This window comes from Mixophyes fleayi, chromosome 10, assembly GCF_038048845.1.
Source record: "Mixophyes fleayi isolate aMixFle1 chromosome 10, aMixFle1.hap1, whole genome shotgun sequence".
Classification (NCBI taxonomy): domain Eukaryota; kingdom Metazoa; phylum Chordata; class Amphibia; order Anura; family Limnodynastidae; genus Mixophyes; species Mixophyes fleayi.
The window spans coordinates 45307109-45451287 of NC_134411.1; the positions used below are offsets into that span (position 1 = coordinate 45307109).

A 144179-nucleotide genomic window follows, 5' to 3' on the forward strand; every position below is an offset into this window, starting at 1 on the left:
GCATGAAAGGTGGCGCACCATTCACCATTCCAGGATAAGTAAAAAAAAACGAACTTGGGAACCTGCTCAAGATAAAATGTGAATTTGTTCCTGACAAATTATTTATCTTTAACCAAAATTTTTCAGCTTTCATGACCATCGTTAATATTGAGAAGTTAATCCTGTTAATCCACTCTCTGACGAAGGGGAAACCAGACCTTAGACTTCCCTAGGTTTTAAATGGTCATTAAATCCCTTCTTTCTACAACCAATCAAGGAGGCTTGTCAGCTCACCCTACCCTCACTGGCGATTCAGAGGTTCATGCATTTGGTGGTGAAAGATTTCCTTTAGTTTTCCCCTACCCCATCTCTCCCACTATTTCCCCATACCTTTATACCTTTTTTTTTTATACTGTTTATAGTTATACTGCTATTACTGAATACAGATTTAACAGCATATTTTGTTGTTTGAAAACTATTCAAAAAAAGATTATACACAAAAAATTGTGTTATGATTGTTTTTAAAGATTGACTTGGCTGCAGGTTAAATCTAAACCTCTATTTTTTTCTGATTGTAAGCTGTGCTCAACTTCAAAGCAATTGTAAAAGTGTCCTGTGAAACAGCATTTGTGAACAGTTTGTAATTGAACAGTGATTTTTTTTCTTGTAAAACCAGTGGTCGAAGTGGGCAGGTATACAGTTGTATGCCATTCCTCCACTTCTCCCACACCCACTGCTGTACTAATTGATACCTCTGTGTGTGCTCAATGGAGATGTATCCTCCGTCCCCTAACACCATCTCCCTCTCCTTCCTCTATAGCCTGCAATTGTTCCTCCTTCTACAGTACCTTCTCCTCAGTGGAAATGAGCACAGCAGCCAAAGACTACTGTTGTGGAGGGCGCTGAGGCAGTCAGATCACCATCTTTTTGTCCCCACTGAGCTTCTGAGTGAGCCATAGCCCTAACGCTGTTTCGCTGTCCTCTACTAGACAAATGTTTCTGACGGGGCAAATCTTTGTTTGTTGCCCCCTGCAATGCTCCTGCTCTCCATCCCTTGCTGGATCCTAGGTTGCAGCCTGCTGGCCCACTTGCTACAAGAGCAGCTGCTGTTGGAGCCCAGCGTACTCAGAATAAGGAGTCAATAAGTGAAACATTATGAGGGGGGGGGGGGGTGGGCTAATGTTATGTGGGATTTGTGTGGGGACACAGAGGTTAGTTATGTGTGGACTGGGGTTTTAATGTTATGTGGTGTCTAGGGGTTGTAATGATATGGAGACTGGACGGTAAATGCTATGAGGGACTTGTGTGGGGACTGGGAGGTTAATGTTATGTGGGGATCGGAGGGGTAAATGTTATGTGGGACTGGGGGTCTTATGTTATGGGGACTGAGGGGCTAATGTTATGGGGACTGGAGGGTAAATGTGGTGACTAGGGGGTAATTTTATGGGGACTGGGGGGTTCTAAAGTTAATTTCAAAGTATCCAATTCTATTCACTTAAATTCCAACTTCAACCTGAAACTTGGGAGAGGTTGAACTTATATTTGTGCATTCCTTATAGTATTCTTTTATCAGGAGTGCATTTTAATACACATTTCTTTAATAAAATCAACAAGAGTAGGAATACATGCAAAACTCCCTTCTTCAGGGAACAACAATATGTTATACATATTAATGTCCATGTAGATGGTACTTTTTTCTATTTTTGCCTGTGAAAAACATTCATATCCGACTTTTAATAAGATGGGTTACATTTGTAGTTATTAATGCATATATAAATTTCTCATTTGCACAACAAACCATTCTTTTATGTGCACTGTGTATTTAGAGAGTACATTAATGCTTCTCGCAGTTTGGACACTATTTCCTTTAAGGTGGCTGTTATTTGTATCAAAAAACATTATTGTGAATTTATAAGCTTGTATTTGACATCAACATACAACTTAATAATTGTAAATGGGAAATAATGCAGTGCTTAGTAGAGAAACAAACTGAAAAATACATCTGTGTACAGAGCATCAGACGAGGTAATAAAGCACAACATAGTCTAACAGTGGTGCACCTGTAAATAAGTACAGGTAAATACAAATAAAAAATAATATAAGAAAATAGGCATTACATGTGATGGCATACATACAGAAATACAACTTAAGTGCCAGGTTATGGTTGATGTAAAACTTGGAGAGGAAAGAAGAGTAGAGTAAAAGGATAATAAAAAAGTTTATTAAGAAGACATGTCAGGAGGCAGATTAAAAGAGGTGTCATAAGAGAAGATTACCTAGGAACACGACAGAGGAAGAATGATTTACGGTGTATTAAAGCAGGCGCAAAGGTTAGTAGCAAACAAATGCTTACAGCGAAGTTTCTTGAAACTGGTATGGGTGGTCACTTGACAAATTTTGTGGAGTAAGGAGTACCGATATATTGACACCATGTATGAGAGCTTTTGCACCCACAGTAGTACTGCATCTAGGCATGTGATGAGGTGTTTGGCCAGTAGATTGCAAGATATAGGAGAGAGGTTATGAGTGCAGTAGGCAGGCAAGGGTCAGAAGGAGGCCTGATCTGGTGATGCAGCCATCTAGAGTGCCAAAAGACAGGAGTCGACGGAGGGGCAAAACCATTTTACATCAGCATAAAGTTGGCTATGGAGCTGTAACGTAGGCATGCAAAGGCATAGTGGCAGATGCTATTTTAGGTGGTGTCCACCTATAATAGAGGGAGGATTGTGAGTCTGATTTGATCGTGATTGAGCCATAGGACAGGCTTGGAGCACACTTGTTCCACAGATAGTCTAGCCGAGGTGGTAAGGGCATAGCTTAGTTTTGTAGGCACTACCTAGCTTAGCACAGACTTACATGGTAGTTACGTGCACATTACAATCTAAAAACTCATCAAAAGTAACTCCTAAATATTTTAAGGATCTGGCATCCATAGAGGGAACGGCAACATACAGGATATCTAGGGTATTATAACACATGATAAGCCTGGCAGGTGAGCCAGACTATTGCTAGTGTTGAGAACAAGTTTGTTCTCAGTCAGCCAAGATTGAATATTAACTAAGTCTAAATCAAGAGGGTGGTTAATGTCGGGGGTACTACTAGCACTGTAGTATATTAAAGGATCAAAGAAAAAAATATATATTACATATAATTTGAAATATGCATGTAGTTTAAATAGGAAGACATTATGTGTCCTACATTTTATTTTAAATACATTTAAATTAGTGTATACTTTTAGGGAAGGTATTCTGCTCCATGCAACTCCCAGCCCTCTTTCCCCCACCCATGCTTTGCCCAGCTACATCTCCTCCTCGATTATTATTTATTATTTATTTGGTCACTCACTAGCTGATCTGGTCTGAAGCCACTGAAAAGCTTTTGAGAGACACCAGTTGAACAGCTCTGGCTGTAGTAACCACTGTGGGACATTATGAAGTAATAGGCATGGTTATATTGAACAAATGACAATTGCATAGCTTGACTAGTACCAATATTGAGATTATATAATGATAATGCTGCAATAAGGATGTACCTAACTGGAAATGAATGTTAGGTACCCTGGGGTATTCAAATGGTGCTCCACACCTTTAAAATGCCAGCACCAGTCTGCATAGTTGACTACCAACATTTTTCGATATCCTGTACTCCTATCAGTGTGAAACAACAGGGATCCTCCAATAACGTTTCTTAACCAGCTGCAAGCTTGCCTTGTTTATCGGTGACATGAGTGGAACTTGGGTTGTTGTCTAGTTAGATGGTATTTGGTTGGAGGCTCACTTTTTATATACAGTATCTGTGTCAATGGTACCTAAATACCTCAGCAGTATTACTTTACCTGGCAAATTATTACTGATGCATCTGGTGCCATTATCATGGTGCATTCAAGTCAAGTAAATTTTTTATTTTGCCCTCTGGTATAAAAGGCTGCAGGGTCCCCCTTTACGATCTCTCTCATGTAGCCAGACCCGGGCTACCCGGGCCAGAAACAACTAAATTATTTAGTTATAAGATGTGCCTATCGTTTGCAGCACATACAGATAACCTGTTGGAACATGCTTAACTGTAGATAGAATTGTTTGCACATATTATGCAGTCATATTTTGAATAGTTAATTAAAGGGGCAGGGCAGATATACCAAACAAATTGACTACTTTGTGTATAGAGCATGCATAAACTTTTACTTGAAAGCATATTTGGAGATGCTGTGCTTGTACTTTGTACTAGATAAACGTTAACATGGCAGTGGTTATTTTGAAATGAACTAGGTAAGGAAGCATCGTCTGCAACATGACAATCCTTTTGAAATGGCACTAGGTGTGTTCATTCAGGACAAAACTTCTTTATTCAATATGGCTGGGACAAAATGTTTCAGATAAGATGGTTACTGTGTAGTAAAGGGTTGACAGCACTTTGTAATGTAATTGATAGTTTCTTAGAGGCACGCTGGATTAGAGCACTGTTGGGGTGCTGAAGTTGGAGGTGATGAAGGTAGCTTTCCTGGCTGTCAGCTGTATATCCACAGTCTTCACACACGTAGAGTTTGGTCCTGCGCTCTTTATAGGCATAATTCTGTTGTATTCCATGTATCTTCTTCAAGTGTGACTCCAGGGAGCAGCGCTGAGTAAAGGCCTTGTCACACAAGTGGCACTTGTAAGGGCGGACACCTAGAGAGATGAAAGATAGTCATTAGTTTTATCTCTTCATGTATCACTATATAAATCATTGTTTCTTTGTAAGGTGCTCTGGACATTCAGTATACAAATCACACAAATACAAATTATACATAATAACATATCATATGTAACACCCCCCTAGTGGTGTTTTAGTTAAACCTTTACCTCAGTGAATAGAGGAGGGGTCACCTAGAGGGTAAGATAGAAGTTTCTGAAAAGTTACATAAACTGGTTACCATGGTGATAACCCAGCCCAGCCTGTGAGACTAAGTGAGAGGAAGGAGGGGCTGTCAGTAAGGGGGGATAGGAACTGAGAAGGGAGACAGGAGAGGAGAGTTGTAGCTGGGGACCTGGGGTGGAAGCTCCCAGGCTCCCCCAGCATTGCCTGGAAGTCTGAGCATGGTGACTGAGCCAGGGCAAGGAATGTGTGCACTGGATGAGGGGGAGAACTCCATGCCACTATAGAGAACCCAAGAGAGAGGGGGACACTTCGCATGGAAGAGGCCCTGGAGTGAGGGCTGCTACAAGAGGCCTGGTAGCTGTAGTGTCAGATCCTGAGGCTGAGAGTACACAGAGTGACGTGTCAGAGCACAGGAGACATCATCCCCGCAGAGGAGGGGTGAGCTGCAGTTGAGAGGTACACAGAGTGTGTCAGAGCTGCATGGAGGAGAGGCTGCCTGCCTATTAGCATCCATGCATGTGCCCCTGCAGAAAGGGTGATCTGCAGTGAGTATGGAGTGCAAGAGACATGTAAATTATGTTATTTAACATCTGGATAACATTAAGAACTGTGCAGGAGGAGTGATAAGATATTTGCAACCATATTCGTATTGCTCATTAAGAACTGTGCTGGAGAGAGTAAGGAGATGTATATATTCTGCAACCATTATGATTATCGTGCTGGAGGAAGAGTGTAAATAAAAGTTCAGTTTGTTATAGAGATGGTCTGGCGCCCAAATTATTGTGACTTTTACACTGCATTACAAAGTGACATTACCTGTGTCCCACTAACTACAGAGAAACACCTGCATGTGCAGGGACCCCCTGATCATTTACACCCATGCCCATCAGCTAGCCAGGGCTTGAGAAGGAGGTGCACTGTGTACCCTTTGCACCCCACACTACACACAGTGACAGGGGGTTACATAATGGCGCCCAACGTGGGGCTCGAGCACAACAGATGGAGAAAGTGCTTGCAGGACACAGGAACTGAGAGCAGTGTGCCCAGCCGGAGAAACACCCTTGGGACACCATGTCTGACCGTCTCTAGGTGCCCAACAGAGACCAAGGGTAATGAGGAGGTAAAGCAAGTTGTTTGCTGAGTAGTTCTGTCCAGGACAGTATATGGAGCAGCAGTGTGCTTGTTGCTGAGACTTGTAGTGCCACTTATCCCAGCTGAGTGGGAAGCAAAAGAAGAAAAGGTTCAACATGTGAGGTGCAATTACAATGCAGTCTGTATATTGCCTTTCCTGAGGATTTGGGGAAGCAAAGAGAGGCAGGCTGTGCAAGTGACGTCTGTATATTGCCCTTCCGGAGGATTAGGGGGAGCAAAGAAAGGCAGATCGTCCACGTTGGAGAGAAAGGGGGGGAAGACAACCCCGCTGGTCAAATGCCACCCCTGCATATATTGCTGAGATGTATTTGTTGGGAGGGGCCCACGAGAGCCACCTGTCTCTTTTTGACCCAGGAGGGGGGAGACATGGGCAGGCATGGGCAGGTGCTACATTGCTTTGGCATAAAGCCATATTTAAATGTACATTGAAAGAAAACAGGACACCTGTGACTCACATGTTTACATCCATTGGGGGTGTTGTGGGGTATGCAATGTGAAATGTGTTTTATATTGATACTGCCATTGTATTGCTATGTATGTATTCACTTTACACTGTGATTTTTCATGCAATAGTGATGTAGAAAAGTTTACATGTGAGTTAGGTGTGAGTGAGATTAGCTAGGCAGCCCCATTAGGTGTAGTTTAGGGTGCCCAGCTAATCGGGGGAGAATGTAACACCCCCCTAGTGGTGTTTTAGTTAAACCTTTACCTCAGTGAATAGAGGAGGGGTCACCTAGAGGGTAAGATAGAAGTTTCTGAAAAGTTACATAAACTGGTTACCATGGTGATAACCCAGCCCAGCCTGTGAGACTAAGTGAGAGGAAGGAGGGGCTGTCAGTAAGGGGGGATAGGAACTGAGAAGGGAGACAGGAGAGGAGAGTTGTAGCTGGGGACCTGGGGTGGAAGCTCCCAGGCTCCCCCAGCATTGCCTGGAAGTCTGAGCATGGTGACTGAGCCAGGGCAAGGAATGTGTGCACTGGATGAGGGGGAGAACTCCATGCCACTATAGAGAACCCAAGAGAGAGGGGGACACTTCGCATGGAAGAGGCCCTGGAGTGAGGGCTGCTACAAGAGGCCTGGTAGCTGTAGTGTCAGATCCTGAGGCTGAGAGTACACAGAGTGACGTGTCAGAGCACAGGCGACATCATCCCCGCAGAGGAGGGGTGAGCTGCAGTTGAGAGGTACACAGAGTGTGTCAGAGCTGCATGGAGGAGAGGCTGCCTGCCTATTAGCATCCATGCATGTGCCCCTGCAGAAAGGGTGATCTGCAGTGAGTATGGAGTGCAAGAGACATGTAAATTATGTTATTTAACATCTGGATAACATTAAGAACTGTGCAGGAGGAGTGATAAGATATTTGCAACCATATTCGTATTGCTCATTAAGAACTGTGCTGGAGAGAGTAAGGAGATGTATATATTCTGCAACCATTATGATTATCGTGCTGGAGGAAGAGTGTAAATAAAAGTTCAGTTTGTTATAGAGATGGTCTGGCGCCCAAATTATTGTGACTTTTACACTGCATTACAAAGTGACATTACCTGTGTCCCACTAACTACAGAGAAACACCTGCATGTGCAGGGACCCCCTGATCATTTACACCCATGCCCATCAGCTAGCCAGGGCTTGAGAAGGAGGTGCACTGTGTACCCTTTGCACCCCACACTACACACAGTGACAGGGGGTTACACATATAAACACAAATTACAAATATAAATCATACAAATATAATTATAAGTAGCAAATATACCTGTGCAAATGAAACATAAAACATAAAAAAATCACACAAATAAAAGTTAAACATAAAAACATAACAAGTACATGCGAGGTAGACAAAGGAGGTAAAGATTTTAAATATAGGGTATAGTAGGCCCTGGTTACAAGAGCTTACAGCCGTGTTTTGCATCCAGGTTAGTATGTCACGGATAGTGCCCAGTGGCAGGGCCGTCTCTTCCATTGGGCACAATGGGCAGGTGCCCATGGGCCCCTGCGGGCAAGGGGGCCTGTCCGAGGCAGCGCTGTAAAAAAAAATCCTGAAAATAAAAAATGAAAATACTTACCTTGCGGCCACATCAGTGGCGATCCAGCTCCCTCCCTGGTCCCCTCTTGCTGTGCTCAGCGGAGCGGAAAAAAGAAGAGAAGGGGATCGGACTTAAGGTAAGTAAAGGCGGCCCCTATATATATATATATGTAAAAAAAAGTGATTATATATATATAATCACTTTTTTTTTTACATACATATATTTTTTTTTTTTACACACTATATTTTTTTTTTAGGGGTCCGGGGCACTGCATTGCCCGGGGGCCCATAAAGTAGTTAAGGTAGTTAAGGTGGCCCTGCCCAGTGGTGCAGCAAGATTGCCTTAGCTTCATCATTTTAATTTGTCTTTATTGGTTGTATAATTAACTACTACAGAAGTACGATGTAAACCAAACGTAAATAGTCGTAAAGTTCCGATCATCATTTTGTTTACAGTTTGTGTTATCCAATAAGTGATTGGTTTTCATCATTGACGTTTGACTTTACAAGGAGACGTAACGAGTTGCTTTCTCATTTTACTATAATCGAAAATGTTTTAACAGTAACTTGCCCTTTAACTTAATATGGACAAGGTTGTGATCAAGAAGAGAAAATATGAAGATGATTGTAGTGAGGGCAAAAAGGAACAAAAAGGTGGGAATAAGAGTGAAAAAGAAAGAGCAGTTCCCACTGATAAAACTGAGGTGATTAGAAGAAAGATGTTATTATTATATTATTATTATTATTATTATTATTATTATTATTATTATTAATAAGACTAAGTACTCTTGCGAAGCGGTTCTAATAGAAAATTGACTAGGGGTGCTACAGAATAAGATATATGACTTAAGGGGGTCAAAATTGAAAAAAGGTCAAATTTTACATTGGAAGCTGCAACCAATAGATGGCACAAGTGTATACTGAGAAAATTATATTCATCCTCCCAGAAACTTCTCAACATGTTATCGGGCTCAATTAGTTAGAAGCAAAGCAATAAAAGGAGATTTGCTCTAGGAAAAACCATATTTCAATGCAAGGGGTGCCAATGCATATATTTTTTGCATGCAGGTAAAATACTGGCTGTTTGTATGGAGCACACATACACTGACCAGCTTTATTGTTACACTGCTATTTACAGTTGAGGTACGACATGCTCCCTGTCAACACTAAATCTATCTGCACATATTACCTTTGCCACCAACCCCTGAAGTGCAGCATGGTTTTGCTCTTTTTTTTGCTATGTTCCCAACTATAAATGTGGCCCTATATGCTGATTTTTCATGTATAAAATCAAACTATATAACACAGTGCCACATCTAAAATTCTAAAAGCCATATCTGGTATACAACGTATATCTGGTGTCCAGTGTTATATGTAGAGCCATATATTTACTGCAAAATCTGATATGCAGAGTGAGGGGTGGATTGGCCATAGGCTTCATCAGGTGATTTCCCTGAAGAGTGGTGGAATCAGGGGCACAGGGTCCTGATCTGGGTGGTCAGGCATATCAGGGCAGGCTTTCAGACTGGCCCAGGTATTGGACTGCTTGATGGTCTCTGGCTCTTCTCCAGGGCTGAGCCACCCTTTTGAATAGCCACATGGATCACTCCGGGCTGATATTTCCCTTCCCCTTGCGTGGGCTAGTGAACCCACCCCCCCATGCCGTGTCCTGCGGTGTGACCACTGATGCTATTTGGAACCGGCTCAGAGGGGAAGAGAATTCTAATTATTCTTTGTTCTCTGAGCAGGAAGTGCAGAGTGGACTTTAAGGGCAGCGCCCCCTCTGGAGCAAACTTTAAGGGCAGCGCCCCCTCTGGAGCAAACTTTAAGGGCAGCGCCCCCTCTGGAGCAAACTTTAAGGGCAGCGCCCCCTCTGGAGCAGACTTTAAGGGCAGCGCCCCCTCTGGAGCAGACTTTAAGGGCAGCGCCCCCTCTGGAGCAGACTTTAAGGGCAGCGCCCCCTCTGGGTTGAACTGGGGAACCTGGGTTCTCATGGGAGCAGATAACATGTCTGGAATTAAGACAGAAGCTTGTAATTTAGAGCTGGAGATAGAGGTTGAAGATGGTCGGAGTCTACGGAGCGGGCAATCCTGTAAAAAATGTACATCACTGGCACAGTAAAGACATAGTTTGTAGGTCATCCTGCGCCATCGCTCCTCTTCGGTCAGGTGAGGGCGTGGAGCACCTGAAAACCTGGAATTTGTTACAGGAATATTGGGAGGTACTGCTTGCAGAGAGTCAAAGGCAGACAAATTTGGTAATGAAATGTTAGCAGCATAGTTAGACTCCTTACAGCAGGATGTATTAGGGGTGGAAACTGGAAGTTGCTTAAGCACTTGGTTCAGCAAGGAAGATACTTGCGCTATTTGAGTGCGAAGTTGAAGAATGTCCACTTGGAGCAACTGGAACAGGGAATTTTCTGAGGAAATAGCAGCCATGGTCTTAATGTTGAAAACGGAGTAGGTCACTTCCCTGGAAATCCTTTCCAAAAGAGATGAAAGCCGTGCAGCAGCAGGCTTGGTTTTAGGGCCAGATCATACTGTCAGGATTTCCCAGGTATGACCACGGAGAGGAGATAAGTGGTTATAATGAGTTTATTAATAAACAGAGATGACAAGGTAACTCATGAGACAGTTCAAAGTGCAGATGAGAAACAGGTAACTGCAATAGTAGATTTCAACAGGCAGCGTAGAACTACAAGTACCAGGTATAATGGTTAAAGATGCAGGAGTCCAGGACACAGGTAACAGCAAATAGTGGATTTCAACAGGCAGCGTAGAACTACAAGTACCAGGTATAATGGTTAAAGATGCAGGAGTCCAGGACACAGGTAACAGCAAATAGTGGATTTCAACGAAGAAATGTGCAAGAGTCCAGATAGCAGATAGAAGCTGAGCACAGGGAATGCTCCTCGGAATGACCTGATGATCTGGCCCAGACTGTATGAAGCAGGCAGGTATAAATAGGCCTCATGCAGCTGAAACCACTCCCAGTAATCAAGGAGAATAATCAAGTAGCACAGTGACCCCTTTGGTAGGCAGTGGTACTACAAGTGGAAAGCATACCAAATCCAATAGAGTCACTGCAGACAGCAGCTACAGAGTGCAAATCGTGACAGTACCCCCTCCTTAAAGGGCGGATTCCAGACGCCCAAATACTAGAAATGGTCAGAAAAGTCAGAGTCATAGTCCAGAATTGGGCATGTATTTGAGAAGTCTTCATGCAAGGACGGGAAGGGTATAGAAACCACACCACAGGGGAGTTGAGATCCAGGAGAATCTTTCTTCTTCTTCCTCTTCACTTTCTTTTTATGGTTTTTAGAGGGTTGCTGGAAATGGAGTGAAGAAAACGATAATCTCAAAGTGGGAGTAGCTGGAGATAGAACATGTGGCATAGATGAAGCACTGGGAGTGAGAATAGCAGGTGCTGGTATAAATTCTTTGATCACGGCCTCAGTAAAAAGCTGTAAATCAGACAGAATGGGATCTTGGGTTTCAATTAAGGGCTCTGCCCATTCCAGAGCTTCCCCTGTAAAGTTGGCCAACATGTAAAACACCTGCTTTCGTTGGGTATCAAGGAGGTCAAATACAAAGGGAAAATAGGATATACAAAACTTAATGAGGGCATGAAATTGCTGAATATCCCCATTGAACGTAGGTGGTAGCTCCGACTTGGCAGCAGGCCCGGACTGGGTGGCAGGCTTGGCAGGGACAGCACTGAGAGAAGCCTCGGGGCAGACAACACTGTGAGAAGCCTCAGGGCAGACAGCACTTTGAGAAGCCTGAGGGCAGACAGCACTTTGAGAAGCCTGAGGGCAGACAGCACTTTGAGAAGCCTGAGGGCAGACAGCACTAAGTGGTAACTCGGGCTGGACCGCATGGACTGGCAACTCGGGCTGGACCGCATGGACTGGCAACTCGGGCTGGACCGCATGGACTGGCAACTCGGGCTGGACCGCATGGACTGGCAACTCGGGCTGGACCGCATGGACTGGCAACTCGGGCTGGACCGCATGGACTGGCAACTCGGGCTGGACCGCATGGACATGGACTGGCAACTCGGGCTGGACCACATGGAACTCTTCTGGAGCAGACTGGAGGGACAGGACCCCCTCTGGAGAAGTCTTTAAGGGCAGCGCCCCCTCTGGAGCAGACGGTAAGGGCAGCGCCCCCTCTGGAGCAGACGGGAAGGGCAGCGCCCCCTCTGGAGCAGACGGGAAGGGCAGCGCCCCCTCTGGAGCAGACGGGAAGGGCAGCGCCCCCTCTGGAGCAGACGGGAAGGGCAGCGCCCCCTCTGGAGCAGACGGGAAGGGCAGCGCCCCCTCTGGAGCAGACGGGAAGGGCAGCGCCCCCTCTGGAGCAGACGGGAAGGGCAGCGCCCCCTCTGGAGCAGACGGGAAGGGCAGCGCCCCCTCTGGAGCAGACTGGAAGGGCAGCGCCCCCTCTGGAGCAGACTGGAAGGGCAGCGCCCCCTCTGGAGAAGCCTTTAAGGGCAGCGCCCCCTCTGGAGAAGCCTTTAAGGGCAGCGCCCCCTCTGGAGAAGCCTTTAAGGGCAGCGCCCCCTCTGGAGAAGCCTTTAAGGGCAGCGCCCCCTCTGGAGAGGTCTTTAAGGGCAGCGCCCCCTCTGGAGCGGACTGTAAGGGCAGCGCCCCCTCTGGAGCGGACTGTAAGGGCAGCGCCCCCTCTGGAGCGGACTGTAAGGGCAGCGCCCCCTCTGGAGCGGACTGTAAGGGCAGCGCCCCCTCTGGAGCGGACTGTAAGGGCAGCGCCCCCTCTGGAGCGGACTGTAAGGGCAGCGCCCCCTCTGGAGCAGACTTTAAGGGCAGCGCCCCCTCTGGAGCAGACTTTAAGGGCAGCGCCCCCTCTGGAGCAGACTTTAAGGGCAGCGCCCCCTCTGGAGCAGACTTTAAGGGCAGCGCCCCCTCTGGAGCAGACTTTAAGGGCAGCGCCCCCTCTGGAGCAGACTTTAAGGGCAGCGCCCCCTCTGGAGCAGACTTTAAGGGCAGCGCCCCCTCTGGGTTGAACTGGGTTCTCATGGGAGCAGATAACATGTCTGGAATTAAGACAGAAGCTTGTAATTTAGAGCTGGAGATAGAGGTTGAAGATGGTCGGAGTCTACGGAGCGGGCAATCCTGTAAAAAATGTACATCACTGGCACAGTAAAGACATAGTTTGTAGGTCACCCTGCGCCATCGCTCCTCTTCGGTCAGGTGAGGGCGTGGAGCACCTGAAAACCTGGAATTTGTTACAGGAATATTGGGAGGTACTGCTTGCAGAGAGTCAAAGGCAGACAAATTTGGTAATGAAATGTTAGCAGCATAGTTAGACTCCTTACAGCAGGATGTATTAGGGGTGGAAACTGGAAGTTGCTTAAGCACTTGGTTCAGCAAGGAAGATACTTGCGCTATTTGAGTGCGAAGTTGAAGAATGTCCACTTGGAGCAACTGGAACAGGGAATTTTCTGAGGAAATAGCAGCCATGGTCTTAATGGTGAAAACGGAGTAGGTCACTTCCCTGGAAATCCTTTCCAAAAGAGATGAAAACCGTGCAGCAGCAGGCTTGGTTTTAGGGCCAGATCATACTGTCAGGATTTCCCAGGTATGACCACGGAGAGGAGATAAGTGGTTATAATGAGTTTATTAATAAACAGAGATGACAAGGTAACTCATGAGACAGTTCAAAGTGCAGATGAGAAACAGGTAACTGCAATAGTAGATTTCAACAGGCAGCGTAGAACTACAAGTACCAGGTATAATGGTTAAAGATGCAGGAGTCCAGGACACAGGTAACAGCAAATAGTGGATTTCAACAGGCAGCGTAGAACTACAAGTACCAGGTATAATGGTTGAAGATGCAGGAGTCCAGGACACAGGTAACAGCAAATAGTAGATTTCAACAGGCAGCGTAGAACTACAAGTACCAGGTATAATGGTTAAAGATGCAGGAGTCCAGGACACAGGTAACAGCAAATAGTGGATTTCAACGAAGAAATGTGCAAGAGTCCAGATAGCAGATAGAAGCTGAGCACAGGGAATGCTCCTCGGAATGACCTGATGATCTGGCCCAGACTGTATGAAGCAGGCAGGTATAAATAGGCCTCATGCAGCTGAAACCACTCCCAGTAATCAAGGAGAATAATCAAGTAGCACAGTGGCCCCTTTGGTAGGCAGTGGTACTACAAGTGGAAAGCATACCAAATCCAATAGAGTCACTGCAGACAGCAGCTGCAGAGTGCAAATCGTGACAGCAAGTCTGTGGGGATATATTCATGTAGTGTGTGTGTGTGTGTTGATAGGGTCTAACAATACAATGTGATGTCTCTATTAAATTTGGAGGTTAAGATAAGGTAAGGTATTTAATAAATGTGAAAGTTCTAAATAAAATGTTGGGGTTGCTTGAGGGTAAATATGTCTATCTGTTATGTGTGAATGCTATTAGTTTAATATTGGAGCTGGTTGGAGGAAAGGTGTCCTAATTATTAAATACGGGGGCTATTCATTTAATGTTGAGGCTGTCTGGGGTTGGGGATGTTCACTCATTGCTTTGCTTTCCAGAAGGAAAACCGGGGCACCAATATTCCCGCATCCAGACAAGGAGCAACTGAGTTTAAGATACCAGTAGCTGCAAGTAGTGAAAGCTGCAAGACTAGGTAGGAGAGAGACTGACTGACAACTGACCCTTGTTTTTTTCCTGTTGTGTGCAGTATTGCCAGGATGTTTGAAGGGAAAGGGCTATAGAGGGCATTATAACACTGTCTAATGCAATAGCCATGTCTCTTGCATGCTGTTTATGCCACCCTGGCGGTATAGCTGCACCTTGGTGGTATAGAGCACGTATTACTCTGCCTCCTGACAAATTGACCTCACCCACTATCCATTTGGTTCTGCTTTCAGAATATTTTCCAGGGCCACTATAAACTACCAATACACCCATGTGCATATCTTCCAATTGTCCTGATTTAGGTAGGACAGTCCTAATTCTGTATTGAACTGCTGGGACTGTGTGTCCAACGCACTCTAGTGGCATGCATATGCCACTAATGTGCCCAACAAAGCAGTAATGTGTCTACATGAAAGGATTGGGGGCAGCATAGCGTCTCAGAGGACTTGGCACAATGTGATGTGACAACTCTTGCAGCTTGATGTGACACCCCTCCTCTGTCCCTTTGTCCTGAATAAAATTAAAATGTTGGAAGACATGCCAATGTATTATGAAGAGTCATAACTGCTAATATGCCTAGTCAATGTCCTTCCCTACTGAGTTAAACTTGATACGCAGTCTAAAACATAAAACTATAACAGTCAGGATGGCCGAGCGGTCTAAGGCGCTGCGTTCAGGTCGCAGTCTCCTCTGGAGGCGTGGGTTCAAATCCCACTTCTGACAAATGTTTTTGGATAGCACTCTGGCACAGTATATGGTGATAAAAACAGCGCTACTAGTAAAATAGAGCCTGATGTTATATGTGATGGCAGCTATACTAGAGAGTTATCCTGACTCTTAAAATGATAAAGGTAATGCAGTACTATGTGCTAAAATCACAGTATATATAGATGTTGTATAGATGGTCTGTTTAAATGTGTATATAATCCTATGGTACCTGAATGATGCAGTAATTAATATGCATATATAGTGGGTGAATACTGGAATGTTAAACTGAGGAGTGTTTTTTAACTTATATGAACGATTGTACAGTCAAGTATATAGTGGAGAAATTTAAAGATCAACCCCAACTTGTTTGGGTACAGTGGTATATTCACAAGTATACACTATGGGCCTGATTCATTAAGGAACCTAAATTAAGAAATCTCTTATTTAAGTCTCCTGGACAAAACCATGTTAAAATGCAAGTCAGTTTTCTATTTTACACATAAGTTAAATACTGTCTGTATTTTTCATGTAGCACACAAATATCAACTTTAAATTTCAGTGTGCAAATAAGCTATCAAGTATTTGTGTGCTACATGACAAACTGTCAGTAACTGTCAACAGAAAACTAATTTTCACCCCTTGCATTAAATAAGAGACTTAAATAAGAAATTTTTTAATTTAAGTTACTTAATGAATCAGGCCCTACATGGACAAAAGTATGCGGACGCTTGACCATTACACCAACAGGCACTGTAATGACATTGTATTCAAATACATATACTAGAATATGGAGTTGGTCCCCCTTTTGCAGTGATAACAGCTTCCACTCTTCTTGGAAGGCTTTCCACAAGATGTTGGAGTGTTTCTGTGGGAAATTGTTCCCATTCATTCTGTAGAGCATTTATGAGGTCAGGCACTGATGTTGGACAAGAAGGCCTGGCTCGCAATAGTTCCAGTTCATCCCAAAGGTGGTCGATGGGGTTGAGGTCAGGACTCTGTGTGGGCCAGTCAAGTTCTTCCACACCAAGCTCATCAAACCATGTCTTCGCAGTCCTTGCTTTGTGTACTGGGGCACAGTCATGTTGGAATAGAAAAGGACCTTCCCCAAACTGTTGCCATAAAGTTGGAAGTATATCATTGTCCAAAATTACTTGGTATGCTGAAGCATTAAGATTGCCCTTCACTGGAGATAAGGGGCTTAGCCCAATGTCACAAGCCGCGGCGCTACGCCACATCCTGGCGTGATCTAGCAGCCGGGCACGTGCATTAGTTACAATGCACTGTTATTGTTCTTTGGGGTTATCTTTGTGGCATAGAGTAGGAGTGTGTAGGGACATCCTCCAACTCCAGGGGGAGCTCTAGTATGATTTTAATTTGTTCATTTATATATTTATACATGTTCCTGGTTTATGATATTACCTATGCTAGTTCTAAGCTAGTAATTCATTAGCAGCCTCCTGAGGCTGATTGTCAGCCATGCCCTCCTCCTTTCTGATTTGCCCATCAAAGTATTTAAGGCAGGAAGGGCATAGCCTCTCTGCTGGTTATAGTGCTCAGTATCCTGTCTGCTTGCTGATCTTTGGATTTACTGCTGTGTTTTTGACCCTCTGCCTGGAACCTGGACCTTGATTGATTGCTCGTTGCCCTGACCTTTGCTTTGTGACCGGACCTCCCTTGATTGCTGCCAGCCCTGACATCTTGCCTGTTTCTGACCACGTTACCTGCTTCGGCCCCACGACCTTCGCCTGTTTCCTGACTACGCTTATTCTACACCCCGCTACTCTGCGCTACGGTACGGTAATAAACCAGTACTACTTTGAGTATAAGACCTGGGGGCATCCGAGTACCTGTGAGCATAACGAGCTCTATGGGAAAGTCGGCTGCTATAGGTGAAGATCTCTCCATCTGGTTCAACTGGTTTATGATAAGACCGTTAGCTGTAACGCCAAACCCCTGAAAAACAGCCCCATACCATTATCCCTCCTCCACTAAACTTCACAGTTGGCATAATACAGTCAGGCAGGTCTCTAGCCCGGGCTTGCTCCTGGGCTTGGATGTAGATGACCAAGGGTCCCCACTCAAGTCTCTTTGGTGATGTAACTTGGGGTGCAGTGTCTCAATAATTTGGGCACCAGACCTCCTCTGTATTGCAAAAAAAAAATCATTATCTACACTCCTTCACTTCAGCACATTCTTAAGCGGTTGCAGTGATAAATTAAATATGCACAGTTCATGAACACATCTCCAATCTCCTCCTTGCATGGTTCTTAATGGCTACATGGACACAATATTAACGGGACAATCACATTTAAAATTTTGGCTTTTTCGCTCACATTCCTCTCTCATAGCAGTGTTCACTCACCCCTCCTCTGCAGGGGTACTGTCTTTCACCTCTCCTCTGCGAGGGTAATGGCACTCACACCAGAGGAGGAACTAGCGAGTTGTGGACCCACACACACACACGCACACGAAAACAAAATGTATATTTCAAGTATAAGATATATAACATGTGCCTCCCTCTGTATCACACTGCCGCCAATATGTATCACACTGTGCTCCCCCTTCTGTATCACACAGTGCCACACTGCCTCCATTCCTTTAATTACCTTTTACGTGACCTTCTTGCTTCTCTTCCTCTTTTGTCTTCTTTCTTCATGCTTGTGGCTCCTCTCTGCATTGCTCCTCACTGACAATGCTGGACGTAATGACTTCACACCCAATATGCAGGGAGGAGGATGCCGGTTCCTGGGTGCCGCCGGATTGCTAAGTATAAATATATATTATTTATTTATTTTAAATGGATTCCGTCAGTGGCGGCAGCACACCCCATTTTCGGCAAGGGCCCTGGTGTCATGCATCGGCCACAAGGCTGGTAGTTCCGCCTCTGTCTCACACTTTCTCTGCGGGGGTAATGTCTCTCATCCCTATTTTGTGGAGGTAATTTCCACTCACCCCTCCTCTGCAGGGATAATTTCCACTCACCCCTCCTCTGCAGCGGTAATACCACTCACTCCTCCTCTGCGGGGGTAATATCCTCTCACCTCGCCTCTGCGGAGTAATATCACTCACCCCTCCTCTGCAAGGAAATATCTATCAATTGGACGCTGACAGAAACTCCCTGTGTGCTTCTCTCAGCTGCAGTATCACCCCACCTCTGTAGGGGTTATATCTCTTACCCCTCCTCTGTGGGTTTATTATCTCTCACCCTTCCATTGTGTGGGTAATATCTCTCACCCATCCTCTGCAGGGGGTATAATCTCTCACTCTTCCTCTGTGAGGGTATGCTGCCACAGGTAATTTAGCCAGTAAATCTGCCCCATGTCACTAGTATTCTGTCTGGCATGATGTACTTTGGCTCCATGTGGCAGCAGGCCATAGACCAGTTCATCTAATTACAATGGGGAACCCAAGACCTCCTCCCCTTCGTCCTGTGTCCTTGGCTATCACTTCCTCACCACACAGGTTCTCATCCCCTCATACCAGCCTTATGTTGTTAAGCAATGTTCTTGCCTGTGTTTCCTCTGGGTCCTAGTGCCAGACCACATCTTCAGTCACTGGGAGGTGTGTAAAACAACACCAGAGGGGGTGTTACAGATGTACATTGTAAACACAGTTCCTGGTAGGATTGGCTATGGATTTATCTACAGCCACTATACATATTAAGTAGAGATGGGCGGGTCCGGTTCTCCGAGAACCGAACCCACCCGAACTTTGGGTATCCGAGTACCGAGCTGAGCAGCTCGGTACTCTCCCGCCCATTCCGAATCCAAATCGAGGCCGAACGTCATTGTGACGTTGTCGGATCTCGGGACTCGGTTCTCGCGATACTTCAACTTTATAAATACACGCCTCCACAGCAATCCATCGCCATTTGACAGAGGGAGAGAGCAGGGTGTAGTCATAGGCTAATTAGAGCAGGGACAGAGAATACAATATTGTTCTTGCAATTGCTCTAACCAAAATCGCTAGTGCAGAGAGGAGGATAGAGGTTTATTATTTTTTCTTCATATTTGGCACTCCCCAGCGCTTTTGGGGTGTCCCCCATAATTGTGCATTAATATTTCTGGCTGTCAAAAGTCATATCTGTCAGCAGTATCTACTAAATAATTTGTAGCACTCCTCAGTGTTTTTGGGGTGTCCTCCCTAATTGTGCATTAATATTTCTGGCTGTCAAAAGTCATATCTGTCAGCAGTATCTACTAAATAATTTTTAGCACTCCTCAGTGTTTTTGGGGTGTCCTCCCTAATTGTGCATTAATATTTCTGGCTGTCAAAAGTCATATCTGTCAGCAGTATCTACTAAATAATTTTTAGCACTCCTCAGTGTTTTTGGGGTGTCCTCCCTAATTGTGCATTAATATTTCTGGCTGTCAAAAGTCATATCTGTCAGCAGTATCTACTAAATAATTTTTAGCACTCCTCAGTGTTTTTGGGGTGTCCTCCCTAATTGTGCATTAATATTTCTGGCTGTCAAAAGTCATATCTGTCAGCAGTATCTACTAAATAATTTTTAGCACTCCTCAGTGTTTTTGGGGTGTCCTCCCTAATTGTGCATTAATATTTCTGGCTGTCAAAAGTCATATCTGTCAGCAGTATCTACTAAATAATTTTTAGCACTCCTCAGTGTTTTTGGGGTATCCTCCCTAATTGTGCATTAATATTTCTGGCTGTCAAAAGTCCTATCTGTCAGCAGTATCTACTAAATAATTTTTAGCACTCCTCAGTGTTTTTGGGGTGTCCTCCCTAATTGTGCATTAATATTTCTGGCTGTCAAAAGTCATATCTGTCAGCAGTATCTACTAAATAATTTTTAGCACTCCTCAGTGTTTTTGGGGTGTCCTCCCTAATTGTGCATTAATATTTCTGGTTGTCAAAAGTCATATCTGTCAGCAGTATCTACTAAATAATTTTTAGCACTCCTCAGTGTTTTTGGGGTGTCCTCCCTAATTGTGCATTAATATTTCTGGCTGTCAAAAGTCATATCTGTCAGCAGTATCTACTAAATAATTTTTAGCACTCCTCAGTGTTTTTGGGGTGTCCTCCCTAATTGTGCATTAATATTTCTGGCTGTCAAAAGTCATATCTGTCAGCAGTATCTACTAAATAATTTTTAGCACTCCTCAGTGTTTTTGGGGTGTCCTCCCTAATTGTGCATTAATATTTCTGGCTGTCAAAAGTCATATCTGTCAGCAGTATCTACTAAATAATTTTTAGCACTCCTCAGTGTTTTTGGGGTGTCCTCCCTAATTGTGCATTAATATTTCTGGCTGTCAAAAGTCATATCTGTCAGCAGTATCTACTAAATAATTTTTAGCACTCCTCAGTGCTTTTGGGGTGTCCTCCCTAATTGTGCATTAATATTTCTGGCTGTCAAAAGTCATATCTGTCAGCAGTATCTACTAAATAATTTTTAGCACTCCTCAGTGTTTTTGGGGTGTCCTCCCTAATTGTGCATTAATATTTCTGGCTGTCAAAAGTCATATCTGTCAGCAGTATCTACTAAATAATTTTTAGCACTCCTCAGTGTTTTTGGGGTGTCCTCCCTAATTGTGCATTAATATTTCTGGCTGTCAAAAGTCATATCTGTCAGCAGTATCTACTAAATAATTTTTAGCACTCCTCAGTGTTTTTGGGGTGTCCTCCCTAATTGTGCATTAATATTTCTGGCTGTCAAAAGTCATATCTGTCAGCAGTATCTACTAAATAATTTTTAGCACTCCTCAGTGTTTTTGGGGTGTCCTCCCTAATTGTGCATTAATATTTCTGGCTGTCAAAAGTCATATCTGTCAGCAGTATCTACTAAATAATTTTTAGCACTCCTCAGTGTTTTTGGGGTGTCCTCCCTAATTGTGCATTAATATTTCTGGCTGTCAAAAGTCATATCTGTCAGCAGTATCTACTAAATAATTTGTAGCACACCTCAGTGCTTTTGGGGTGTCCTCCCTAATTGTGCATTAATATTTCTGGCTGTCAAAAGTCATATCTGTCAGCAGTATCTACTAAATAATTTTTAGCACTCCTCAGTGTTTTTGGGGTGTCCTCCCTAATTGTGCATTAATATTTCTGGCTGTCAAAAGTCATATCTGTCAGCAGTATCTACTAAATAATTTGTAGCACACCTCAGTGCTTTTGGGGTGTCCTCCCTAATTGTGCATTAATATTTCTGGCTGTCAAAAGTCATATCTGTCAGCAGTATCTACTAAATAATTTTTAGCACTCCTCAGTGTTTTTGGGGTGTCCTCCCTAATTGTGCATTAATATTTCTGGCTGTCAAAAGTCATAACTGTCAGCAGAATCTACTAAATAATTTTTAGCACTCCCCAGTGGTTTGCGCTCAGAATGGATTCAAAGCAGTCCACATATGATCTAAATGAGCAACCAGGTTCTGTCACCAGTCCTGATGTTAGTGTTCCCAGTACGTCATCTGGCCAAGGCGATGTCAATCAACAGAGTGTTTTCAAATTAGTGCAAAAAACAAAAACCCCAAAAAAATTTACTGTATTGAAGCGAAAAAGAAGTGTAACTGAGCAAAAGTTAAGTGACGATAAAAAAAAAATTGCAAGCATGCCATTCTACACACGCAGTGGCAAAGAGAGAATGAGGCCTTCACCTTTGGCTATTAGTGGCAGATCCCAAAAAGTTACCCAGCCTACAATTGGTGCACAACTACTGTTACGCGTCAAAGCCGAGCTGCAAGATAACAGTGAGGCATTACAGGAGAATATTTGCTCTGATTCACAAATGACAACAATCCCTGTGGAGAGTCCATCCAACAGTGGGATGTCTAATCGTGAGCATTCTGCTGATGTGTGCCTTAATAGCCCGAGTGTAGCCGGTGATACCCAAATTGAGGATGCCACTTTGGAATTAGAAGAGGATGAGGGGGAGATTTGTGTAGGCGACGAGGGCACTAATGAGGATGTTGATGAGGATGAGGTTGTTTGTGTAAGTCCTGCACCAGTGGCAGCAGTTCTGGCACGTGACAAGAAAAAGGCCATTGTCATGCCTGGGCATAAAACAAAAAAATCCACTTCTTATGTGTGGAATTATTTCTACCCAAATCCAGACAACAATTGTATAGCCATTTGTAGTGTATGTGAAGCCACAGTCAGTCGAGGGAGGGACCTTAACCATCTTGGAACCTCGTCTATGTTACGCCATTTAACGAGAGTTCATGGCAAAGTGTTGGGAAAAGCTGAAAGTTCTTCCCAAAAGAATACAAGCACTCCCTCATCAGCTAAGACCCTCCGCTCACCGACATACCGACGGCTACAAAATACACCCACCACACCATCCTCATCAATATCCTCAGTAGCGCTCGGAGTTAGCCCGGCATCCCACTTAAGGCTGGATGACTCCGGCACTATTATTGATTCCTCTGAAGAAAGCGTTAGTCCTGCTGCTGCTGTTGCTGCTGCTGGGGGTGAATCGTCATCCCAGAGGCAGGTGAATAAAATGAGCAGTCCTACATTTCAGCAATTAACTGTGAAACAATCATTTGCGAGGGGAAGCAAATATGACAGCAGTCACCCAGTCGCCAAGCGAATCACAGACGCCATGGCTGCAATGTTAGTGTTAGATCTGCGTCCAATCTCCACAATAAACGCAGCTGGTTTTTCACAGTTAATTGAGATTTTGTGTCCGCGTTACAGAATTCCATCGCGACACCATTTCTCCCGTAAAGCTATTCCACAACTATACCAAAAAGTGTGTAAAAATGTAGAGATTGCGCTGAAAAATGCCATTCTGCCCACTGTTCACTTAACCACAGATATGTGGACAAGTGGAAGTGGCCAAACCAAAGACTATATGATTGTGACAGCCCACTGGGTTGGTCATTCACCTTCACCAGCAGGAACAGCAGCAGCATGTACACCACTACGTAACATTTGTCACAGGCAGGCCACTCTTTGTATCACCGGCTTCACTAACAGGCATACGGCTGACAATTTGTTACGCAAACTGAGAGATGTGATTGATGCATGGCTTATACCACTCGGACTCTCCCCAGGGTATGTCATTTCAGATAACGCCAACAATATAGTGCGAGCATTACAGCTGGGTGATTTCCAACATATTCCCTGTTTTGCTCACACCATCAACTTGGTGGTGCAGAGCTTCCTACGAAATAACCGTGAGGTGCAGGAGATGCTTTCGGTGGCCCGTAAAATTTCAGGCCATTTCAGGCATTCAGCCACAGCATGTAGGAGATTACAGCAGCTCCAAGAGCAGTTTAACTTGCCCTGCCACCAACTTAAGCAAGAGGTGGTAACTCGGTGGAATTCCACCCTGTACATGCTTCAGAGGATGGAGGAACAGCGCAAAGCCATCCAAGCATATTGCACAAGTCATGACATTGGGAAAGGAGGGGGGATGTATTTCACTCTTGCACAGTGGGGAATCCTTTCAGTGCTGTGCAAGGTGCTGAAACCATTTGAAGTTGTGACATGTGAGGTCAGTGCTGACTCTGCTAGTTTGAGCCAAGTCATTCTTTTAATTAGACTATTGGAAAAGCAGCTTGAGAAAATGAAGGAGGAGCTGAAAGCAAGCAATTCAGCAAAGTATGTTGGCCTTGTCGATCAAGTACTTAATTCGCTTCACAATGATCCTCGAGTTATTAAGATCTTGAACTCGAATCAGTACGTTTTGGCCACTGTGCTTGATCCAAGGTTTAAAACCTACATTGAGTCTTTACTTGTAAATGAGCGAGATGTGAACTTTTGCAAGGAGCTATTGCTCAGCAAGTTGGCCGCTGAACTGGGCCTCGGCTTGACGACGTGTCCTCCTTCACTTTCTCAAGCTGTTGCTCGTAAAAAATTAAATTTCCAAAAAAGAAGCAGGGAAGACACAGGGGGCAGACGAGAACAATTTAACATCTGGGCTGGTTTGAAGGATTTTTCAAAAAAATGTGTCACTTTGCCCATAACTCCATCCAATATGAGTATAAACATGCAAAGGATGGTGGAGGATTACTTTCAAGAGGTAGTTGATATGGAAATGTCAGACAGTCCCTTTCCTTACTGGGAAGAAAAGCAGGCCATTTGGAAACCCATGTACAAACTTGCTTTGCAATACCTAAGCTGCCCACCCTCCAGTGTGTACTCTGAACGAGTGTTCAGCACAGCAGGGAACTTAGTCAGTGATCGCCGTAGAAGGTTACTTCCCAAAAATGTGGAGAAAATGATGTTTATAAAAATGAACTACATCTTCCACGAGGAAGGCCTTCACCATCCAAGACATCCAAGCACTGACTGTTCTCTAATGGCGGATTCAAGCGGCGATGAATTGATAGTCTGTGATGATGACGTACACACTGATGAGGGTGAGGATTAAGCTGAAGATGATGCCGATAACATCTTTTTAAAACTTTCTATGTAAGTGTAGGGTGCAATCTACCCCCAAAGAGGAAAGGGACTTGTGGCATTTCCATATCACATACCATCTTGAAAGGCTGCTGTTAGGGCAATTTATCCTTAAGGGTAGGGTGTCATAGACAGAGTGACCCTAAACTGGCTTTGTCCATTTTTCATAATATTGTACAGTCTATAATGGCTGAATTTTTGGGTATTTTATACAAGTGGAGGGGGGCCTAGAGAGACAGAAACCAAACTGGCTTTTTCCATGTCAATTAATATTGTACAGTCTATAATGGCTGAATTTTTTGGTATTTTATACAAGTGGAGGGGGGCCTAGAAAGACAGAGTGACCCCAAACTGTCTTTCTCCATGTCAATTAATATTGTACAGTCTATAATGGCTGAATTTTTTAGTATTTTATACAAGTGGAGGGGGGCCTAGAGAGACAGAAACCAAACTGGCTTTCTCCATGTCAATTAATATTGTACAGTCTATAATGGCTGAATTTTTTGGTATTTTATACAAGTGGAGGGGGGCCTTGAGAGACAGAAACCAAACTGGCTTTCTCCATGTCAATTAATATTGTACAGTCTATAATGGCTGAATTTTTTGGTATTTTATACAAGTGGAGGGGGGCCTTGAGAGACAGAAACCAAACTGGCTTTCTCCATGTCAATTAATATTGTACAGTCTATAATGGCTGAATTTTTTGGTATTTTATACAAGTGGAGGGGGGCCTTGAGAGACAGAAACCAAACTGGCTTTTTCCATTTCTTTACATATTTAACTATAAGTGTAGGGTGTAATATACATTCAAAGACGATGGCTGCATTGCCAATATGCATAGATGGAGAGGAAGACAATCTGTTTTGTGTGTAGAATAGGCCTACCAACGAAGAATTAAACTGGTTTTTTGGATGATTTATTACCTCAACAATTAGATTACTTGTCTCTAAAACAGTTGGAGCACTAAATTGGGTTAATTTAGGCCCAAAAACATGGATTTTCCCAAAAAATAGCAAAACAAAACCAAAGAAAACCAAAACACGCAATGGCGGTTTCGCAAAACCAAAACCAAAACCAAAACACGACGGTAATCCAGATCCAAAACCGAATCCAAAACCAAACCACGGGGGTCAGTGACCATCTCTAATATTAAGCAGTAGTTTTAATCTCACACCCAGCTTGCACTGACAATGATGATATATCTCTCTCTTTCCACTGCCAGAGCCGGTGGTATGTGCTGTGATATGGTCAAGCTGGGACCCCTGAGGGAAGTTAATAAGTAGTAGGGATATTCCAAATGTGAACAAAATATGTGATATTGGTGAGTCATTTAAACTCTTATAGACCTTTTAACTAGAGTAGCTACAAGGACAATTGAAGGCAGTATTTCAAAGTTTGCTCATCTCATCTTTTACACAAACCAAAACAGTCTACTCTTTCTATAACATAACAGATATATTATAAAAAATTTTTATAATAAGAGCTATTCTGAAAGTGAAGCCACTAAAATATATGTAAACCCCACTGCTTACCAGATGGATGAGCTAAAGTCGCAGGGCTGGCAGACTTGGAGGAGGAAAGGGGGGACTTCCATGCAGCACTGCAATGCGCTGGGTAGGGGAAATATAGGAAGAGCCCCCCTGGGTTCAGGCAATAGTGGGAGCAGAGAGAGGATTAGCAAAATGAGAGGTGGGAGAGGAGGAGATCAGTCCAACCTGGTACAAAGGGCTAGCATCAGGACTAGGCCCCAATTTGAAGAGAATGTCTGCAAATGTCCTGGTATCAAGAATGCAGAGAAGATCTAGTGTTCAGAAGATGTCCTGTCCCGGTGACCAGGTGTCCAAGAAGTTGTATAGATATGGGAATACTGCAAATGCAATCAATACTACCACAACCTTGGCAAAAGTCCTGGGAGCTATTGCTAGGCCAAATGGTAGGCATGTAAACTGGAAATGGTGTTCCAAGCAGAAGAACCTAAGATGATGATGTTGCACCACAAGAATGTGTAAATATGCATCTTGTAGGTCTAACAATGTCAAAAAGTCCCTTTTCCTGATGGTATTTAGAATCAAAGTGACTGTAAAAATATTTTGCTTTAACAAAGTGATTGAGCCTTCTTAGGTCTACCGGTGTTCAAAAAACCCTGAGTGTTTTTTTACCAAAAATATTTCGCAATAGAAGCCGGTGCCTTCATATTCTGTAGGAACCAAAGTGATATCTTTCTTCTCCAAGAATGTTTTCAAATAGTCGCATAATGCCTTGACTTGCTGGGGTTTGTAATGTCACTAACACATTCTTCCTTGGTACTGCACAAAACTCTATCTTGTACCCCCTTGTATCCAATGTCCTGCAAACAAATATCTACATTCCTTGCAATCCTGCCTCCTGGCAAGCTTGTCAAAGGCTGCATTGTCCTCGAGTCATTATATATTTCTTGGTCATCATTTTGCCTCTCAAGGAATGAAAAGGCCATTTGTTTGTGTTTCTTCCATATTATCTTGAATATTGCTTACAAGGGCAATATGTCCTGGCTTCTTTAAATTGCTGCCTTGATGAAGGAAAAAAAAAAGAACAAGGACTTCTGCTATCCATTGGTAGGAGATGCAATTTGCATCACCTTAATCATCATATCTAATTTATTGCTAAAAAGGAGAGCACCTAAAAATGAAGCCTATTTTATGATTGATGATCTGCTGTCCAAGGGCACAGCCAAAGTGCTCTCCTGGCTACCACTGTTGAGGTTATACTTCTGGCTGAAAACGTGATTAATTCCACTGATGCCTCACAAATGAAATCACTTTCTTTTTTCATGAATTATAAATGTTTCAGCAGATTCTGTCTGCTTACCTTCTCTTGCACATCTTCACATAAGTTATCCATCCACATTCTCAGTGCCAGGGAAACCAAGGCCATTGCTACTACTGCTTTAATCACTATTATTGATGAAACATTTCTGTAATTCTCTTAGAGACCCCCCCAGTCTTCTAATGGTATAGCAGAACTTTGGCATTGAGTCCCACCTAGATGTTCCCTCTTTCTGAAAGAGATATATACTATCCAATCTCTTGACATTCATTTGTTGCTTTTCTAGTTGTTACATTTCTATATTTAAGGTTTCATTAATCTCTCTAAGGGGCATATTCAATTGTTGGGTTTCCCAGCAGCGTTAAAAGTGTTACCGTTATTACGGTAATACCAAGTCGGATTACAGCTTGCAGCTCCCTGAGCTGCGATCTGAAATCCAGCGTGAGAAGTATCGTAATAACGGTATTTACGCGCACTGTTACCGTAATGATGGTAATAGTGCGTGCGCCGCATTACTTTTCAGTGTAACGCTAACAATTGAATATGCCCCTATGTGTTTGAAATATTCTACATCTGTGATGCTTATCTTCCAAAAAGATATCCTGTAAGGTTGATGGGGTTGGTGTATTTGGGATTCCCATAGTCCTATTGATAAATTTAATCCATGTATCCAGATTCAGAATTGCATAATTTGATCCTTTTAAATCAAAAAATGAAAAGATATGACATTGACAAACATATTGACAGCCTATGCATAATATATGATAGCACAGCCTGTGCCCAAAATAACTGCAATTAACCGCTTCTAATAGCCATGGATGAGCTTTCTGCACTTCTCTTCTAGCAAATTGGTCCACTCTTTGTGCAAACCTGCACCAGTTCTCCCAGATTTGAAGGGTGCATTCTCCCAACTGCTGCTTTCTGATCTCTACTCATGCTTGTCTATTGAATTTTGATCTGGACTCATTGCTGGCCAGTTCAGAACAGTCCAGCATCTCCTCTTGAACCACTTCTTGGTGCTTTTTGAAGGTTTGGGTTCATTGTCCTACTGGAAGACCTCATGACCTTTGACAGCCCAGCCTTCTGACACTGGATTCATCATTGTGCTCCAAAATTGCCTGGTAAATGCCAGGTTTCATGATGCCACACATACATTCAAGACTCCCAATTCCAGATGCAGTTCAGCAACTCCAAAACATCACTGAACCTCCTTTATGTTTGATTGTAGGAAACATGTTTTTGTCACTGAAAGCTTCATTTTGTTTTCTGTACACTTAGATAGACATTACAAGAAAAAATCTAATTAGTTCTCTCCTGTACATAAGACATTTTGGCTTGTTCAGGTGTATTTTTGCAAACTCGAGTCAGGCTCTCTCTTTCAGTAGTGATGCCCTCCTCCGCCTCCTATTAAATAACACCCTTTCATTGAGTTGGTTTGATTTGAAATGGTTATACCTTGTGTCTGCAGATAACCTTGATGAATTGTTTGGCATTTGATCAAGGTGCTTTCTCCATAATTTGGACGTTCCTGTGCTGCAATCCTCTATCACGTTTTTTCTTGTAGCCACATCCACGGAGGTTGGCTACAGAACCATGTACCTTACACTTCCTGATAACATTATGTATGGGGGAAACGGGAACATCAAGGTCTCTGGAGATTGATTTGTAGCCTTCAGATTGTCCATGCTTGACTACTACTTTTCTCTTACATCTCAGATAATTCTCTGGCTTTCTTTTCTCCGTGTTCATTGCTGCATACACAGTGGCACAAAACAGGAGAATGAATCCATTTCTCTATTCAAACTTGTTGAATGCATGATTTTTATATTGCAGGCAGCACCTGAGTTCAGTTTCAAAGTGAAGGACAATCACTTGCTTGAAATACAATTATTTCTAAAAAGTTGCAGATTATTTTGTTCAGTCCACTTAAGGGTTTCTGTATGGAATACGCTAAGACATGGTCATTTATTCTGCTTTGTGCTTTATTCACTGCAAACCAAATAAATACATATGTAGATAACCATACTTGCCAACTCTCCCGGAATGTCCGGGAGACTCCCGCATTTTGCGAGAGTCTCCCGGACTCCCGGGCGAGTGTGGCAATCTCCCGAATTCTGCCCACTTCACTAGGAAGTGCCCACTTCCTAGTGAAGTGGGCAGAATTAGATCCCAAACGCCGCGATTCCCGATGAATCGCGGCGTTTAGCCCCGCCCCCCGCTGTCAAATGACGCAATTTGCGTCATGACGTCACAGGGGGCGGGGCCGAAATGACGCGATTTTGGCCGCCCCGCCCCCTCACGCCCCCCTCCACTGGCTGGCTCCCGGAAGAGAGCTGAAGAAAGTAGGTAAGTATGAGATAACAAAATATATTTTTAATTTCAACAACTTCCTGGAAGGAATGATACATTATTAAAAAAATGGTGCAAATATTTTTGGCCACGACTGTATGTTACACAAAATACTGAAAAAGAAAAGCATCAGAACAGTATATTATAAAATTAAAATGACACCGATAATCCATGTAACACGATACTTAGTTGGCACAAATAGACCTTGAAACACTAGCATCTGAGGTCTACGTGTGCAGTGTTGTGCGTAAAGTAAGTGTAGAAGCAACGCTGGAGAAGGAGGACAAACAAGAGGAAAGTGGATACATTACCACTACATTGAAAGCATGAAGCACAATAGCAGAAACATTCATGTCTCCAATTTGCAAGTCTAACAGCATATATGGCGGGAAAAGCCCTTTAAAAGTCTTCTCAATTCTTATATAAAGATAACAGGACAACACATTTGATAGATTAAAATATTTATTTTTCTGCTACAATTTTAGAATTGGTCAGAGATAAAGTTATTTAGGGCCCTAGCTACAAGGACAATCATTAACTCAATATTGTCCCTATTCTTAGTGTAAACAGCAAGTTGTAACTGAAAATGGTTTGAGAACATTACTATAGGGTTTTATTTTTATCTTGATACTACCACCTGCTTAAATCCATAGTCTCATAATGCCAGTATTGTCAATATCATTGATACTCTTCTCAACTCTATCTGTCCTCACCTGTATGGGTGCGCACATGCCGCTTGAGGTCAAAAGTGTCATTGAATCCTTTTCCACAATGCTCACATTGATGCCTCTTCACCTCACTATGACACTTCATGTGACGGTTCAGCATCCTTTGGTACGAAAAGCTCTTGTCACAAAGACTGCAGCGGAAAAGCATTCTCTGTTCACCCTGTTATGGTATTGAGGAAGTGACAGAAGATAAATGTCTATATGTAGCAATGCAAGTCAAACACATATCCATTACTTTATGCACCCAAAATTTACATATGTATAAAGCTGTCTGTCTATGTGTGTGAGTGTGTCTATAGTAGGGAATTTAGACTGTAAGCTCCAATGGGGCAGGGATTGATGTGAATGAGTTCTCTGTACAGCGCTGCGGAATTAGTGGCGCTATATAAATAAATGATGATGATGATGATGTCCTGCCAGGGTGATATAAACCTCCCTTGGCCTTGGCCGCTATTGGTAGCCTTAATGATACACTTAGTGTCCTGCTGGCACTAGTTTTAATCATAGTTGCCTATTTTCCTGGGATATCTAGAAGGCTCCCAAATTTCTATGAGTCTTCTAGGGAGAGCAATGCAATGTGTGATGACAAATTGCAGTATTGCGGAAAGGACTGCGACAATGCCATTCACGCAGCCAGATCCCCCGCACTCCAGAATATAATGGGGTAGAGATCTTAAATGTTGGCAAGTATGGGTTTAATTAATGAACAGTAGACAAAATGCTCCTGGTTCTGAAAAAAGAAGGTAGATCTGCTAGTGCGTTTTATTATTTTATTTAAAGCTATTTGTTACATTTCAGTGCATCTGAAAACGTACATTTCTCTCAATGAGAGTGCATTGTAAAATCAATGAGAAACTATTTAAATGTATATTTTCACAATGATAACTTCCTGTTTTGCATGTTCAAAAAACGCAGACTAGCACATGAATCTACATTTTATATCCTTTCCGCACCTGAGTAGAAAATCTCTGGTCCTGACTTTCGAGTGCTTGTTCAATGCTCCTCTCTGATCCTCGATATGCAGAGGAGCCTCCTACACAGCGGAGGTGATGAAGAGACAAATCGAGAGCCACTTCGTTGCTATACTCAGGTCCTGCCTCTTTTCGGGCAACATATTCCAAGGTCACTGCAAGGCAGCAAACAGTTTGAGATAAGCACAAATGTTGTGGACTGTCTCAACAAATATAATTCTAAGTCTATGGGGATACATTTGCTGGAGTTGAATACATTCACTGACAGAGTAATATAAACTAGTATATAATAGTGATATATAATAATAATAGTAATAATATAAAGTATAATAGTTAAACAAGCAACAATCTTCATTCAATGTCATTGACCTACAAAATGTAACTTAGTGATTTTATTTATCACTATTTTTTTGTTTATTTTGCTGTGTCCATTGCCACTTATTTTCAAACCATTTAACAACCCTAAATAGTGAACCTACTGTGTTTCTTATCATCCCTCCATGGCATTATTCTTAGAATTACAATATCCTTCATCTTCCTGCTGAATACTCCAGACCTGGAAGCAGACAAGGAGATGGGATTGGGCTCTTCCTTTACCCATTCTGCATATTCAAAGTTCTCCAACCTGTCCCTTCACTTATGTTCCCATACCACCTAGTATCTGGATGATCTATTGTCCTCCTGGATCACCAGAGCAATTCCTAGATAATTTTCAGCCTGGCTACCTAATTTTCAAACCTCTGACATCACAATCATCATATTAGGTGATAGAAAATGGAGTAGTTTGCAGTTTACAGAAAGAATGTTATGTCTCTTCCAGTGGATCCTCTATTCACCATTGTGGTCACCATCTTATTGCTATCTTGCTTTCTCCTGATTTTATTCAGTTTCTGATTCCTCTATCATTGTTTTCCCTCTCCCAGAGCATCACCTGATTACCAGTAATCTTTCCACTATCACTTTGATCTCTTTGCAGCACAATTCAAACAAGCGTCTTACCCTCTGTTAATTTGCAGCAATTTTCCAGTTTTTTGCAACAAATTCTCTCCCCAGTTCCTACATTCTCCTGTCCTGATCTTACAGTTCCATATTGTAATCACACCCTAGCAAAATCCCTTGATTAAGTGGATTCTGCTACTCTTTCTTCTTTGTGTCAACAACTTCAGCCACATCACACAAAGGAAATGCACTTCCTTTAAAAATTCACATAACATCATTCTTGATGATGTTCATATATACTGCTGTTTATCACTCCTACTGCTGTCGCTATCGCTCTTGACATTGCCAAACAAAAATACTTCTAAATTGCTATCTCTGCTCAGTCTTTTAGCTCCAACTGTCTCTTTAATACTTTTAAATCTCAACACAACCAACATCACCACCCAAGATGTTGCTTCCTACTTCAAGGACAACATTGACAATCAAGGCTCAGTCCTAGGCTTTCTGCTCTTCTCTAACTATATCACTTCCTTGGAAATATAATAAGGGCCTTTCAATTTCAGTACAACCTCTGCGTGGATGACACCCAAATTTATTTATCCTCTCCAGATCTTTCACCATCTGCACTGGCCTGCATAATTGAATATTTGCCTGCCGATTTGGATGTCCTCCCACCACCTCACAATTAGCTCTTTCAAAAACTGAGCTATTAATCTGTGCATCAGCCAACAGATGCTATTAACTTGACATCTTTATTGTTGACAACAGAAAAATAAACCCTACCCATCAAGCTCGCTACCTAGATATCATCCTTGACTTTAAATCCTGGTACATACATCTAAAAAACATCTCCAAAATATGGTCGAGCATAGGCTCATTCGTTCGATTCAAGCGCTGGGTATCTCTTATGTATGTGTTTTTTAGCAATATAATTTGCACCAGCTACAAGGCAGGTGTAAGTGCCAACTAAGCGTGATGAGTGACATGTATGCATGCCAGAACATGTGTTTGCAAGTAAAAGAAACAAAGTACAGTGCACATTAAGAACTTCGTGAGTTTTTTACATATATTTTTATTAATGATTATAGTATTAATAGTTGTAAATTAAATGTAAAAAAACATTTGCGCATGTGTTCAGATTGAACTTTATAGTGCACATATGCATGTGCGTAGCCTGCAGCCTGTTCAATCGGCAAGTAATGTATAGCCTGAGCCTACTTATACCCATTTACAAATAGAAACGTTTCTAGAGATCCGCTTGTACTTGACTACAGGTGTAAGTGCGTGGAAGTTACATCAGATTTTTTTAAACACAAGTTGCATACACATTGCGTTAGAAAATAAATCAGGCCCATAATATTACTCACTATATCTTAACATTATGTCTAGAGGAAAACGTGTTTGGAGTGTGATGTCTTTGGGGTTTTCTGCACTAAGTGGGTTTCTCTCACAAAGTGTTTGGACATGCACAGTTAAACAACACAGTTAGACAAACATTAGACAACATCTGAAGACTTCCAGGAATAAGCTACATCTGCTGCAGTCTGTCTGGACTACTTCTCTAACTACACGGGACACTGCAAATAGTTATTTCTTTAAACTCCCGTAACTTTGTGGCTTTTTACTCTTTAATCACAATGTTTAACAAATTTCTTTTCTTACGCTCCTTTCATGGCATTATCTTTAGGACTATATCACCCTTCACCCTTCCTGTAACACAAACATTTGTCCACATTGCTCCTTCATTACTCCTCTCACCCCAAGTTAACACTCATTAACGTTTGTCGGATTTATTTTCTATAACTGGAACTGCTTCCTCCTTTTGCCAGAAAACAAAAGGTTACACATTTTACAATCCTCTTACCTATCTTTCTCTCCGCTACTATTAGCTGGTGATATATCTCTTAATATATCCCCTAATCCTTGTTCCCCACATTCCTCCAATTCACATATAGCTGAACACTACTGAAATGCAGCAAACCTCAAAAACATTACCTGTCTCCCTTCTCTTCCAAAGTTATTTAAATGTGCCCTTAGTAATGACTTTTCTATTTGTAACAAACTTACCTCCATACATGACTTCCACTCAAACAACCTCAACCTTCTGGCAATAACCGAAACAAAGCTTACACAATCAGACACTGCCTCATCTGCAGCCCTTTTACATGGTGGCCCCCATTTCACACACACCTCCAGACCTGGAGGTGTGTCTCTCCCCACAGTGCAGGTTTACAGTTCTACCAAATGTCCTATCACTTAAGTTCACATCTTTTGAAGTTCATGCTATTCAGATTTTGAATCCATTCTCTCAGCGAGTTGCTGTGATCTATCACCCCCACTGGAGTGCACAGGCAGATTTTTCTGCATGGCTCCCTCACTTCTTATCTTGTGACATTCCCACCATCATCCTGTGTGATTTCAATATTCCAATTGCTAATCCACATTCCAATGCTGCTTCCAAACTACTCTCTCTAACCTCCTCCCTCAACCTCTCCCAGTGGGTTGAATCTTCTACTCAGCGGGATGGGCATTGCTTTGATCTTGTTTCTAGACTATACTCTGATTTTTGTAACACGCGTATTCCCCCTCTCGGATCATCACCTTATCAGCTACACACTCCCTCCTCACGCCTCCTCATACCCGCTGAAATCTTAACTGTATTAATCTTCAACAGTTCTCCACCTCTCTCCAACACTTTCTCTCCCCAATCTCTAGCACTCCTATCAAAATGCTCTGGACACTGCAAAACAAACATACTACCAATCTCACATCTATGCTTGGACTTCAAACCCCAAACGCCTGTTTAACACATTTAAATATCATCTTAACCTTTTCCACCCCAAACCCTTCGACTACTATCAGTTCCCTGGATCTTGCTTCCTACTTCAAGGACAAGATTGATAAGATCAGACTAGAAATGGTATTATTTCCTTGACAAGCAATCGGCTTGATTCCTTCCCAGCACCCTCTGACACTCTCTCTTCATTTTAATCTCACACATGGAGATGAAGTATCTACTCTCTTCTTATCTTCCTACTCTACCTCCTGTCCTCTTGATCCTATACCCTCAGAAACTGGTAGATCCCTGTCCCCTCTGCTCATTCCACCTCTAACTAAAATCTGTAATCCCTCTCTCAACTGGTATCTTCCCGTCATTATACAAGCATGCAGTGATTATTCCTATTCTAAAAAATTATTTTTGACCTAAATTCTCTTTCAAATTAATATCCCATTTCTCAGCTCCCATGTCCCTCCTAGCTTCTAGAGAGACTTGCATACACTCTCTTCACTCGTTTCCTTTCCGCAAACAACCTACTGGATCCTCTTCAGTCAGGCTTTCGCTCCTAACACTCCACAGAGACTGCGTTGACTAAGGTTGTCAATGATTTGATCACTGGTAAAACCAAAGGCTATTACTCTCTTCTAATAATTCTCTTGGAACTATCTGTTGCATTTTACACTGTGGACTACTCTCTTCTCATACAAACGCTACATTCCCTAGGTCTTCAAGACACTGTCCTATCCTGGTTCTCATGCTACCTTTCTAATCGCTCTTTCAGTGTTAGTTTCTCTGGATCCTCCTCTGCTCCGCTTCCCTTATCAGTTGGAGTACCACAAGGCTCAATACTAGGTCATCTGCTGTTCTCTATATATATAGCACTTCTCTTGGAAAACTAATAAGCTCCTCTGGATTTGAGTATCATCTCTATGCAAATGATACCCAAATTTATGTATCCTCTCCTGATCTCTCGCCATCTGTGTTGTCCTGCGTTACTGACGGTCTTTCTGCTATTTCATCTTGGATATCCTCTTGCCAACTCAAACTCAATCTCTCAAAAATAGAGGTAATAATATTCCCATCCACCAACATAAGTTACCTACCTGACAATTCTATTTCTGTTGACAAAGTGACCATAAATTCCACCCCACAAACTCGTTGCCTAGGTTGATCCTTGACTCACAACAATCCATTGTTCCCCACATCGACTCTATATCTAAATCATATTACATATATCTAAAAAACATTTCTAGTATACACAAAAATCTCACACAAGACACTACAAAAACTTTAATTCATGCACTCATCTCCCGCATTGACTATTGCAATTCCCTCCTTACTGGTCTTCCCCTAAACAGACCCTCACCCCTATGATCTATTTTGCATGCAGCGGCCAGACTGATTCCCCGTGCAAGTCATTCTTCCACTGCTGAGCTACTCTGTCAGTCTCAACATTGGTTGCCTGTTTTTTACAGAATCCAATATAAATTTTTTCTAACAGCATACAAGACCATCAACAAAATTGCACCGACATACATTTCCTCACTTGTCTCAAAATATCTCCCAACTCGACAAATACATTCTGCACAAGATCTGCGTTTCTCATCCACTCTCATTACATCCTCCCATTCCCAGTTACAGGACCTTTTTCAGTCTGCACACACTGTGGATTTCCCTCCTTCACACAATAAGACTTTCCTCTGGTCTACAAACCTTCAAGCATTTTCTGAAAAGCCACCTATTCAGGCAAGCTTATAATATTCCTCAACTACCCTCTTAACCTCACTTGGTTACCCTATTACCACCCTTTACACATCTCTCACAAAACAACAACCTTCTGACCCCAGACCAACATTGCTGTTTGACTCGATCGCATTACCTTTGCAATCTGGCTGGACCAATATGCAATATGTAGATTTAACCTCATGTATCCAACTCACATTGACCTATAGATTGTAAGCCTGTGAGCAGGGCCCTCTTTGTATGTTTTACCCAGCATTGTTTATTACTATGTTTGTCCCCAATTGTAAAACGCTACGGAATTTGCTGGCGCTATATAAATAAATGTTGATGATGATAATCTCTTGCATTGACTGTTGCAAGTTCCTTCTAAATGGCGTTCCATTAACATTTAGCGCAGCTACTACATTCATTTTCCTCACCACACATTCTTCTTCTGTTGATCCACTCTGTAAGATCCTAAATTGGTTGCCTGTATGTTATAGAATCAACATACAAAACCATTAACAAAACTGCACCAATATACATCTCCTAACTTCTCTGCTCTACCAAAGATCTCCTTCCTCATGCCCTCTCATTACTTGCTCCCTTTCCTGGTTACTGGACTTTTTCCTGGCACCATTCCATTCCTTATACAACCAGACTTTCCTCAAGCTTCCAAATGTTCAAGCGTTCCTTGAAACCTCACCTCTCCAGTCTTGCTTGTCAAATTCCCGAACCACCTGTTTAATCTCCCTAAGCTAGTAGACTCAATTACAAAACCTCTACTCAGCTCACACAACATTTACATGTATTCTCTTTCTATCCTGAACCTTGTGACCCCAAAACAAGATTGTTGTTTGAATGAATATTATAGCTAATCTAAGCACTGTTTCCCATTGCAATTTGGCTGGGCCAATGTACAATCTGTGGCACTTAATAATGTGTATAAAGGAGATATTTTCTCATTTGTATGTTGGTTAATACCCAGTCTTGTTTTATTACAGAGTTTATTTCCAATTGTAAAGTGCAAATGAATATGCTGGCACTATATAAATAAATGTTAACAATACTAATAATATTAATAATAATTATGGCAACAGCTGCATTGACTATTGTGAATGAATAAAGATTATCTGTAACACATTAAACAACATGTTGGTGCCCTATAAATTACTTTTAATAATAATAATTTGTGCAAAATGAAATGTACTGCAGGGGTACAATTTTTCCAATTAGTAAATTACTTCAGCTTAGAGGGAAACTTGTAAACAATGAGTAGATAACCACTACACAGATTATTATAATATAAAAACCAGTTGCCATGAAAATAAGCTAACAGCATAGAACACCACCAACACACTGTCTCAAGAATCAGGTTCCATTATCCATCGCAACAAGATGACAACTGGTTCAAATTCATCAATCAACAACATGTCTCAAACTCCGCTGCCACTGATGTGGATGACTCCAATGTAATAGTGGACTAAACAGTTGATTATAAACAGGTCTCTGCGTTGTGGCTCAAGGTGTGCGTAAAACAAGACAGAGGAAATGGTAGAGCAATCTTTGCTACATGCACTGTACTTACTACTCCCTGTTGGTCCGATAACATAGCAGTACATTAACAACAATGGGGTTATTTACTGACAAAGTACATACACACAACCCACAGCAACTAATCAACAATTATGTTTGTTTAATGGAATACAAGTTAGACAGTGAACGCAAACATCTGATTGGTTGCTATAAGTTACTGCACATTTAACCTTTAAAAGTAAATTATAACAATGTAAGTATTGCTGTAAAGTAACTCAGCAGTGTTTTGGCATCATATGTTTGCTTCAGTCAAGTATTGATGTCTAAGCTATAATTACAGACAGATACTAATATTCCAGCCCACCATCTTTCCTTCCTCCACCTAGACTGTACAGTATCAGAACCCACTTAAAACACACGGATAAAAAAAAACTTTAATTCACCATCTCTTTATCCGCAACAGCTCTTATGTTACCTATATAATTAAATGCCCATATGGGGAAGAATGAACCCCACTTAAAGAATGGAATTGCAAATCATAAATCCAGCATCAGAGCAGTCATGAGGAATAAACCTTCAGAACTACCAGTTACAAGACATTATTTAAAATGTGTGCATTCATTTCCAGAACTATGTACATGCCCATAGATTGCATTACTAGACCAGCCAGAGAGAAAAATGTTACCTCAATGTGAATGTCATAGGATCATGTGTTTACAACCCCTCCATCCAAAAGGCCTGAATATTCAGTCCCTGTAATGTTATTCATAGCATTATAGGAACAATGAATCATGACACTTTTTAGTAGTGGACATGCACCTATTATACTTAACATATATCCTTAAGATATTACACTTTCATTATACATATTTAGGTATTGTGTGGTATCTATTATATGGTGTTTAATCAGCATAATGTGGAATCTGATGCTTTCAATGTTCTGAGGTTATACATTGCGATTCACAAATGACTTGTTAAATAGTCATTCGTATTTTAACGGACACTACATTAATTTCATTGCCCTTTTTTTAAATTGGAAGTAGTGCAAATGACTATGTGAACACCTTACAGAAGGTTTGTGATACACTATGTTTGTGTTTGTTGACCATGATATTTTTCTCTATGGTATTTTCAAACAGTTTGTAGTTTAGCTTGAATGTGATTTTTTAGTTCGCAAAGCTCAGATAAAGTTACCTAGCGGATGAAATTATTTACTAAATAACAGCTGTATGGATAATTACACATTGAATGGTTTTTATTTTGTTATGTTCTGAATTTGAGTTTCATAATTGTGGCTATCAATCTTTTCAGTACAAATTTACATATTTTGTCTTTGAATACTAATTACTCTGAGTGTTGGATATGATGGATTATGGGCTATGAAGGGTTAAATCAGCTCTTGCACTGTGATGTTGTTTGTTCTATGTCCTTAAAAAGGGTCCTGTTCCAGGACCCTTAAAATGCTTGTGTGTAATAAAGGAACTTATACTCTTTTACCTTTCAATGGAGATTACTGCACTTTGTTCTTTGAATTCATATATATTTATCTTGTGATGGGGTAAAAAGTGTTAACAGTGTGTTTGTATATGATGCAAATGTCAAACAAGTACAATAATTACATCCACTTGACTGTATCCTGTTTATGTCACTATGATGCTGGATATCCTATCATTTAATGTATATCTAAGCATCTTGACATGTATACTTTTGTTTTAGTCTCTAAAATCTATTGCTTATGGTGTCCTACAGGGTTGTGGGCATCACTTGTCCTTTTATATAGCAGAATGTGTAAGGATGGAAGTAAGAGCTTGGGCTGCTGTTGTCAGGGCTGGAACTAGGGATGTACAATAGGGGCAACCGCCCAGGGCGTAATGCTGAATGGGGGTGCAGTTTATGAATATTTTAGGTTCATTTGTTTAAAATTGAGGGCTAGGGGGGTGGCATTTTCATTTTTCGCCCCAGATGCTAAAATTTTAAGTTACAGCTCTGGCAGTTGTCATAGTCTATAGGAATGTTTGAGGCAAACACTGCTTTTAGTCCTTACACAAGGTACCAACAGAGCTAAGGTCAACACACAATTAATGCAATACAATATACACTCAGCTGAGCGATGCGTAAAAAGGTCTTAATGACGACATATCTGTGGAATGGGTGTACTACAACCGAAGGGGATTCTGCCATTTTTAATATAGTAAAACCACCCATTCTCCAAAGAATGTTTTGTTGTATATTTTGTTGCTATATATTTATATTACATGGAATGAAACAATAGACAGATGATTCACCTGGAATATACAACTCTCCTCTGTCCTCATCAGGCACCTCGCTCCACTTTTTCTTCCCTGATCCCAAGCTGGACTTCTTCACCAGGAATGCCCTGGGCATCTTGTACTCTCTGGGTATTTCCTAGTTATATTAGGTAATAAATCGCCACAATCAGTCCACTAGGTCTGCACCAGAATCCTTTCTTGTCATACAATGAATCTGTTATATGATGTTAGTCCATTAAGCTCTCCTGGTTGGATTCTGCCACGGCTGATACTGTTCTTACTAAATTTGGAAATATATTAATGTTTATAGATGTACATTCATCCAGAAATGACTATTTTCCAGCTTGTTGACTTTCCTTCATAGGTAATATGATATGAACCTGGTCTGCTTGATAATTCAGTGTCATTACAATTTATCCTTGTACAGGTAGTAATCAAATATTCTAGTTTGATTTGCTTGGGATGCCAAATATTTATTTATAAAATCATTGCCAATGCCAAGTATAAGTAGAACATTTTTCACTTACAAAATAAAAAATTAAAATGCTAAAAAATGTTCCTGAAAAGCAAATAAAATGAGAGAGAACAAACTTCAATCAGTGCAGAAAATATTTACATTAACATATTTCCTGTCCATTTCTAAAATGCTGCATTTGCCAAGTTTAAAAACAAAATTCTACTTTGTCCTGTTATCTTGAGTAGTCTACAATTTTCTTGTTGATTGATGATGATGATGATGATGATGATGATTTACTCTCTCTAGGTCAAGTTGAAAATTAAAGTGAGGAAAATGCTGTAAGCATGCGGTTATAAATCAAGTGTATGTTACAACAAGTCCAAGGATGCCAGATCCAGGCTCTCTGTATTCAACGGATAGAAATATAACTTTCTTCTCCTGATGTTGTAGAAGTCCACGTAGAATTGAATCAATCTTCAAATTAATTACTGGTGATGTCTGTAGTCCAGATTATCAAATGAGATTAACATCTGAAATCTTTGCGAGATGAACATCAAGGTGTCCACTTTCAAAGTTTGAATATTCGTAAATGAAGCATGAATGTCTGCTGAACAGCACCAGTTGTGAAATAACGGTGGGGGGAGGATCCAGCTTTGTATTATTATTTTTTTCATCATCTTCTTTTAACCTGTTAAACCGGTTTCAAAACCGCTTGGAGTGAGGTGGAAACGCTTCAGGGAGGAGAGGAAGATTGGTAAGGTGGGGACATGGCTTCTGGGTGGGAGAAAGAAAGGACCCACACCCTGACCTGCATACATACTGCCACATGAAAATCAGGTAGCTCTTGTAGGGAGTATGTGCATGAGCCTGTTAGAAGGGTGTGTGTATTTTTGTGGTGTGAAAACAGTGACACACAGTTGCATAGTGTTTGCATGTGGGACACGTAACTGTTATTTCTTAATACATTTCAACAAGCCCCCTGACATACAGGTGGATGATACATGCCTGTCAACTGTCTCTAATGATCATGTCTCCCCTAACACTATTCCAAAAGTAATCTGTCCCAGGTTTACCACTTCTTTACCCAGACATTAGGACACTGTCCTCTTACTCATAATTGACAGACACCAGCACAGACTTTTGCGGCTTGCCTACTCCTAAAAACATACAGACATCAGGAAACATACTTATGACTTGCTCATAATAAAAAGTTAGAAATTGAATACATTATATTATTTTATTATAATAATAATAATATGATTATATTGGGCTCTGTCCTTTTCAGATGCTGCATTAGTGATCTTTCAGATGGCTTAGAAAGTCCATATTTTCAAATTACAATAAACTAGATAGGATAACAATAGAGAGCAGAACAATATATTCCTACTAAAAGTTTGGTCCAATACCTAGCTGGCTAGAGAAATGTCAGATAGTTAATGTAGAAATATAATAAGTAATGCACCTAGACACAGTAACAACTATGCTACTTATAGAATACATTTTGGGAACACAATTATAGAAAGGCTTCTAGGGATGAAAATAAAGGAAACAAAAGAGCCTAAAGTAGCTAAATCAAAAAGCATTAGAAGTATTTCAGGGAAAAAGAGGCATTTACATTGCTAAAGGAAGAAGGAATCGAGAAGTGATTACACAGAACAATATAAGGAATGCAACATGATATGTAAAAACGAAATCCCATCAGCTATGATAGAAACTGAAACACTGCTGACAAAAGTAAGTCTAGTCTCAAAATGTTTTCCAGTACATAAATAGCAAAAATCAAAAAGTTGATAGTATTGAGCTAACAGTAGGTCAACTGAGATTAATTGGCGGTGATAGAAAGGTAATCTTTTAAATGTTGCTTTATGTTTCTAAAGGAGAAACTACTGTGAGAAAATGTTAATAGTACAAACATAATAACACAATTACACTATTAAATGGCCACTAAACCCAATTACAGTTTGTTTCATAAACAAGAGTTGCTAATAAATATATAACAAATATATAGGTCAATGAGCGTATAGGAACAGAAGGCATTTGAGATAAGGTTGTGATTGAGGGAGATATATTTTCCTGCACACATTTTTCCTGCCAGTAGTCTTATTAAAGGACACTGCAGACAGCTTTTATAAACACATTTTGTTCTTCGGAAAAAAAAAAAGGTTGACAGTGACTTGTTCAAGTTCTACAAAAGCATCGGAACTAGTATATCTATACATTTTTATCAGCTCTTTTATATAGGGTAAATTGCATTAGGTTTAGTGGTTCTTTAAATATTACTAGTTTAACACAAGAGAAAATACAGTTATGTATGGCTGTTATGATGGAGTTTAACTCCGTAATACATAAACCAGTACATCTAATATTGATGGCATTCTTATAAATCAGGTCAGGATATCAGATCATAGCATTGATGGAAGGCTGATGTGGTACCAATATTTCAAAAGTGAGCTAAAACAGATTGAATACTACAGTAATTGGTGAAATGTTTTTAGTTGGACTAACAATCTATTATCAAGGGCCAGCTTTGCGAGATCTACTCTTTAGGTCATTTCTGAATCACAGATGTTCAAAGTGCTATACAATGTTACAAACCAATATAACAGTCACAGGAATAAAATAAAAACAGGTCATAAAAATGATCAGGACAGAGTGAATGGGAAAGATGCAGAGATCAGCCTATAATGAGTCTTGGAATGGGATGTTCGCAGAAATAAGTATATTCATAACAAGTTGGCACTACAGTATAAATGATGTTTCACATTTGACGACAAAATGTGCTTCCATCAGTGTGATAGTGTCTTACATCACAACTATGTATTGCTAGGGAACCCTGCTTCTCCAACTATATAACCCACAGCCGGTGGCTTCCTGTTTGCTTCCATTCCACTCCTTATTAGTATTATTCTTTATTTACAAAGTGCCAACATATAATACAATGATGTACATTAAGTAGATTATGAGAAAAAATAATTGACATACAATGACATTAAGCAGAAGGTAATTATGGTCCTGCCCAAATAATCTTACAATCTAGGAGTTGTGGAGAACATCACAAGGTAGTGGAACAACAATTGTAGCTGTTGGAGGGGAAACTGTGTGTGGCTACTATAAGACACATGGTCGGATCACCCATTAGGTGACCTAAGACAATATCTGAGGTCCTGGGCGGCAGTGGTCTAGGTTGCCTGGCGTTGAGGTGACTATTGGGGTTATCCCTAGCCTAAAAGGAGGCAACCACCCTGGTGCTCCACCACCAAGGCAGCCGATCAAAACTCTGTTCCTTGCCCATCACATACCCAAATCCCTGCCCCCTTTTTCTCATCATTTAATATCCTCACTTCTGCTCTGCATACCACATGGTGCAGACACCAGGTTACTTCCCTCAAGGATAGGTAAGCATCTGGGGTAGATAGAGAGGGGTGTATTAATTAGAGATGTTCACTGATCCCCGTGTTCTGGTTTTGGTTTTGGATCTGGACTAACTTTGTGTTTTGGTTTTGGCAAAACCGCCCTTGTGTGTTTTGGTTTTTGATCCCTATTTTTTCTAAAATCCCTATTTTTTTTTTGCTAAAATCACATAATTTTGCTCTTTTTTTCCCTACATTATTATTAACCTCAATAACACTAATTTCAAGTCATTTGCAGTCAATTATGACCACCTCACAGGTCATAATATTATTTTCATACACTTTCAAACAAAGACTGAAGCGACCTGGCTGGATGCTAAACGACACAATCACACGGCTATTCATAGTACATCTAAGAAACATTGCCACACAGCAGTGGCAGAAAAGAAAAGTGATGCAAGACGGAATTGTCCTTGGGCCCTCCCAGCCACCCTTATGTAACATATTGAAAAGGACATGTACAGTTCAACAAAGCAAGCACTTCAGTGACAAGGAGTGCCACTTTTGTGGCTGAAGTGCTTGGTTTGTTTGGACCCTAATAAAACAAGCTACCAATAGCTTAGCTGCCTTAAGCCTAACAGTGCTGTCAACGAACTCTTCATTATTAAACCATGTCTGCTCGTGCTGCATCTTTAATCTCCTTCTCCTCTCTGGATACCTCCCTCTCATCCCTGAAGAACTGCCAAACTTATGTAGACACAGGAATGGATATTACAACTGGAGTGGCATTACATCTGCTTCAGACAGACTGACACGGAACATGTGGGCAGCATGGAATCCTTCATGTTGGAATACACTGCATTGAACAGAGATTTGAACCAATGTATTGGCGCAGTTGAGGAGGCCGTACTTAAGTTAAAACGTGACTCAATGAATGAGATCCCGGATTTAAGAGATCTTGCATACGAGAGATACACTGCGCTTCAGAAGAATAATACAGAGGGGGCCCTGAGGCAGGACGATAAATATGTCCAGTTTAAAGAACAGCTAAGAGACCTGAGAAAACAAATGGGTGTGTTACTGGCCCCTGCAGACTAAGCTTGGAAGATGAAGACGAGGAGATCGCCGTCACCCTGAGCACATGACCGGTACAGTGAAACTGAGAATGAATCATGAAATCAGTTATGGTTCATTTGATCGCTCCACCTGTTCCTTGGATAACTGTGGTAATTCTACAGCTAATACATGGAGACCAATCCAGGGTGCCAAACAATGCACTGAAAAGAACCATTGAAATTCACAGCAAAAAGCAAGTTCATCACTGAGCTTCGAATCAGCCCCAATTCCCCAAAAATTATAATAGTTAGGTACCTTTGACGTAAAGTGCAGATTACAAACACTTTGTGCAATACTGATTAAAGAGCAGCAAAGTGGAAGGTTTGAGTAATATATATACGTCTATTTAGACATCCATGCTTACATTACTTCTGCAAGCAACGTTGTTCTTTGTTAATAAAACTGTTGTCTTTATACTGGTAAAAAAATTAAAAATAATCCTCCACCATTCTTTGGATGTTGATAGTTGATAGTAGGATCAGGGGGTAAATGTATGAACATGCTGGTTCTTCAACACCCGCGTGTTCGGCGATTAAATTTCAAGCGGCGCTGCATTGTAAAGGGAAGTTTACAATGCGCCGCTTGAAATTCAATCGCTGAACACGCTGAACAGGTGCGATTTTGCAAATCCAGCGATTTTCTCGGGAGAGTTGAAACTCGCTGATGTATGAAGCTGAGATTTCATGTAAAATCACCAGAGATGTGTTTCTGTCAAAATCGCTATTTCCAAAATTGATAGAGATCAAAGTCCCAACTGTTTGCCACTCTATCTATACAAGTCTCAAATGTATGACACTGCGATTAAGAAAGCTCTCCTGAGTCTGCTTTAAAAATCACTAGATACAACACGCTGCTTGCTAGCAGCGTGATTAGTATTCAAAATTGCGTGGGGTCCCCCCCCCGATTCTCACATACCCAGCACTAGGCAAACCAGCCGGGTTGGGTGGCACTATAGCAGGGGGACACGCGGCAGTGGCTCCCTGCCATAATGACAAACCAGGCTGTTAGTGCTGGGCTGAATTCCCTAGGGAGTGGGGTCCCCCTCTAGGAATAACCAGCCCAGAGCTGAATGCACTATGGCTCTTCCTACACCCATGGGCTGTAGGTAGTAGAGTAATAACGCCAAAAATAATGTAAAATAACAAACAACCACCATTTTGTTTTGTGCAACTACAAGTCCCAGCCAGACCAGGCTGCCCTAAACAGTCTGGGCATGCTGATGCTTGTATAACTACAAGCACCAGCAATGCCCATGGCAGCCAGGCACTTGGAGAACCATAAGTGCCAACATGCCCTGACAGCCATGTCTGGCTGCAATCTGTAGTTCCACAAAATAAAATGTTAAATAAACCACAACTCCGTTTACAACCACATACTATTAATAAAAAAAATAAAACCCCAATAAAAACAATACACACCCATTCATACCACAAATATTTATTAAAAATAAGAAAACCCCAAAATACTCACCTATCATCTTCTTTCGTCAGCAGTTTTTAATCCAAAATGTTGGAAAACCAAGTCCAAATAAATTTGTATCCAAAGTCCCTGCTTGAAAACCAAGTCCAAATAAATTTGTATCCAAAGTCACTGCTTGAAAACCAAGTCCAAAATAAATTGGTATCCATTGTCCCTGCTTGAAAATATCTTCACTTCTTCTGGCCAGGAGGGCCCTCTTGTTGATTGCAGTCTCCTTATCTTCAGCCCAGGAGAGGCTCCATATTTGTATTCCACTCTCCACTCTGGAACATGCTTTGTTAAAAATAAATAGATGAGAGACGCCGCAAAAACAGCTTGCACAGTGTACAAGCTCCGATATGCAATGAATTTAGCTCAGCTGCGAGGTCTATTTATAGTATAAGGGATTTTCCCACACTGTCATGGGAAAACACCTTTTACTATAAATAGACCTCGCGTCTGAGCTAAGTTCATTGCGTATCGGAGCTTGTACACTGTACAAGCTGTTTTGCGCCATGGTGTCTGCGATCCGTTTTGCGACTGGGTGACAGCTTTCATACTTGCTTCCTCTTGCAAAGGATTGTTTAACAGTCAATTGTTGTAAACTACTAGTAGTCTTCTTCTTGGTCTGCTTCTGGGATGAAGATCCACCCCCAGCAGCAGCAGCAGCAGCGGGACTAACGCTCAAGAATTCTTCTGAGGAATTCAGGATAGTGGAGGAGTCATCTAGCCTTAGCAACTTGGATGCAGGACTAACTTTGATCGCTCCTGAAGATATTGATGAGGACAGTGTTGTGGGTGTAGATTGCAGGTGTCGGGATCTAGGTGAGAGAAGGGACCTAACTGATGCTGGACTGCTTGTTGTTATTTTTTAGCATAAGTTTCCAATTTTCCCAACAGCTTGCCAGTGCTTCAAATGGAGTAACATGGATGAAGTTCCTAGATGGTTAAGGTCCCTACCTTTACTGACTGGGGCTTTACAAACGCTACAAATGGCTAGACAACTGTTGTCAGGATTTGGGTAAAAATAATTCCACACATAAGAAGTGGATTTTTTGGTCTTATGTCCAGGCATGTCAATGGCCTTCTTCTTATCACGTGCAAGAACTGCTTCCACTAGTGCACACAAACACAAACAACATCATCCTCATCAACATCCTTATTAGCGCCCTCGTCAGCTACACAAATATCCCCCTCATCTTGTTGCAATTCCAAAGTGGCATCCTCAATTTGTGTATCACCGGCTACACTTGGGCTGTTCATGGACACATCTGCAGAAATGCTGAAAGGGGCGTTCTTTATGGCTACACTAACAGAAAGGTCAGGATTACACATACCACTTGTGGATCGACTCTCCTCAGGGATTTGTGTCATTTACTGTTTTCTTACAGCTCAGCTTTTACACGTAAAGGTATTTGGGCACCACTTTTGGAGTCCGAATGACAAGGTCTTGCTTGGTCATGACTAACTTTACAAGAAGATGCCTCAGTGACAGTTGCAGAACTAGTACTCATAGAGAAAGGTGAAGGTGCCTCATTCTTTCCTTGCCACTGCATGTTGGCAATTTTTTTTTTCTGCAGATAACTTTGCCTGTATTACAGGTCTTTTTTTCTTTATCAAGGTAAAAGGTGTTTTTTTACATTTTTGTTTCCCTGACTTAAAAACACTATACACTTTAACATAGGCTGGAGCAGATGACGTAGAGGGATTACTATGACTGGTGCCAGCAGCTGCTTGGTACTCCTGGGGGTAAATGTATGAACGTGCGGGTTCTTCAACACCCGCGTGTTCAGCGTGTTAGGCAATTAAATTTCAAGCGGCGCTGCATTGTAAAGGGAAACTTCCTTTTACAATGCAGCGCCGCTTGAAATTTATTCGCCAAACACGCGGGTGTTGAAGAACCCGCACGTTCATACATTTACCCCCTGTCTTCTGTGTACTGCTGTGAATCCATTTTGATAACACAGTACAATGTGACTGCAGATTAAGAACAACACTGCCAGCCCTATTATTTCTACTGCAGCAATGACAATTAGCAATGGAGCTGTTCTGTTGGTATGTGAGTTATATAACACAGTACAATGTGACTGCAGATTTAGAAGACCAAGACTGCCCGCCCTATTATTTCTATTTCAGCAATGACAATTAGCAGTGGAGCAATGGAGCTCTCCTGAATGTCACTGGAGACTTTGAAGAACACTGCTACTCTTCTTCTTTCTTTTCTACCTATGATTTGCCCAACTGCACTAGAGACTGCCAAGATCATGCTACCCCTTCTGTGTCCCTCTGTGAAATGGCGCTGGATCGCCGTGGAGTACATAGGGGTTCCTCATTTCCTGCAGTAACTATGAATTTGACATTTTTAGGCAAAGTTTAATGGCCCCCTTGAAATGAGTATGATTTCCCAATGCTTCCATTGGACCTAAAAAGGTTGTACATCCATGCCTTAAATGCATATTTTCATCCACCCCTCATTTCCTGGGCAGTGGCCATGGAATTTAGTGCTGTAAGTTGAGATTGCATCTATCCAAACAACTGTATGCCCTTGCTCACAGCAATAGAGGGAGAGGGAGAGTCACACAATCACTGTGATTGTCTCCTTGTCTCAGCCTAATATTAACTTAGCAACTAGCTGAATTATCATTTACTGGCAGACCAGAAAGCCAATTAGAGGAGGAAAGAGGCATTTTATATGATTAGAATAAAGGCAATACTTGCATCATACACAAAAATACTTTTTATGCACCCTTGGTACCTCTCATCTGAGCTGCATTCACGGTGCGTTGGTGAAAGCAGCACAACTGGCACTTCATCTCCAGTCAGCTGTCATTTTACACAGACGCCGACAGACTCACCCCGGACGGCTGCGCGGCTGCATCAACCCGGAGGATAAACAGCAAGTATCAACAACATTATTACCACATGGTTACTTCATAACTTACCGGATTTTGCATATACTATTGACTGATACTTATTGACGGGTTCCGTCTTCCATTAGACATTGTGGCACATGTTCTTCTGCAATCATATGCCACCCTGGTACACATGATTTCCCCGACACGGACAAATTACTGGTCCTATGTACCACTCGGCTGGAAATTAAATCCTCTTTTTAGGAGATATTTACCATCTTTATAATAGCATTCTCTGTTGTTAAATATATGATTGTTATTAGAATCAGATATACTGATACATATTCGTATGTCAATTTTAATGTCAATATGATATTGCCCTTTTTTTAAAAACTAGACTTAGGTCTGATATGTTTCATCTTGTGGTGTATATTTCATTGTAATAAATTATATTTAATTTTTATATTGTTCACTGCCGATCAATATATCTCCATATTGGAGATTGATTGCATTACTAACTCTAGCACATCAGGATAGGAGTCAATGAGCGCCCAGTATTTTTTCTGTTTGCACTTCAAATAGGGACCACTAAACTCTATAAACAACATACTGCCAGTACATCTTAGTGTTCAAAGTGAACTCTGGGCAGACCATTCATTGAACATATCCAAATGCTTTGCATCTCTGATACGTCCAATGTTCACTCTGATCACTTACGTGCAGGGCCGAATTAAAATTTTTGAAGGGCAAGTGAGTTATGTTTTCCCAGCATGCAGCACTGGCCACATAGAACAAGAGAAAGCTGCAAGCTCCCTGCTTGCAGCTTCCCCTTGATCATCATCCTCATAATCATAATGTTCATGAAGGTCTGGGTAAGCTACAGTTTGGGAAGCACCACAGTGTAGTGGACTTCTGAACACAATATGATAGGGAGGAGCATCATGCCATGTGTACATGGATGTATTTAAATTCATATGCCCTTTGTTCACCATCATCCTCATCATTGTGTATTTGTAAGGTGCTACAAATCTCTGCAGCACTGGACAGTCAAAATGAAAATTCATACAGAAAGACAGATCAAGTACATACAAGATTTACGAAGGAGATGCGGATGTAAGACAGAGATTGTCAGAGATTATCGTCTATAGCGAGAGGGCATTGTTGAGACAATAGGAGCTAGTGGGATGGAAACTGAGTGTAAGATGAGACTGAGGCTGGTAGAGTGAGTAATATCAGTGGGGGGGGGGGGGGTTAGGCAATACTACAGATTTTAGAGGAAGCTTGAAAGTTGAAGATTGTGTGAGATTCTGGCCAGGCAGGAAAGGGAGTGGGAGCAGCACAGGAGAATTATTGGAGGTGGATGTGAGAGAAGGTTATCATAAACAAGGTGAGGCACACGTCAAAAGTAGATCTAATAGAGCAAGAAGCAGAGTATGTCATGGTGAAGTCATAGATGTTTGAAGGGAATGAGTTGGTGAAGGTTTTTCATGGTGAGGGTGAGTAGCTTGAATTGAATTTGGAAGGTGGAGGGGAGCCAGTCCAAGTATTTACGGAGTGGTGCAGCAGATGTGGAGATGGAAGAGAGGAAGATCAGTCTTGACTCAGCATTTAGGATGGATTGGCATTTTGGCCAGATAGCAAAATATTACATTAATTAAGGTGGGAAATAATGAGAAACTGTATACGGACTTTAGTAACTTCTGGAGGGAAAAAGATGGTCATTGTGGAAGTGTGAACTAAGCATTTGCACTTTCTTTCCTTTTTGAATTATATAACAATGTTATGGGATCACTGCTGGAATGGCAACCTCCTATTATTTGCTTCACCAGCCCTCACCTGCCCCATGATTTCAAATTGAGAATTGGGATGCATGGATGCCCTCACTCTAGCAGGATGTGTTTTTTAGAACTGTTAGTTTGATTGCTCAAGCTCTAACTGACTGTCTCCAATGAGTAGCCTGTAATTTTAAAGGGAGATCCCTACAGTACCAGTGTGTGAGTGTGAGTAGTTTGTTAACATGGGATTGTATAAGATGGTTATGAGGCTTAATATGTGGGTATAAAGTTGGTATACTAGCATAGTACTATATGCAATGAACATAGGCTATTACTTTGGCAAAAGGCTTTACATAGTGGGCATGAGCCAGAGTCATTAAAGCAAGTATCTGCCTGTTTTGAGCGTATCCTCCACATGCACAGAACCAGCTGATTTTTTGTTATAAAAAGGCTTACTACAGCCTACATTTAGAGGAGTGAACAGGGTGCGGAATGGGCAGATTAATGTAGGCAATGCACAGTAAGTGCGGCCCTGTGCAGGGAACGTCTAAGTCAGCTTCCAGCACATTTCAACCGTATCTCCTGCAACAGCCGCCAGACCCGGCAGCACTAGACAGTTTTAAAAGACAGATTTTTTTATTTTTTTTTGGTAAATCTTTTTTTATTGTACAAAGAAATAGGCAAGTTTACATCACGTCAAATAATTGCAACATAATTTCTCAATGTACAAATAACATTTTTCTTTTTCTATCACAAACATAAATGAGAGAGGAAAATAAAAAAAATAAAAGAAGGGGAGAGAAATAGAATGGAAAAGAGAAAAGGGCAAGAAAGGAGACAGAGGAGGGGAAGAGAAAGGAGACTGCGACTAACCGAGTCACTGAATAGTATGTTTTCCTGGTGTTTCTCATGAAACATACTACGACTTCCTATTAATACCAGTTTAGCTGAGCATTTGCCAATCATTCACATTTTGGATAAAACTTAACCTCATCCACCATCCTCAAAGATTTCTCAGTAAAGACCACCTAGTATCCTCAAAGACCCGCATGATATGGAGCCGAGTCGATTCCTCCAATGTGTCTATGTATACACCCCATTTAGCATGGAAGCGCTCCACCCCTTTCTCTAAATCATTGAAGGTGGCTCGTCTGTCGAAATATAATGTTTCCATCAACTCCGATGTGACCTCCAATATCGATGGGGTCCTTTTGGATGTCCAGTTGCCTAGAATGGCTTTCTTTGCCAAGGTGACCACAATTGTGAGTAGCGGTATAATCCGCGAACCTTCTATCTGATCTCTCCAAGAATCAAAAACTGCGAACAATAGTACTTCATAGTGAGCCGATACTTGTATTTTAAAGGTAAAGTTTATATATGTTACCAGTTTATTCCAAAACTTAGCAATCTTTGGACATGACCACATGTTGTGTAACAGAGAGGCCTGAGCTTTCTGACATTTCGGGCATATACCTGTTTCTGTTGTTACCATAAACCGCCTCTGCGATTGTGATATATATGCCCTGTTAATTGTTTTGATGTGAACTTCCTGGAGTCTGGCAGAACTAAGAGCTTTCACAGTATGCTTCATATAACCTAACATCTCTCCTGGGGGTCGTAGATTCGGTAGGTCTTGCTTCCAAGACTTCCATGTTTTGGCCCACACCTTATCAAGTTCACCATCAATTAGGTCTGCGTACAGATATTTGATCTTAAACCTGTTTATTTTTAGCAAAGCCTAAGGTCGCTTCTAAATCACCTGTGCCTTCCACATCGTCACTTAATAACCATTCTCGTTGTTTGCTCAGAACATAGTGCCGGATCTGTAGATACATATAAAACTGATTATGTGATAAGGCATGCTTTTCTCGTAGCTGCTGAAAGGAGTATATCGTGCCTCCTGGGTCAAAGATATCTCTCACCGCCATAATTCCTTTCTCTCTCCAAGCTCTGAACATCTCATTTTCGTGCGAGGGTGAGAACTCTGGGTTACCCCAAAGTGGTAGGTATTTTGAAAATCTCGGGCTACTTTTAAACTTTTTATTTGTGGCTATCCACGCTGTGTATGTGTCTCTGAATAGAATGTTGTGCAATTTTACAGATGGTATTTTTGCCCTGGGTAAATGAAGTAAGGCGGCCGGGGTATATGGATAGAAACATTCTTCCTCCAGAGATTTGTTGGTAAAATGTTCGATCCTCAATAACCAATCTGAGATGTACCGAAATATGGCAGATCTGTTAAACGCTTGTTTGTCTGGGAAGCCCAGCCCTCCCTTGGTTTTTGGTAATATCAGCCTTTTCCTGGCTATTTTCGGTTTCTTATTTTGCCATATAAACTGGCTAAACAGAGTATTGCACTTCTCTATATCCCTTTAACGGACTGCTATTGGGAGCATCAACATAGGATATGAGAGCTTGGGAAAAACTATGTTTTTGATGATTATTACCCTTCCCATTAATGATATTTGTAGATGTTTCCTGTTATTAAGCGGAGTCTGAATTTTGCTGATAACAGGGTTATAGTTGCATTGGTATAATTTGAAGGGGGAGGGGGTCACCAGTATTCCCAAGTATTTTAATGCATTTTCCACTACTCTAAATATTCCAAAATTATGTTGTTCTCTATCAATTGTTTGGGGGTTACCTAAATACAATATCTCCGATTTGTTAAAGTTTATTTTGTAGCCTGTGAAAGAGCTAAACCTTTTTATCATGTCTAGGATTATTGGAATCGTAGCTTCAGGCTTGGAGATAAATAGAAGCATGTCATCTGCGAATAGAGACAGCTTTACTTCCTTTTTCCTTACTGTGATTCCTGTAAATGCCTGATTTTGTCTAAGAGCTATGGCTAATGGCTCTAACGCCAGTGCAAATAGGAGTGGTGACAGCGGGCAACCCTGGCGTGTCCCTCTACATATATGAACCGGAGGAGAAGCATGGCCATTCACCACTATCTGTGACAAAGAACCTGTATATAGTGTCTTAAGGGTTTCTATGAATTGTGTCGGGAAGTCAAATCTGGAAAGGGTTTCGTAAAGGTGGTCCCAACCCACCATGTTGAAAGCTTTTTCGGCATCTAGGGACAGCAGAAGTGCCGGATTTTCTCCCCTGCCTCCCCATTCCGATTGAAGTACTGCAATGACTTTTCTGATATTGGAGACCGAGTTCCGGCCCCAAATAAAGCCAGTCTGATTCGGGTGGATGATAGAGGGGAGTATTCTTTTGACCCGTTCTGCAAAGATCTTAGTCAGTATTTTATAATCTGTATTCAGGAGCGATATAGGCCTGTATGAACTGGGTAACGTTTGGTCCCTACCTGGCTTGGGTAATACTTTTATTATAGCCATGTTAAAATAAGCAGGGGATTGTTTTTCTGCTAATATTGTATTATAGAAATTCTGCAAAGATTTTCGATATCCCAGGGAGGAGCAATTTATAGAACTCTCCAGATAGTCCATCGGGCCCTGTCGCTATTTATTTTTTTAAAAACAGTGTGGGTTTTCCCGCCTCCAAACGATATTAACCCTTGTGTTGCCTAGTGCTGGTAGTCACAAAATCAGGGGGGAAGGGTGTCCCCACAATTTTATAACCAGCACTAGGCAAGCTAGATGGGGCTGATGGCACTATAGCAGGGGATCCTGTAGCGTGGGGTCCCCCTGCCATAATGACAAACCAGCCTCAAGTTGTTTAGCATGGTGCTGGATTCCCTTGAGTTGGGATCTGCAAAAAAAACAAAACTAGGGCCCCCCCCCTTGAAATATCCAGGCTTGTGCTCAAAGCTCTGGGGCTCTTACCACACCCCTGGGTGGTGGGTGTGTGGTAGTAAATGGTTAATGGTCAGAGGAAAATTGGGAGGAGTGGGGTCCCCCTGATTCTACTCCAACCAGGCCTAGGCTTTGCCAGCTGGGGCTGGTGGCACTATACAAGGTGAACCAAAAAGAAATTGAAATAAACCACACACCTCATTCATACCACATGTGTCACGGTCCGGGGACAGGATAGAAGCCCAGTGGCAGGGGGAGATGGCTGGCCAACAGGAGATTAGATGGTAAGAATGGTCAAACATAGCCAGGTTCTGTACACAGTGAGGCGAGGAGGTCCAAAGGTTCAGTAAGAGGCAAAGTGGAGGGCAAGCCGAGGTTGGTACACGAGTAGTTAATGCTTGGAACCAGGAAGAGCAACAGGAGCAGGAGCTTGTTCACAGGCAAGGAGCACAATAATCAGGCACTGGAGACAGGAACTGGTCAGGCTTTTATAGGAAGTCAAGGGGTGGAGCTAAGGCATGCTGGAACATCAGGAGATCACAGGAACTGATCTGGAACACAGAATAAAGGCAAGGAATTGTCCAGCAGCCAGAATAGCTCAGTCAGTAAAGCAGCAGTCCACAGAGGCAGAAGCCATGAGTTGGAATCCTGACAGTACTCCCCTCCTTCCAGTACATTCTCTGGACATTTCAGGAGCTGGTTTGCTAGGATGTCTCTGGTGAAATAGTCTTGTTAATCTGAAGGCATGAACATTTTCTGCAGGCTCCCACCAATTTTCTTCCGGACCATATCCCCTCCATTTCACCAAGTATTGTAACCTATGTCTGTGGATTCTGGAGTCCAGGATTTCTTCAACAATAAATTGTTCTTCTCCTTCCACCATGACTGGTGGTGGTGGGACCGAAATCCTGCAGGAAAGGGGTTGTCTTGCAATGGTTTGAGCAGAGAAACATGGAATACCGGGTATATTTTCATAGAGGCGGGAAGTGCTAAGCGGAAGGCAATTGACCAATTTGGGATAGGATTTTAAATGGCCCAATAAACTTTGACCCAATTTTGTTGAGGGTATCCACTGTTAAAGGCTTTTAGTGGATAGCCAGACTTTGTCTCCAACAAGAAAATTGGGTACATCTCTAAGGCTTCTCTCAATTTTTCAATAAGCCTCTTTTGAACTTCTTGTAAAGTTGTGATTCTATCAGTCACCGCTGGAATTGATGTGGAAACCGGGAGATTTGGAATAAACGGAGTCCAAAGTTGGCAAAGAAAGGCGTCTGGGAAGTTGAACTGTGTTTAGAGTTATTATAAGAGAATTCAGCAGTGGGTAGAAAATTCATCCAATCACCTTGAAGGTAACTGATAAAACATCTTAAATATTGTTCAAGTGTCTGATTAGTCCTTTCAGTCTGTCCATTAGACTGTGGGTGAAAAGCCGAGGACAGATTAATTTTTATTCCCAGGGCAGTGCAAAAACTCTTCCAGAGCTTAGAAGTGAACTGAACACCTCGATCCGAGACTATGAGATCAGGGATCCCGTGAAGCCTGAATATTTCCTGAATTAAAAGCTCTGCAGTCTGTTCAGCAGTTTGTACGGTTTAAGCCATTTTAGCCATTTTAGTTAGACGGTCCACTACCACAAGAATTGTTGTCATCCCTTTCGAAGGAGGTAGATCAACTATGAAATCCATAGAGATAGAGCTCCAGGGATGAGATGGAATAGGAAGAGGTTGTAGCAAACCTAGTGGTGAGATGCGAGGAGTCTTGTTTCGGGCACATGTCAGACATGATGAAACATTTTTTTTAACATTGTTTTTACAATTTGGCCACCAGAAGGAACGTGCCAACAATTCTTGAGTCCTGTATGCTCCTAAATGTCCAGCAGGTTTGGAATCATGGACTAATTTCAATACTTCAACTTATACTGACTCGGGTACATAAAGGCGAAAAAGCTGAGTCCAGTAGCCATTATGAAAACTTAGATTAACATCTGAAGAAGGACTTCTGAGGAAAGGATCAGCATCATAACCATTCTTCAAAAGAGAGAGTAAATCTGTAGAAACAGTTGCCCCTAAGAAGTTGTGCTCAGGTAGAATAGTCTTTCCAGAATTTTCTTCTAGATGAGGCTCGGAGAACATTTTTGAGAGTGCATCTGCTTTGCCATTTCTGGACCCCGGTCAGTAAGAAATTATAAAGTTAAAGCGAGAGAAGAATAAAGTCCATCTGGCCTGTCTAGGAGACAATTGTTTAGCAGTGCGTAAAAATTCAAGATTTCTGTGATCAGTAAGAACTGTCACGGGGTGGATAGAACCCTCAAGAAGGTGTCTCCATTCTGAACAAGCACACTTAATGACCACTAATTCCTTGTTTCCAATATCATAGGTTTTCTCAGCTGATGTCATCTGGCGAGAAAAATAAGAACAAGGATGCAACAACATCTTCTCACCGACACGTTGAGAAAGAATATATAGATAGTGTCCCTCCTGCGCTCCTTAGGGATTGGGGAAGGGATTTTGGGATGCAGCCTATAAATTCCCTTGGGAATGCCTACTTAATCCCCACAAGTATATTACAAAGCAAAAAAGGACAGTAAATACAATAACAGGTACCAAGTGCCAATATGCATATATGGCAAACAATGTGAATCGTTGAAAGCAGCTAATAGCTGAAATCTGACCATTTGCGTAATAGGAGAAACAATTCCAGAAAAGTTCCTTATGAATTTCCGGTAGAGATTGACAAAACCAATAAACCGCTGTACTTGCTTTTTGTTCTTAGGTGTAGGCCAGTTAATGACTGCATCAATCTTACTGGGATCCATGATCAGACCATCAGGGAAAATGATGTATCCTAATCTCGGCTTGTTCAAATTCAGACTTTTCCAATTTAATATATAATTGGTTCCTCCAAAGTCTTTTGAGTAAAGTACAGACATGTTTGCGATGTTCCTCCAGATTATCGGAGAATATAAGAATATCATCCAGAGAGGCAACAACAAATTGATCTAATAAGTCTCTCAACACATCATTGATGAAATGCTGAAAAGTTGCAGGAGCATTACATAGGCCTAAAGGCCAAAGACTCAAAATGTCCATATCTTGTCCTGAAGGCGATTTTCCACTCACCCACGGGTCGAATACGAACAAGTTTGTATGCCCCACGTAAATCAAGCTTTGTAAAGATCTTTGCCTTCTGTAGCCTCTCCAACAATTCAGGAATTAAGGGGAGTGGATAACGATTCTTGACTGTAATCTTATTGAGTTCCCTATAATCAATACAGGGGCGTAAGGTATAATCTTTCCTTTCAACAAAGAATAAGGCGACACCAACAGGAAAAGTAGAATGGCGAATGAAGCCTTTGTTTAAGATTTCATCCAGAAATTCCCAGAGGACTTTTAACTGTGGTTCGGATAGAGAATAAAGTCACCCAAAAGGTATGGATGATCCTGGTAACAGCTCAATGGGACAGTCATAAGGGCGATGAGGAGGTAATATATCTGCATTCTTTTTATCACAGACATCTGAAAATTCACTGTATTGCAGAGGCAATTTCAAATCTTTAGAAGGACGTTCGGTGACCTGCTGGTCTACAGATACCACAGTTCTAGATAGGCAGTTTAGTTTGCAGTGCTCAGAAGGAAAGGATAAAGTGTGAGTATTCCAGTTGACAGAAGGATTATGGGTAGACAGCCAGGGGATTCTCAGTATTATGGGAAATTTAGGTGAAGCAATCAAAAGAAAGCTTATAGCCTCCTGATGCCCTGGTTCAATAGTCATTTGTAGCTGGATTGTTTCGTGAGTTACTGGCCTCGAAGACAAAGGGGATCCATCTACAGTCTCCAAATTTACAGAAGCTTGTTTACTCTTTGATTAAATAGTTTTCCTGTGCAAAGGTGATATCCTTGAAATTGCCACCAGCCCTCGAGTCAAGCATAGCCAGACTGCAAATTACAAGAGACCCGGAAGAAAGCGTTATTGGGAAAACAAAATGTGATTGTTGCGACAGAGGATCTCCTTTATCATGAGCCAAGGGATTTAGTGATTGCGAGATGGAAAAGGATTGACTAGACTCCTTGGAGTCCATTTGCTTAAAGTCAGTCATAGCGAAGGTCTGGTGAATCTTATTTGGCCAAGTCACGGAAAAATGTCCTTGATCACCACAATACAAACAAAGATTCTCATCCCGACGCCTCTGTTTCTCATTAAATCTGAGTGTTTTCCTAATTACATCAATTTGCATTGGTTCGGGTGAGGTGTTAGGATTGTCTGGTGGTGCAGCTTTGAACACTGTAGGTCTATTGAACTGATGCAAATAACTGCCCACACCAAATGCTCTTAATCTTTCATTTTTCCTCTCACTTAGTCTTTGATCAATTCGAATGCACAGTTGGATAAAATCATCCAGATCATCAGGGGTGTCTACTCAGGCCAGTTCATCCTTTACTTGCTCAGAAAGGCCACGACAGAACTGACTTTTTTTTGCAAAATCATTCCATGTGGTGTCTCCAACCAAGCATCGGAATTCGGCGGTATACTCAGCCAAAGAGCGTCTTCCTTGTCGCAGTCTATGGAGTTTAGCTTCAGCGGTGGCACATCGATTAGGATCATCAAAGATCTGCCCCATAACAGATGTAAAAGATTCCAGATCTTCCAGAATAGCACTTTTTTGCTCAATATAAGGAGAGACCCAGACTAGAGCTTCAGGAGATTAATTATGAAGAAGATCTTCATCTCATTACTATTGAACTGTGTAGGTTGCATCCGAAAATAAATGCTGCACTGGTTTAAGAAGCCTCTCTATAAGCTATGATCGCCACTGAATTTTGTAGGCAATGGTGGACGCGAAATTTGTGCAGCAGTGGCGTCATCATTTTTTCATTCTTTCAGCAATTGAGCTATGTGTTCCTGCTGAGCCTTAACAAAGGTTTCTATTTCTCTGAACTTGTTCTGAGAAACGCAGGCAAACTCTTGCAATTCCTTTATTTGGTTTTTCAGCATATTTAGCGCAGCTACTCCCGCGGAATCCATTTTTCGTCCTGATTATTCTGTCACGGTCCGGAGACAGGATAGGAGCCCAGTGGCAGGGAGGATGGCTGGCAAACAGGAGATTAGATGGTAAGAATGGTCAAACGTAGCCGGGTTCGGTACACAGTGAGGCGAGGAGGTCCAAAGGTTTAGGAAGAGGCGAAGTAGAGGGCAAGCCAAGGTCGGTACACAAGTAGTTAATGCTTGGAACAAGGAAGAGCAACAGGAGCAGGAGCTTGATCACAGGCAAGGAGGACAATAATCAGGCACTGGAGACAGGAACTGGCCAGACTTTTATAGGAAGTCAAGGGGTGGAGCTAAGGCAAGCTGGAACATCAGGAGATCACAGGAACTGATCTAGAACACAGAATAAAGGCAAGAAACTGTCCAGCAGCAAGAATAGCTCAGTCAGTAGAGCAGCAGTCCACAGAGGTAGAAGCATGGATTTGAATCCTGGCAACATGATTTTTATTTTATTAAAGAAAACAGATATACTTACCAACATCTATTTTATTCATGTGTAAAGGATCCAATTTTGTAAGCTTTTAATCCAATAGGCGTGTGTCCATAATAAAACCCATAAGATTCCAGGTCCTGTAGCTGTCCAAAAAATGCATCTAAGGTCCTCTAGTTGTCCACAAAAAATAAACCCCCAAAAATATTCCACAGGTTGAAAGTAAAAAATATTCTTTTCTTGATGCTTGTTGAAAGCCAATAAATCCTCAGGAACTGGCTTAGCAAAAACAAACAAAAGATGAAGACTACAAGAACTTTGTTCCTCTATGGAGGAACAACCTCCGCATAATGAAATATGAAAGATGTGAGGTCTTTTTATAACTTAGGGGTTTCCCACGCTGCAGTGTGTAGTTTAACTACTTCATGCATATACATGCCTTAATGACTCAGGCCCCATATGTTTTTAACCCCACCCGTATCTCCATATTGCTCTTGTGCACCAAAATGCATATCTTAGACTTATGGCCCCTTACACCTGGAGAGGTGGAAAGGGGGCAGGTAAAGGTAAGCGGAGTATAGAAAGGGCATATTCACATACGTGTAGCACAGCCCTCTGGAGATGTGACCTAATGGGAGTTGAACACATCCCTTTAAACACTTCATAGAAGGCATATGTTTTGCGGACATTGGAGGCCTAGTGTAAAGATACATGATGATTACATACAGCCCTACCTAGCTGCTTCTAATTGGTTGCTTGTGCATTGACCCCTCCAGTTGAATTGCAGATATATTATATCAAGTTGTAACCGTCTACTTGGATTACTTATTTGTCATTTTCATTTAGATTACTGCAGGAAAGCAATTTTCATACTTATTAATAAAACCACACTTCATTACATTGTTTACAAGTTGGGTATTACAACTTTATCATTTTCTTCTAGCACTGTCAGGCTACATCTCTATGCTATAATGGGGTAGAAGTGTACGCATCTACATGCCTAGCATACACTTGATGCACTCCTGATGCAAAAATACGGCTGTTTTTCACTTGTCTGTATTGTATACGTACATTCGAAGCTCAAAGTGTGTCCAGCTCTAATTGTATATTTCACTTGCAATGAATTTTGGCCAGTTATCTTACAGATTAACTAAATGTAATCCCCAGGACATTTTTTTTTAGAATGATCCAACTACAGAGACATCAAGGGCACGTACAAACACAAACATACCTGGAAACATGATGAGTCACCCTCTGTTGTAACCTGAATACCAAATACCCATTCATTAAGAAACCTATATCTCACCTCCCAATTATACATCACATCAAGCCACTTATCTTTTACCTGCTGCCAGAAAAAACATAAGGACACCTACACTATATTATAGTGGACACAATTCAGCTGCAGAAGTAGATAACACTTAGCAGCATACACTCTGCAGAACATTGTTATTTAATCTACTCCCTTCATTACCTAAAGATAAAAAGATCTCTTCACATGGGTCACAGATGTGTTGAATCAATTGGTTATCTTGTTGGTCCAGGAAGTGTGTTGGGCCAGATGTAATTTTGGTCCCTTATTTAGAATAGTGGAGACCTTAGTTCAAAGTAATGGGGAGTATTTGAGTTAGGCAAGATAATGGTAGGAAGAATAATAATCAGATTATGTTACCATAGTGTTTCTGCATCCAAGTATTCCCATGAAAAAGGCTGTATTTCTGATATAGCTGTATGTTCACAGGCCAAATACTATCCAAAATTTTTGTTCCCCAAATAATCTATGGAACTAGCTATGGAAGCCTGCATCCAGCCCACAAGCTATCAGTTAGACAGCATTGTCTTAGTGGATGGAAACAGTTTGAGTCCAGTAGAAATATACAAAGCTAGAGAGTAGCTAATGTGACATTTTGAAGGCATGAGTGAGAAGATGCAGTAAAGTTAGTGGAGACCATGATAAAGGAGAGCTGTTGAAAAGTAGAACTCTGAAATGAGAGCACATGTTAATGACTTAAAAGGATAATGTTGTTGGGGTGCTGATAAAATTTGGCCTAGAAGTTGGCACAAGCAAACGAGCTTAGCTATACCAGTACCCCTTCTTATGATTACATGAATAAATTATTACAGAAAGGAATGGAAGATTCAGCAGCTGTGTGCTCCAACTGGAGTAATAATGGCTGTACCTACCTATATTAATGAACCCTAGTGAGAAAGTCTGTAGTGTAGGACAATGAGACTAATTATATAGTGAATTCGCTTATCATTTAAGGAGCTATGGGTATAGTCATGAAAGGATGAATACTTTATAGGACTAGATGGACAGTCTTGTATGAAAGTTCACAGAGGATGCCAGAAGCTTTTAAAGTAATGTAAAGTAATGTTGCTTAAAAAAAACAGGATTGGGAACTTCGATTCCAGTGGAGTTTGGTGAATTCAAAGACATATTCTATCACAATGGGAGCTTGCTCACTGTACCTAACAAATCCTTTTATTGACCGGCAAACATGAAGAGCTTAAGCTGGGTACACACTACAGAAATTTCGACCAACTTTTTATGCCGAGCGATTTTACATGCGACCGATGGTCCGATCGCTCGGTCAATGGATTGCATACACACTAGCCTTGTTTAGGACGATAAAGGGAAGAGCGGACGTCCCTTTAGCGACTTTTTACAGCCATATTGTCGTGAACAATGATTTCAATTTCGTACACACTGCAGCGACATTTGCGGGAAATGTACGAGATACCAAAGACATTAGCATAAAGGGGCAGAGCTTTAGCTATAGTTAACTCCCTTCATTTCTATAAAATAGAAGTTTAGTAATATACATTAAATTTAGAAAAACATTTAACTGCTAAAGTGGAATGCAATGAATATTCCCTAATAATAAAACCCCTTCGTATGTAATGGAATGCTCCATTCTCGGCGTGCATCATCGCTGATTGGTCCACAGCAGAAACAAACGCCCATGTCTGAGTGTATAAAATGACAGAGGAACCTGTTTGGCGCCGAGGAGCGTCAGAAGATGGTGAGTGAGAAAGTGACAGTGGGGGTTGCGGGTGAGGAGAAGGTGTCAGTGGGGGTTGTGGGTGAGGAGAAGGTGTCAGTGGGGGTTGTGGGTGAGGAGAAGGTGTCAGTGGGGGTTGCAGCTATGGAGACAGAGACGGAGATGGAGATAGAGTCAGAGATGGTGCTGGAAGGGCCAAAAAATGTTGGAAAAGTTAAGGTGGGGAATGGAGATACTCAAGAAGAGCAAAGAGCAAATCCAATGAGCCCAAGAGAGGTGGAGATGATGGTCAAAGTACTGGACCAGGACGACAACGACATTAAAAAAGGTCAGTAGCAGATGTAGTGTACCTGTAGTGTAGCTGTAGTGTCAAATAAAGCAATGTAAAAGGCTAATTTATAACCTAATTTTTTATGTCAGAACGAAGAATTAACGGTGAGAAGGCCTGTTTAGATACCACTGAAACCACTAATGTTACACCTGTTAGCAAACAAGGAAAAATTGAACAAGAAAAATATACTAAAGAAGTTCAACACAAAGGTATTTCAGTGAACATGTGTAGACATGTAAATGCTTTGTGCACATACCTGTACCATTATAATAACCAAAATGGTGCCTGTTTTCCAGAATGCTCGGAGGTTAAGCCCGGTATTATTGCGATTATGCCACAGGGACCAAAATATAAATATAAACTGATCTCGAGCAGTGTGAAAGGTGAGAAAATGAGAGTATTTATGTCGTTGAATATAAATTACAGATATATAAGTTAAATGGTAAAACATTTTTTATTTCCTTGTTTAGTAGATAAAGAAATCAAAGGGAATAGAAACCCAAGCTACATCAAGACCTGTTCTGCCACAAACCAGTAGCACCTTTAAAAATACTAAAAATAATACTCTGCAGTATTCAGCTCTCTGATTGGTATGGGCGTGCTCATTTCTTATGCGGATCTTTCTGACAGCTGTGTGTGTTACAATTTTTGTACCTTTTTCTTGCAATAAAAATGTTGCTTGAACACTGTGTGGTTTATTCTGGGTACTTCACAATTATAAGTTAATAAAGGTTAATATAACTTTAATAGGTTATAAAGGTATAAGTGTATAAAGAGTAAATATGAATACTTTGTGATCATAGATGCAAAGGGTAATAACACAAGTGCTTTGCACTAGTGTAATGGTCTGCAGCCAGACAGGTGCAATATACATCGATACAAAACACAGTGATTTGCGGATTCCGCACCACGTGGGACTGTGATTGACATAAAAATTTACATACACACGCCCCCCAGGTCGAGGGAGTATCGGAGGATTGTCGTGGATCTGTCGGAAGTTTATACACACTACACAGCGGAAACGAGATTGGAACGAAAATATTAAACGGTACGACCAACCAAATGAGGCGAGAATCGTCCATTTGGGCAGACTTTCGACCATCGTGTAACTGTACACACTGACCCGACTTTTGAACGAGCTGTCGTATGTCGGCTGTTTGAGCGGATTATTGGACGAAAACAGTGTAGTGTGTACCCAGCTTTAGAATGGCTTCCCAGTCCTGAATGCCATTTTATACATATTTTCCATAATTCTACACATGTGTTCTCCATGACAATCTCAATAAAGGAGTATACAACCACAAAAGCATCAAAATTGGGTCTGTAAGTAAAAATTATTTCATTAAAACTCAATAGACACAGTGAGGCATCCAGTTCTGTATAGTGTATATCTTCCAGCCTGGTACATGTTGGATGTCCAATATAACATGATCCTGGTAAACCGTTGTCACCAAACTCAGCTATGCAGTGCACATCACTCGCTCCTTTTAAAATTGGCCTTGAAGTCCGTGAGGTCACTGAATTTGGGGGGGGGGGGGGGGGGGGTTAGACAAGAAAATTAAAAAAGGGCCAAGGTGGACACAGTCTCTTATGAAAGGATGTCAACAGACAAATAACTAGTCAGTATAAATAGGGTCTTAGAGCTGGAATTGATGTAACCAAATAGTTCCTCTTCAGAAGACCACCATAGATACATATTACTACCTGAGAAAGAAGGCTTAAAATCCTATCTGGCAAAAACAGTCTGTTAGTGAGACAAATCTCACCAGAGCCCAACAGGCACACAACAGTCAGAATGAAGTGACCAATGGCCACACAGTACCTTACGTATTGCTCCATCTGCATCTCTCTGCACACAGGACCAACTTAAACCACATTACAAACAGATGGAAAATGGGAGCTATACTGTGCCATGGGCACTTTGGCCTACATAGAGATTCTATTTTACGTTTAATGGAATAGAAAGTAAAATCAAATCTGTGAGGAAGCCCTACCAATGGAACAAGTATGGCTATTGTAATTTTTCAAACGCAGACAAGTACATGTGATTGAACATGGTTACTACTTTACCAGGGCAGGAGATAGTTGGAATATTATTGTCGAGTGCGGCAAATTTTGTGCATATTTATCAGGGTCAGTTGTGGGACATATAAGTGTAAAATCTTAAAGTAGAACTGTCAAGCAGGTTTTGAAAAACCTAACATTAACTGTGGTCTGTGTAAAATTCTAGTAACAATGTAATTAGTGTGTTATGAACACACATACCAGTATTTAGACAAAACTGTGCCCCCTCCCCCTCCTCTCTACCCATGTCTATATGCTTTATGCTGATTGTAAATTAGAAGTTAATGGAGGTTGTCCAGTAGGCTGATATAATCTCGTTGTAATATTATGTGGTCATCATCAAAGCCATTTGGGTATATTTTCTGTAAACCAATCTTATATATTATGTTATATATTAAAACCAAAGTAGAATTATATAGTTATTTCTGTACATTGGTAATTCCCTTTGAGATCTAGGTGAGCAGAGACAGGACCAGTGTATTGGCAAAGCAGAAGTCCGAGGATAGAGCTCCTCCGGCTTACAACCTGAGAAGTTATTGATGCATGAACTCCAAATACAGCTGGTCCCCTATTCAGGAGGACAGTAATCGATCATGGAATGTTCACACTCATGATTATTCTATACAAGACATTTAACTTTATGCAGTCAAGTAAATGGTAAATAAATAAGAAACTGTAATAAATGAAAAAACATTAACATATTTTGACTTGTGTCTTTTTTGTTTGGTATCAGATCCACTTTAATGGTGGAATTTAAAAATATAAACTGTGACACCAGTTAAGAGGCTGAATGTATATTGAGTTTAGGTAGGGAATGGACAATGAAATGACATAGAAAAATAAGTGTTGAAACATGGTACTTACCTAGGTTGAACTGTGTCAACACATAGATGATAAAAAATTCACCATTTCTGCATTCAGCTATGGTCTTTCACCCAATTCTGTGTTCGCCAGAAGATGAAAGCAACTAGAATGCTTTTTAAAATAATAATTAGATCACTATAGCAAAAGCAGTCATAATACTCATGGCAATTTTAATAAATCCTGGATGGATTCTGGTTGATCACTATTTTCAGAAGAGCTAAACTTTGACAAACGTTCAAATTTGTGGATGTCAAATCACCCTTAAGAGTCACTGGAAACAAATACTTTTACCACTGCTCAATTTTGCCTCCACTCAAAGGACAGTCTGGTCACACATAAAACATTGTTGTCAAATTACGCACAATATAAAATGTACCTGTCATACAGATTTAAAATATCTAAGATAATACAGTATGAATAAAAACCTAATTGTAATTTACACTTATTAACACAGGTACCATTCCTGAAAAAAATCAGTTATAAAGCTCTTAATGCAACAATCCCATATACACGATTTTTTTCCTTTAAATTGAAAGTTAAGTGCCTTTTAAGCATGCATTCTCTTAACTATCCTACAAATCATTATCTCCTCTTCAAAGCTCTTTGGTTGGTAAACAATAATGGCTGCCACACACACACACACACACAGTCAGTCTGCTCCACAGACAAAGGCTCCCAGTTCTCAGCATGTCATGTGATTGCAAAGGAGGAGAAGGAGGATGTCACTGTGCAGACAGAGCTCAGACGGGTGTTCCAAAGCTTCACTGCTCACAACATCATGTGACATGTGACTGTTGTTGCCATTGTAGTGCAGAACCATAAATCATTAATAGCAGCCCGTTGAAAAAAATAAGGGGAAATTGTAAATACCAACATTCATCCTATAGCCTACCACAAAGCTTAATGTTGGAATGCTGCTTTAAATATACAATTGGTTGTATAGGAAATACATGAAAAGTAACATAGCTCATTTAGGGTTAGGAGTAAATCCAGTTGGAAAGTACTAGTTTGCAAAATTATTTTGTACTAGAAGGCAAATTTTAAATGTGTAGACATATTTAGAATAGGGAGGGGGGATACATCATAACCCAAAACCGACAGTAATTTCAAGCATGCAAACAAATTGCATTTGCAGTTGCATTACAACATGGTTTATCCAGGTGAAAAATTGCACCCTTCAGCTGGATTTGCTAGTAACCCTAAATGAAGCCCAATGTGCACAAATAATTAAAATGTTAAACTCCACTAAAAATATTTAAATGTGTCTTGTACCCGAGGTCATAGGGTTTAAACTAACTAGTAGTTTCACTAATTAATTTAGTAGCTACATGTTCACCAGATATCATATTTCTTTTGCCACAATGTTCTTACTGTGTGTGTATGTTTGGCGGTGATGTAGTTCTATGGATATCAATCATTTCGTCATGTGTAATGGTCATGACCTCGGAAACCAATTTACCCAGAAAACATAAACCCTTGGAACGCAGAGTTAACCAGGAATAAGCCTTTCTCCCACAAACATAGTACACATCATCTGGGAGGACATAAGGTACAGTACGATCATTGATAATATTACATAAAGTTTTGATGAAACTACCCATACCTAGTGTCTCCATTTGTTTAAAGCAAGTGTCGACATGGATAACATTTTGACAATAAACTAGAGGAAATTTCCCAATGGATACTCTCCTATCTCTGTTAATACGTCTAAGTCTATGATGTCCATCACTATTCCTGGTTATTGAAGATCTTGAGAGTCTCCCATCAATACTGGTGTGGCGAGCCATTGTCTGATCAGGTGGGTCAGCTTCCCAATTCTCCAGTCTCTTTACATGTGAGATATTTAGATACAACAAAGACCGATCTAAGGAGTATTGGCGAAGCTTTAGACTAGGGGACCTAGTGATATTATACCTCCTGTCTATGGACCTCCCTCCCTTTAATTCGAAGACCTCAGAGAAGTTTAATGGGAATGGTACTAGTCCTATATTATGCTGTCCCTGAGGCACATAAGAGCACACCCAGCACTCGGTTTGGTTTAAGACCTTACCCACTAGGGAGTGATAATCCTCCAGAGGATGCCCGTCCAAATCCAGATTACTATTGGACTGGCATCGCTGGATGCACTTCTCTTCAACTAGGGAGTCACAGTACTTACAGATAAAATATTCCTCAGACAATAGCCCCTCACACTGTCTCCGAGTTCCAGAGCTAGCAGATCTTTTCATGACCCCTGAACCGAGTTTGACAACAGGCTGTACTGATTGTTCTATCAACCTTTCCTCCAACTCCACTTCATCAATATCAGTACCAGATCCTTTCTCCATCATCTGTCCTCCATCACAAAAATGGGATGTTCTAAAAAGAATAAAAATGAGAACAAGAAAAATATAAAAACCGCCACTCCATTGCTGGGAACATAGTCTGTGCAACGTCCTTGGCTCAGGTGTCTTAGCTGCAGTCTTTAGGTCTCCCGGAACAGGTTCACAAGTGACAGATCTGTGTTGTCAGTCTCGACTTTGTCTTGTACCTTCTCCGGGATGTTGACTTTCCTGCAGTGAGTAGAATGGACCCAAGTGTCTCTTTCTGCTATCTTCAGAGATGTGGTACTGGTCATCAACACTTGGTACGGGCCTTCCCAATGGTCTGTTAAACAACCTGAGCATAAGAAATTGTGGATCATAACATATTCCACAGGTTGAAAATCATGACAGTTTGTTTCTGGCATACCAGGTGACAGCATTTTCTGTTTCTGTTGCTGTTGTTTGAGCTGTTTGCTCATTTTTATGAGATATTGCACAGTCACTTCATTATTGCACTTCAAATTGTCCTGTGGACCTATGATCAAATGAGGTTTTCTGCCAAAAAGGGGGACAGATTAAGAGGAGGTTTGAGAGTGGTTCTGATGCTATGGAGGACAAGGTGGTAATTTGATGTAGTCAATTTGTATTACCTTAAAAGGTCCATCTGTAGGAGAGATATGGGATGGCTCAGTTGGTCTTGTCTTCTCGACATTTTTCCTCAAACAAGTAAGACAAGACATTGCTTTCTTTCCAGCTTGAGAAGAAAAGCTCTAACCAGCTTACACATACCTTCTTTACCCAGATGAGTCAGACCATGTGCTGCCTCAGCCAGGCCTGGGTATTATGCCCTGGGAGCCACGGGCCTTCTTTGTCCATCTCTCCAGAGTCCAGAGGACTCTTGACCACATCCCTTCCAGACCGGCTTTTCCTGTAGGGAACACAAATCTTGCATTTCAATTAATGTCTGTGTGCCTATTGTCTGAAAAACCATCATTTTGTCAGTTGATACATTTACAGGTAACACTGCTGCCCATTTGGCAGCTTTATCCGCCATGCTATTGCCCACTGACACTAGGTCTTCCTCGTATGTGTGGGCTTTGCATTTTATGACGGCTACTGTATCGCTGTCAAGAGTCCTTTTATGCTGTATCGCTGTCAAGAGTCCTTTTATGTGATGTAAATGTGCCTGCTGCTGTCATAAAGTTCCTAAGACGCCAAAGGGCCCCGAAATCATGTACTACCCCGAAGTCGTACCTAGAGTCAGTGTATATATTAGCCGATTTACCCTCTGCCAACTCACACGCTCTCCTTAGTGCCACTTGTTCGGCCACTTCGGCTGAGTGAGGTGGGCCAAGAGGTTCAGCCTCTATAACATCTTCGTCATCTACAACAGCGTAACCGGTGCATAGCTTTCCTATGTCTATTTGTCTATGACAACTCCCATCCATGTAAAACATAAAATCTACATTTTCTAAGGGTTTGTCACATATGTCAGGTCTCGCAGTGAAGGTCTGGTTCAGATATTCCATACAATCATGTGTATCAGTATACCTGTCTTTTTCATCTCCAACCAGAATCTATTCTCCTTCCACCCTTTGTGCATCTCGAGGCACATATAGTAGGTATGTAGCTGGGTTTAAAGTATTGCACCATTTGATGGTGATGTTTGCAGGTGCCATCAGATCTAGTTACCACTTTGTGAACCTTGCTGAAAAGACATTTTCCTTGACAAAGCGAGTAGCGAAAAGCGCGTTTGCCTCGCTACTTCATATCCTCACTCCTATTAATCTGTTCAAACTTAATGAGAATCACATTAGTGCCTTATGGATCTATGATGTTAGCGGGCATGTGTGAGAGCGTGCAATGTATGATTGAAACCTTACAACAGTTATCAGCAGCGAGTCTGACCAATAGACTCACAATAATAGACAGAGTTCAATCTCATTAAGTTTAGGTAAACAGAGTGTGTGAGTGTGATATTATACTAACGGCAGGACTGAGAACCTTTAGTAGCCATAGGCATATTATTAATGTATAAGGTTGGAATAATAGTGAAACCTCTATACAACTGGTACAATTGCTGGAGAGAAACTTTATTAAATCTATGGTATAATCATACAGCAATGTCATGACAACAATGAATTGGATAAGACAGTCTGAGTAATTACAATTCACATTATTATCACACCACTAATTAAATTAGACTATCATATCGGATTATAACAGCATCAGAATGGAGTGATAGACAATATAATATTGACGGATTGATATCAAACTTTATTAACAAAGTAGCGAGGCATAGCAAATTATTTTGCTATTTTAATTCACTTTAGGATCACTTTATTGGTTTTATATTTCGCTATCACAATTGGAGGGATTTATTCTCAATTTTAGTATAACTAATAAAGATTCAGATATTTTATTTATTAGAAAATCGCTGAGTGCCTCAAACAAGCACATTTCTCTCCTTTCTCTTCTTCTTTGAAAAGACATGTCTGGTTTGAGCTGAATTCAACAGAGCAGATACCGCATGTGATGTATAGACAGTTGAATAATGTCCTAATGCTATGTTCTAGCTCTTACTTACCAGAAGAGCAGTTGCTGATACACTTCTTAAACACGTTGGGAGTGATCTTGCCACAGTGTCCAATTGTGCACTGTAGCATGCTACCGGTCTGCTAGCGTCACCATGTTTATGTGTCAGGACACCTGCTGCACAACCATCAGCTTCCGTACAATATAACTCAAACGGCTTTTCGTAATCAGGTATCCCCAAGGCAGGTGCTCTAGTCAGACTATCATTAAGGTTAAAGAATGCCTGCTCTGACTCCTATATGTGTGTAACATGCTCAGGTTTTGAGGATGAGACTAATTCCTGCAATGGTAATACCAGAATAGAAAAATCTGGGATCCATGATCTACAATATTCACACATCCCCAAGAAGGTACGGATTTGGTGTTGGTTCTGCGGCAGGATCATGTTCTGTATTGCCTGGACTCTGTCCGTTGTCAAGTGTCTTAGCCCCTGGGTGAGACAGTGTCCCAAGTATTTAACCTTAGTCTGAAATGGCTGCAATATGTCCTTTGCAACCTTGTGTCCTGTTTGCAAAAGATGGAGCAACAACAATTTAGTATAATGTAAACATGACATAAACGAATCAGAGCACAATAACAAATTATCCACATATTGAATTAGAGCAGACCCATTGCTTGGTTGGAAGGATTGCAAGCAGTTATGTAAGGTTTGAGCAAAAATACCAGGGCTGTCAATGAACCCCTGGGGAAACCTCGTCCATGTATATTTTTCCCCCCCGGTAGGAGAATGCAAAGAGATATTGACAGTCAGGGTGAAGAGGGACTGATAAAAAGGCAGAACAAAGATCAATGACAGTGAAATGACTGGCAGAAGGTGGAATCTGTATAAGGATGACAGCTGGATTGGGCACTACGGGGAAATGGCTCTCAACTACCTTGTTAATTCCCCTTACGTCCTGGACTAATCTATAGCACCTCCCCCTACTTTTCTTCACTAGGAAAATGGGACTATTGGCTGTGCTGGATGAACGAACCCCTTGTTGCACCAGCCTCTCAATTATAGGATACACCCCTAATTCCACCTCCGGTTTTAATGGGTACTGTGGGATTTTTGGAGCTTGTCTTCCTCTTTTCAGATTAACCATTACAGGAGCTACATTCACCATCAATCCAGTGTCCTGTCCATCTTTGGTCCATAGGGAACCCGGTATTTGCAATAATATTTCCTTTATCTGAGATGGATTTTGTTCTAGAACAGCAGAGTGTAACATTAACCTTTGTGGGGTGTTCAATATGTCCTGTACCTCATGTGCAACTTTCCCTGGTATGTCTAGGAAAACACCATCAGGGGTACAGTAAATGACACATCCCATTTTGCACAACAAATCCCTGCCCAGTAAGTTAGTAGGAGCTGCTGCAACAAAGAGAAATTAATGATTGGTGTGCAGAGGCCCAATAGTAACCTCTGCGGGTTTGGTCAAAGGGTAATGTAGCACTCTCCCCGTTACTCCCATAGCTGGAACAGATTTGTTAGTGACCTGTAGATTTAAAGGAGAAGTTATCACTGACCTGGCTGCTCCTGTATCTACAAGAAAGGTTTGTTTTGTACCAACTATATCAACTGTCATTGTAGGTTCTTCCATAAGATTCTCAGTTAACCTAACTGGCTGTAGAATAGATGTATGACCTGATCCCTAGCGCTGGCTATCACTCTCCTGCAAAGCATTTTCTGCTATGACGTGTGCTGGTAACTGTTGGGAGTTTTCTGAAACTTGTGTGTGTCTCCTTTGTGGGTATCTATGTGATTCTCCTCTAGGTGTCCCCGATCTACTCTCTCTACAGTACTTCATTATGTGTCCCCCGCGATTCCTCTCCAGTTAGGTAAAGAGGTTTGTACCCTGGTCTTCAGATTTTCCTTGAGCCCTTCCATTAGTACCGTAACTGCTACTTCCCTGTGATGCACATCATCCTTTATGGCTGATATCCCTGTATACTGGGTCATTGCTGACAGAGCTCTGGCAAAATTATCTGCTGCAGTCTCACTATCTTTTTATTTAATAGTGAAAATCTTGCTCCAGTCCACTACCACTGGAAAGTATATGGCCAACTGTGAGATTATATGTTTAATATTTTCTTGGTTATTATCCATTAAGGATCTATCTTCTTCCAATATACAATCCTTAATAAACTTTTATATATCAATATTGGGAGGAAGACAGGCCCTCATCATCACTCGCCAATCTTTATTAGTTGGCTCATGCGCATTACCTAAGTCTTTGACAAATTTCTGACATCTGGCCAACTCTTTTCTAGGATCTGGGAAATCAGACATAATTGAATGTAGCTCAGATCTAGTCTAAGGACAATGCATTGCTACATGTTTTATAAGAACAAAACCATCTTTGTCCGCTTTCCCATTGGGAACTGCTATTGTGCGGACAGGATGCAAACCTACCAAATCGCTACATTCAGGATTAATTGCTGGAATTACTGTTTCGGTACAATGAATGTTCCCCCGCCTATTACTTTCTCCACTACTCTCACCAATTTCAGCTGCTGCGACCTGGTCTGCGTGGTGTCTCTTACACGTTAATAACATGGGCAGTGGCTGAAATGATGGTGGGTTCATCATCTTCTTCAGAAACATTGTCGTTAAAATGGCTTAGCACAGGATATAAGTTACTTGTTTTATTTTTAACATTTTTGGTATCAGCTGTACTTATCCCCCCCAACAGCATAGGGCGGCGGGGGCGCGCTTGCGCTTCCTTCTCCTCGCTTTGCAACGCTTCCTTCCGGTGCACACGCTACCTTGCCACGTGTTCCCTTCCTGTTGCCACAGTTTTAAGCTGTCATGGTTATTAATTGTCTTTTTCATTGATTTGATCAAGCATATTTTATCTCTAACATTACTTAACACCTCTGAATCGAAACTACCAACTTTGGGAAAAGGTCTCAAACATTCCCTAGTCATCTTGACCCATTTGTCACAGTACACCATTGCGTACACACCATATTTCCTACACATAATATACCTTGCCGAACCAATCAGCCCTCCTTAAGCAGCACCTCATCGACCATCTCTTGCGTTTGCTTAGCACCCATGTGGAAACGGACTTTTCCAACACATCGCACCACTAGAGATTTTTATTGGCCGTGGACGAATTACACAAGATGCGTCCACTCACTTCTTCTCAACTGTGTACAACTGAACAACACTCGCGATTGTCAGCGTACCCAGCGAGGACCCCTAACACAGAAACTGGGAGAACAAAAGTATCAACTTCGCAATACCCTGCCTTTCCAGCACACCTGCTGAGTATTTTACAACTGGTAGCACTAAGTATTTACGAATACCAGCCTTGCCAGCGTATTTACTCCAGCAACTTCCCAAGTCACAATCACGGTCTCACTCTGTACCATGCGGTCCGATTGCACCATTTAGAGATACTAACTATCAATAAACTTTGCGATTACTATAAGGACCTTTTGTTTTTGTTACTAGTATACCTGCCGTGTATACCAATCCTTGGCTATCCTACCTGTCTCGTCAAATAGCAACCGATATTCCCTGTCTCTTTCAACAGTAAATCAGCTTTCTTTTCATAATCACACAATTCACATACATATACACCATTGTTTTCTGCTCAGAAAAATACTTTCCCAAGTGATTGTAATAACTTTTCAGAGGCTTGATCACACTATAAATACAACAGGACTATCTATCAAAACGACTGATTAAACACATGTCAACAATACCGGAAATACGCATCACACTAAATCGCACAGTGACAATAAAAGAAACAGTTTTTCTTTCTTGTCCCTAGGTTCTAATCAGTGCTCCTTGGATTGCACAAAAAAACCAGACATTCGGTTTCACAACACAGAAAGATAAACAGGCCTCGAACACATTGCATTCTTACCAGTATATGACGTGTCTCCACCCTTTGTTGTGGAACCGAAATCCGTAGGCTTTGCGAATATTCCGGTAGCGTGATCTCCGCTGAAGAGCCCCCAAATTGTTATGTACGTCTAGTCGCTATTCAATGAAGATTGTCCACTTCAAATAGTGTGGTTCCAACTCACAATACGGTTTAATAGCAAAAAGTAGCAGAGTAACAATTCAATAAAATAAGTACAGCCGATTACATATGCAGGCACCCTGGATCCAGCATAGTCATTCAATCCTGAAGTCTGTGGTCAAGAAGACTGACTGTTGGTTCCAGAGCTCCTGCTTATATACAGTTGGTGTTACATTGAAAACAATAGAGATGATTTCGCATAATTCCATAGGTTCAGGCTTCAAGACATCCCAGTGAAATTCAGGTCATTGGCCAGTTCAAATGATGTCCTCCAAGGGTGGGGGTCAGCTCTCCAACAGGAGCATACTAATCTTCCCGCCGAAAAGCTGGTTCAAACTGGTCTATTTGCATTACACACACAATACCATTCTCATCATTTTTTTCCTATAATCCATAACTCGCATACGCAAGGTGCAATCTTTTAGTCGATAGATAGAAACGGAGGTCTGAGGATAAATAGGGGATTAGAATGATACTAGACATGATATGTTTCCTGTATCCTGAACCTTAGATCTCACTAAAGTGTATTTAACATTATTATATTTAACTATAAACTCTATTACATTTGATTATAAATGACTGTGCTGGAACTATTTTAAGGTGAACTAATTACAAGTGAATGCGTAAGTGTAAATGTGTGGAGAAGTGTTCGTAGGTGTGGTGGTTAAATACGCCCTTCCACGCGTAGTGTGCTATTCGCATATTTTCAGACAAAGACAATCAGATTGATAGATATTAATTTGAAAAGACTATATCCAATTATTTGACTTCGACAGTGATGTGTTTCTATAGATTTTTGGGTAGTTGGATGCCTAAGTAGGCAATGACCTTGTGTGCCCATCTGAGTGATAAATCAGTTGTCTATTGTGGGTGTGTGCATCTCTTTCTCTGATACACTGCAACTGATTTGTAAAACTTAACTCCGAAGCTAGAAACTTGACTGAATTCTCCGATTCTCATTATCAAGAAGTGCAATGAATTTTTCATATTAGATATATATAGAAGATTATTATTGGAAAATGCCAAAATGTTTACAGACTGAGCCTCAATCCGGATACCCTGCAATATTGGTCAGTTTTGTTGAACTTGTAGCATCTGGTTGAAAGATAGATTGAAAAGCAGAGGGGACATACTATAAGGCACCCTTGGCGTCTACCACTCGTCATCTCCACCATCTCTCCTCTTTTGTCATTTATTAGTAGTGACGTGGTTGGTGTGTCATAAAAGTATTTAATAAGGTAGTAAAGCTTTATCAAAACGCTCTTGCATTGGGCATTTCTATCATAATTGACCAGGATACAGTATCAAATACCTTGTGTGCATCTAGGCTTACAGGCATATGGAGAACTTTACATTTTAATATCTATATATAAAAGTGTAATTGGACGATAATGTGGGATCCTTAACAGGCTTATGAAATAAGGTTGTGCAGCAAGGTTAAAACTTGGGTATGATGGCCAATGTTGAATAACCTGATATGCTTCCAGTAAAGTTCTTGTTCTAATAATTGCTAATAATCAGTATAAAGGCTGCCTGGAACTGAAGATATATGCATTTGTATATTGGATATAGTATTGTTTATTTATTGCATGGTTATGTCTACCTCCAATGTTTCTTCCTGAGATCCCATGAGCTTGGGAAGCTTAGCTTGTCTTAAGAGATTGGCCAAGAGTGTAAGGTTCGACGGATGTATTCATTATATTTATTAGCAATATCCTCTGCTATTGTTAGAGGGACTTCAAGGTTTTCCTTCTTGATTGCAATTAAATGGTTTTTATCCTTCAGAGTTTTTGTCATGTTGGCAAACAGTTTTCCTGTTTTATTTCTCCATTGATTGGACCTATTCTTTGCATTGTCCAGGACTGTCCCGCCTTAGGATAATAGAAAACTTTGCAAGACTTTGGCGTGCCTGTGTATATTTTTCTACTAGGGTCAGAGACATACACATTATAAGATCTAGTGGAATAAGTGTTGGTATTCAGTCTTATTTTCCCTATATCTATACACTACATAGGTGATATGTCCTCTCACAACTGCTTTTGAAGTCTTGAAAAACAATATTGCTTTTCCCAGTGTTCTATGTTATCATCCAGATACTTCATCCAGTAGTATTTAATATAATGTTAAAAATTTTCAGAGTGTGCGTAGTCTGAAAGTATGATGTTACCTATATTCACTTCACTTATCTCTGAAGTGCACAAAGTACAGATCTGCAAATCTTCATTATGCATGATAAATTCACTGTCTTTTTGCTAGGAGATAAAGGCTATGCGTCTTTATGAAAAGGGACTAATGCCCTTGTAAATGTGGCTCCTACATCTCTTTATCTCCATCCCTTTATCTCATTTAAATACTCTTGTCCCATTTTTGTATGTAAGTGCAACAATAAGCACACTCTAACCCACCTCGAAACCATCCAGCTCCTTGCATTAGCAGCTGTGAATTTTGCATCTCCGCATATGCTAGATGCTTATCCTGCTTCCTCGTAAAACTGCGTGCAATTGCATAAAAGTAGTAAATGCCCCCTTTCAATTAGAATGTAAACTCTCTAAGGAGCAGGATCCTTCATACCCTTTGTTTGTATATATGCGTTTATTTTGTCTACATTATATGTCCTGTTTTATGTATATCCTTGTCTTCCCTACTGTACTGCGGAGCACTGTGGCGCATTACAAATCTACGTTAATAATAAAGTAGACATGTGACATTTACAAAACAACATTTGCTCTGTAGTTTTTCACCTTTGCAGTTCATGAATGACCCTTACAGATATCTCACCTCTGTGACAGATGTACAGACATGAAGACAAAGACATTTCATCTCCAACTACATAGATGTCAAGGCAGAGACCACTCACATACATCTAATATACAGATGTCAGGAGACAGACTTCTCACCTCCTTATACACAGGCACATATCTGTCCCTTTAAGCTAAATAGCAGACACACACACTATGTGAAATTCCTTTAAGTATGCAGGGTGTATTTCAAAATATAATGGGTAGAGCTGTTATAATTATAGGGTGGTTTTAATTAATAGAATAACTGGTTTCATTTGACTGTTCCTGTATGAACATGAAACTGGGAACAGTTATTAGCTCCTGTTATTGTTTGCGGATGGATAATCAGTTACCTGCACTCCACCCTATGCGAGTACTAGTTACATTGAAACTGTTCTTGGCTACATACCGTAGCTTTACAGACATATTCTGAAATTCATTTCTGAGCAATTTAACTCTTCAGGCATTCTTCACACAATTATATTTCTTATTTTTACTGTACACAAAGTAACTCTTGACTATTTATGCCATGAAGGATATTCTTTGCCATTTTGCTTCTGCAGAACATGTACAAAATGTACATATGTCTGCTCACCTGTAAGCTGCTGCTATAGAATTGTACTGAGTGTTCTTTTTGCGTGTCGACAATAGACAGTGCGAAAATACAAAATACTCTGTTTGACTTAACACGTGTAAGTAAAGGTGGTCACATACTTTAAGATTTGTCCATTCAGTCTAATTACCAAATGACCTTCTATGTATCCAATTTGGCTACACATGAGTTGCGGTACTTCGGTATCTTGAAATCCCATGGTGATTGCATGATCCATATGTCAGAGTAAGCTATTTGGTCTAAGAACAACTAGATTAGTTCTCATACAAAAAAAAGTTAATTATTTCAGTTGGTAAAATAAATAGTTTCTATAAGATAAAATGTGTATAGCCCCCCAAGGTCTATTCTGATTTCTGACCTACCAGGAGATAGTCTTATAAAATATAATACAAGTAAAATAAATGTTTTCACCCAAAAAATATACATATATCTAATACCCTAAAAAATAAAAAAATGTATTATCATTTATCCAGCATATAGCTAAAATATGTCTGTTCACAAAGCTACAAAATACTATAGTCATTAGAGGGTTAAGCAAAGGGTGTGAACATGGTAGTAATATACCTGTATGGGGTGAGAACATAACAGAATGAGAAAGAAGGGGTGGCAACTGCTTTCTCCTTAGATTAAACATCTCACAGACATAGGAATGAAGATGGGATGAGTCAGTTACTTCTAAAACTATCCACACCTCATAAAGTTGGATTCACTGAGGCACAACTGACAGATAGTTCTAGAGCTATAACATTAAAATCTGAAAATAGAGAGATAATCTACACAACGGAGATAAAATGCATAGACGTTTCCAGTTATTTACCTTCAGCTATATTCTTGTAATGCCAACATGCTCAACTAACCTATCCCAATACTGCTTTTTTTCAGTTTAACATTTATTTCACAAAGTAAGTTGAGACTCTAGACCCTGAGACAGGGAAGTAATAATAATCAGGGCTGCCAAGAGGAATTCAGGACCCCAGTACAACAAGTTCATAGCCCCCCCCCTTATTTTTCATACCATTGGGGGCGTGGTTATGCATCAGTGGGGCGAGGCTAGCAGGTGAAAAGCGCTAGGCCCTGAATTCGCCGGAGCGTGACATTTGTCCAAGCATTCCTGACTTTCAAGACATCTAACACCACAGTGTAGTATATAAAGAATGCAGTGTGTACATAAAGAGTTTACAGTCTTGGCCTGCACCTTACATTAGGCAGAACAGTCACCAAAAATTGGGATTGTCCCACTAGAATCACACCATTTCACAGACTCTCCTGCTCTCTCCTACCTGTTCTTGTCACTTTCACCACCTGTGGCTGCTGGTTTCTTTAGTTTCGGCTTGTCTTGGTTCTGGAATGTTGGGGGCCCTATTTGGAAAAAAAAATGGGTACATTTAGAAAATTACAACCAGCCCCGATGTTAAATCAATAGCACCCACGATTAATAATTAGGCCTTCCTCCAGCCCCAACATTAAAATAATAGTATTTCCATTTAATAAATAAACTTATTTTCCTCCCTCCAAACAGCCCCAGCAATAAATTAATAGTATTTACATCTCATAAATATACCTATTTCCCGCAACCATCACTGCCATTGAATAATTCATAGTCACATTTAATAGAGACCTCATTCTCCCCAAACTCACCCCCACATTCAATAGCCCCCAAACCACCTCATCTTAAATTAATAGTCCCCACTATTAAATTGCCCCACCATCACCCCACAAACAAAATAGCACCCATTAATTAGCCACCACTTACCTTACATAAACTACATTGCCAAAAGCCCCATGTGCCATCACACACACATTACTGTGCCCTTTCATCACCACCACGCTGTGCTCCCTTATGATCACACTGCACCCTCCATGCTGCTTTTCCCCCCCTTCATCTGGCCCCCCTTTATCACACTGTGCCATGCTGCTTTTGCTTCCCCCTTCTCCTGGCACCCCTTCATCACCCTATGCCATGCTGCTTTTGCTCCTCTTCACACTGTGCAATGCTACTTTTGCCCCTCTTCACATTCTAAAATACTGCTCCCCCTTCATTGCTCTGCACCATGCTGCTTTTGCCCCTCTTCACACTCTGCCATGTTGCTCTTGCCCCCTTCACACTCTGCCGTGCTGCTTTTGACCCTCTTCACACTCTGCCATGCTGCCCCCCTTCATCACTCTGTGCCATGCTGCTCCCCCCCTTCATCACTCTGTGCCATGCTGCTCCCCCCTCTTCTTCATCACCCTGTACATTTCTCTCTCCCCCCTCTTCTTCATCACCCTGTGACTTTCTCCCCCCCTCTTCTTCATCACCATGTGCCTCTCTCCCCCCCTCTTCTTCATCACCCTGTGACTTTCTCCCCCCCTCTTCTTCATCACCATGTGCCTCTCTCCCCTCCCACTCTTCTTCATCACCCAGTGCCTCTCTCCCCTCCCACTCTTCTTCATCACCCTGTGCCTTTCTGCTTTTCTCGTTTCTTTTACTTACCTTTGTATTGGCTGCTTTCATCTCTTTTCTTTTTTTCTCTTCTGTCTTCTCTATTCTCTTGGTCCTCTCTGCACCGCTCCCCACAGAATGTCGGGCGGGATGTGATGACGTCACGCCCGACATTCAGTGCAAACGGAGGAATTAGGAGAGACGCCGACCCCGCAATCATTATGAGTATTTGTATACTCACATGATCGGGATGCTGGTGCCTCCCCTCTGTGCAAAAAAAGAAAAAGACAAACAGATAAAAACAAATAAAAGTTAAAAAAAACAACCCGTCGGCAGTGAGGGCCTGGCCGGGCCCCCTGGCATGCCCAGGCCCGGGTAATTAGTACACGCTCCTCCTTCCTCTTGGCTGCCCTGATAATAACATTCTGAGTATGAGTGCATATTATGAAAGTAGGCTTTTCTTTTCATTGTATTCTTCACCTGTGTGGCACCCAAGAGCAGCTTATTGTTCTCACAGGGTATGCTATGTTATCTTAAGCATTACATAACTGCACAAGGTATAAGAGCAACAAACATTTTATTTTTTTAATGTGCATAAGACCTCAGCCTACTTTGGTGGCTAGTCCAAAAACAATCACACCTTGTGTGCTCCTGGCAAATATTCTGTAGACTAGATAGTGCTAAGGAATAAAGCTGCAGTCACAATCATTATGTGTAATTGCAAATCACAGTCATACATAAAGAAGTACTGCTGATATTTACCATGCCAGGGTGGCTCTGGGAGCCCTGGCAAAGACAACCCTCCTCCACAAAGCATATTTACTCTGTTGCCGCATGGAGGAAGTGCAATGCAAAAGATCCGTGCAGTGATCTGACCCGGGGGGGGGAGATCAATCTAAGGTTTTTTGACTTTACTGGACCCCATAGACAAGGTAAGCTAACGCCATCCTGAGCAAAGCTTTTTATTGTTTGACGAATTAGCTAGTACACCAGCCCCATAGAGGTCTAAGGGGACTGGGTTAACCAATGAAAAGTAGGTTAATGTAGGAAAAATCTCCGATTTCATAAATTAAGAGAATGCCTGCGATGCACATTCTCTGGAGAAACCAGCCATTCTCTCCTGATTTTTGGGCTATCACAGTTTGATAAATAGACTCCAAAAATGTGATATCTAAACATCAGAAGTCTTATCTCTATGCTTATAAACTGGAAATAAAATATGCCAAGAATGACAACAAGGCCAGCAACTGCTTCATCTACATATTGCATAGAAACATGACAGAACTAAAAATGCACTTGGCACCCCTACAGGCTATTAGCTGCAGCAAAAATCCCAGTCTATCACTATTATCATTCAACGGTGAGATGTGGATTATACCTAACATCTATCTCTGAAAGAGAATGGGTGACATAAAGCATATTTCTAAGCCACTAACCAAAATAATAGATGGTGGGTGGATGAGAACAGTTTACTTCTATACATACACACCCCAAACTAGACACGAAGGATCACTGCTAGTTTCACCTTGACAGGTGGGAAACAAGGATGGGGCAGTGAGCCAGATACTTCCATATAATAATATACAATGGGAATGAGGGTGGAGGCAGTTACATGTAGTTCTAAAAAGCTGACAGATTTCAGGAAAACAAGAAGGCGAGGTTGGTAGGGGGGCGTGGTAGCCCAAGGAGTAAAAGGTGTGGTGATTTGCGGAGGATGAAGCCGGTAATACCAGGATATTGAAAGGGGGAGATAGACATGAGTTAAAGAGAGCAATGCAGAGCAATAGACAAGGAAGGAATAGGGAAAACCATGTGTCACACTGAATTGAAGAAAAAAAGACAGGGTCTGGGTAAAAGGTTTTTTACCTGAAGTGGGGAAAGTGTCAGTTTAATAAAGTGATATGTCATTTACTTAATGTACAGTTGATACATATTAGAAGAACAAACATGACCACTCTCTATGCTGTAAGAGTAATCTTCCCTTAAATTTTAAATAAAACTGGGACACTCTTGTAAACTTAAGGCATGTTGCATATGTGCAATATAAAGTCCCATCACAATGCACAGAAAAAAAATATTAAATACATTAACACCTGTTAATAACATAATCATTTTATAAGTAAAAATGCATTAAAAAAATGATGTTTTTTATATGAGATACATATATCAGGATTGTATTAATGCCTACTGTACAGTCATGGCCAAATGTTTTGATTTTCATTTTTTTTTTTCGGCGATCAAAAGCATTGGTGGTCAGTGGTTAGCAACACACAGCCAATCGCCAGGCTGCCTGTTGCTGTGCAGCAGACAGGAAGCAGGACGTCTTCACTTCCTATCTGCTGATGTGAGGAGAGGAGCGACGCTGGCACAACTACAGGTAAGTGAAGGGGGGAACTGCCCTGCATATCTATAGGGAGGGGGGGAACTGCCCTGCATATCTATAGGGAGGGGGGGAACTGCCCTGCATATCTATAGGGAGGGGGGGAACTGCCCTGCATATCTATAGGGAGGGGGGGAACTGCCCTGCATATCTATAGGGAGGGGGGGAACTGCCCTGCATATCTATAGGGAGGGGGGGGAACTGCCCTGCATATCTATAGGGAGGGGGGGGAACTGCCCTGCATATCTATAGGGAGGGGGGGGGGAACTGCCCTGCATATCTATAGGGAGGGGGGGGAACTGCCCTGCATATCTATAGGGAGGGGGGGGAACTGCCCTGCATATCTATAGGGAGGGGGGGGAACTGCCCTGCATATCTATAGGGAGGGGGGGAACTGCCCTGCATATCTATAGGGAGGGGGGGGAACTGCCCTGCATATCTATAGGGAGGGGGGGAACTGCCCTGCATATCTATAGGGAGGGGGGGGAAATGCCCTGCATATCTATAGGGAGGGGGGGGAACTGCCCTGCATATCTATAGGGAGGGGGGGAACTGCCCTGCATATTTATAGGGGGGGAACTACCCTGCATATCTATAGGGAGGGGGGGAACTACCCTGCATTTCGATAGGGAGGGGGGGAACTACACTGCATATCTATAGGGAGGGGGGGGAACTACCCTGCATATCTATAGGGAGGGGGGGGAACTACCCTGCATATCTATAGGGAGGGGGGAGACTACCCTGCATATCTATAGGGAGGGAGAGGGGGGACTGTCATGCATATGTATAGGGAGGGAGAGGGGGACTGTCATACAAATCTATAGGGTGGGAGGGGGGGGGCTGCCATGAAAATCTATAGGGAGGGAGAGAGGTTGATATGTATGAAGGAGGGCAGAGGAGGGGGCCTGATATATGTGACTGGGGGAGTTTTGATGTGACGGGGGGGGGATAGCTACAGAGTGGAGGTAAGGAAAATAGCTGCAAGGGGGATGGATGCAGGGTGAGAGGTAAAGAAAATGGCTGCAGCAGGGGTTAAGGAAAATGGCTGTGGGGGGGGGGGGTTGTGGTTAAGGAAAATGGCTGCAGAGGGTATTTAAAAAATAGAGCAGCTTTGGGGGGCAGAATCTCATGATTGTGTGGTGGTCACATGGGTGGTCTCAGCGATCACTAGAATACTAAATATTAGTGAGATGGGGCTGGTAGAGGTTTGTATTTGATTGACAACAAATATTCAGATATTGCTTATATATGCCTGTCTAATGGGGTACTTTTAGCTGGCCATAATGGAGTGTTTTGTTTTAACTAAAGGGCCTAATCATTCAGGGTTTGCATTATAATACATTTTTACATTTTCAAAACAGGACGCCAACTTTCCAGAAGCCAGCGAGAGGATAACAAAGTTGCAAGAGAGAAGAGCAAGAACAGGTAAGAGACAATGGCACAATCTGTCTAAATTTGAATGCTGGAGAATACACCTGAACATTCATATTCAGAAGTGTTCCTATACACCTAAATATATTCGGAGGAGGATGGGGGGGGGGGGGTGGGCGCTGCGGCCGTATTAGCCTAGGGTGGCCAGAACCCTTAATCAGGCCCTGGGGGGGGGAACTACCCTGCATATCTATAGGGAGGGGGGGGACTACCCTGCATATCTATAGGGAGGGAGAGGGGGGACTGTCATGCATATGTATAGGGAGGGAGAGGGGGACTGTCATACAAATCTATAGGGTGGGGGGGGGGCTGCCATGAAAATTTATAGGGAGGGAGAGAGGTTGATATGTATGAAGGAGGGCAGAGGAGGGGGGCTGATATATGTGACTGGGGGAGTTTTGATGTGACGGGGGGGGGGATAGCTACAGAGTGGAGGTAAGGAAAATAGCTGCAAGGGGGATGGATGCAGGGTGGGAGGTAAAGAAAATGGCTGCAGCAGGGGTTAAGGAAAATGGCTGTTGGGGGTTGTGGTTAAGAAAAGTTGGGTGTTGTGGTTAAGAAAATGGCTGCAGGGGGTATTTAAAAAATAGAGCAGCTTTGGGGGGCAGAATCTCATGATTGTGTGGTGGTCACATGGGTGGTCTCAGCAATCACTAGAATACTAAATATTAGTGAGATGGGGCTGGTAGAGGTTTGTATTTGATTGACAACAAATATTCAGATATTGCTTATATATGCCTGTCCAATGGGGTACTTTTAGCTGGCCATAATGGAGTGTTTTGTTTTAACTAAAGGGCCTAATCATTCAGGGTTTGCATTATAATACATTTTTGCATTTTCAAAACAGGACGCCAACTTTCCAGAAGCCAGCGAGAGGATAACAAAGTTGCAAGAGAGAAGAGCAAGAACAGGTAAGAGACAATGGCACAATCTGTCTAAATTTGAATGCTGGAGAATACACCTGAACATTCATATTCAGGAGTGTTCCTATACACCTAAATATATTTGGAGGAGGGGGAGGGGGGGCGCTGCGGCCGTATTAGCCTAGGGCGGCCAGAACCCTTAATCAGGCCCTGGCTGTCAATCAACTTCTGGGCCACAAACTGACTGATGGATACCCATTCTTGCCTAATTAATGCTTGGAGTTTGAATTTGTGGGTTTTTGTTTGTCCACCCGCTTCTTGACCACAAGTTCTCAATGGGATTAAGGTCTGAGGAGTTTCCTAGCCATGGAGCCAAAATTTCTATGTTTTGATCCCCGAGCCACTTAGTTATCACTTTTGCCTTATGGCAAGGTGCTTCATCATGCTGGAAAAGGCATTGTTTGTCACCAAACTGTTCTTGGATATTTGGGAGAAGTTGCTCTTGGAGGAGGTTTTGGTACCATTCTTTATTCATGGCTGTGTTCTTAGGCAGAATTGTGAGTGAGCCCACTCCCTTGGCTGAGAAGCAACACTACACATGAATGGTCTCAGGATGCTTTACTGTCATGACACAGGACTGATGGTAGCACTCACCTTTCCTTCTCTGGACAAGCGTTTTTCCAGATGCCCCAAACAATTTGAAAGGGGATTCATCAGAGAAAATGACTTTACCCCAGACCTCAGCAGTCTAATCCCTGTACCTTTTGCAGAATATCAGTCTGTACCTGATGTTTTTCCTGGAGAGAAGTGGCTTCTTTGCTGGCCTTCTTGACACCAGGCCATCCTCCAAAGGTCTTCGCCTCACTGTGCTCACAGATGCACTCACAACTGCCTGCTGCCATTCCTGAGCAAGCTCTGCACTGGTGGTGCCCCCATCCCGCAGCTGAATCAAGTTTAGGAGATTGTCCTGGCACTTGCTTGACGTTCTTGGGTGCCCTGAAGCCTTCTTCACAACTATTGAACTTCTTCCTTGAAGTTCTTGATTATCCGATAAATGGTTTATTTAGGTGCAATCTTACTAGCAGCAATATCCTTGCCTATGAAGCCAATTGTTGTGCAAAGCAATGATGACTGCACATGTTTCCTTGCAGATAACCATGTCCAACAGAGGAAGAAAAATGATTTCAAGCACCACCCTCCTTTTAAAGCTTCCAGTCTGTTATTCTAACTCAATCAGCATGACAGAGTGATCTCCAGCCTTGTCCTCATCAACACTCTCACCTGTGTTAACGAGAGAATCACTGACCTGATGTCAGCTGGTCCTTTTGTGGCAGAGCTGACATGCAGTGGAAATGTTGTTTTTGAGCTAAAGTTCATTGTCATGGCAAAGAGGGAAATTAATTGCAATTCATCTGATCACTCTTCATGAGATTCTTGAGTATATGCAAATTATGCAAATTGTCATCAGAAAAACTGGCAGCAGACTTTGTGAAAAATAATATTTGTGTCATTCTCAAAACTTTTGACCATTAGTGTACATAAAATGCATTTATACATTTGCAAACACAAGCTCTACATGCATACGCGTCCATCATCACTATCACTTGGCACTTAAACCTGCCCGGTAGCTGGTGCAAGTGAAATGGCTAAAAGTAACAAACCACACAGATGCCCAGAGCTTCAATCAGACAAAAGTGAGTGTACCCAACCTTGGCTCACCCTTACTGAACATTACCTACGTGCATACGCCCCCCCCCCCACCTTACAGCCCTAAAATGGAAGGATGTCGGAAGAGTCATTTGAACTCGAAGATGAATTGTATGCTCTTGCGTTCACTGGCGGATGGTCCGTTTCTGAGCATGCGCAGAGCAATTTTACGCACCTCCAACCAATTTCCCAATTGTTTATCTGTTAATTTAAAGCATGATTTACAGTTTGACGCATTTTGTGCTCCAAACGTACTCATAAACATTCTACCACAAAGGTGCAGTCTTACATGTGCATGACCCATGTATGTTCAGGTACATCCACCTCAAAATATGTTTGTACGTAAGGGCTTACAAATGTGTATGCTTACTTCTATTTATACACAATATAATTTTAAACTGTATAACCTGTATGTGTTTCACTCTCTTAACCATAATCTCATAAGGCATATACCACTTATTTAACTTATCTGAAGAATAACCACACTGAGACTTCTGAAAGTGGCTAAAGAAGGTCACAGTTCATTAATTAATTAAATGAATAAGTCGCTGTGAAAGTGAACTTTGAGGTAGCTAAATCAAACTGATATTTGGTACCAAGCGTGGATGGCTAACGGCCTACTGCACTTAACGGGACAAATCCTTTACTGCCTGGCCAGCGCTAAATCTGACGTCAGAGTGACTACACCCCCTCCTGACTGCACAATGGCCGCCCTTAGAAGCGGGCCAAGGGATCCTCACCAAAAAGGACCATGAGTCACTTTCCTCGAAGGGGGTAGCACCTGCGGTCAACCAGAGATAACACTGTAATGATCAGCCACTGCCTAAGGTGAATTCCTACCATGCTAGACGTCCTAAGAGGACTGACAGCCCACCACTGCCTAACCAACACAAAAAACCTGTAAGTGACTATAGATCTGCTGAATGAATATAACTAAACCCTCATCTGTGAAGTGAACTCCATCCCTGCTAAACAGTTGTGTTTGTCCTGTAGCTAACAAGAAGTGTTCGATTACGGAGCCACCCAATAGTTTAATGTGAACCCTTATGTCAGGATGCCTGCACCTTCTCGTCAGATGCGTCCCGTTGCCTAGCAGCGGGACGCTCTTTGTTCCTTGTACGCAATGTGTGCGCATGCTCTGTTCAGTCGCGTCCCATTGCTAGGCAGCGGGAAGCTATCTCCGCTCACCTATCAGCGGTCAGCGTGTCTGACCGCCAAATCTCCATCACCCAATCAGGATGCACCTTATGGTTTATAGAGCACCCTCTGACACATGTTTGGTGCCACAGTGTTAGTTCACTCCTGCTCCAGTGCTTCCTGAACTTCTGATCCAGTGTTCTTCGGTTCTGACTCGGCTTCCTATTACTATTCTCCTGTGTTTCGTTTTGGTACCTCGCTGCCCGGCTGATTTGACTATTTGGCTTGACCTGACTTCTCACTGGAACCTCCCTGTGTACTATACCGCTCGTTTGACTTTGACCTGGACTGCCAGACTATGCCTGTCGCTACAACGGTGACTGTCTTGGAGAACCGCGACCTGCGTACCCTGCAGCTAAGCCCAAACTCCCTGGCGGGGGTCCGTGCCTCCCTGTTCAGTTGCGTTATACCGGTTAGCAGCCATCTCTGAAATTCCATGACAGTATACTCTGGCCATATGAGTGGACAGGACGAACCCTCAGCTCGAAACCTTCTGCTCCACTTAGCCCAGAGGGTGGTTCAGCAAGACTCCAATCAGGGACAACTCTTGCAATGTCTACAATGGCTTGTTTCTCGTTTAGACTCCCTTCAGGTATCTCTTCCAGCAAGTCAAGTGGCCTTAGCAGTAACAGTTTCCTCCGCAGGAACAACATCTACTGCTAGCACCTCTAGTTCCAGAGGCCTACGTATTCCACTGTCGGAGAAATATGATGGTGATCCTAAGAAATGCTGTGGGTTCCTTAACCAGTGCACTATTCAGTTTGAGCTTGCCTCGGAAATTTCTCCTCCAAGAGGACCAAAGTGGCTTATATAATTTCCCTCCTCTCTGGTCAAGCCTTGGCCTGTGCTTTTCCTTGCTTCTCCAGTCTGGGAACAGGATGATCCTACGCTCCGAGATTCTTCTACATTCATTAAGAATTTTCGTAGGGTCTTTGATGAGCCTAGTCGTGTTTCCTCTGCCGCTTCTGGCCTATTAGCTCTCCGTCAAGGTTGACTCACTGCTGCGGAGCATGCCATGCAGTTTCGCACTTTGGCTTCAGAACTCCGTTGGAACAACGAGGCCATGGTAGCCACCTTTTGGCAAGGGTTAAACGACCGCATTGAGGACAATCTGGCCTCCCGTGACCTCCCGTTTAATTTTGATGACTTGGTCTCTCTGTGAGTTAAGGTGGACATCCGCCACAGGGAACGTACTCAAGAACGAGAAAAGACCCAGTGCTCCTTCCCTTGCCTGGCGCCTCAGTTCCAAGCTCCAGCAATTCTTCCGGAAGAACCTATGCAAATTGGCAGCTCTCGCCTTTCCCAGGAGGAGCGTGACAGATGCATCATGAATCGTCTTTGCCTTTATTGTGGGGACTCGGGTCACTTTCTCTCCTCATGCTCCAAGAGGCCGGGAAACGCCCCATCCAAGGAAATGACAGGGGGGTCGTCCTAGGATCCAAGTCCCTCACTTCCTACTCCTTGAGAGATTCTGAATTTCTGATGCCTATTACGCTATTTTCTCCGGATGGCCCCAGCAATTGACAGTTTTTGTGAACTCTGGATCTGTTGGGAACTTCATTTCCGCTGAGTTGGCTTCCAAGCTTCATCTCTCCATCCTTCCATTGCCACAGCCTCTGGTACTGACCGCGATTGATGGTAATCGTATCAGCAACGGTTCCATCGACAGCAATACCAGTCCCTTACGGCTGGCAATAGGAGCGCTTCACTCTGAGTGGATAAGTTTCCTGATTCTTCCCGATTCCGTCAATCCTGTTATTCTGGGCCTTCCCTACACTCACAATCCGCTGTTCGATTGGTCTCCGGCCCAAGTCATTTGTTGGGGGTCCACCTGCAAACAAGACTGTTTGACTGCTGTACAGGCTTCGATCTCCTGTCTAGCCTCTACTCGGTAGCCTCCTCTACCTGAGGCCAATGCTTAGTTTGTAGATATATTCAGAAAGTTGCAGCCGAGTCCCTGCCTTATTGATCCTGGGGTTGCCCCATTGACCTCGTACCCAACAATTGTATCCCCAGGGGCAGAGTTTTTCCCCTATCTCTCCCTGAGACACAAGCCATGTCTGTATACGTCTCTGAGAATCTTGAACGTGGTTTTATCCGCAAGTCTTCTTCACCGGCATGTGCAGGGTTCTTTTGTGTCCAAAAAAAAGACGGTACCCTTAGACCCTGTATTGACTACCAGAAGCTGAATGCTATTATGGTGAGAGACCGTTACCCGTTACAATTCTTATCAGAACTCTTTGATCAGATCCGTGGAGCACAGATTTTCACCAAACTGGATCTAAGAGGAGCCTATTATCTTATCTGCATTCGCCAAGGTGACGAGTGAAAAACCGCCTTTAACACGAGAGACGGGCATTATGAGTACCTAGTGATGCCCTTTGGGCTTTTTAATGCCCCTGCGGTTTTACAAGAATTCATCAACAAAATCTTCAGAGATCTTTGTATGAATCTGTAGTCGTCTACCTTGACCATATCTTGGTCTTCTTCCTGGAACATCACCTCTTATCGTGATCATGTCAAAGAAGTTATGAATCGCCTCTGTACCAATCACCTATATTGCAAATTGGAGAAGTGAATTTTTGATCAACGTCAGGTCCCTTTCATCGGGTATATAATCTCCAGCATGGGTCTTCAAATGGATCTTAAAAAGGTAGAATCTATCCTCTGTCGGAGTCAGCAAATTGGATAAAGTAATTTCAATTTATATCTAGCAAACTTGGTTGCCTTTGTCTGAAAAAATGCGTAGAGCACGCTACGGCGTGGAAGGGCGTATCCAGTCACAACACGTGGCAATAACAGTTTTTACACTTTTTATATACATTCGCACAAACACACACATTTGTAATTAGTACACATTATTTGTAGTTACAACACATAGTTATTTATGTTGAAATATAGTAGTATTTATGTGTAATATTATAAATTATATGCATGTTAGTAAAACATATGGTTCATGTCTGGTATCATTTTAATCCCCTATTCATCAGCAGCGGCGAAGAGATCGCACATTGCATACTCTAGTTATTGATGCATGGGAATAAACCTTTAAAGTGATGCTGACTAAAAAATGCTAATAGACTAGTTGAGACTGGATTCTCGGCAGGAAAGTCGGAACACATCCCCTGGAGAGATGACCCCCACCTTTGGATATTTTGGTTTAAACTAGCCTATGATCTGCAACACCCTGGACCCTCCTGAAGCCTGGACCAATAGAGGCAAGCCACGTCATCTGCATTGTTTCACTGTATTTCTATCTGCATATAAGCAGGAGCTTTTCATCTAGTGGACAGTCATCTTTGACGACAAACTTCAGACCTGAATGACTGTTTACTGGATCCAGAGCACCTGCGATAAGTAACAGCTGTACTTATTATTATTTTGCTTGAATTATTCTGTTACTTTTTGAGAACAAATATTTGTGCGTTGGAAACACAAATCGAGATTCGACAATTGTTATTGGATAGCGACAAAACGTGCATAACACCTCAGTTGGCCTCAACCCTCTGGCCTAAAGGAAACTCAGCGTTTTATTGGATTCTGCAACTATTACCAGCAATTCATTAAAAACTTCTCTTCGGTGATCTCGCCCATTACGTCACTTACCCATAAAGGTGGATTAGTCAAAAACTGGCCTCAGGAGGCAGTTTTGGCTTTCAAAAGTTCTTAAGGAAGCTTTCGCCACCACTCTTGTCTTGAGACAGCCTGACCAACTACAACCGTTCTTTCTAGATGTTGATGCTTCCTCGGTGGGTGTGGGAGCAGTTCTCTCTCAGAAGAATTCTGTTTGAACCTTCTCTCCATGTGGCTTTCCCTCCAGGAAATTTTTACCTGGTGAGGCCAACTATAGCATCGGGGACAAGGAGCTCCTGGCCATCAAGATAGCCTTAGAAGAATGGTGGTACCTGCTGAAAGGCGCTCTCCGTCCTATCACGGCATTCACAGATCATAAGAACCTCACCTAACTGAAATCTGCTCAGTGCCTTAACCCTCAACTGAGCCACTGGTCACTTTTTTTTTTATTCCAGTTGATCCTGACTTATCATGCTGGGTCAAAAAATTCCAGGGCTGATGCACTTTTCAGGTCTTATGATCCTTTGGATTCTTTCCAGCCAGACGTTAGACCTATCATCAGTCATCTGAAGATTTTGGCCTTGATTAAATCCTCAGTTGGACACCACCTGTTGGACACTCTTTTGTGGAGACCCATTTCCGTCCCAGACTGTTGGCTTGGGCTCACAATTCCAGATTTGCTGGTCACACTGGGTTTAAGAAGACCATTGCTTTTTTGTTCCGCAGCTATTGGTGGCCGTCCTTGAGTGCTGACGTTCAAGAGTATGTTGCAGCTTGCGGAGTATGTGCTCATCACAAGAACACCCAGGCATCCGCCAGCAGGGCTTCTTCTTCCGTTCCCGGTTCCAGACTCACCTTGGGCAAGCATCAGCATGGATTTTATTACTGACCTCCCCAATAGTCATGGCTTCAATACTATTTGGGTGGTGGTCAATCGTTTCTCCAAATGGGCATATTTTGTCCCTCTCAAGAAATTACCATTTGCTGCTGATTTAGCCACTCTTGTCATTAAGAATATTTTTTAGATCCACGGTTGCCCCATTGAGATCATCTCCGACAGAGGTGTACAATTAATTTCAAGATTCTGGAAATCCTTTTGCAACAATCTAGGAATTAAGCTAAAATTCTCCTCGGGATACCATCCCCAGACCAATGGTCAGACTGAGCGGGTCAACCAGGATTTGGAGACGTTCCTCTGTTGTTATTGCTCTGATCACCTATCCTCCTGGAGTGATTATCTACCTTGGGTAGAGTTTTCACATAATATCCATCAACATGAATCATCTGGAACATCTCCCTTCTTTACCATATTTGGCAGACATCCCATACTTCCCACCTTTTCAGAAGTTCCCAGTGCATCAGTACCTGCAGCTCAAGAGATGGTCAGTGACTTTTCGAAGATTTGAACTCAGGTACGATATAAACTCTTACAGTCCTCGGAACAGCATAAACACTTTGCTGATCGTCACCGTAGGAGGATTCCAGTTCTTCACGTTGAGGACAAGGTGTGGGTGTCCACGCGTAATTTGAGACTCAAGAAACCTTCAATTAAATTCGCCCCCCCTCCCCCAATACATTGGGCCCTTCTGCATTTCTTATATTTTTAATGCGGTTACCTATAAGCTCCATCTACCTCCTTCACTCCGTCAGTATAATTCATTTTATATTTCTTTATTAAAACCATTGGTGCTTAATAAATTCTCCAACCGTCAGCCTCCGCCTCCTGCCATCAAGACAGCCTTGAGCGACGAATATGAGATTGAACACATCTTGAAATCCCGATCCATTCATGGTAAGATCCTCATCCACTGGAAGGGTTATGGCCCTGAAGAAAGATCCTGGATGAATAAGAAAGACCTACATGACCCCCCCCCATCTGCTGTCAAAGTTTTTGAAGAATCAGATTTACAATGCTTCTTCTTCAGGGGAGGGGGTTACTGTCAGGCGCCGTCTCCGCACTGACACTTGGTGCAGGAGACAGACGGCTGCACCTTCTCGTCAGCCGTGTCCCGTTGCGGGACGCTCCTTGTTCCTTACAAGCAATGCGTGCACATGCCTTGTTCAGTCACGTCCCGTTGCTAGGCAGCTCACCTGTCAGCGTGTCTGACCGCCAAATCTCCATTACCCAATCAGGATGCACCTTATGATTTATAAAGCACCATCTGACACATGTTTGGTGCCACAGTATTGGTTCACTCCTGCTCCAGCGCTTCCTGAACTTCTGATCCAGTGTTCTTCGGTTCTGACTCGGCTTCCTGTTACTATTCTCCTGTGTTTCATTTTGGTACCTTGCTGCCCGGCTGGTCTATTTGGCTTGACCTGATTTCTCTTTGGAACCTCCCTGTGTACCGCACCACTCGTTTGGCTTTGACCTGGACTGCCTGACTACGCCTGTCTACTACTGTCACTACACCGGTGACTGTCTTGGAAAACCGCGACCTGCGTACCCTCTGCAGCTAAGCCCAAACTTCCCTGCGGGGGTCTCTGGTGAATACCGGGGGTACCTTAGACTCTGCGCCTCCCTGTTCAGTTGCGCTAATACCGGTTAGCGGCCATCTCTGAAATTCTGTGACACCTTACTCTTACTCCTCGGTTAAATCTTTTGACTACCTTTTCCATTACCTTCAAGGGGATATCGGACCTCCACTAGAGACAGGGCACTACTGCAGATCATATCAAACTGATGGTCGTCCAATTGGTTTTGATGTATGTCAGGTGCTGGCGTAATCTGTGAATCAGGTCTATTCACTTCCCTTTACTGAGGTCATTGCCTCCTAAATTAAGTACTTGGATATCAGGTGGGCCACGTTGTTATGTCAATGCTAATGTCAATCGGGATTATAAATTGTATGAATCTGCCAGCTTCTTTGTGCCTGGACTCCCAGAACACGTATGAGTGGCCAACAATCCAGATACGTTTAGTCTGAGTCGGGAAACCTGTAAATATAAAAATGCTATGGTCACTTTAACCTTCAACATAAGCAATTGTAGCGTAATGGAGGGATCCGTTCCCGATTAAAAATCTCCTGTGCATCTTGTGCCCCGATCAGCGGAAAATTGGAAAAAGCTAGTTGGAAAGAAAGAAAGAAAGAAGAAAGGTGGGAGAGGGAAGAGGGTGGGTTGAGCTAAGAGAAGGCAGGGTAGAGAGGGGGGTTGAGAGCAGTTGGCAGCCCCTGTGAAGGTAAAAACCCGGAAAAAACCTCAGAGGCACACCACTAATCAGGCCTCGGCCCAGGGAAAAAAATGGGAAAAATCCCTACACGCACTCACATAAAAGCAACAAGCAGCAGAACCAAGGGCTACCGGAATTGAGGAGAGGTGAGCAAGCTAAGTAATCAGGAAAAAACAAAGCACACATGGTTAGACATTTTGCCTAATGTATTTCTTATAGGCCATCAATTTGCATCTCCCCAATGTTTTAATGGCTGCTACCGATGCACCACTTAAGGCTGCTGTGGCAGCCCCAATCCGGAAGGAATGGGTGCTATACTGTGCTGGGTCCAAACCCCTAAAACTTAGGGCTCTTTTAAAGACTGACTGAAATTGAATACTCGTAGGAGGGGTGTTATCTAAACGCACTAGCAAAACGGGGGAGTGGGCAGGCCTATTATTAGAAAATTTGTGTAGTCAACTTCACTGGACAAATCTCAGTGTAAGCGTGTGGCATGTGTAAGCATGTGTGTCCATGAATCTTTACCAGCCTGGTCTGTTTTGGACCTTATGATCTTACATAATACTTAAGAGTCTTGAATAACTACGCGTTGGTTCAATAGGTCTGAGAGGGGGTGAAGCTTCGACTGGGCTACTAGATCGGAAATTCTAAATGCGCCAAAAAATGCTAGTGCAAAGGCTGTCTGGAATAACAAGCATTCATAAGTGTTCTCGGTTACCGATTGAAGGGACAGCATTAGTTGTCATAATAGCTGAATATCAACTGGTCGCCTCAGGTCTTCCGGGACTGGTCTCTCTCGCGCCCAACCTTTTAGGTTTTTTACCACTATAAAACTTTTTGTTACGTCCGGGACATTATGAAGGAGAGACATGAATGATATACCCGATAAAGTAGCCTCCATGGCTTCCTTGGACGTGCCTGTACTATATCGTTCCCACATAAATGCCATAATGGAATCCGTCTGACCTGACTCTTGGGTCTCCTTTGAGTTCAGGAAAGTGGACCACTGACTCCACACCGCCTGGTATGCACGTCTTGTGGAAGGGGCCAGGGCTCGCTCCGCTAGTCCTGTCATGCGGGCCTGATAATCTGACAAACATAAGGGGGACACGTTCCCGTAAGATTAGCGTATGTCGCTAATGCCCTAAAACGATACCACTGGAAACGTGATAGGGAGTCGGCAATACTGTTCTTCACCCCTGGAACATGTTGTGATTTAAACAAGATGTCATATTCCAAACAACAGAGAATGAGATGGTGGAGGAGACTAATGGCATGTGGGGATGAAGCGCTCTGCTTGTTTGTCGCCTGTACAACTCTCAGATTATCACACCAAAAGATTATGTGTTTATCACGCAGGATAGAGGCCCAGAGTTCTACTGTTACAATAATCAGGAAAAGTTCCAAAACTAAATTGTTGGAGATGATGCCAAGCTTCCGGCCAGCAGGCTGCACACCAATCTCCATTCAGGTAAATGCCAAAACCCAGGGAACCCGATGCATCTGTATACAGTTCAAGATGCAAGTTGGAAACGGGGGAGTAGGGGTGGTAGGCCAGATACAGTTGCCAATAAAATTCTGCAGAAATCTAGCCCACACTTTCAGATCTTCTCTAATCTCTGCTGACAAACAGATCAGGGAATGCGGTCTGGTCTTCCCCGCTGACCCTGCATGCAAAATTAAAAAGGCCTAAAAAGGATTGTACTTTTTTTAGCTGGCTGGATTGTGAACTTTAAATGTCTCCAATGGCTTGGATCATTCTCTGAATTTTGTCCTGTGGGAGATGACAGCAACCTGCTGCTGTATCAATTTCTATTCCTAAGAAGGACAGGCGAGAGACGAGGCCCTCTCATGAGCTATGGGTACTCCCAGCACAGTGAACAAGGTTTTGGCTGCATGCAATATGTTACCACACTGAGGGAAACTCGAGGGACCGATTATGAGGAAATGGAATCGTCCAGATAATGCGCTATTCCATGGTGACCTGTTCCTGCTTGCAAGCCCCAGTGCAGAAAAGAGCTTAAGCTCTCGAAGTAAGTGCCTTAAATGGAGCACTGCATGGGTGGGCAGCGATCAATATAAAATCCATCTATGTGTCTAAAACCCATGAATCTAAATGATTCAGGATGCAGGGATAATAATCTAAATGCTGATTCCATATCTAGTTTGGCTACTAATGAACCATGGCTAAATTCCTGCACTAATGTTAAAGCCGATTCAAATTATTGATAATTAACTGTACTGTGGGCAGGGTCTATGGCATCGTTTACTGAGTTGCCAAAAAAGTAATACAGGTGTTGGATGAGCCTAAATTTTACAGGGGTTTTCTTTGGAACTACTCCGACCGGAGACACTATCACATGAGGTATGGTGGGGGGTTTAGAAATGGGCCCAGCATATGGCCCAAGCTAACTTCTTTTGCTATTTTTCCAGATAGTACTACGGGAAAACTTCATGCAGATTTTAAATTGTGGGGAATGGGTGGACATAGGGTACCTTGGATTGGGAGTCTAAAACGGGGAGGCGGGGAGGCTTTAATGCATACCTTGCCTGTGGTGGATATGGGCCTAGTACATTCCGTGGCAGGATGTGATCCTCAGAAATTTGAGCACACGTGGCGATATTTGCATGCAGTGACACAGGAATAGGATCCCGCGTTGAATGAAAAGCATTTATTTTTGGGAGGGAGGGTTGCTATCCCCCTTCTCGCTGAATGAAATGGCTTATGACTCGAAATGTTTAAAGCCTGTTTGCTAAGACGCATCAGGTCCAACCAGATGTCAATGTCCTTGCTACCTAAAGGAATGCTAGCCCTTTCACTCATTTTCCTTCTAAAGATGTCATCATACAAGTGCCAAACTAAGGGGTCATCCATCTGATACATATCCATAATCATGTGCAAATACCGCCAGACGTCCATTTTTTAATTAGGTCTATATTCAATGTATATGGGGCAAAAATGCAGTAACAACTTAGCCAGTTTGCGAAGGACTTGTACGCGTCTTCTCCTATACCATTCTTATCCTTAGCTTCGGCCAAACCCTTTTTGCTCATGATCTGTGATCGTAAACATATTGGCGAATATCCTTTTTTTAATCCTGTCCCTGACACTAGCTCTGACTCCAAACATAAAGGACCTATGATCACACTGCCCAGAGTCGTTTGCGTACCTGTCTACTTGGGGACCTAAGACCGTCCCTGATTTTAAATGTTGTTTGCCAAATGAAGACTGGAATAGCTTCAAAAATTTGGGCGGGCCCTGGTCAGTGTCAGAGAAGTCATCACTAGTGCTAGTCAAGGGGGGGCTACTGTTACCAGTATTATGTATAGTAGCCAAAAGATTCTCACCAGAGGTAGAGGCGACTTCTGCCTCATTTGTAGCCCGTCGGCGGAAGTACTGGTGCCGGAATGATTGTGTTGCCGGATGCCTGGTTTCTTCTGTTGATCTGGAGGCGTTCCTGTCTGCCATTATGGTATTCTGGCTCTGGGAATCTGCAACCAAAAGAATGTTAGTGTCTACCACACTAAATTCATATACCCAATGGGGGGGTGGCTGAAGGTTGAGTAGGTAGGGTGGTGGCTGGGATCACTGGGTCAGACATTCTGTACTCATTTCACTTGGGAGTATGATGTTTGAAATTTCGTGGCCTATGTGGCTCGTCCTGCTGCCTATATGTATCACGGTTAAGTGTCAGGCCAATATTCCTTGTAAGGGGGCTGAGTTGGCCTCATGCGTAACTACATGGGGAATGAGGTATGGGCCTCTGTGGTCCCTAACTTGAAATCTCTGGCTTGGTAGGTAATTCGAAACTGCCTAACGGCACTTTGCACTCTACTCGTTGTTCATCATTCCAGAATATGGCCAGTGAAAACAGTAAATCTGACATGCTAGCGGTGCTAGCATGATGACACTCTATGACCGTGCTATTGGGGTGGCCTGTTGTTGGATCAAACCTTGTGGTGTTATAGGTGGGGGCTGAGAGAAGGGGTGTAGTAGTGAACGGGCATGGGGTCGTGTTATATCCTATCTAATTGGCAAGTTTGGAAATAGCAGCAGAGAGAAATCCTGAACACCGCCGTTCCTACAACTGCCCAAACCCGCAAAAGCTGGTGCATATTGGGAATATATATGTTGTGACCCATAAGTGTTGAGTGGCAGGCTCATTAAAGGGACTGGCCTAGCTGACGGTGGCGGAACAGTGGAGAGATGCCCTTATATAATTTCTACTTTGCCCATTGGTATCAACATCCCCTCCAGTAATATCTCTGTCCAGTAAACCCTGCTGATAAAGGGAACGCCAGGCCGCAGGGGGTTGTCTATAGAACTGATCTCCCCAGTCTGACCCTCTGGGGTTGTGAAGTAAGTGATTACTTCAGAGGACCGTTCAAGATCGGTCCTCTGAAGAAATCACTTACTGTGATGAAACGCGTCAGCAACGGAGTACTCCGGGCTGTTCTTATTCCTCATTTACGTGTTTGCTACCCTAGTAGCTGATCCACATCAACATACTACACGCTCTTGATATTATTAGTCTCCAGCGACATTGAGTTTAACGAGTAGGAGGAGCACATAGTCAGTGGGTGAACAGAGAAAGTCATCCAATCATAACAACCTTGATATCTTTTTACATTGGAATTTACACCTTATGTCTAGGACACTGCACTGATCAGGTATTCTAGATGTTATTGTGACATTTTATTTTATTTTGTTTTTATGGGTTTTTATTTTAATAAATGAAAGACATATTTTTGGCTCTTTATACTTAATTGCAAGGGTGATGGCTCAGTTTCCAGCACTGTGAAAATATATATATATCTGTAATGTGTACAGGTCTAAGACACATACTGTACTCAGGTTTTCGGCATTTGCTCTCTGTTTATACAAATTCTTCATTTAGCATAAGAATATATGACAACATTTGCCTTATCTCTATTTTTCCAGACAGTATTTTCATGACATGCTATACTGATATGTTATATACCACTGAAATCTAATAATAATAATTTAATGGACCAATCAGAAAAATAATGATACTCCAAAGGAGAATACTTATGGGTAATGCCATTTAAGTTGTGGTTTGTTGAGTATATTCACTTTTTCGAGTAGCTTATTTTAAGACTTTGTCCCTTTGTCTGTAGCTTAAATATGTCTTAAATTCTTCTTGCATTTAGCTTCCCTGTTAAAAAAAAAAGGTGGGTTTAATTTTGATACAAAGCAAAATGGATGGTAGCACAGCTTCAAGTGTACATCATATACCACTATATATCTAAATTGATTAATGTATAAGACTCCTTTATCTAAACCTATAACCTATTTCCTACAGCACTCCCCAACCACTCCATCCCTGGATAACTAGCTCCTAAAGTAATATATGATCACACTACATTGGGTACATAAGTTTAATAAATAGTATGTAATGTTTTGTTAGGTTTTCTATAATGACTCATAATAAACTTGCAGAAACCTTAATACCATCAGTTTCAAAAATAAATAAATGTTAAATAAATGATAGTAAACAAGAATATTGTGGCTTTGTTAAAACGCTTAGACAGAGTGGTGCAGCTGGGGTACAGAGAGACTTGTACTAAACACCCTCTGCTTTATACGCTACTTACACCTAGATCAAGTCAGAACAGGCCGGGTTCCGTAAACATGGCAGCTGCGTTGACCTCATCAACACACTCCGAATAATCTTATAGCAAAGCAGCAAGTGGCAAAACACCCTCTATTTAATATTCAATGATATTGAGAAAGCATTTCACTCATGTGGCACACCCTGAAATAAAATGGTATACTCAGCAAAATTATTAATATCATTAAGGAAATGTATGATGGCTATGAATGCCAAGTTCTCCACAAGGGAAAGCTAACTGAGGGCTTTGCCATTAAGTCAGGAGGATGCCAAGGATGCATTCTTTCTCCAACCCTGTTTTTACTAGTATTGGATAGAGTTATGAAGACAGTTGTGGAGAGTAGACAGAGAGGTGTACAATGTAGATTACATGTCTGGCTGGTAGACCTAGAATTTGCAGATGATGTTTGCCTTCTCTCACACCGATATCAAGATATGGAGGAGAAGCTAGCTCGGTTTCAGCGATAAGCAGAGCAGACTGGGTTGAAAGTCAACATCTGCAAAACAAAGTAGATGAGGGTCAAGGCAAACTTTGCAAGTAAGCTCAGCATCAGTAGAAATTAAATTGAGCAAGTGGACGCATTTGTTTATATAGGAAGCACTGTCACAAAAGGTGGCGGGACTGATGATGTAAACCGCATTAGGCAAGGCAAATGGTGCTTTTGTACAATTATAAGTTTATTTATTAAATGTGAATGCTATTAATTTAAAGTTAGGGCTGATTGAGAGTAAATAGGTCTATTTATTAAATAAGAATACTACTATTTGAATGTTGGGGCTGCTTAGAGATAAACATTGTGGGCTTTATTCATCAAGGAACGTAAACAGCAATTTTGTGCATATCATCCACAAAATCCATCTGCGCATGCCCAGAACCAGACCATACGCCACAGAAAGCAGCCGCGTTCACTTATTCTTCGAACGCAAAGGACATTTACTACAGAGTACGATTTTATGGAGGGAACGGGGCATGGAAGGGGCGTTTGACCGTAGTCAATCTCCAGGCATTTCAAAAGTACTTGTCTTTCTGTCATATCACTTGCACCAGCTGCAAGTCTAGTCTAAGTGCCGATTACTAGTGATGATGGCTATGTATGCATGCTAAAACAATCAGGAGCAACTGTAAACATGTATTTTATGTACTGTAGACATTAACAACATCCTAAAAAAAATATTTTATGGAATAAAAACATTTTTTAATGTTTTATCATTAATGCCTATATTATTAACAGGTGACATTAATTGAATATTTTTATATTTATTCTGTGTGTCCTTTTGAAAATGTATGCTCCACCTATGTATTTGACGCACCCTGCAGTATTTTGTCTACTAGAGCAGAGAAGACCTGCACCCGAATTCATCACCACACATATCTTCAGAACTGTTCCTTGTTGAATTTATAAATTAAAACATGTTATTATATTTCCTGTATATTTTAGGTTAATGATTGTGTGTTAGAAGGGTCTATTCTTAAATGTCGCCAGGTGTAAGATTTATGAAAGATAAGACAGGACAAGGTGTCTGGGCTAAACAAGGAGAGTAAACAAACTCCATATCATCCACTTTTGTTCTCTAGTCAACAAGAACATGGCATCATACTAATCTGGCCCATACTCCAAGGCACTCCTAGGGTCACTAGTCAGCAGGGGGTAGGATACTCCATGGGGTAGCCGGTCATATTACCATCAATCACCAGTGAGCCCTAACAGACTTCGCTATTAGCTTCCTGACCCTGGGAATAATCAGTTATATAAACTGTGGTTTTTGGGATCCGTGACTGTATCTTGTGTGGTGACTAGGAATGGCGCTTCCATTACGTGACTACACTGTGCTTCTAGAGAATTACTCTGCCTGTTTTGCCATCTGTTGAGTAAACCACAGTTTGGTTGCAACAATTCGCCTAGGTGATTTTTGAATGAACCCACCTTTAATACTGTTAATATAATGTCAGGGTTGGTTGCAGTGTGGGTGGCCTAATTATTAAACACAGGTGCTATTGATTTAACATCCAGACTATTTGGGGGGGTGCTAAAGTATTCACTTACTGCTGGGTAGCCGGACGCGGCTTGTAAAGGTAAGGTTAACCCTAACCTTAACTCCTAACCCTAACACCACTAACTCTAACCCCTAAAATAATACTTACATTAGATGAATGGCAGCCGGGTCCATCAATCGCCGCTTTAAGAGAAGTCACGTTTTCACGTGACGTCATTTTCCACAGTCAGGAAAACATCAGGTCGTCACATGAAGTCATCTGGATCATGGTAAGACATTTTTTTTTCAGTTCGGGATAGTAGTTCTTCAGAATCCTCATGTCATAGTCTATGTCGGGGTAGTCAGTATCGTGAAACTGACTACCACCGGTTTGGATGGAGGGAAATGGGTTTACTTTTAAAATCGTTATACTATTAATTTAATGTCAGGGCTGGTTGGAGGAAAATAGATCTATTTATCAAATGTGAGTACTATTATTTTAATTGTAGATCTGGAGGGAGGCCTAATTATTAAACATGGGTGCTATTGAATTAACATCCAGACTAGTTGGGCGTGCTATTCACTTACTGCCAGGGACTGGCTATAGCCCGAGGGCCAAGTATTGTACTACAACTTGTAGTACAATATTTTATTAGTGATGCGGCCGCATCATGTAACATGTGATGTGGCTGCTTGTGCACTGGATAGCATTCTGTATATGCAGACGGCACCTAATATACAGACAGGCCCGGGGGACAAAGGAGTTATATGCTCCCCTGCCCAGCCCGCCCCTGCTTACTGCTGGGTTTTCCATATATCATGTAACTAACTTTTTTTCCAAGCAGGGCCCCAATATTCCAAGATCTAGGCAAACAGCGACAAAATTTAAGACACCAGCAGCTGCAGGTAGTGAAAGTTGCAAGAACAGGTAGGAGAGAACAGGACTGCTAACAACTAATGTTCTGATTCTGGTAGCACAGTCCTGATTTTGGGTTCCTCTTCTGGACTACACTCCATTCTATTATACCACACAATGCACTAGCCGTGGCCTCTGTGAACTGACCACGCCCCATCCAGTTATGCTCTCTGCTGGACCCTTACCTCCTCTGGTGGGCAAGGAAGGACTGGAAAATGTTATTCCAGGGGGTGAGACTCGGCTCAGGAGTCCATTAGAAACATTTGAACAGACAAAAATGAAGGTGGACAGTGACACAACCCAAGGTAGCCCACTATGGGACCTGCCCGGGGGGTAAATGCCCCCCTGCCCAGCCTTCCGCTGGCTGGTAAAATGTGTGAGGAAAAGGGGGTGTATGCAGCTACAATATGTGAGGAAAGGGTTGTGCATATGCTGCTATAATGTGTGAGGAAAAGGGGGAGTGTATGCTGCTGTAATGTGTGAGGAAAGAGGGAGTATGTTGCTATGTTGTGTGAGGGAATGGGGTTAGGTCTTAATATATTGTGTAATATGATGGAAGGGAGAGGTGCTGTCTTAAAAGTACACAGGTGGAATGTAGGCTATTAATTTAATGGTGGAGTGAAGGTGGGGGCTAATTATTTAATGGGTGCTATTTTATTTGTAGGGTGATGGTGGGGCTATTTCATTTATTGGTGGGACTATTTCATTTAATACTCGAGCCTATTAAATTAAGATTGGTTGACGGGACCTTTAATTTAATGCTGGGGTAGTTTGGGGCAATTAATTGAATGTGGGGCTTTTAATTGTGATTATTAAATTATTTAATGCCGGGGATGGTTGCGGGAAATGGTTATATTAAACGTAAATGCTATTAATTTATTGCTGGAGCTGTTTGGATGGAGGGAAATGGTTTTACTTTTAAAATGGGAATACTATTAATTTAATGCCAGGGCTGGTTGGAGGGAAATAGATTTGTTTATCAAATGCGAGTACTATAATTTTAATTTTAGGGCTGGAGGGAAGCCTAATTATTAAATGTGGGTGCTATTGATTTAATGCCAGGGATGGTTGGAGTTTTCTAAACTTCATGTACCCATTTTTTTTTTCTAAATAGGGATACTCCAACATTCCAGGAACCAGACAACCAGCAACTGAGCTAAAGACACCAGCAGCCTCAGGTGGTGAAAGTGACAAGACAGGTAGGAGAGAGAAGGGCAGTCTGTCAACTGTCCTGAATCTGGTCGGGCAGTTTTGAATTTGGGTGACCATCTTGCTTAGTCAGGATTTCGTCCAACTGCAAGGACAGTTGGGAAGTATGTCCCGCTTCACACTGTAGTGCTCGTGAAGGCAGAGCTGCATGCACCTAGCAGTAGTGCACAGGGTTGCCTGTGTATTTGTCTAATATGTATCGAAAATGATAACCCCCCGTCTTAAGTGCCCCATTCCTCCCAGAGCCTTATTTCAGCTCTGGTGATACTTTAGTGGTTCTTGTATTGATTCCATTGCCTCCTTCTACCTTGCACTGGTACCATTCTCAGATCACTTTGTTGAACATATGGCCAGCCTCCATTGCACTGGCAATATAATTAATCCTTCCTCCTTTGCACTTATTATATCACCAGCAAACCCCTTGGAATAGCTCTGCCCTTCACTTATACCACTGTCTGCCAACCATCCCTGCACTGTTATTCATTCAAACCACCACCGATCACTGGGCACATTTAGGGCTCATACACAGTTGTTACAAAAGAAGTGTTTTCGGGCAGATGTTTGAAGCATTTCACCTTTGTGGTGAACATACTGGATAGCCATTTATTATAAGGATTATTTTAAATGCATTTTTTTGAAAAACACACAGTACACATTTTTATATATTAAAGAGAGATATTTGGCTGGTAGTTTGCATCTCATGACCTCAGTGCGTGAGGTGCTCACATGCTGCTCTGGCAGACTGATCAAATAAGATTGTGCCAACATGTTTCATAATAATTATTATTATCTTTGACTTATAAGGCGCCACAAAGGGTCCACAGCGCCGTACATTACATATACAGAAAAAAGAACCAAGACACAACATGATACACAAATATATACAAACACAGGTGACAGGGTAAAGCAAATCAGATTATATCTGACAGATAGTGAAAGGGATGGTAGAAATCAGCAAGAAAGCCGAAGCTTAAGAAAACAGGGAAAGCGAACTTATTAAACAAAGCTAGATATGTTTATATGAAGGGAATATTGGAAGGATGTGTTAGTAGGCAACTAAACAAGTTTCAGCACAGAGGCATAAACCAGTTGCAGATCATGCAAAAGGATTCATGTATTTTTATAACACAGGACTGTCAGCCTTTTCCCTGCATTGCTTTAGTACTGGCCCACTCTGTATTAAGTCATCACAGCCAGGTTTTCCTAAATGTTACTACCACAAAATTCCAGTAGTACTAAATCCCGCCTACTTTTGTGTTGGGTCCACCGACAGTTGATTTGGTCCCGTCCACGAGGCCACGTCCAAAAAAAATTCCAGGGCCACTTTAAGTTCCCAATCTGCCCCTGACTGAAAACTGGTGTTGCTACGAAACATAAAGCGCAAGGACGCATGACTGAGTATGCAGTCTGTGGATTTGTGACCTAAAGTAAGTGGTAACTCACAGGATTTAGATGCACAACTGTAACTGTAGGAGAACCCACAGAGAACACATACTAACCCAGTTCAGTCAATAACAGTCATTCAGGCTGTTCCTCTACTAAAGAGATCCAACAAGGCACATACCCATTTGATTTGGTGCAAGAAATGTATAAAGGTATTTCCAGCTCATTAAATATACCATTGCTCTATTTAAACTTTTATTTAAGTATAATTTCCTACATTTAAAAAATTAGTTCCAACACTATGGGGGGGATTCAATTGTCCGCAATGTTCATAAAAACATCACAGATGCGCTTTTTTTACCATTATTATGGTAAAAAGTAACACAGATTTTTGCTCATACTTATATGGGGTGCGAGCAGAAATCAGCGTTACTTCTGTAAAAAAATATCGGCTCAAGGTGTCTCACGGCTGTTCCTTATGAGCCTATGAATCTAATCACTTGCGATACTGTTTGGACAGACCTTGAAGCACTACTATCCCCATGAGGACATGCTTATTAGACTTGTAAACTTGTATTCCTTTACAGTTTAAATATAAAAAAATAAAGGCTACAGAATAAGAATAAATTGTAAGAACCCATTATATTAACACCCTACCCCCCACACTTTTCCATCACAACCTTAGAGGAAAAGCGTGCAACCTTTTGGCTATAACATATAACTCTCTTAAGCTGGGTACACACACACACCTATGCAATCACACTATGCAATCTAAAGATTTCACCAGTCACCAGATTTCAATGTCCAGATGAGCATGCCGATTCATGCGTACACATCTACACAACTTACCTTCAGATCTTCATCTCATAACCATCTACTGAAAAGATTGTGAATCTATAAATACTCTACAGATATCTGTCTACATTGCTGCAACATGTAAACAGGATTTAAATAATGGGCTGAACCGCATCGCACACAAACATACTGGAAGAGGAAAGAGCATCATCGCCATTCATTTACAGTAGAGCTTTGTGCATAGTTTACATTAGGTTCACTCCCAGCAAAACTGTACACTAGGTGTTATAGTTTAAAATAAAATAAAATCCCATGCTTGTCACCATGGTGACCACACTACAAACAATAAACAGGAGAAGGAAGAATCGTAGTTGTTGGACCAAGGACTGGTTACTGAGGATAGAGTCCATTTCACATTTGCTCTGGTACAGGAAATACGGAAGAATAACCCTGATAACTTCCGGAATATCCTGCGTATGGATGACCCCACTTTCCAGGAGCTACTGCAAATGGTCAACCCACTCACAGAAAAAGAGGACACACATTTCAGGATACCTTTATCTGCAGAGCAGAGACAATGGCTGATCTCCAGTACATCACAGCTATTTCACCTAAAGCTCTGGATATGATCACACCTGAGACATGTGAGGCCATCATACAAGTTCTCCAGGGGAAATATTTGAAGGTTAGTTCAAGAAAATACACGGATTTAAAACAAATTTGTTTTTATTAACTTACCAACAAATACACTGGAGAAAATGGTGTAGAGGGGGCTGGGAAAAACACACTGGAGAGGCAGCTGTAGAAAACATGCAGGAGAGGGGGCTAGAAAGATAGGGGGCTCTAGAAAACAGAGAAGAGGGGGCTGCAGAGAAGTGGGGGATATAGAAAACATTTGGGAGATGTGGCTGGAGAAAATAGGGGGTTAGAGAGAATAAGGGGGAGATTCAGGGGGCTTTGGATTGGAGAGGAGGTGGGATTTTCTGTTTGCCATATACATGAGGGGGAATATGTTGGTTTATTAAATGGGAATGCTATTAATTTAATGTTAGGGGTGGTGAGGGGAATTAGATCTACACAATAAATGGGAATGCTATTTAATGTTTGAGTTGGTTGAGGGGAAGGAGGCTTATTTTATTTTTTTGTAAACAATAGTTTATTGAGTTTTTGTAAAATTGAAAAAAGCATGGGGGCACAGAATGGAAAAATGATGGAAGTAAGACAAAAATGAAGGGTGCAGATACAGAAATAATATGTCATGAAAGAGCTTTCTAACAGGTACAGATAGCATCAGAAATGCATAGGTGAAAATCAGTATTTATTCGAAACCGACAATACAGATGGACACTGTGGTGGCACCAGGGTGAGTGAAGAATAATGACATGGGTCTGTTAGCAAGGGTGGGTGAAGAATTGGGGGTGGGGGCAGAGCGGAGGATAAAGGAGGGAAGGGGTAAAGAGAGAAAGGGGGGCGAGTTCTCAGGAGTAGCCAAAAGAGGGCCAAACCAAGATTCCGAAATACTCAGTCCAGGACAACCATGTAGACAGAAATTGTTTAGGACGATCATGGAGTAAGCTAGTGATGTGTTCTAGTTTACAGATTTGCCAGACATTGTTGATTAGAGTCGTAACAGTGGGAGGATGCAGATGTATCCACTTCCAAACTATTAGGCAAGGAGGCATAATTTTTTAAACGTAAAAACACTATTAATTTAATGTTGTGCTAGTTAAGGTGAAAATAGGAATATTTATTAAATGGGAATGCTATCAATTCAATTCTTGGGTATGTCTATTAAATAAAAAAAAGCTACCGATTTAATGCCCGGCTGGTTGAGGGGGAGGCAGGCCTAGATTGTTCACTCACTGCTCAACTTTGCAGGAGGTGAATAATAACTATCCCTTTTTCAAACAGGAGTTCAACATTCCAGGATCCGGCCAAGCAGCAATAGAGCTTTAGGCACTAGCAGAAGCACCAGGTAGTCAAAACTACAAGAGCAGGTAGGAGAGAGCAGTCTTGTGCTTGTAGAGGGCTTAGACATGTCCATACCGTAGGATGGATAAGCCTGCTGAACAGTAGCATCTACTTCCACCAAGATGGAGGGGGAAGGGGGGGGCAGTGTTCTCTCTTATCCAGGGCATAAAAAGATCTAGTTACGGCTCTGAAGGAGGGTGCTAGTTCGTCTCACATATAGTTAATGTTGCCTGTGGGGTTGTAATGGTAACTGAGGGGATGGGCCAAGCCTATAGAGGTCTTGTATATGGATAGGTGAGATCTCAGTTAATCCTGTGTATTGGGTGAGTTAATCCCTGTTCGCCCTATATAAGACCTCCATAATTAACTCCTCAGCCCTGTTGTCTGCATCAAACTTTAGTTTTTTGGCTATGGCCACACACCTAAGATTCATACACATCATCCTCGGATTCCAGTATGCAACGAGTCATGACCTCTATGTTATATGCCTCACGTGCCCGTTTCTTTCCCCATCTGCCAAGTTGCTGAGTGGGCTGATGAGTGGTTTGAGTAGTCAGCTGGATGGGAGTTGGCATCTCCATAGGATTCTCCTCAGTATCGAATACCCCTCCTCAGTAAACACAGAAGGCTGTTTAATAAAAATATAAAGTAAAATATTTAGTGTGATCATAATTGATGCAAGTATTAATGTAAAATTACAATAATTTTCCTTTTCAGTTCCCATCAACAGTTCAAGAACGGCAAATTATTGCTGAAGACTTTGAAGAACAGTGCAATTTCCTACATTGTGGTAGAGCTATAGGTGGCAAACATGTCAGAATTACGCCACCCTCTAATACCGGTTCCTAGCACTAGAGGGATTCTTCAGTATTATCCCCATGGCCATGCTGAATGCTACATATGATTTATTATTCATGGACATTGGAAGAAATAGGAAAGGGTCTGATGATGGATCACTGAAACAGACGCCCTTCCATGACAAGCATAAAAATAATAGACTTAATTTACCCACACATGACCAAAGTAAATTAGGACTTCATTTTGTATTTGTGGGTGATGAAACATTTGCACGCCATGCTAAGATTTTAAAACCTTGCCCTCAAAAAACACTCACACTGCAAAGGAGGATATTCTAATGCAGATTATCAAGAGCAAGGGTAGTGGTAACAGGTTTAGGATTTTTATACATATATGATTATGCTCATCTATGTGCTATGATGATCCTCTGTGTCTTTTCCTTCTAAATTCCCCATATCAAAGAATGATGGCATAAAAATAGAAAAGAACAGTCCATTATGGAACTCTTTTTAACACACACCCATAAATTCTTCTGTGTTTATCACAATGCCACCAAACTTTTGTTATAAATCACTTCCCTTTGCACCAGTCAATAGCACATAAAATTCCTAGGTGCCAATATAACACTTCAAATGTACATATCACCATAAAACAAAGTCTCTCAAACTGCATAATCCACCAGTGATTAATGGAAAGATTTCCAACATACTGCTATTTTTATGTCATTATTCTTTGGTATGTGGAATTGAGAAATGAAAGACACAGATCATCATCATAACACAATGAGCACAATCTAAATATGTCTTTATATATAAGATAAGACCATAAAAGTTGGCAATACTGCACTAGGAGGTGTCTTCTTTTTTTTCATTTAGATTTCACATTCCTGATGGGACAAACAGCGATATCTGAAAAACAGCTGCCACATGGACCATTACAAGTATACACAAAAGAACCCAAGAGACATCAGCATAAAGTGATTTCAAGCAGTGTCCAAGGTGAGCAAATACTACTAGTCCATTGAGTGATAAAAAGAAATGTTGTGTCCCGTAATATGTGAAACCTAACGACATTTTGGTTCCATTCTTCACATAGATACCACCACCATTTCAGATGAAAGTTTGGAAGGAGAAAAGGAGTGGTCAGACATCAAACTATCAATACGTTAGAAATTAATTTTATTTTATATATATATTTTTCATATATTATCACTTTGCCTTAATAACAGTATTTAGTGTGTACTTTATGTATAGCAATAGCTGTTAAGCTCCATCCTTATTTAATAACAATAGACTCTATTAATTTTTTTTATATTTAGTGATATGTGCTTTTTATGTAAAATTAATTTACATTTTTTATTATTAGTATGTACTGCAGGTTTAGAACAATATATTGTTTCTGCTTTGTATTATTTTTTATGTATGTCGATTTAGATGCTGACCTTGTTCTAATGAGGATTTTTAGATTTATTCTTAGTTATTATGTTTAATATGCTACTACTTGTCTTTTTATATTATTTAAATCTAGTTTAGAGTGAGTAGGGATGTCAGTTTACAACCACAGAGATATGTTTTGTTCATATTTACTTCCCGACTATGGAGTTGTGCTGCTATAGAGATACCAAAGGATCTAATTACAGATTTGGACTTTACACAGTCGGAACCAATTGAGAACGATTCAATCTATAAAAGACCCATTACCGGAATCATACACATTCTGTCTTTGAAAAAGTTCAGCTGACCTGGACGAAACGCGTCGAGGGTTTGAGAAGGAGAAGAAACCCTTCACATGCATTTTGAGGATTTCCAAGATCTTTAAGGATCACCCCATAGAAGCTCATCTAGGCTATCTGCAGTAGCCAAACGAGCATTTGCTCAGCTTGTATAGCGGAGAACCACTCCAACCAAGTTGCCTGAACTCTTGGAATACCCGCTCGGCAGCTCATTTACATCGACGCTGTATATCCAGCGACTCCAACTGGGCGGTTTCATCAGAGTTAAGTTCTTTCCTCAAAAATATGTCTTTATATATCAGGGATTGAAATGTCTTTTCCCACAGCAAACCAAGGGTGTAGTCAGAGCAAAAAACAGACAAACCATATATATTATATATTATATATATATATATATATATATATATATATATATATACATATATACATATATCTCTCTCTTGTGAAAAGCATGCAAACAGATGACTCCTCCCACAGGTTTCTGCTGAAGCACTTTGACGTTTATTTACTTGTCAGGATGGATAAACAGTCTTGGCAGTCTCTTCCGCCATCAAATCAAACATATTCACAGAAATAAACACAGTCCCATAGCCATAAACGCTGGCTATCACAGTTAGCTCCCCTAACTGGTCACTGGCCACTTGTTGGCACCGGTTCCCCAACCACAACACAAGTTAGCTATTTATGTTTCATCCCCAGCACTGCTCTGGCTGATTCGTTGATTGATTAGACCAGGTGCTCCACCTGGTCTTGTGTGTATGTGTGTAGCAGACTCCGCAGGGAGTGCAAAACTGCCCTCCTTGTCATACACCCGTCTCTTTGGCTTCATCAACCCCAGTGAAGCAAATACTGCGGGGAGCACATGTTATGGATGAGAGCATCCACATTTTTATGCATAGCTCCTGGCCTATGCTCAATGCTGAAATTAAAGGGCTGCAATGCCAAGATCCACCGGGTCACTCTGGCATGGACCTCCTTATTTATCTACATCCATTTTAATGGAGCATGGTCCGTCACTATCGTGAACTCCTTATCCAAAAGGTAGTATCGGAGGGCTTCCACAGCCCGTTTGATGGGGAGACATTCCTGTTCAACAGTTACATATTTCTTTTTACTTGGGAAGAGTTTACTTTTTGTGACAACACCGCGCCCATCGGTTTTCAGATAAAATTTCTTAGTGAAATCGGTTGCTTGTAACACTAGTGCTGTACACAAAGCCAAGCAGCTTCTGCAGCCTCAGACCAGCTTAGATTGTCGGGACAGGCTTGAGAAGCACTGTCAGTGGTGTAGCCCGAGTAGCAAAGCTCTCTATAAATCGACGGTAGTATCCTACTAATCCCAGGAATGTCCTCAACTGGCTTGGTCCAATTCCTTATGGACTCTACCTTGTCGATCTGGGGTTTGACCTTCCCACGACCAACTATATATCCCAGGTATTTTTCCTCTGGCATGGCTAATGTACATTTCTCCAGATTGGCCATAAAGCCATGTGCCCTCAAAGACTCAAACACCTCTTCCACTTTGGGAAGATGTGATTCCCAATCGCAAGTATAGATAACTGTCATTAAAATACGCAATGGCATATGCTCTATGGGGTTTCAAGAGTTTATTCATAGCCATCTGGAAGGTGGCAGGTGCCCCAAGCGGCCCAAAAGGCAAGACTTTGTACTGAAATAAGCCTTCAGGTGTAGAAAACTCAGTTTTTGGCTTGGCAGAGTCTGTTAGGGGTATTTGCCAATAACGTTTAGTGAGATCTAATGTGGACCAATACCTACTGGCTAAATTTTCTAGCAATTCATCTATTCGTGGCATGGGATATGTGTCAAATTAGGAGACCTTATATTACTGCCTAAAGTCGTTGCAAAAACGTATCGTCCCACTGGGCTTTGGGACCAACGCTATCGGACTATTCCACTGGCTGGTGGATTGTTCCACAACGCCCAGTTGAAGCATGTTTTCCACTTCCTTCTTCACCGCAGCTCATCTGGCCTTAGTTATATGGTAGGGCTGCTGTTTAACTACCACCCCTGAGGGTGTGACTATATCATGCTCTATCAGAGCGGTACGCCCAGGGACAGAAGAAAATACATCCCTGTTTCGAGCAACCATTTTTACCACCTGCTGCTTCCGAGGTGGCGTCAGAGAGGTCTCAATGGATATCTCACAGGCCTGTTTTAACAGCTAGCAATGAAGGTCCAGGATTATCTTCATACCAAGGTTTTAGTAAATTAACATGGTAAATCTGTTCCTCTCGTCTTCAACCCAACTGGCGGACCCTATAGTTTACCGGGCCAACGGTAAACAGTAATCCTCTATGACATCATAAGGTCCCTGCCATTGTGCAAAGATATTGCTTTCCTAGCTGGGAACAAGAACCAAAACCTTGTCACCTGGCTGAAGGAACGGACTACTGCTCGCGTGTCATAATGCCTTCTTTGACGCTCTTGGGCATCCTCTAAGTGTTCTTTCATTTTCCTATTTGTCTCAACCTTTTATACAGTTGGGCAACAAACTGAACCACATTTGAATCTTTGGGTTTTTGTTGTTCCCAACCTTCCAAAAGGAAGTCTAAAATGCCTCTAGGTTGTCCATACAATAGTTCAAACGGACTAAATCCTGTTGAGGCTTGTGGTAATTCCCGTACCGCGAACATTAGAAAAGGGAGTAGTGTATCGTAATCCTTCTTCTCTTGTGCCACCGCCCTCCTAGTCATTTGTTTTAGAGTATGGTTAAAGCGCTCCACCAGCCCATCCGTTTGTGGGTGATAGACTGAGGTGCGGAGAGCTTTTACGCCAAGTAACTGACTCAACTCCTTCATCAATTTCGACATAAAAGGGGTACCCTGGTCTATTAGAATTTATTTCGGAATCCCCAACCTCATATAAAGTAGAAGGAGCTACTTTGCTTTAGTACTTGACTTGATGGTGCATAGGGTAATGGCTTCTGGAAAGCATGTGGCATAGTCCAGAATCACCAAAACCTACTGGTATTCACAAGCCGATTTCTCTAGTGGACCTAACAGGTCCATTCCTGTTCGTTCAAAGGATACTTAAACGACTGGAATAGGAATTAATGGGGCCCTATAATCAGGTTTTAGGGAGGTTTTTTGACATACTGGGCGGGTTAAGCAATGCCTTTTTACTACCATACGTATTCCTGGCCAGTAAAAATGTAGTGTTCTTAATGATATTGGTTCTATGTTTGGGGTCGTTGTCCTGCTGCAGAATAAATTTGGAGCCAATCAGATGCCTCCCTGATGGTATTGCATGAGTACCTGGCTGTATTTCTCAGCAGTAAGGACACCATTAATTCTGACCAAATCCCCATCTCCAATTGCTGAAATGAAATAAAATAATAAGCAGTCAGGACATACCTGCCAGCTCACAGCAAAGAGGCACTGCAGCAGCAATAGCAACTACCCAAAAGTAAGCAGTTCCAGGTGCCAGTGAAGGAGTCTGGTGGTGGCAGCACTATCCTCCTACAACTACTGTCAAGTCGCAGTCGGTGAGTGTCTGGAGGCAGGTGACACCAGTAGAAGTAGTCTGTAAAAGTTGGTTACTGACGGTGAGAAAGGAAACCAGATAAGCTGAGTAAGGTCTCTGTCCCAAAGACAGGATGGCAAAGTGAACCCATCCGGTCACAGTAATATTGAACTGAATTGTAGATTTAACCATATTTAAGAATCAAATAACATTATAGGTACCATGTATTTCACATCGCATATTATCACGAAAAATGAATGCATGTCAAAAATGTATAATTTTGAAGTGGTACAAAGGCCATGATTCTGCAAAGGAGAAATCTGCAGCAGTCAGAAATCACAGATGTGTACATGAAAACCTTCCCTGATATCACAGGTGATAAATCTCACCTGATGCCATGCAGAAAATGCGTTTTAGCTTAATGCCTGTACATCAAGTGCAGTACAATTTTTGTATTCATTTTAACACATTTATTACCTTTTTTAAGCCAAGTGAAAAGATGATAATTTCTACAGAGATTACACTCCATTACTTACCTAGGCATGTGGATCTTGCAGACGCAATTAGTTGTGAGTTAATTTTTTCTTTTGCAAATTTTTTGTGTTTTTGTTTCATTTAAAATAAGGAAACATAGAAATGTGATTCTCATCAATGCATTTGAATAAATGGTTTCTCATCTTGGTTTGTTCAAAATGTATGCTATTACAATTGAAACCATTTGCCAGTGAGTTCGCATTGGCTAAGGCAAATGCCCCACAATCATTGACATTATCCTGTTTATTGCTACACGTCTAATCTCAAGAACAGAGTATTCACCACTACACATATACATGTAAGACCTGTTTTGTTTTGTTTTTGCATTTTAAGAATCTCTGGAATTATCAATTATTTTACAGTCATAAAGAGTGATTTCTGACACACCAGCTTTTCCCTCACATGTCCCCCCTACACACCAGCTTTTCCCTCACATGTCCCCCCCTTACACACCAGCTTTTCCCTCACATGTACCTTCCTGAACACCAGATTTACCCTCACATGTGCCCCCCTGCACACCAGCTTTACCCTCACATGTGCCCCCCTGCACACCAGCTTTTCCCTCATATGTCCTTGAATCAACAGATCATTACCCACATGCCTCCTTTTCACCAGTGTGCTCCACATTACATCTTCTCACCTGATTCTCCACTACTTTCAGGAGCTACAAAGGAACAAGTACATTTGCAGCAGCCCGTCTCCACTGTGTACCATGTGACTACAGCAGTCAGTCTGTCCAAGGTCACTTTCATCCTGTGTATTATAAAATGGGGATTATATATGTGGTAGGTTCTTATAAGATTGGGATTATATATGTGGTATGTTCTTATTTCCCTATTGCCATCCTGAGCCTCCGTGCAAAGTATAGGTGTTACCATATTGCTCGGTTCTTCATACATTTAATGTGATGACTTATTGCTATTTCAACATACGTTCTTCTGCAACTGGGTAAGCCGAACATTACACAGATCATATCCCATGTCTGTGAAAAACAGAAGTACAGGTTTATGTATACGTCAGGGTCAGCAGTTCATAGTCTTATCATGTACTTTATCAGTCCAGGCAGTTCATCAACAAGTGCTGGGTGCCAACAGCTTAACTATCATTATAACTGAGACCTGGAAGCAGCTGATTGGCTGTTTCAGTTGCTGCTGTCTCTAAAATCACAGAGTTGTAAGAGCTGACCAGGATGTACATACTTCTTGATCTCATTTGTGACACTTTTGTTACTCAGAAAATACAAAAAATAATAAATTATAATGCTATTTAAACCCAAAAATATATGACCAGGCTGGATCTATGTTGGAGGGATAAAGTAATTTCCCTTCCAGAATTGTGTACTCTTTGGTGTTCTCCTAGGTTAATGATGTTGGAAGTAATGGTGCTGTAAACCAGAGTACATTCACCCTCCTTCAAATACCACCATGAAACCATATTTTAAACACTTTCTCTTTTCTTTTTTATTTATGCAAAGATGAACTAACGCAATTGATTGAACCATTCATCAGTCATCTGACTGTTCCCTAATTTGTGCACCTTCAAATGAGCACTTGAAACTCATCTGTTCCTCAAAGTATACCACCCTCATGATCTGCTCCCCTCTCATCCCCTGTTCCGCTACTCCATCCTCTTTCCTCTGACTCCCCATTGTGCCTCCTATCTGTTTACCCTTCCTTTAAGATGTAAGCTCTTACGAGCAGGGCCATCTTTCCTCCTGTCTCTCTACCTTTTCTTCTCCTCCAACTCCACTATGCTAGCTATGTTTGGAGCTATTGAAGTACTGGTAGTTTTGTTCACTGTTCTGTACTGTATTACCTTGTATGGTCCACTGTCTGTTTTCTGATGGCGCTGTGGAAATTTTGTTGATCCCTATAAAGATTAATAATAATAATAATAATAATAATAATAATAACAACCAGTAATTATCCCACATGTTCCTGAGCTGTAATAACCTTGGCACATGGGTGTTTGTATGGCGCCACAAAAGGTCTGCAGCGCCGTATTGAGAGCATAGGATGAAACAGAACACAGCTTACAGGTAAATACTAAAAACAAAGTGTGGTTAAATTATCAATCCAGCTGAGAGCAGGTACACTGGCCAGAGAAGTCTTAGTGGTATATTTACTAACCTGCGGGTTTGAAAAAGCGGAGATGTTGCCTATGGCAACCAATCAGATTCTAGTTCTCATTTATTTAGTACATTCTACAAAATGACAGCTAGTATCTGATTGGTTGCTATAGGCAACATCTCCACTTTTTCAAACCCACACTTTAGTAAATATACCCCGAAGTGTTCTGTAATTCACTTATAAACTAGAAAGGAGAAGGAGAGGTGAGGAGTGAACTAAAGCAAGCTAAGCCTGTGGCCAGGAATGTGGGCGCAACTAACAGGATCAGAGTAACGAGATGCGAAGGCAAGGGAGAAGATGAGACCAAGGGCAGAGGCCTAGTGTTGAGGTCCAAAAATAAGGTTGTGGTTCTGAAGGCAAAGGTAGCAGAACGAGGAGGACACAAGGATAAGAGGGCTCTGCTCACGGGAAGAAAGTGGGGAGCCCAGGTGAAGGGATTAGAAATTAGAAAGGAGAGATGATCAAGAATGTGTAGTATGAGGAGCTGAGGAAGAATGAGGGGGAAGTTTACTATAATTAGTGAAGAAGGATCATGAAAAGGCGGTGTCAGGCTGCACCTCCGCACTGTCTCTATGTGCGAGAGGCGGCTGCCTGTCTCGGCCGATCCATGCGTCCCAGTGCTAGCCATGGGACGTCCGCGCAGCGTCGCTGACCGCCGATACATCGTCCACCAATGAGGAATATAATGAACACTCTGGCACTATTAGGGTGCCAGAGTATTGCTTTCACCTCCAGTCTTTGCCTGCTATTGTTTCCTATGTTTGTTCCTGACCCGGCTTATCTCTGACCTTGCATTTGGATCTCCCTTGGTACCTTATCTCCTGCACCGGTTTCCTGACATTTGGCCTGCTTTTGACAATTCTTTGGATTCTCCTTTGTACCTCACTGTCCGTTTGGTTCCGACCCGGTTTAATTGACTACGCTTTCTACTCTATTTCTACGCTGGTGGCCGTCTTGGAGAACCGCGACCTGCGCACCCTCTGGTGAATACCGGGGGTGCGTTAGACTCCGCGTCTCCTTGTTCGGCTGTACAAATACCAGCTAGTAACCAAAACGTGACAGGCGGGTTGTGTAGGGCAGGGGATAGTTTAGACAGAGGAAGGATAGGATTCCTGAACAGGTGGGTTTTAAGGGAACATTTGAAGTTTGGCAGGCTATGAGAGAGCATGATAGAATGTGGGAGATCTTTCAGAAAAGGGAGTTGGCACAGGAGAAATCTTGAATGCGGTAGTGAGACGTGATAACCAGATGGTAGGTGAGGTGGTGGTCATTGGCTGACCATAAATGGTGAGAGGGAGTATGAATGGAGATGAGGTTGGAGACGTAAGGCTCAGTGGTGGTGGAGAGGGCTTTGTAAGTGATGGTGAGGAGTTTGAAAAGGATTCTGTAAAAGAGGGTAGAGCCGTAACTTCAAATTTTAGTGCCTGGGGCGAGAAGGAAAACTGCTGCCCCCCTAGCCCTCAATTTTAACCAATTGAACCTAAAACATTTATAAACAGTGCCCCCCTTCAGTATTGCGCCCTAGGCGGTCGCCCCTCTCGCACAGCCCTAGTTATGGCCTTGACGGAGGGGGAGCCAGTGCAGTGCTTAACAGAGAGGAGAGGCAGATGTAGAACAGCGAGAGAGGAAGATTAGTCTCACTGCAGCATTGAGCATGGACTGAAAAGGAGCACATTACTTTGGAGAATGCTGATCCAATCACACACAAGCACTTTCAGTGTGCTGTATTAAGTGGTTTGGTATTATAATGTTTTTATGTGCTAGGGAAAGAAGCACTTGTGGAAAACAACTGTTTACTAGCTGAAAACCTGTGGTATTTAAATTCCGCTTGTATCCTAGCCATGAATTATCAAAATAAGGCCTGTTGGATTTATTGATGTAAACAACTTTTCTGCAGTGGGAGCAAAATACGAAGAAGTACACCTCCATGTTTTACTAAGATACCTTACTGATCCACCTAACAATTCTTTATCACCTCCCCCTAGTTGTTATCCTACCTCCAGAAAAAAAAGTTGGCATCTCTATCTCTCATTGTAATTTGTAGTTTCTATTTTCATTTCAACAGTTATTTTTACTAATGTTGTTCTCATCACCTTAAGCATTGCTGTTAACTTTTCTTGTCCATAGCTGAAACGGTAAGAAACATGTAGACATCTGTTTTGCTCTCAATAAACAGAAATATATATATATATATATATATATATATATATATATATATATATATATATATACACATATATATACATATATATATATATATACATACACACACGCATGAATAAAATGAAAGATGAAATTGTTTTGCTATGTTTATTTTTTCACTCAAGGTTAGATGTGCCAAATACACCCTCTAACAAAGTGTATATAGCACTTTCCTCTCCTGCCATTTTCAGATGTAGTAAATACTTTGTCTGTCCCCTTGCCACTACCTTGATATCATCAGGTTTGAACTAAGTGGCACAAATTATTTTCTCGACTATATTATGTTGACAAGATGACGTGATGGAGGGACCAGCCATACAAGGACTCAGAGCGGCAGTCCTCTTAAAGATGGCAGGAGTTGCAGGGACATTAGTGCTATACATACTATTCTAGAGATAGAGGTTACATTTGCAAAATATACCATAGGATCTATCCACAAACACTAAGAAAGTAATGTGTTTTCCTTGTAATGAAAAAAGGAGCCCCATTACTTTTGAGCGGGATGGACAAGAGTTTTCATGGAAAGGTCACACCTATGTTTGCAGACTCATAGATGTCACCACTAAAAGCTCATTACGGCTGTGGATGGCAAACCTTTGTTATGCAAAGTCTGTCTGCATCCCCTTGAACGCAATGCAATGGAGGATATTGCATTATCCATTAAGTACTAAGAATACAATATTTATTTTTTTACTTCTTTTCTCTAATACCGCTTTCATACTGCCGCCCCGGCAATATCCCGGGATTTTCAAGCCGGGTTTTTGCCGGGGCTCGGAGCGTCCCAGCTCAGAAACGCCATTCATACTGCACCTCGGACCGAGGAATTTCCCGGGTTGACCCCATTCATACTGCACAAGTCTGTGCCCTGGCAATTTGTGGGAGTCATCACCAGAGCAGTTTTCATTGGCTGAAAAATGGTGATGTCATTGAAAGGTGACTGGTTTTTTGACGCATAAAGATGATGTAAAAGTGGGTGGTGATTGTTTACCACATTACTTTTCATCATGGCCGTCATTCTCCAACAAACTCCGATTCTGCTTCAGCTTGATCTGCACTCCACCATCCACCATTTCTCCTAAACTCCTTCTTGAATCTTCCACGGGCTCCCATCGATGACATCATCCTCCAGAGACAGGCAGACAGCCAATTAGCTTGTTTTCTGTGCAACCCGGGTTGAAAAACCCGGGTTGCACCATTCATAGTGCAGGCAACCCGGGTCCGACCCAGGAATTACCCCTCGATAAATCCCGGGTTGAAGAGAGATATTCTTTCTGTGGATATCTAATGGTACCCATCATTAACTGCAATGCATGTATTGACTTTAACACCCTTTACATTTGAACCCTCCATTTATACATTTTTAGGGGGAGATTCAATTAAAACAAAATCTGTGCGATGTGTCTCCAGAACAGCCACGAGACACCTTGCACTGATTTTTTTTTTATTGAAATAATGCTGATTTTCACTTGCCCCCCATAGAGGTGCGAGCAAAAAGCTGCGTTATTTCCTTCTGTAATAACGGTAATAAAGCGTGTCTGCGATGCTCTCAGGAACATTGCGGCCAATTGACTCTCCCCATTAGAATGTAAATTTACCCCATAGCAATTATTTTTCCACAATACATATTTTTTTGCTTTTGGTCTTTACCTATCATGTTACTTACTAAGTAACAAAATATAAATTGTCTGCTACCATAGAGCATTATACAAGGCCTATCTATACTATTTGGCCCACATGCAAAATAAGTAATACTCACATATGATCGTTTTGTAAAAACCTCTCAAAGCTCTCAGCAGGCACTTGTTAATTTTTTCATTCCCCCCCCCAGCCTTAATTGTATTGCTTTGAAAGTACTGCAATCTGAAAGTGTAAGTAAATTTGACACCATTCATTGTTAGAACAGGACCCACTTTGGAATTCACTGTGGAAGTCATAAAATGACTACAGCAAAGTCAAAGCACAATGAGGATCGACCACTGTCCATTAGTAAGTATATCTCATTAGTGTTAGCAATAGAAAAACATAGGACATGCAATGCAAATTTGGGAATACTTATTCACAATGCTGAAATATTCAAATTGCTGACATATAAACTAGCTAATGCACTTCAATGTGTCCTGTTTTTAAAAGACTCTTTTCTGGGATTAATTGATGTCTGAAAAGCACCTTACACGAGAATAAGCCTGACAGGGAAAATAATTTTAAAATATTGCAATTTACCTGATTGCCCATTACTTTCAGTAGCTACATAGGAATATTGGCAGCAGCAGCCGCCGCCACCTCCTCCCCCTGTGCACCATGTGACCACAGCTGTCACATGACCTGGTGACGTCAGAAGGTCCTTGCTATGAAGGGGATCTAGCCATTACCATAGAGAAACATGGCGGAGGTAAGGGCTGTTATTATGTTCGGTTTTGTTTGCAGTTTACTGAGCATATGATCCTTAGAGAGCGTCATGTACCTCACGCGTTGTGAGCTTATATGTATTCATATTGGCATAATATTTGTATGCTCATAAATAAGCATGAGGCGTATTACGGTGTATATCCCCTTATCTATCCAGCTCATAGCCATCTTCAGTGAGACCTTAGCCCATGTCACTCATTATAGCACATTCACCTCTGCACATTATAAGACCAGGGATAGTGGAACATAATTGGAGAAACAAAACAGGGTGAATGAGGTTAGCAGATTATTGGTTTAGAACATACAATACATAAAATACAATAATCTCCATGTAGGAAAGTGTGTATTGTTCCAATGGACAACAGTTAAAACTATGTTATAGCCAAAATATAATATATATATATATATATATATATATATATATATATATATAATGTTAATATTATGCACAAGCTATTTTATCCCATTTGTTATTGTCTTGCATTTAGCTGTTGGTATTTTAAGCCACACATGTGTATCTAAATATGAATTAATGATCCCTTTCAGGAATACATTTTTTTTTCCCAGTGTTCTGTGTATGTCAAGTGTTCATTCAGAATATGAAATAAAAAACTGTTTAACACCACTTGTATGCTTTACTGAAATTCAGGCATATTCTAAAACTGCTATATTCCAGCCTATAGGATGGGTTTGCTGTTGTAGTGGCATTCTGAAAGCCCCATAGTGACATCTATTCATGAAAGGGAAGCTTATTTCCTCTGTCGCAAGGGAGCATTTTTATTATCCAGTATTGTTGTCCAGTATTCCTAAAGTGCCTTCATTTGTTTATGTAGTATTATACATATGAGATACACATACATTACATGCAAATACTCTAGAAACCAAAATCATAGGATGAAGGGGCTGATATCGGCAGCTGAAATGCCCTGTATGACAAGGAAACGCATGTTCTCCATTCACTGCTATCTATCAGTACATGAGCTTCAGAGCATTAAACTTATCTTAACATGTGTTTATCTGAGATTTGCAGAACTCTACATGGTATTATTTATTCAGTCTTAACATTTGTCCCTTAGCAAGTAAAGCCTCCATTTAAAATATTGTGTTGGGCATTAGTGAGCTGAATAATCTACTGTAAATCACTGCAGTGTCTAGACTGAACTTGAAGCCTCCAACATTTACCTCCCCCCCCCCCCCCCCCCCAGTCTTTATCAGTAGGCTGCCATGTCATTAGAGGAAGTACTTTAGGTGGCAGTGTTTAAATGACAGCTTTGCAGACTTGCTGTGCAGACATGCACTGGGTGCAAAAATACTTTGGTACATAAAGTAATGTCAAATTACCTCACATAACTTTATTCTCAGCATTTTTATATGTATGGGATCCCATTAGTACGTTGTCTAACATATGTGGATGGGACTTGCTCTGTTTGCAGTGGAGTGAAGAGGTAATACTGGACAGTAAAATAAGCTGAACAATATATTTTACCTCCTCTGTTTATATTTGAATATTTAGTTTATTGGGTTTAATGGCTGTTTAATTTTTGTTTTTCAGGCAGAGATTGTGGAAGGTTGCAGACTGCCTGTCCTCCGCAAGAACCAAGACAATGAAGTGGAGTGGCGTAAGTGTTCCAGATGTTCTTTTATATTAGGAAATTAATGCAATGTATGTTCTATCCTTTGTTGAAATCATAGATAACAGTGTTTGGAAGCTGATGCAAATGAAATTTTGTTAGCTTTCAAATAAGTGGTTGTATGAATATATATGGTGTAATAATTCTAAATTAGATGAATATCCATATTGAAAGAATGTGTAATACTTCTATTTCCTGGCAAATTATTTCAAACACTTTAATAAAATAAATTAGAAATAAGACAAATATTTATTTATTTCAGCACTGGCAGAAATCCTGAGTGTCAAAGACCTGACTGGGAAGAAACTCTTCTATGTTCATTATATAGACTGTAAGTAGAAAGAATGACACTATGGCAATGTTTATTGATGTGACGTTATTTTTTCAATTTAGAAAAGCCTAAAACTTTTTAAGGAAAACATGAGTGATATTCAGTGAATGCATATACTATTATTGAACACTATATTGTACAACATAAAAACAAACAAACAGTAAAACAGTGTCTGATCTATAAAAAAAAATTTTGTGTATGTCATTCTTTTCTTCAGTTAATAAACGATTGGATGAATGGGTCACTCATGATCGTTTAGATTTAAAAAAGATTCAGTTTCCAAAAAAAGAGGCAAAGACTCCAACCAAAAATGGACTTTCTGGATCCAGACCCAGCTCACCAGAGAGAGAGGTGGCGAGTAGTCTGAGAATACCCAGCTCACCAGAGAGAGAAGTGGTGAGTAATCTGAGAATATATATACATTTATATAGAAAGGAGGTTTGTACTTGCCTCCCTTTGCAAAGGGTGCAATGTAACTAGGATTGACATGTCAGCTATTTATAACTGGACACACTTTTTAAATAAACTTGTTGTATGGTAATATTACAATTGCTTCATATGCTTTTTTTTTTATTGTACAATGCAGAATGATGTAAGAAGCAAAAAAATGAGACCTAGCTACATTCTCATTAAGTAAAGTGTATGTTAGGGAATGATGTGCACTAAAGTTTCACTTTCAATTGAATATTAAAATCATGATTAACCATAAGTGTAAATATCATGCACTTTTTCACCCCTTGGCAGTAGGTTGCAGGGATGGGACCGATGATGTGACAGCAGCTCAACTGACTGAAATTTTATCTTTTTGACCTGTATCAGACCTGTTAGGACACTGTTCTAAAATATGTAGTGGCTTCAGGTGTCTGTAATGGATTGGGAATTTTATAATGTTAAACTTCACTTTCTTAACCTGACATTCTACTGCAGCTCTGTTAACACTGTAAAATACATCTTACCTTTCTGCTTTTATATATGAAAATTGTAAGTTTAGAGTTTAATGGGCATTTAAGATGAATGTTTATTTTAGCTTGTCTCCAGTTAGAACCAATTTTCGTAATCAATCCTGTGAATCATGTATAGGGTCAAATGAGGCCAATCAGGTGGTAATATAGATTTTATAGAAACATTTTGTATCTTAATGTAATCACAAAAAAAACTGTACAATTATGAGATTATAAATATGCACCAGATGCCTATAATTAGATTATGTATTGTAGATAGGACTCTCTTATCAGTAAAGTATTATGGCTGCTATAAAAATTGCAATACTGCCTGTGTATAACGGTGCCACTCAACAGCAGCAACACACCCTTATAGATCTATGGTCTCAGATTTGTCCTGAACTCATTGGTGATTTATTTGATAAAAAAAATAGTTGGATTAAAAATTGTAAAGAATTGGTGTACAGATTTTTTTTTTGTGTGTAGGCATTGTACCGTATGATGTGAAAGAGTAATCTTTCTTTCTTTTAGGTTTTCTTCATTGTTAGCTTTATATAAAATCCATTAATGTCAATATATAAACAAATATATTCTCTTTTAAAATGTTGAAAATGTTTTTGTGCAGAATTATTTGTGTAAAGTAACATTTTTATTTATTTCAAATACAGCTGTTTTAAAATGTTTTTGGTTTTTTTCATGCTAAAATATTTAGCAGAAAAACAAGTTTAGTACAATACATAAGTTTTGTTTCATTTTTTTTTTCTAAATTACCTGTGAAAGTCAGTCTAATTATTGGCTATCATTTTTTACATAGTGTGTTATTTATACATTCATTTTAAACTTTCTAAATTGTGTTTTATATATTGGCTGCACAACATAAGGACATGGGCATGCCCTGTGAACTGTTTTTGCACAGTGAAGTATGTTAATAAGAGTTATATAATATATAAATAAATATATTTGTAAAATTGCACAGCAGTAGTAAAATAAACCCTGAATTTAACCTTCACATTGTAATGGGTCAAGGCAATAAGCCCGTGTCATTCCTCTTTCACAGAGGAAGATTCCTGAACTCATTCTGCCTCCAGTTGCAGCCCCTGCGGGAGGTGGAAAATCTCTGCCTGTTCCGGTAAGATTGTCTGCCATATTTATGTTCATGTCTGTCCTCCTGCTTTCTATATTCTCCAGACTGTATATTTTCTATGCTACTTTTTCAACAAAGACTATGCGTGCCATTTTGCCTCTTTCAGCAGAAGCGGAAAGTTGAAGTAGTATCGCCAGCAACTCCGGTTCCGCCAGCACCTGAGACCACCCAGGCTTCTGTCTTCCCACAGGTAAAATATATAGGGTGAAACAATATGTACTGCCTGTACAACGGTGCGTGATAATGCAGCTTTAAGCTTCTGGGTTTTGTCCAGTGTATTTAAGGCTATGGAATATATGTGAGATTTTCGTGTTTATAACACAAAGCATGTTATGGTTCTCGCCACCAGGACTGAAGGTAGTAAGTGGTTGCTGATTTAGTTTTTGTGTCACTCTGTAGAATGGAGCGGCCCGCAGGCCAAGTGCACCAGCTGTACCTCCTGGACGGAAGCGGAAATCTAACTGCCTGAGTGCAGATGAGGTGAGGACTAAGGAGACTCGTTGGATATTTTCACTACTTGTTCAGAATCCTTCCTGTCTCCAAATGACTGCTTCTCAGTAGTGGGCACATGCACAAAAACCATGAACCTTTCAGCACGGACCTCGGATTATAATATAATATCAACGTCATCGGGTCCCTTAGTCCCTACATAGGACTAATCCTGAAAAACCTAAAACCTCACTATCATTAGATGGGGTTATTTTATCAATGGGAGTCTGACTCTTTCAGCCATTGGATGCATGACTTGATTTTGCTTTTTGTTCTTGCTCCTTTTTCTTTAACTTTTCATGGCAGCTGAACCTAAAATACAGCTTGATCAGTATACAAGAATCTTTTCACTTTAAAATTTTATATATACAATTTTTTAATACCCTAGAAGGATCTATTTGTCTAATTTTATATACTCAAGGCTTAGTGTACAAATGTTTTTGTTATAGCACCTTACCGACTTTCTATGATGACGCTAGTAAGTCATACTGCAGAGCATGTGGTGTATGATTGCCATTTATTGTCTCTTCTTCCCCATAACCCTTTTATCTCCTCTCTGAGCTCGCCTGTCAATAATAATGTGTGATAATCCTCTTAATACAATAATTTGGGGGTGTGGCTTAGTGGCAAGGGTTAAGCGACTTGATTGAGAGGTGAGGCTGTGTGATGTCATTAAGGGCATGACCAAGTAAAAAAAAAAAGACAAAGTATGACATAAAGCGGCCAATAGGCATCAGACCGCAACCCTCTCTCTTTGCTCGCAGTTTTATCTAAAGGATAACATAAAATTATGTCTAGCATAAATATATTCTCCTGCGCTATGTACAATTAAGCAAAAGAAAATGTTTGTGGTTACAGGCCTGTTATCTAACATTATCATTTAGTGCAACTTTTGTCCTCTATCAGCCATTTGTGCCTGGATAAGCTGACTGCAAATGCCTTTCCCATACCAGCTCATGTTGTGATAATTAAATTAATGCCCTGCTAGAACTCATAGGCCTCAACTAAGGGTAAGAGGGCACTTTTTATTTAAGCTGGTCATCTGTCTCCTGTTACCCATCAATATGTGCAATCCCATTTTGTTTAGGAGAAGTTTTGGCCAGATGATATCTGTGTATGCACTTTCTTAAATGGTATATTTGGATGCTGAATACAAATTGCCTTTTTATGTATGGGTTAAATATTTGGCTTTGTATAGCTTGCACGAGACAGATGACAGTTGTTTGCTGTGATTTTGCACTAAAGCAATGTTAGCGGATAACACTTAATTCCTACCATGCCCTATACTTCAGGATTCTCAGGACAGCTCAGATGGAATCCCTTCTGCTCCTCGAATGACTGGTAGCTTGGTGTCTGATCGCAGCCATGATGATATCATTACACGCATGAAGAATATAGAATGTATTGAGTTGGGCCGACATCGCCTCAAGCCTTGGTACTTCTCACCATACCCACAAGAATTGACTGTGTTACCTGTCCTCTACTTATGTGAATTCTGCCTCAAATATCTTAAGAGTCTTAAATGTCTACAGAGACACCTGGTACGTATCTGGGGTACACTGCAGAAAAGTGAAAACACATTGTGTGCCATGAATTAAGTTACAACAGAATGGTGATATTCTTTCCCTTTCTTCTCAGACTAAATGTAATTTGCGGCATCCCCCAGGAAATGAAATATACAGAAAAGGAACCATCTCGTTCTTTGAAATAGATGGACGCAAGAACAAGGTAGCAAGATCCCATTAAGTTTCTCTGTAAATTTTAATTTGTAATCCTAAAACTATGTAGTATTATGGAACTGTACCCTGAATGGTGTTTTTAATTGTGCAGAGTAGCTTAATGCAGATTTTAAGGATCTGTGTCTTGTAGTTAGAGGTAAGTGAACCTCCCAAGTTTTGATTTATCCAAACTATCCAGTCTCCTCTCTATAGTTGGGTCTATGATGGCTTTCTCTGGGTGTTTTTGTTTTTTTTCTTTTGAACCCATTTACAGAAGGGGATACTAGTAGTTGAACTGGCAGTTCTGGTCCAATTATGGAAGGTGTATGTTGTGGGTCCTGAAACTTGGAGGAAGAATCACCTGCAGTGTGACTTTGAGCAGTGTGAATCAGTGTGTGGTGTAGAATGAGAACTCCAACCTGTTCTTCTGTAGGTTTATTACATTTTTGTTTCTTTAGTTTGTAGTGTGTGGACACTTGGCAAAAAATGTGGCAGGACAGATTTTTTTTTTACAACAGTGCCCCCTGGTGCAAGAGGTTCACTATGTGATAAGTATATTCTCAAAAACAGCATAGAACTACAATTTGTCTTATTGTGGATTAAGAAGCAGCAGCTTTGCATTCTCTCATCTAAGGTAGGCTGTAAGAGTCTCTAGATAATAAGGAATATTCAGCAATGTTCCTTGTTCTGTATCTCCGTGCACTGATAAGTTTCTTATCCCAACGGCAAATCCTCATCCACATATTCATGGTGTGGGTGAACGAAAACATATTGTGTGCAAGATGAACCTGGATCAAATTGTTTTTGAAACTTACAGGTTGTTTCTGGTAAATGAAACTGGTCAAATTACAAAACTCTGCACATATTAATTGTAGTGTCAGTGATGTTCAATATATTTCCTTCTTTCTTCTCAGAGTTACTCTCAGAATTTATGCCTTCTGGCCAAATGCTTTTTGGACCACAAGACGTTGTACTACGACACGGATCCCTTCCTATTTTATATCATGACTGAATATGACTCCAAAGGCTTCCACATTGTAGGCTATTTTTCCAAGGTAGGCTACAGATTTGTTCTGCCAATTTAGGAAATGTGACCAAGTTGACCTGGGTTTTTGGGACAACATGATTGTAACAGACATGCACATAAAGCCAATTTGGCCAATGATTGCATTGGGTGTGCAGAATGAAATATATTCATTCCACTATTCTACCAAAAGTAAGGTCTATTACCCTCTGAGAAACAGGCACATGTCAAAATCAAATTGGCCAATTCATTAAGGGGGGGGGGGGGGATCATTCACTGATGAATTGGCTAACAAAATACATGTTCAAGTGTCTTTTTATTAATATTGTCTGTCTTGGTCTATGAGACTTCAATTGTACATTTGCTGCTTGCTGTCAGAATGTGAGGTGCTAGCTGTAATCTGTTCACAGCAAATCTGTGTTCAGACTATGTATTTTTCCACATGTGTCTGTAAATGTGACCTAGAGAATGGTGAAAAATAAATTCTTCAATATGTATGCTGTAAAAATACTTTCCTGATCCCAGAATATTATTAAATATTCTTAATCTGTTCTGCCTATCTTTCTGCATGCACAGGAGAAGGAGTCAACAGAGGATTATAATGTTGCTTGTATCCTGACCTTGCCACCTTATCAAAGAAGAGGATATGGGAAACTTCTAATTGAATTCAGTAAGTCAGCTGCTAGACTCTTGCAGCTTATCTGCCTTCAACTTTATTTTCTTTTGGCGTTCCTGACTGTTATATTACCTACTGTTTCTGATCAGGTTATGAGCTGTCTAAGGTGGAGGGGAAGACTGGTACACCTGAGAAGCCTCTTTCAGATTTGGGTCTTCTCTCCTACCGAAGTTACTGGTCTCAGACCATCTTGGAGATCCTAATGGAACTGAAGACAGAGACTGGGGAGAGACCACAGATCACCATTAAGTAAGATTCAAAGGGTTTAGAAGTGGGGAAGGTATAAAGGAAACAAGAAGCCATGGGAAGCAATGAGATGTAGCAAGCATTACCTGTACCTAGTGTCTGTACATGTTTTGATGCAGACTTTTATATCCCCAGTGAAATTAGCGAGATAACTAGCATTAAAAAGGAAGATGTCATCTCCACATTGCAGTACCTGAACCTCATCAACTACTATAAGGTATTTATCTAATAAAACAGCCTGTCGCTTCTGTGTTTTATAATTCTGAAATCTCCTCTGCTTCAGGTTTCTGATGTGTTTTGTTCATGGTAAGCTTTATGATAAGGATATCCTATTCTCGGACCATTAGAACGTCTAGTGCCATAATGGTTTAATGACATTGGGTTCTTCTCTTTTAGGGGCAGTACATCCTGACACTCTCAGAAGACATTGTTGAAGGTCATGAAAGGGCAATGTTGAAAAGGATTCTTAGGATAGACTCCAAATGTCTGCACTTTACACCTAAGGACTGGAGTAAAAGAGGAAAGTGGTAGGGCAGATAAGTTAAACAAGTTATCAAGGACTGTGAAATATAAAACTGATGTATTAAGTGCAGACTGTACTGCTCTTGGATAATTGTGAATAGATCATACTGTCTTATGAATGTCCATCAGAGCAATCATGGCAGTTTCCTATCATTGTAGATGAGAAACAAATCTTATTCTTCTTGAGGGGACATATTGGCAAGGATCTTTTATCTTTTGTGTTGCATTGGTAATGTACTAAACAAAATAGCCAGTGATTCCAAATTAGGAGGATAGTTGAGCTGCACTGATGATATGTAGTTCAACTATTATAAAGGCACAGAAATTTAAGATTTTCAGCCACCTATGTTATAGGTGGATGTCCAGTTGAAGTCTATCTTCTAGATAACTTATCAATTTCAGGTGTGTTTTCATCATCAGATATCTTAGTTTGGATGGCATTCATATTAAAAATGCGTTCAATGCATAAAGGAATTGGAAAAACATCCTGGGCAATATGGTGCATTGAAGTGGAAGACAATGCGTTTGTGATGATGAAAAGACTGCCATGACAGTCCAGAATCACAGACAAGAAAAACTACATGGAAGAGACTGCTATTCAGTGTAATGGTGGCACTGCTATCTGAATACAACAAATCAGTGTAATATTTTGTAAATAATGTTTCATATCAATGTACAAAGAATTTTGGTAATATAGACTACTTATTTCCACTTCACATAAGTTTTTGTAATGTATTTATAACTGATGACTTGCAGCTAGGCTGTATCTGCTGTTAAAGTATAATGAACTGGTCCTATTTTGGCTTAATTTAAAGTTTTCAATCATCTGAGCCTGTCTACTAACAGTTTTCATCCTGCCTGAGATGTCAAATCATTAATATTCATGTAAAGCTACTTTGGCGTATCACACTGAAGTAGTCTGTTTGCAGTATTTTAGGGTAGCGATTAGACCAGCGGTTCCTAAAGTGTGTGCCGCGACTCCCAGGGGTGCCGCGGGAAAGCCAGGGAAAAAAAATAAACTCACCAATCCGTGCGGCGCCAGGACCCAGCATCATCTTCTCATGCAGCTTGTCACTATATTGACAAGCTGCGTGAGAGAGAGGGAGAATGCTGGGTCCCGGCGCTGCGCGGATTGGTGAGTTTGTTTTGTTTTCTGGCTTTCCCGCGGCAGAAGGAACAGCGTGACTGGATGCTGAGGGGGCATTTTAGCATACAACTAAATAAGTATTTCTGTCCTGACCTAAATAATTACATTTTTTTTTTGACCCAACTACTTCTAAAACAGGACTGCTCAGTAATTATTTTGGAGGGGTGCCTTGAAAAAATTATGGAGACTCTAAGGGTGCCATGAACTGCAAAAGTTTGGGAACCACTGGTTTAGACCAAAGATCTGCAAAACAAGCTCCATTTTTGGGTGGTGTCAGCTGCTGAAAGTAGGGTCTTGCTCCAACTGTGTGACACACTGAGTAGAAACTATCTTTTCCATTACCCGAGAGTGCTTAAGTTTTTCTGGCTGTGTAATACCCTATTTGTAAATGAAGTGTTGGGCTTACGATTCCTAGCTTACACCTTTTAGTCTTAGCGACATGACTAAACTTCAGCCGCAAATCTGATTTACAATCTTCACCACACATAATTGGTTAGAGATTGTATAATAAGATTGTTTATTGCGTAACGTTATTGGTGTAGATCACTCATTATCGCTCAGAACGAAAATGTGTAAGGTTGTCTTTCAGACAGTGATCATTGCTTTAAAGTAATCGGTACTCTTAAGTGGATAGTCACCCACATAAACATTTCTTTTTTTTAATACTGTAGTATGTACAAACCAGCATGCATGCGGAATACTCATTGAATTAGTGAGGAGCACAAAATGTCATTCCAGGAAGCAATGGGGGAGAAGGCTGGATTCGACAATAAGGTTTCACTGTACTTTAAAAATTCCATGAATAAAATGTGATAGGAACAGTTACATATAATGCAACAGTGTGATCATTCCATGCTTCCACAATTCTTGTAGATATGCTGCTGCTTATGATAGTAAAATGCTTTTTGCAATTGGCCATAGTGCTTATATCTAAACAACTGAACTTGCTAGACATGGATAGTTACATCACAACCCACTTTACACTGCTAATTTTTGCAGTGTAGTTATTTTCTGTGAACATGATACAATGAATAATATCAGAACGAAGTTTCTTTCATCTTATATCCATTTATTAAAATTATGTTGTAAAGAGAAACAGAACTACTGTATACATACAATCTAGAAAGGAGGATAAACAATTGGGAAATAGAAGAATTAATTGAGAAATTGTTTTGCCAATTCATGTAACAATAATCTCTTAAGCCTCACTTGTCCATGTAACAATCATGATTAGCAACTCAATCAACTGGTGCATGAACCTGTAAAACAAACCAGAATCAGATTATCAAAAACTAACATATATAAAACTAGTCATGTAGCCATGAATGACTGAATTGTCTTCAAGGTGCCTCATCCAGAACACCCTTCATTTATACAGATGTATAACAAGCAAAGCAATCACCTGTTGCTGTAGGGCATCACTCTCTAATATCTATAATGCTGTTGCTCTCGCCTCAGATTAATACCTGCAGTTAAATGACATATTGCTCGTGAAATGTTACAAAATGGACCAACAAAATTATCTACATGTAATCAGGGAGATACTTTTCTTTATGCTAAACAGCAAGTAGTTGTATAAGACCATGTACTGAGCAACACACAACCAAGAAGTTGAGCATTTTGTCAGAATGATCATGGCCCCATTCCACATGAACAAATAGCTCTACAAAATCACTTAAGTTTCGGCTGCCCACCTCAGTTTTCATGAGGCACTCTGGTACGTGCGGCTTATAGTGCAGCTTTAGTGAGAGATCATAATATTTGTATGACAGTGGACTGCTAATGTGGTTAGAATGCAGTATGAGCAATTGTGACAAAACACTCCCAAGAACATGCCCTAAAAGAATAGGGATTCCATTCTCAAATAGTTTGCTTTGTGTGGTATTAACAGAGACATCTTCCAGCCATTAATTATGCCCAAGTCAATTTGGTCAGACAATGTTAAATTCAGGAGTAGAAATATCTTCCTAGATATAATCATTAACATTTATAAAAAAAAAAATAAAAAAAAAAATATTCTCCACAGCTTTTACAATGTTCAGGTTGTTAAACTTAATACAGGGACATCAATTACATATTTAGGCCAACACACAATTTGTATGATAAATATCTCCTTCACTGTACCAATCAAACTTCAGACCTGCCCAGGTCATTTGAATAAATATTTTCTGTACTAACCAAAGTTTCAGGACTGCCTAGATTGGAACTAAATAAGCCATTGTTATTTGTTTTTTGTCACAAACGGTGGGTTATTTTTCAGCCCATGAGTGGGTTGGCCTGTTTCTCTGCAGGTTCAGACAAAGTGATCTGAAAATGTAAAGTACAGAAATACCCTTTTCTCCTTCAGTAGTAGGACAGACTAGATTTGAATGTCACAAAGCCAACCTCAGTGGGAAAGGGGGAGAATGCCTAAGATTGGATAGCCACCCAGAGGACCTTCCTATTGAAACCCCTGTAGAGGAGCCAATCTCAACTTTGTTTTTTTTTTTATTTTATACAACCAAACTAGTTAGCCATGCTGCAAACCCAGTCCTCTTAACACCCCATAATGTGGTCAGGTGGTGCCTGTGCCACTAGACCAGGGGGAATCCATTCTCCCATAAAAGAATAGGCCTACCAATATTGTAATTAATAAAAAGCACAACACCGGATGGCAATCTAATGCACTGGTAGTACACATTAAACACATAAAAAAATATATGTTAAAATTTTAGAAAAAGGTACAACCTAAGTGCTGCAATTTTAGAACAAATCCATCCTATTTTATAAACAGTTTTCAGGCATTCTTTAGTGGCTGAAAATACACATGAACAGCCGATAGGTGTGAGAGACCCCACTAAAGCTGGGTACACACAACAGAAAATTACGATATCGTTTGAAATTTAATCAACGACTGAAGTCCCTATAAGTCTGCCAATTCCTGCGTACACACTATAGACTATGGATTCTGAGAATTTGTCGCTTCAGTTGTTTTAATGGCCTAGCCAGTCATAAATATCTGATAGGAGGGAGAGTGACCGGAGCACAGATGGAGATGTTACTGATCCCTCAGGTCTGTACAGGGGACTGATATGTTTAGAAACATATATTCATATTATAAACAGAGTTTTATCCTGCGGGCGGCTGCCTTTCTGGCATGTAGCGAGAGGGGATCTGAAGTAGAGCGCAGTAATCCCGAAGCCGGACTGTCTTTTGGGGTTGAGTCGGTGACAGGTTATGTCAAATTGTTGTTCTAATTCTGCAGAGTGCATACACACTGCAGAATTGGACAGACATTGTTCATAGCTGGACATATTTTAAACAGAACAACCAATCGGCTCAAACGATAATCTGTGCTTTGGAACGATGATCATTCATCGTTCCAGGGTACACACTACCATGATATCGGGCCAATCAGTCATTTATCGTCGGATTGGCCCGATAATTGGCTGAAAACAGTGTAGTGTGTACCTAGCCTAAGTCTTTCCCAGCAGTACCTCATCTTTACTGGCTAATCATTTCCCCTTACCAGTTTGTACAGTCTATCTGCCTCAAACAACACTTTTATGGCCAGAAAAGTGTCTCATGGGGAAGCAACACATTATTCTCAGAGAAGACAGTCAACAGCTTTTGAATTGATTTCTATAATAATTTTTAATTTGAAACCCATTAATGAGTAGAGGTACTTTGTTACTCAGTGACCAGACACCTGCTGGCTTAAAAACAGCAACTTTGTAGGGTATCAGTGAATTCTATTTAATTTCCATGAATAAAAATATTATTTTGATGATCTTTTCTTTTTAAATAGTCTTCTTTCTGGGGTATTTAGTACTATTTTGACCTAACAACTTCTATAACCATAACAAAAAAAAATATGTCCTAAAATTTGTTCACATCTCTTTCTCCAGTTATGATAAATATATGTGTTTTCTCTAGTTCAAGAAAGTTATAGGGGCTAGAATTGAGGATGTGGCTCATTAAACACACTAAAGTAATAGGTCTTTTTAGACCCAGTAGCTCTCTCTCCCCCCTACGGTGAGAACCTGATTATCTCCAGGAGTTCCTGTATGCGGAAATATGGCATTGTGTTTATACTGCCACTATACAAAAAGAGTGATGGACCAGCCAGGAACCGTACATAACAGCAACAAGCTTCACTCATCAGACACCCAAAAAAATAACTTTTCAGATTTTCCTTTTTGTATCCGCAGTGGGCACAGCCATTTGAAGCAAAGGTCCCTCCCATTACCCTGCAACCTTATACCTGATGTGCAATCAACCATCAGGTGTTCCCCATTTCCTAAAACCTGAGTGGATCAACACGATAAGAACATATTTATACATAACAGTTGCTTTCTACTTAAAATAAATTCCTGCCAGTATTAGCTGACAATGAGTGGTATACATCGAAATTAACATGCAGTGTTGTATAAGATTTAATAATGATGTGGAATCACGATCGGCTAATTGTCTAAACTGCCAGGAATTTATTTTAAGTAGAAAGCAACTGTTATCTATAAATATGTTCTTATCATGTTGATCCTTTCAGGTTTTAGGAAATAGGGAACACCTGATGATTGATTGCACGTCAGTTAGGTATAAGATGGAGGTTAGAAAGACCCTGTATGCCTTGACAAAGATTGTTATAATCAAAATGATTCGGATGGGGGTGAACGTCCTCACTGACTGCATATATCTTGGATTGCTGCCGATTCAAGTTTATTTGATGTGCATATTTACCACCGTTTCAGGGTAAGAGTCCATCTAGAGTGAGACACCATAAGATAAGCAATGTCCTGTTTTTATTTGTATATGTTTTTATGTGAAATGTGACATAAATAATCCTTTTTATAAGATCTAATGCGCTATATAAGCCCTGTTTTTCCTATTCCATTTGGATATATTTCGGAGTTTCGTGATTTGGTGCTATCGTGGAGGAAAAAGAGGAGAAAAGAGGCATGCCCCGTGGAGATGATATGCTTAGCAATATCAGAAGTTTTGTAAGTGCAATTCTTTAGGGGCTGATTACGGACACAATCATTCATTTCTGATGAAGAGTGTGCCTGTTTCTGTACCTCATAAATATGTGGTCCTGTTAAGATCTGTTACAAGTCTGCACTATGATTAGTGTTTGCTGTTTCTACCATGTTACATTGTGATATATCGAAGGAAAGAGGTCCTCCACTTCTTGGTTAACAAGAATATCAGAGACCCCATACACTTAATATTTCAACGAAGGCACACAGAACTTGGAAGACTTGTCGTGGAAGAGATCTGTGACATTAGTAGAGCCCAAGACCCAATTTAATTGAGATAACTATCAGTGTTACAAAAAAAGATTTTGGGAGTCTCTTGCTATATATGATTTTGTAAGCTTAAAGCTTTAAAGAGAAGCTGTTACTAGGTTTAGAGGATCTTACCATAGAAGCTATCTTTGGCCATGCCAGTGACATTACTAAGACATCATCTGCAGAGGGTACTGTCTCCAGGTTCCACTGTGTGAATGATTGAAAAGTGGATCTAACGGTCAGAGAACGATCCTGAAGCCAGAAGAGTGAACAGTGTAAATGGCTGTGCAACACAAAACAGTCTGTTTTTAGAAGTTTATATGAAAGGACATACAACCAAATATAGTAGTTATGCCAAAATCATAAGATACTTGGAAGAAAAAAAGTATACTCCAAAACAATACAGAAGAAATCAAACCACCTAGGATACATTGTCCTGCCTCTATGCACTGCCCCATATAGGCAAATATGCCGTTACCTCTTCCTCGGAACAAGGTTTGTCATCTTCCTTCAGGATGATGCCCATATAGCCTGCAGGTACAGCGACGTCCTGTCCTCTAAGAGTTCTGCCTCTGAAGGAAACTTCTTTTCCTAGTTTTAAATGGGGAAATGGATATTAACAGAAGTTAAGTGCAGCACTCAAGAAATGTGAGTTTTCTGAGGTGGTGAACATTGTTTATAAGTCACTGGTAGCATAATTACTCCCGATACTATTAATTTCACATTATGTTGCTAGCCCAGTCTTTATAGTCTTATTATTGAAAGTAGAAAAATATTAAAGCTAATAGCACTGACATAAAGAGAAAATTATACTGAGCTAGTTTTCTGCTACAGATAACAGGAAATAAATGCCAAGTGATGAGCAATCCTAACCATTAGTTGTCAAATACCAACATATTCATGTATCAACTAATGAAGTTGTTTCGCTATTCTATGCAATTTGGAGCTGTAAAAAGGATTTATAATGGCATTTTTTGGCAGCTACTACTGGCCCACTAGTCATAAGATACTTTCTGTCCTTCACCCCAGAGGCACACACATTTATGTACAGTTCATGATAACGCACTCCTAAGATTTCTAGAGATAGATGTACCAACAGGGAATACTCGGGAGTTATACTGAAACGTTGTGTTTTAAGTACATTTCTGTACCTCTGTCAGGTTTCATGGTTTACAGCTCACAGACTTTCGCTTTATGTTTTTATATATAAACTAATGTCATTTATTATATAGGTTACAGTGATTGGCAGTTGTGTGTAAAATTACATCTTGGTAGATTTCACACTTATAAACCAGGTTAATACACTTCACATTTCCATTAAGGCATACTATAACATCTGATGCGTTGATTGCTTCATACTGTGAAATGTCTAACTGGAAGTTATACACACATGATGCTGAGATCTCTCAGCATAAGACGCCATGCAGAGAGTTGTGGTACAAGACCCGGCAGTGTATGTAGTCACTGCGCACCCTAGACACTCACCTCCCAGGGACTCTCTCACGGCAGGGTTAAAAAACTCATTCACTTTAGCATCCCCCTGTCTCTGGATATGAAAGGGTAAGAGGTGCAGGGGCTCCTGGTCAGCAGACTGCAAAGCACCCAACTTCAGGCGGGCACAGGAGGTAGTGCGGCTCTCTGCCATGTCTGCGGGAGACAGGTCACTATACAGCATCTTACCATGTGCGCTCCACTGTCTCCATCATCGCTTCCCTTTCCTGCAGCACAATCTCCCGCCCGGGCGAAATGTAACCGGAAATTACGTCATGAAACGCGCTACCCAAGCTGGGAATTGTAGTATTTACATGCAAACAACTGCTTTTTTGCAGGCACAGTGAAATACTAGTTTAAAATGGTAAAACAACGGGATTTTTTCACAGCAATGTAGAAATAATATGAAAACATTTGTTTCGAATTTAAATACAAAAGGTTTGTCAGAAGTGGGATTCGAACCCACGCCTCCAGAGGAGACTGCGACCTGAACGCAGCGCCTTAGACCGCTCGGCCATCCTGACAGTTGCTCTGTGCCTGTACTTTATTTACTAACACAGATTGTCTGCATTGATATTACGACGTTGCATGATTTAGAATATTTAGCTGTCTACGTATTAATGTCATGCATATAAAGATACTGTTAGCTACTATTTGGATAACGTTTATCAGTTCACGCAATTGTGTCATTATAAGGCAGAACCATTAGCAATCAGATAACTACTGCCTGGATATAATCACTCCTATAATAGGAATGTAAATGCAACCTGAGAAATAATCCAATATAAAATTCTTCTACTAACATACAAGGTCATTAACAAAATTTCACTGATGTTGTCGAATCTATATCAGATTGTTCACCTGTAAGTGTCAGTTTATCAGTTTATGAGCTCATCAGCCGGAGAGAATAAAGTACACTACAAGTTCTGCGTGTACAATTAGCTCTGATTTATTAGTTACAAGTCCATAGCTATATAGTACAAAATCACGTATTATAGAAAACTACGCCCCAAAAGGTTTTAACCACTCATGCTTCTTTTACACAGATCTTGCTACATTCTCACATGGGAATTCTCCCCAAGGGGAGTTACCTTATCTACTGTCTACTATATCCAAGGTCATGGGCATAGTTTCTTTCAAACTCCTACAAACTAGCTATATCTAATCTGTCTTTAAGCTATCAGAGAACAAAATGGCTATAAGGCAACAAGATGGCGTCAGCTTAGCAAAATCACATTTCTCATCTCCCATCTTTTTATTCATTATTTGCTTTAACACTGCTTTAACATTCTTGCTGTCGCTTTTAATTAAGGATGAGCGGGCTTGGATTTTCTAAATCCGAACAGCCCCGAACAGTGCGGATCCGAGCCCGATCCGAGCACTGTTCGGGTATTCCCACCGATGCCAAAACTCAAAACGAGGCGTTTCGTCATAATCCCGCCGTCGGATCTCGCGAGACTCGGATTCTTTATATTCCCCGCTTGCCGCCGCCATCTTCACTCGGGCATTGATCAGGGAAGAGGGAGGGTGTTTAGTGGTGTCCTCTGTCCTGGTCATTCCTGTGGTTCTGTCCTGGTCAGTCCAGTGGTGGTGTCCTGTGCTCTGTCCTGCTGAGTCCAGTGGTGCTGTCCTGAACTCTGTCCTGCTCAGTCCAGTGGTGGTGTCCTGTGCTTTGTCCTGCTCAGTCCAGTGGTGCTGTGATGTGCTCTGTCCTGCTCAGTCCAGTGGTGGTGCTGCCATTATTCCAGTGGTGCTGTCCTGTGTCCAGTACAGTGGTACTGCTATAGAAGTTCACTGATCCTGCAGTATAAATCCATTGGTACTGCAATATAATAACTACGTTCACTGATCCTGCAGTATAAGTCCATTGGTACTGCAATATAATAACTAGAGATGGGCGGGTCCGGTTCTCCGAGAACCGAACCCACCCGAACTTTGGGTATCCGAGTACCGAGCTGAGCAGCTCGGTACTCTCCCGCCCATTCCGAATCCAAATCGAGGCCGAACGTCATTGTGACGTTGTCGGATCTCGGGACTCGGTTCTCGCGATACTTCAACTTTATAAATACACGCCTCCACAGCAATCCATCGCCATTTGACAGAGGGAGAGAGCAGGGTGTAGTCATAGGCTAATTAGAGCAGGGACAGAGAATACAATATTGTTCTTGCAATTGCTCTAACCAAAATCGCTAGTGCAGAGAGGAGGATAGAGGTTTATTATTTTTTCTTCATATTTGGCACTCCCCAGCGCTTTTGGGGTGTCCCCCATAATTGTGCATTAATATTTCTGGCTGTCAAAAGTCATATCTGTCAGCAGTATCTACTAAATAATTTGTAGCACACCTCAGTGCTTTTGGGGTGTCCTCCCTAATTGTGCATTAATATTTCTGGCTGTCAAAAGTCATATCTGTCAGCAGTATCTACTAAATAATTTGTAGCACTCCTCAGTGCTTTTGGGGTGTCCTCCCTAATTGTGCATTAATATTTCTGGCTGTCAAAAGTCATATCTGTCAGCAGTATCTACTAAATAATTTTTAGCACTCCTCAGTGTTTTTGGGGTGTCCTCCCTAATTGTGCATTAATATTTCTGGCTGTCAAAAGTCATATCTGTCAGCAGTATCTACTAAATAATTTTTAGCACTCCTCAGTGTTTTTGGGGTGTCCTCCCTAATTGTGCATTAATATTTCTGGCTGTCAAAAGTCATATCTGTCAGCAGTATCTACTAAATAATTTTTAGCACTCCTCAGTGTTTTTGGGGTGTCCTCCCTAATTGTGCATTAATATTTCTGGCTGTCAAAAGTCATATCTTTCAGCAGTATCTACTAAATAATTTTTAGCACTCCTCAGTGTTTTTGGGGTGTCCTCCCTAATTGTGCATTAATATTTCTGGCTGTCAAAAGTCATATCTGTCAGCAGTATCTACTAAATAATTTTTAGCACTCCTCAGTGTTTTTGGGGTGTCCTCCCTAATTGTGCATTAATATTTCTGGCTGTCAAAAGTCATATCTGTCAGCAGTATCTACTAAATAATTTTTAGCACTCCTCAGTGTTTTTGGGGTGTCCTCCCTAATTGTGCATTAATATTTCTGGCTGTCAAAAGTCATATCTGTCAGCAGTATCTACTAAATAATTTTTAGCACTCCTCAGTGTTTTTGGGGTGTCCTCCCTAATTGTGCATTAATATTTCTGGCTGTCAAAAGTCATATCTGTCAGCAGTATCTACTAAATAATTTTTAGCACTCCTCAGTGTTTTTGGGGTGTCCTCCCTAATTGTGCATTAATATTTCTGGCTGTCAAAAGTCATATCTGTCAGCAGTATCTACTAAATAATTTTTAGCACTCCTCAGTGTTTTTGGGGTGTCCTCCCTAATTGTGCATTAATATTTCTGGCTGTCAAAAGTCATATCTGTCAGCAGTATCTACTAAATAATTTTTAGCACTCCTCAGTGTTTTTGGGGTGTCCTCCCTAATTGTGCATTAATATTTCTGGCTGTCAAAAGTCATATCTGTCAGCAGTATCTACTAAATAATTTTTAGCACTCCTCAGTGTTTTTGGGGTGTCCTCCCTAATTGTGCATTAATATTTCTGGCTGTCAAAAGTCATATCTGTCAGCAGTATCTACTAAATAATTTTTAGCACTCCTCAGTGTTTTTGGGGTGTCCTCCCTAATTGTGCATTAATATTTCTGGCTGTCAAAAGTCATATCTGTCAGCAGTATCTACTAAATAATTTTTAGCACTCCTCAGTGTTTTTGGGGTGTCCTCCCTAATTGTGCATTAATATTTCTGGCTGTCAAAAGTCATATCTGTCAGCAGTATCTACTAAATAATTTTTAGCACTCAGTGTTTTTGGGGTGTCCTCCCTAATTGTGCATTAATATTTCTGGCTGTCAAAAGTCATATCTGTCAGCAGTATCTACTAAATAATTTTTAGCACTCCTCAGTGTTTTTGGGGTGTCCTCCCTAATTGTGCATTAATATTTCTGGCTG

The 144179-nt window shown here is 41.3% G+C and overlaps 4 protein-coding genes, 1 long non-coding RNA gene and 2 other non-coding genes across 9 annotated transcripts; 3 read left to right on the plus strand and 4 right to left on the minus strand.

Moving 5' to 3' along the window:
* Window positions 1-1565: 1565 nt before the first annotated feature.
* Window positions 1566-41957, minus strand: OVOL1 (ovo like transcriptional repressor 1). The gene is made up of 4 exons (XM_075188652.1): window positions 40849-41957; window positions 31570-31742; window positions 30602-30776; window positions 1566-4643 (listed from the first exon to the last, which is right to left on the minus strand). The coding sequence occupies exons 1-4, from the start codon at window positions 40946-40948 to the stop codon at window positions 4348-4350; spliced, it is 744 nt and encodes a 247-aa protein (XP_075044753.1). The 5' UTR covers window positions 40949-41957; the 3' UTR covers window positions 1566-4347.
* TRNAL-CAG (transfer RNA leucine (anticodon CAG)) lies at window positions 15305-15387 on the plus strand. Its single transcript has one exon. It is a non-coding gene; the product is annotated as a tRNA-Leu (tRNA).
* Window positions 41958-64205: 22248 nt separating the features above from the next.
* LOC142104149 (uncharacterized) lies at window positions 64206-64978 on the plus strand. Its single transcript, XR_012679520.1, has 3 exons — window positions 64206-64623; window positions 64711-64797; window positions 64888-64978. It is a non-coding gene; the product is annotated as an uncharacterized LOC142104149 (long non-coding RNA).
* A 2290-nt stretch (window positions 64979-67268) lies between these two features.
* LOC142104145 (uncharacterized) lies at window positions 67269-99836 on the minus strand. Its single transcript, XM_075188651.1, has 3 exons — window positions 99746-99836; window positions 70435-70573; window positions 67269-70309 (listed from the first exon to the last, which is right to left on the minus strand). Exon 3 carries the CDS (start codon window positions 69670-69672, stop codon window positions 68710-68712), a length of 963 nt encoding a protein of 320 aa, XP_075044752.1. The 5' UTR covers window positions 69673-70309; window positions 70435-70573; window positions 99746-99836; the 3' UTR covers window positions 67269-68709.
* Window positions 99837-123454: 23618 nt separating this feature from the next.
* On the plus strand, window positions 123455-133192 carry KAT5 (lysine acetyltransferase 5). 2 transcript variants are annotated; one of them, XM_075188646.1, is made up of 14 exons: window positions 123455-123544; window positions 125114-125180; window positions 125455-125523; window positions 125741-125919; window positions 127522-127593; window positions 127715-127798; window positions 128008-128088; window positions 129390-129638; window positions 129736-129825; window positions 130730-130870; window positions 131416-131509; window positions 131605-131764; window positions 131897-131978; window positions 132158-133192. In XM_075188646.1, exons 1-14 carry the CDS (start codon window positions 123536-123538, stop codon window positions 132290-132292), a joined length of 1512 nt encoding a protein of 503 aa, XP_075044747.1. In that variant the 5' UTR covers window positions 123455-123535; the 3' UTR covers window positions 132293-133192. The 2 variants fall into 2 exon arrangements, with proteins under 2 accessions (XP_075044747.1, XP_075044748.1); XM_075188647.1 differs by having other exon boundaries at window positions 127718-127798.
* Window positions 133193-134478: 1286 nt separating this feature from the next.
* Window positions 134479-140444, minus strand: RNASEH2C (ribonuclease H2 subunit C). Of its 2 annotated transcripts, XR_012679518.1 has the most exons (5): window positions 140183-140444; window positions 139176-139288; window positions 138830-138949; window positions 134833-134896; window positions 134479-134689 (listed from the first exon to the last, which is right to left on the minus strand). XR_012679518.1 is itself a non-coding variant. In XM_075188653.1 (4 exons), exons 1-4 carry the CDS (start codon window positions 140370-140372, stop codon window positions 134669-134671), a joined length of 444 nt encoding a protein of 147 aa, XP_075044754.1. In that variant the 5' UTR covers window positions 140373-140444; the 3' UTR covers window positions 134479-134668. The 2 variants fall into 2 exon arrangements, 1 of the variants encoding a protein (XP_075044754.1); XM_075188653.1 differs by lacking the exon at window positions 134833-134896.
* A 185-nt stretch (window positions 140445-140629) lies between these two features.
* Window positions 140630-140712, minus strand: TRNAL-CAG (transfer RNA leucine (anticodon CAG)). Its single transcript has one exon. It is a non-coding gene; the product is annotated as a tRNA-Leu (tRNA).
* Window positions 140713-144179: the final 3467 nt, after the last annotated feature.

Coding starts and splice junctions, on each gene's coding strand:
- OVOL1 (XM_075188652.1), bottom strand. CDS start 40,948: ATGCCCAGGGCATTCCTGGTGAAGAAGTCCAGCTTGGGATCAGGGAAG. Junction 31,743..40,848: donor AGGAGAGTTGTATATTCCAG/GTGAATCATCTG, acceptor GCTGCCTTGCAG/TGACCTTGGAATATGTTGCC. Junction 30,777..31,569: donor ACCAGAGATTTTCTACTCAG/GTGCGGAAAGGA, acceptor ATACCATAACAG/GGTGAACAGAGAATGCTTTT.
- LOC142104145 (XM_075188651.1), bottom strand. CDS start 69,672: ATGATGGAGAAAGGATCTGGTACTGATATTGATGAAGTGGAGTTGGAG.
- KAT5 (XM_075188646.1), top strand. Junction 127,799..128,007: donor AGGCTTCTGTCTTCCCACAG/GTAAAATATATA, acceptor GTCACTCTGTAG/AATGGAGCGGCCCGCAGGCC. Junction 131,510..131,604: donor GAAACTTCTAATTGAATTCA/GTAAGTCAGCTG, acceptor GTTTCTGATCAG/GTTATGAGCTGTCTAAGGTG.
- RNASEH2C (XM_075188653.1), bottom strand. CDS start 140,372: ATGCTGTATAGTGACCTGTCTCCCGCAGACATGGCAGAGAGCCGCACT. Junction 139,289..140,182: donor CGTGAGAGAGTCCCTGGGAG/GTGAGTGTCTAG, acceptor ATTTAAAACTAG/GAAAAGAAGTTTCCTTCAGA. Junction 134,690..138,829: donor GGCCAAAGATAGCTTCTATG/GTAAGATCCTCT, acceptor TTTGTTTTACAG/GTTCATGCACCAGTTGATTG.